The 121,896-nt window shown below is 39.2% G+C and overlaps 6 protein-coding genes and 3 long non-coding RNA genes across 21 annotated transcripts; 4 read left to right on the top strand and 5 right to left on the bottom strand.

Annotated features, from left to right (window-relative positions):
• Positions 1-1,505: 1,505 nt before the first annotated feature.
• On the bottom strand, positions 1,506-13,290 carry LOC137471385 (uncharacterized). 2 transcript variants are annotated; one of them, XR_010997558.1, is made up of 4 exons: positions 12,478-13,290; positions 6,632-6,810; positions 3,517-3,797; positions 1,506-2,806 (listed from the first exon to the last, which is right to left on the bottom strand). It is a non-coding gene; the product is annotated as an uncharacterized lncRNA (long non-coding RNA). The 2 variants fall into 2 exon arrangements; XR_010997557.1 differs by lacking the exon at positions 1,506-2,806 and having other exon boundaries at positions 3,294-3,797.
• Positions 13,291-20,676: 7,386 nt separating this feature from the next.
• Positions 20,677-42,878, bottom strand: LOC137471439 (carbonic anhydrase 13-like). 5 transcript variants are annotated; one of them, XM_068185804.1, is made up of 7 exons: positions 42,740-42,878; positions 34,349-34,546; positions 30,533-30,651; positions 27,143-27,238; positions 25,946-26,008; positions 24,898-25,053; positions 20,677-22,755 (listed from the first exon to the last, which is right to left on the bottom strand). In XM_068185804.1, exons 1-7 carry the CDS (start codon positions 42,768-42,770, stop codon positions 22,642-22,644), a joined length of 777 nt encoding a protein of 258 aa, XP_068041905.1. In that variant the 5' UTR covers positions 42,771-42,878; the 3' UTR covers positions 20,677-22,641. The 5 variants fall into 5 exon arrangements, with proteins under 5 accessions (XP_068041905.1, XP_068041914.1, XP_068041924.1 ...); XM_068185813.1 differs by lacking the exon at positions 42,740-42,878 and adding an exon at positions 36,165-39,708; XM_068185823.1 differs by lacking the exon at positions 42,740-42,878 and adding an exon at positions 32,761-32,825 and having other exon boundaries at positions 33,237-34,489.
• A 57-nt stretch (positions 42,879-42,935) lies between these two features.
• RBIS (ribosomal biogenesis factor) lies at positions 42,936-49,737 on the top strand. Its single transcript, XM_068185793.1, has 3 exons — positions 42,936-43,841; positions 47,285-47,401; positions 48,838-49,737. Exons 1-3 carry the CDS (start codon positions 42,951-42,953, stop codon positions 48,904-48,906), a joined length of 1,077 nt encoding a protein of 358 aa, XP_068041894.1. The 5' UTR covers positions 42,936-42,950; the 3' UTR covers positions 48,907-49,737.
• On the bottom strand, positions 48,962-64,802 carry E2F5 (E2F transcription factor 5). Of its 2 annotated transcripts, none has more exons than XM_068185781.1 (9): positions 64,654-64,802; positions 57,277-57,386; positions 56,409-56,572; positions 55,162-55,203; positions 53,304-53,368; positions 52,107-52,374; positions 51,178-51,378; positions 50,721-50,765; positions 48,962-49,689 (listed from the first exon to the last, which is right to left on the bottom strand). In XM_068185781.1, the coding sequence occupies exons 1-9, from the start codon at positions 64,675-64,677 to the stop codon at positions 49,580-49,582; spliced, it is 1,029 nt and encodes a 342-aa protein (XP_068041882.1). In that variant the 5' UTR covers positions 64,678-64,802; the 3' UTR covers positions 48,962-49,579. The 2 variants fall into 2 exon arrangements, with proteins under 2 accessions (XP_068041882.1, XP_068041877.1); XM_068185776.1 differs by lacking the exon at positions 64,654-64,802 and adding an exon at positions 64,053-64,258.
• LOC137471462 (uncharacterized) lies at positions 64,545-69,878 on the top strand. Its single transcript, XR_010997631.1, has 3 exons — positions 64,545-64,698; positions 65,562-65,725; positions 68,469-69,878. It is a non-coding gene; the product is annotated as an uncharacterized lncRNA (long non-coding RNA).
• Positions 67,524-87,206, bottom strand: LRRCC1 (leucine rich repeat and coiled-coil centrosomal protein 1). Of its 3 annotated transcripts, none has more exons than XM_068185721.1 (19): positions 87,062-87,206; positions 86,774-86,979; positions 86,329-86,394; positions 85,415-85,582; positions 83,376-83,545; positions 83,066-83,275; positions 82,047-82,249; positions 81,133-81,292; positions 80,657-80,805; positions 79,418-79,622; positions 76,929-77,068; positions 74,739-74,940; positions 73,480-73,665; positions 72,127-72,301; positions 71,267-71,430; positions 70,193-70,401; positions 69,880-70,017; positions 68,424-68,559; positions 67,524-67,812 (listed from the first exon to the last, which is right to left on the bottom strand). In XM_068185721.1, the coding sequence occupies exons 1-19, from the start codon at positions 87,136-87,138 to the stop codon at positions 67,681-67,683; spliced, it is 3,096 nt and encodes a 1,031-aa protein (XP_068041822.1). In that variant the 5' UTR covers positions 87,139-87,206; the 3' UTR covers positions 67,524-67,680. The 3 variants fall into 3 exon arrangements, with proteins under 3 accessions (XP_068041822.1, XP_068041816.1, XP_068041831.1); XM_068185715.1 differs by having other exon boundaries at positions 71,267-71,481; XM_068185730.1 differs by lacking the exons at positions 85,415-85,582; positions 86,329-86,394; positions 86,774-86,979; positions 87,062-87,206 and adding an exon at positions 84,481-84,593 and having other exon boundaries at positions 71,267-71,481.
• A 1,899-nt stretch (positions 87,207-89,105) lies between these two features.
• SLC7A13 (solute carrier family 7 member 13) lies at positions 89,106-97,186 on the top strand. The gene is made up of 4 exons (XM_068185694.1): positions 89,106-90,352; positions 92,811-92,942; positions 94,593-94,957; positions 95,701-97,186. Exons 1-4 carry the CDS (start codon positions 89,629-89,631, stop codon positions 95,944-95,946), a joined length of 1,467 nt encoding a protein of 488 aa, XP_068041795.1. The 5' UTR covers positions 89,106-89,628; the 3' UTR covers positions 95,947-97,186.
• On the bottom strand, positions 95,650-101,631 carry LOC137471395 (uncharacterized). Of its 2 annotated transcripts, none has more exons than XR_010997567.1 (3): positions 101,576-101,631; positions 98,397-98,729; positions 95,650-95,926 (listed from the first exon to the last, which is right to left on the bottom strand). It is a non-coding gene; the product is annotated as an uncharacterized lncRNA (long non-coding RNA). The 2 variants fall into 2 exon arrangements; XR_010997569.1 differs by lacking the exon at positions 101,576-101,631 and adding an exon at positions 98,817-100,448.
• Positions 101,632-104,243: 2,612 nt separating this feature from the next.
• LOC137471413 (ATPase family AAA domain-containing protein 2-like) lies at positions 104,244-121,383 on the top strand. 4 transcript variants are annotated; one of them, XM_068185743.1, is made up of 16 exons: positions 104,244-104,358; positions 105,434-105,512; positions 106,291-106,453; positions 106,670-106,785; positions 107,989-108,163; positions 108,784-108,872; positions 109,198-109,357; positions 110,520-110,610; positions 111,046-111,351; positions 113,094-113,184; positions 114,599-114,782; positions 116,311-116,496; positions 117,593-117,728; positions 117,964-118,082; positions 119,450-119,578; positions 120,836-121,383. In XM_068185743.1, the coding sequence occupies exons 1-16, from the start codon at positions 104,259-104,261 to the stop codon at positions 120,872-120,874; spliced, it is 2,163 nt and encodes a 720-aa protein (XP_068041844.1). In that variant the 5' UTR covers positions 104,244-104,258; the 3' UTR covers positions 120,875-121,383. The 4 variants fall into 4 exon arrangements, with proteins under 4 accessions (XP_068041844.1, XP_068041851.1, XP_068041857.1 ...); XM_068185750.1 differs by having other exon boundaries at positions 117,593-117,722; XM_068185756.1 differs by lacking the exon at positions 119,450-119,578.
• The last annotated feature ends 513 nt before the right edge of the window (positions 121,384-121,896 follow it).

Below are 121,896 nucleotides of genomic sequence, written 5' to 3' on the forward strand. Positions count from 1 at the left end.
CTGACACATAAATTTGATTTTCATCTTTAGGTCCAAAATTCTGGGGTCTATGGATTCTTTTAGGAGTGAAAGAAAAGCAAGAAGAATGAGCCTGGTTAGTGAAAACCCCTAATCTAGGGAAAGTAAAATATACCAACATAACAGTCTGTCTTTCTCATATGCATAAGTCTATGAGTCTGCCACTATATATGCTGTTTTCATATTAAGATACAAGGTTAAAAGGAAAAGACAAAAACATAGAACTACCTCGTCATTTCTAATATCATTTGTTTAATGTTGTGTCAGTATAACTGCAAAACATAAAATTTGTTTTTATTAACATTTCCTGTCCACCTACAAATCTCTTCCCTTATCTAAACATACATATTAGTTGCAATTAAATATGAGGTTCACCCTGAATATGAGGTGCATGATGACAACTATAAAGTTTTGTTTTTATTTGTTAGAAAATATAGACTACATAGCACTAGCACCCAGTGACAAGAAAAGATTATGAATATTTCACTATTTGGACACAAGTTTTTTCCTTGTTTCAGACTTTGTTATTTAAATTGGGACAGGTAGTTGCAGGACAGAGTTCTGTACTTTTTATATAGATTGATGTACTATATTTCACAGCTTAAAATATATGCTCAGTTAGCATTAAAACCCTAAAACTATAGGCCATAGCAGATAAAATTCCCCAGTTAAAAAGACACTTTCCCTGACGTAGAGGAGCCAGGTTTGATCTTACTCACAACAACCAGCTGTGCACGCACATACTGAGCTGTATGTCTAACATTAGCAAAGCCCAGTGCATGAAGTAGGTGTGAGGTAATATGAGACAACAGCTCTTTCATAACCATCCGGGCCCTATCTCACACCTTTATGCCACAGGCCAATGTTTACTATGAGTTATTTTATTTTTAAGGTGATCCTTATCTCTTGCACCCTGTGCAATACTTTACACCAGGATGGCCAGAGCTTCCTCAGATCAGGCAGTGACTGGTGGCTTGGAAGAGCCCTCCTATTCCTCTCCAGAACTTTCATGATTTTGCAACTTTCCCCCACTGGTTACAATAGCTATATGGGAAGATTGTCTAATACAATATTTAATTTTGACCAGACCATTACAAATAACAGTATCTCGATTCTCTGTTAATGTTAAATAAAAAAGTTCACTATGAGAGCTAGTGAAATATTTAGTAAGAATATTTGCAGGGTTTTTTTCACAAATCAATACACTATTGAGATATGCAGTATTTGAAACTTACAAAATTAAAAAAAACCATAATTAATATGATAATATGATATGAATAATATAATATAATATAATATAATATAATATAATATAATATAATATAATATAATATAATGTAATTGTAATGTAATGTAATGTAATGTAATGTAATGTAATGTAATATAGTAATGTATTTTTGGAAGTGCTTTCTGGGTTTTTTTCTGACTAACATCCCTAAAATTAGACTATTTTTCATTCATTCCTATACAATGTTCATTTTTAACTTCATACTCTTATATAATGTCAATAGGTGTCTTGCTGTGCTTAAACACATCTATAATGTTTTGTAGGTTCAGAGCTTTAGACATTAAAACTTTGCACACATTCATCCAGAAAGCCAGGGGTCCACTTCTATTTATACTGTGAAGGCTTTGCCAAGGCTATCACATTTCATTAATCCCAGTTTCCTGGAAGAGTGCTAACACTTTCCCTGCAGAGTGGGGTAGCCTGAAATGTGTAGACAATAATCAGTGGTTGATGGAATAGAGGGTTGAGTTTTAAGAAGTGTATTAGCATCTATTATCCTCAGCCTTCCTATGCCCTGCTGCTGGGACATTTTTGTGATTTCTGTCTCAGCAATTTAGTCCCACCAGTTCTAATGTATTGGAAAAACATGACAACATGACAACATCTGGACTACAAGAACAGTGGAGAAATCCACAAGAGCCACAAAAATAAACTGCTTTAAATCATATTATTTTAACTTAAAATTTTTAAAAAATTGCTTCCATCCCTATGGCAATTTACAAAAACCTCTTATTTTGGAAAAAAGATTTCAATGCTCTTTGAGTTCAGGTATTTCCTCCTAGTGTGAAGTTGTTGCAAAAAAAGCCTTGAAATGGGTTTTGTCAGCTAGATGAGGGATCTGAAAGAAGTTGCCCAAATAGAAAGAGCTGTGCAACAAGCAGTAAGCTTTCAGCCACCCTTTCTAAGCTGCATTTCCTAGGACTTTCTTTAAAGTCAAACCTAATTTCTTTGCCATCTCGAGAAAGGCTTATTGCAAAGCAACACGGTAACTTCAAGAATTAAAAAAATTGGGAAGTCTATTCAAAAAAACACTGGACTCTTTTTCTTTGAATCCTGGCTCTTGGACTCTGCATGAGGTCAAGAGCTCCTTCCTAACATTAACCTTACTCCCTGCATTCATACAGAAGAAAAAGGAAAAGGAGTTGACAGCCAGGTTGTTATTTAAAGGTCTAAGAATCAGCAGAATCAGAATTAATTTTTTTTTTATTTAAGAAATAATTGTATTTAAATATTTTAACAACATGATAGGATCATAGCTAAAAGCTGAAGTACTCTTAAGGATGTAGAAACAGAAAACAGTAATGGCAGGAATCATAAGCCAGTTGTGTTGGGTTTCAAGAAGCAAAGCAGTTGTTGTGTCAGTCACACACAGGCTGCTGCATTAAACCAGAGTCTAGAATTACTTTATATCCAGGCTGATGCGACAGTGAAAAGGTCACAGTTCCGAAATCTTGGCTCCTCTTCCAAGAGATCATTTTACCAAGTCTCTGCCATCCTCATCTAGTGCAGAAAGAATATTTTTCATAGTCATAACATTGACATTGATTATCTGATCAAGCAAAAGAAACTGTGGTAATACGTCCAAATTATATTCTCATTGCATCTGTATAACAAGATAATATTTATTTTTCCTTTGGTATTATTCCTAAAACTTCATTCCTTTCTTAGAAATTTCAAAATTACCTTGCCCTACTCTTTTGTATTTTTGTCACTGAATTTCTTTATATTATATTGTCCATCTACCATGCTGTCATGCACCATCTGTTTCACACAAAACATAAATATGTTTTCAGATCTCTCTATGTTAGTCCCATCTTACTAGTCGCTTTCTTTTTCAGTGGTTCAGCTGATAGTTCTTGACATCAGGCAAAAGGTCTTTGATAGCTATATATAATTCCATATATAGAGTTATATATAGATATATACCTATAACTATATAATTATATACATTTGATAACTCTATATAACTAACTCACAGTAACAAATGCAGTCTACAGATAACTGATGGGGTCTCTCTCACCCTGCCACGAGTGTGAACAACTGCAGATGATTTGGTGCTCTGGCTCTCTTAGAAGTGAAGGAACTTATCTCCTACATTATTCCAAAGGAGCAATGGTAGCTGATATCAGATATGGTCAAAAGTCAAAATTTCTGTTCTGCAAGATGCACATTCTATTTCAAAATGGCTGATACCATTTTAGTAATCTGACCTGAATCAGAGACTAAGCAGTCGAAGATGTCTTTCATCAGAAGTTTGTGGTGTTAATTTTTCTTTGAACATTTTCTATTCTGATGAAACATAATTTCTGAACAACCCAAAAAAGTGAACAGAAAATTGCAATCCAGCTATGACTGAGATGTACCCTAATCATCACTGCAACAAGTTTTACAGGTTAGAACACAACTTGCACAATGGTGCCTGAAATTCCTGACGTCAGCTGCGGACATCTGCAAAGGCAGATATCAGTAGTTTCGTATTACTGAGAATAGCCTGTAAGAAAAACAGGAAAATGTCAACAAGTTCCAGCTTTGCAACTCAGGATGACAAGGCAAGACTTACATAATCTATGATAAACCTTATTTTATATAGAAACAATTATTCCATACACTCAGTTCAAATGTTTACAAATATAGATAATACCACAACTATTTAACTATGCTGCAGTAATTATCAAGCATAAGGTCCCACAAATGCAATCCTACTTTTAAGAATGCATGAGACAGAGTTTATCCAGGCAAAATCCCATATATGTTAGCAGAACTTAGCTTTAAAACAGTCAAGTATCAATCCCCAAAAGATTGCCTTGAAGATTCCCAGCAGTATAAAAATGTCATGAGATCATTCCCAAAACATCTGAAGCTGGTAGGACTTAGTAGGTTTTGGACCTTCTTTCTTATTAAGAGCATTGTTGCTTGTATTAATGTAGTATTTAATAATATATTGACCATTTTCTTGAACACTCGAAGGTTGTTTACCACCAAGAGCTACTGAGATTGACTATTTTTTAGTGATTTTTCAAAATCAATATTCTAAAATCCGCATGTAAATTTCTTAAATCACTGACATGGATTTTAAAAAAGGCTGAGCTTCCACTGCTTTCTCTGTAGTCTTTGTTTTTATGTCATAATTATCCTTTGGGTTATTTAGTGTAAAGGTCTTTGGACAGTATTTGAACAGTTAGAATTATTTGTATTTTAATTTGGCATCCAACTCACATCTGTTTTAATATTTGTACTGAATCAAAAAGTAAACATTTTCTGATTCTGCAGACCACACTGTTTCCTTATTACAACCTCTTATCGTAGTTTCTCATGCCATTCTGAAGTCATATGGAATCAATAAAGGCTGGTTAGAAAATGCTAATGCATTTACTGTTCAAGCAGGCATATAAAAACCCTTAGGTAATTTAGAAATTGAGAGGAAATTCAAATCAGAGATCTTTTATTAGCAGTTTTCATTGGCACCAGTAGCGTTTTTTAAAATAGGACAGCACCTTACAATGAGAAAAAAAAGGCATGTTTGAGCTGCAGTTATCAAGGCAACAATGCTAAGAGTAATCTTTAAAAGAAAAACAGATTTTTTAATAATGTATTTATTTACATGGATTTTATATATAGTATCTTTATTATGTATACAATTCCATGGGAAAGTGAAATTAATTTAGTACTGGTACAGAATAAGAAGCAGAAAACTTTAATTATTTATTTTTCCTGGGACCTGAGCACTGGCACATGTTATACTCTATTGCCAGTGGAGACCTTCAGTCTCCTATAGATACTAAAACTAAATATTTTAAAAATTCAATTTGTAGGTCTCCTGTGCGTCTCTTGGAAACCTTCCAGATGCAAAGAGATCATCAGTATTTGAATTTCATTCCACATGAAATTTAAGGATAAGGATAAAGACAACCCTTTAGTTTAGTAAAATGGGGACCTGAAGAGGGGGGATATAAGATTTCTTTTTTCATTCTCTTTTAAAGAAATTTATATAAAAAGACTATTTGCTTTTCAGAAGTACTTATCTAGATTAGGATATGCTTGCTAATTCTGTTATACAATTTGGCAACACCTTTTAAATGTCAGAGAAGATCCAAATTATGTTCTTTAAAATTAGGACTTGTTGGCAATTATTCTTGTGTCAGTTGTAAAGGGTAATTTCCCAGTAGGAAACCTCCAGGATACTCACTGATTTGGGGAGGGGAATGTAGGAGACTTTCTAAACACAGTTACTCAACTATGCCTTTTTTTTTTGAAAACACTGTGGACTAGTGGTTTTGTTTGTTTGTTTGCTTGTTTGTTTGTTTTCCCTTTGGCAAGTCTTATTACTTTGATAGCAAATGAGATTTCTTTCTGCAGATGTGTGATTGTGCAGATGTGTTCATATGCAACTGCAGTTACATATTTCTAAGCAGCATGCACAATTACAGGTGCCTATCACTACAGTGGAAATCAATACACTTTTATGTGCTTGTAAGCAAGGAATTAATGGTCATGACCAATAAGCAATGTCAGTAACATATGAATACACCTGGGGCAGCTCACACTCTAAATTCAGAAAATATCAAGTACTATAACTGTTACTTCTGTGAAGAAATGGACCTTTAAAACACTGTCATACTCAAGAGGAGAAGATGTATTCACATATATTTCACCTGAATTTGGAAACTGTGTTAAAGAGACTTATAGATTTACTATGACTGATGCACTTGTATGCATATCTAGAATTAAAACCTTCAATGACTTTGGTTTAACTGCATAAACTGTCAGTTTTTTTCCTCTAGATATTTAAAAACAATCTCATGTAAAAAGGTGTGAATAAAGAGAAAGGTAAAAAAACCAATAAAAAGCTTGCACAGTATAAAAATCTTTGGAATCTATAACTTGGCTGTCAGGAAGACTTTATTGATTGATAAAGTTTTTACCATACTTCATGCATTTTCAAGGCTGACTGGAGGACCCCTCTCTGGAACATAAATGTTGCAGCAGTTTCATTTCCATTCCAAACTAATGAGCAAGTCTCAGAGCACACAGTGGATGGAAGGAAATATGTCCCAGAGGCAGAGTCAATAAAAGAAAAGACAAAGTAAAGTTTTCAAGGTCTGTTCACTTATATCATCCATAAGAAAAAAAAAAAAAAACATTTGTAGATAGCTTTGGTAGTTATTTTATTTTACAAAAGCAATACCATCCCTGCATGTGCAAAGTTGACCTTGCAAAAGCAAATTGGGTTATGTTGACTGTGCTTATTAAGCTAAATTTAGATAATCTAATCCATATTTAAATAGTGAAATAGGTCTGTAAGGTACAGGTATAAAAGTAAATAACCTCTGTTAAATGTTTAAAAGGTCAGCTGTACAAGTACATTGAGCTTGATACTACATCATCTGCTTTTCAGAGAGCCTGATCACCCGATGCCCCACTATAATTGTATCTGGAGCTCCTCAAAGCTACAAGCATGCTGATCACTGCAAGGTGGTTGAGTTTATTGGTTTTTTTCCTCCTGGCTTTTCAAGGACACCAAATAAAAGGCAACACAGAAGAAATTAATGAAGCAAAGAGGGAAGAAAGTTATCTAGTAAGGGCCCCAGCAGCTGTTCCAGTACATTAAATGTCTTCAGATAATGAAGCAAGGTCTGTTTTGCAAAACCAATTAAAACCATCTCTAAAATAACAGGTTTTATTTGTTTTCCAGAGCCTTAAAGTCCTGCTAATAGTCATCAGCATATGCAAACTATTCATGTTCATTCCATGTAAGGTTATCTTTGGCAGCTTTTTAGATTTTATGAACATTCCAACATGACAAACTAAGGAGATGAATTATACATTTTTCATCCAGGCATTAGGGACACACAGCCAGAACTATCTCCCTTTTCTCTTGCCAAAGTGATCAAGTTATCTCACTTGATACAGCCAAGATAAGAAAGGGGTGTCCCCTTAGAATTGCTTTCAGTTGTAAAGAGATAGTGCACTTCAGCTGTGTTTGAGCAGTGCATGATTAGGTGTTTAATAGCTTGTTTTGAATGAATAGTTTAAAATATGTTGAAACAGTAAAGATGTTAAGTTGAAAATATAGCAATTCAGATTTAAATTTAAATGGAATTAGAAAGAAAAAGGGATTAAAATCAGATTTTTAGAATTACATGATAATTTCCATGTTCTGTTTCTATATTTTAGAATCTCCTCCTTGTATTTTAAGATTTCATATTTTCTCTTGTGATGTTGCTGGAACATTATACAAGTAACCCATGACTAGTCTATTGCCATAGAATTACTTAATTCCTACAGAATTCCTAAGCATATTCATAGGTGAGATGGCATTTAAAGAAATTCTTATGCTTTCCAAACTGAAAGTTTATATTCCATAGGAAAAAAGGAAAAAAAAAGGCTCAAGATACAATATACAATGCTAGACTAAACAAAATTCCTTAAAACTCTATGACATTCATGGCCAGTAAATGGGGCCATTGTGGGTAAATATGGCATCATGTGTAACAAAGTGGCTGCACTCCTCAAAATGCTACAAACTGTTAGCAGCAGAGTTAGAAAAATGTCTGTCTTTTGTAAGCTGTGCTTGTCCACATCTCTGTGTACTTACCTCTAAATTGTTTCCAGGAATCCCTGCAGTTCTTCCTACCCAAGGTAAAGCCTGAGTAAGTCCTGACAATGCCAGGGCAATTCAGCTGACCACCATAAATCTGCAAGCTTTCACAAGCATGTTCTCAGTTTCCTCAGACCGTAAGGGTACAGAGTAGCTTTTCTATTTCTCACTGATTGTGGCATTCCTTTGTAACAGAACCAGCAAAATTGATCCTGTTAATTGGTTTTTAGCTTTATATCATTCACTGGAAGACAGACAAGAATTTGAATGCAGCTGAGGCTTTCAACAAGCTGGGTAGCTTTGCAATTGTCACTGTTCTCCTGGAGGCTGGTTACTGACATACTGAAAACAAATATCTTTCTCTTCCCTTTCCTTATCAAAGCTGCAGTGATGAAGACTAAAAAAAATACGCCTTTGTGTTAAGTAGGTGGAAATTATTGCTTCTTATGCTGATATAACAAATATTTCCACCTTTGCCCATGCTTCTGGATGGATGTTTTACCCAAATGTCCGTTTAAACCACAGACCACTCAAGAAGAGCTGTGTTTTAAAATATGGGTGCTAGTGAACTTGTGTTGTCTCATTTACTTTTGTAACAGGAGATGTTCACAACTTTCATGTTTGTTTTCCACCTCGTTTACAACAGTATGGACTTTATCAGACAGACTGTTTGAATGTGGCACTTCTGTCTTATCAATCAGAAAAGAAAATTCTAGATCAGATCTCCAAGAAATCTTGAATCCATGCATGACAGACTTTCAAAACCAACTGGGGCAGGAAAAATCATTCCTTATTATTACAGAACTTTTTACATTAAGGAACCATTATAACACAGTATTATACAATATTATACGCTCCTAAAATACATTTACTCATCATTCACATTGAAAAAAAGATACCAGGAACATGTTTTCAAAGGGAATTTCAAGGATAAGCACATATGATGAATGCAATCATTTACTTCTGAACACAGATTATTTTTGCATCACTGTTTGTATTACTCTGCAAAGCAGAAGGAAAATTTCCTGTTATTGTCTCAAAAGTTCTCAATTTTTTCTTGTTCATAATGGCTTTGCAAAGTTCAACTAATCAATATTAATAAATCATATTCTTATTTTTTATTCTGTAATAATAAAACTATAATTATGTATTTAAGATTTTAAAGTATGTTTTTATTTACAGGTTGTATTATGCAATGAAAAACTTAATGGTGTCTTGACAGTCTTGAATTCAGTAAAGACTAGGGTAAACATAATCACAGCCTGATTATAATAATATAGAGTAGTTAAATTAAAATCTATGCTGTCTCTCATCTGCCTTTTTGAGGACTTCAAAGTAATGCTGGAGTTAATCTGAATGAGGCTGTTGAGATTTGAGAGCTGAAAGCATGATCCTAGGTATGAGTTTATGGCATCCCATGAGAAATTTTGGGCTCCATCCTGCAGATAAATATGGGCTTTTTATGTAGGAGTTCACCATTACTGGCTCCTACCTAATCCTGCACTTCCATTCATCTGTCTCTTTAAAATTAACCCTGGTATTTATTACCAGCACAGCCTCACAATAACAATACTAAAATTTCACTCAGTTAAAAGAAGTAAAAACAGGGAAAAATTAACACCAGAAATGCATTTTTCTTGTGTTTTCTTGTAAAACAGTAAAACAGTAACTGTTCACACTAATTCCCTCCTCATAAAGGCACAAGACAACCGGACATAGAATCTGAACTGAAACAGTATTGTAGGGGTGGTATGCTTCAGTGTTTTAAAATGAATTGTGAGATAGTTGCTGCACATCTAATAAATAATTATTTGGAATATGTCCATGGAAAAATAAAGGACCATGGTCTCGCTGTGCATTCAACCTTCTCACTTGCATTTCACTATTCCTCAAGCACAGCAATTCTCAGCTTTAGAAATTGCTCCAGCCACAACAACTGAATTATTTAATGGCTAGCAGTGACAAACGTCTGAAGAAGATAGTCAGACTCCATAAGGAACAACATAAAGCATTAGGAAAGAAATTAGGTTTCTAGTCAACCCCTTTATGTAATTTATATGATTTTTGTTTGAAATTAAGTACCTGCCTTAAATTATTTCAGCAAATATTATCTATTAGGGTTTTGCAGCATATGTTGTTACAGATAGAGCTGCTTCTTTTACATTTGCATGCCTCTGACTATACACCCGTGCTGTAAACATTTACAGGTCTTCACACTTCCACTATAAACTACAGAGGAATTTCAAATTCCTGTTCCAAACATACTCGAAAGCTGAATTGTTTTCAATAGAAAATAGCACCTCTGCTGCAATAAGCTTCATTCAGTGAGCCATACTCCTAGGACCCCCTTTTCAGCTAACCAATGTGTGTAGCCAGCATCTGGATTGCCAAGGCCTTGGTCAGTGACTTGCTATCACAATGTAGTAGCAACAAGTATATCAGAACCTGTGAAATGAATAAACTTACGTTATACCTGGTTGACTAGTGTAGCATTGCTGCCTGTGCCATTAGCTTGTTAAGCATGATGACAGAAGTCAATACTCTAACTTAATTCAATGTAATGCATTCATAAGAAACACAATTAAATCATACTGTGCCCTGTCTTTATTCCATTCCAAAACAGGCGCTACATTTATGTATAATTTTTCATATTAAACAGATTTTGAGATATCACAAGCAATTTACACCTGAAAAAAAAAAGGCAAGATCATTTAGTCTTATTCTCCTGGCTTGGAATTAAAGGAAACTCGTTAATTGAAACTGCAGAAGAGAGAGCACCAACAGTAGGTAAGTACATAGCAGCTAAAATGCAGTACTTCAGCTTAGCCTTAGACCTCCACCTTGATGAAGGAAAATCTCTTTTGTCAAAAAAGACAAAAACAGTTTAGGAAATAGTAAGGGAAAGGAAATGTCCTTAACTTGATCAAGGAAAGGCAAGCTAATTTCACAAAATGTCCAGACTTCAAATAGCAGAGCAGAGGAGTTCTATTATCTTTATAGCAAAGAAAGATAACAAAATACAAACAGGATTGCAGTTTAGGACATAAAGCTATCACTATATTGACATCTAATAGGACTTACTGGCAATTAAAACAGATGGAAAGGAAAATTACCCAGTGTAGTAATTTGCATGGGGGAGAGGAGAAGAGAGGAGAGGAGAGGAGAGGAGAGGAGAGGAGAGGAGAGGAGAGGAGAGGAGAGGAGAGGAGAGGAGAGGAGAGGAGAGGAGAGGAGAGGAGAGGAGAGGAGAGGAGAGGAGAGGAGAGGAGAGGAGAGGAGAGGAGAGGAGAGGAGAGGAGAGGAGAGGAGAGGAGAGGAGAGGAGAGGAGAGGAGAGGAGAGGAGAGGAGAGGAGAGGAGAGGAGAGGAGAGGAGAGGAGAGGAGAGGAGAGGAGAGGAGAGGATCTGGAAAAATACCACCAGGATTCCCAGTATACTGCCGATGTTATGGTAATGCGTTCTAGCTTCCTTGCAAGTCTTATTTAAGTCTTTCTGCACTAGCAGAGAGCTCAAATAAAATGCTTTTTTTTGACTGTTTAAGTCACAAGTCTTTTGCAATGCTCTGAAGTAACCAAGAGATCACACTGTAAAAACTGTAGCCTGAAATGAGCACTTCCCTTACCAACACTCTATTGCCACCTGATGATCCCCTTTCAGATATCCATTACCTCCACGTCGCATTTTTTCTTTGGAGAGCTACTGTTCACATTTGACAAATCTGTGAAATCTAGAAGCTGGAATATCTTAAGATAATAGAATCATAGAATGGCCTGGGTTGGAAGGGATCTTGAAGATCATCTATTTCCAAACGCCCTGCCATGGCCAGGGACACTTTTCACTAGACCAGGTTGCTCAGAGCCCCATGCAACATGGCCTTGAACACTTCCAAGGATATCCATTATGTCTCTGATATTCATTGTTTTGGGTGATATGTAACTTCTGCTTAATTTTCTCGTACACATACACACACCAGGGTGGAAATGTAAGACTGAGCTGGGAAAAGCCCCCGACCAGATGCAGCAGGGCAGGGGAGCAGCAGGTATCTGCTAAAACTCTGCCACACAGCCATGGTGACCCAGGCCAGGCCCACACCACTGAATTCAGCCACAGCTGAGCCTGCTCGGCCCAGCCTGTGGGGACCAGTGCTGACTTTGTCAGCACCAGGTGAGACAGTTTCCTAAGCACCATTTTTGACCCTTTGGTCACAAAAGCATGAGCTGTTAACAGAAAACCCAGTGGCACAAGGATGTGCTTTTCTGAGGCCACAGATTTGATGTGTAGCGGTGATTTGGCCTGCTCTTATTGCCACTGGAGTCTTTCGCAAACTCCTCGTTAACCTCAGCTGAACAGGATAAAGAAGTGAATGGGGCCAAAAGACTGCAAAAGTCTGGCATGACTAATGCAATTAAATCTTAGGTCAGTTTTTGGGACATTCAGCATCCAGAGCAATGCAATAATGTGAATCACTAATGGTTGGACTTGCTGATCTTAGAGGACTTTTCCAACCTAAATGATTCTGTGATTCTAATATGAGAGACCAAGACATGCACAGCCAATACTTTTAGAAGTGGTACCTCAGAGGATACCCTCTCCTGCCCTGCTGTAAGCTCGATCCTTCAGCTGGAGGGTGTTAACCAGAAGACAGCTGAGGCCTGGGGCAATCTGGTCATCTGGGCTGTCCCTTGAAACCAAACTGCTTCCTCAGGATAAGGAGATACTAACCCTTGGCACGCCTGCAACGTGACATCAGGAAATGTTTAGATTTACCCTTTAAAAATGTGTTAGGACAGATTTGGTAGTAGTGGCGCAAAGACCTGTCAGCAGCTGATGCAACAGAACCACCCCTGTCTTATCAGGAGCTTCCCCATGAGGAAGAGCAAGGAGGGGGACATCCACAGCCCTATCTGTGCATGGGATTGGGCTTCCCTGCACTCTTCAGGGGAGGCCAGATCTGCACATCCCCTCTGTCCCTCACCAAACTGTGTGTTCTTGCATTGATCTGAACCATTGTGAAGTGTGTTCTAACAGCCTCTCAAGACCCTCAAGACTCTCAAGATAATTATTCTTAATTATCTTCATGGAATCATACAGGTTGTTTCTGCTACATATGTTGGAGTTATGGTCCCATGGATCCATTGTGTCTTCTGTCTGTAAAAATGCCCGTGTTTAAGAGAAATGCCTGACACAGCCACCATCCAGCTATTCTGAGTGCTTTTAGCCCTTGAACAAGTCCTGCAGGATTAACATTAAGGCAGGATTTCCCAAGGTTGTCAGCCAATAATCTGGTCGTTTGCATTTCTTTTACATATCCCACAACGAAGTTTGTAGCATGAATGCTTTTATTATTGGGTCAAGAGAGAGAAAGGCTCCAGGGAAAGCCTCCAGACAGCTTTAGATAAGTATTGCAAAGGAAAGCTCCGCCAAGACCTACAGAATTGTTTCCTAGTTCACTCACTGTACCCTGCTTTGCCTCCTAGGTTCCGCTGGCATGAACGTTGCTGTCCTATCCTGTGATCTTTTAGTTCTGCTACCAAGCATTTGCTGTAGACATATTTCTTTCCCCAACTGACATTTTAACTCATTCAAGAATATCTGATTAATGAGAGAGAGGTGGAGAACAGATACTTGGCTCAAGCAGTTGCAAGACCAGACCCTTCTGTACAGGAGATCAAGCTCTAGATATACATCTGAAATCTCATTTCTGTGATACTACAGCAAGTTGTGTCAGCTGTGAAAGGAACATATCTGGAATTCAAATAAATTATTCAACAGAACAGTAGTGTATAATTATAAAGGACTATATATTAAGACTTAATTGTATTGAAGGTTGTGACATATATTGTGCTCTTACTCATGTTCTTCTGTATATCTGCAAACATACAAGAATATAGTTATTACAGTGGGATGGTTAGACTAATAATAAGATTCAGCGGCTACTCCTGAGCTCTTGTTCTTAAAGGTTATGCCGTAAAATCTCTAAACACCACAACAGAAGGGATCCAGAGGGCTTCTGTTAACTAGGAGATCTTCTAGGCAGTCAGTACTTCAAGGAAATCAAAAGCTTCTTTTTAAATGGCTAAACAAGGAGTTAAGTATCCATTTGAAAGTACTGACAGAATGTGACTCCTGCAAAGTCACAAAGAAAAATGGTGCAAAGTTAGAAACAGAAATGAATTTCTGCACAAGGCTCCCATCCTAGAAATGGCTCAGTCCCCGAGGGCAGACCTACCATTAAAACACAGCATTCTAAAAATACCTTTCAGTGCTCTCTCTAAAACAGGTAGGTGACCTGTCCTGGCATATTGTCAACTCCCTCTACATATCCAGTTTTCCATGCTGCAAACCTTTGCCCAAAGAGAAAGAAGAGGGGACTCAATTTCTAATCCTTGGTCTCACCTTCATAGTCCTGGCTCAGAGCACAGGACCAGCTGGTTCTAGTTTGACTGCATACCTAATAAAGACAGTGGTGAAACAGCATTCACGTAAGTGCTGGCTTTTGTGACACAAAAGTCACAAAAATCTGGAATTTCTGCTGAAAGACAACATGAATGACCATGTGCAAGACAACAGTGAACGGAATAGGCATTAATGCATCAGTTTGCAAATAAGGAAAGGCAGAAGAAAACATACAACAGCTTCCAGAAGATGCATTTTGGCACCTGTAATGAAACTTAGGATGAATGCCAGTGGCTAAATTCAGCAGAGAACTCCAGAAAGCAGACACCATGCCTCTCTCATTTATGAGACATCTAAAATACTGCTGTTGTGCAGGAATGCCATGTGCAGTGGTGCTCACACAGCAGCCAGCAACCAGCTTGTGGAGATCCAAGTGTCCAGACAGACTGGGGACAATGTGTCACACAGGATTTAGAAAGAAGAGAGGTGGTCGTGAAGGCCTGGGTCACGCTGCTGTATGTGGCACCCTAAGCACATGTCAGAAGTGTTAGTTGTGCCTATACTAACAGCTGGAGAAGGGAGATTTTGGCCATGGTCAAGTGGAAGCTCCCCAGTGTGGTTTTGGCAAATGTCAGCTAGAGCTCTCTGCAAGAGAGCCTAAATTCACTAAACAGAGTGAGATTATTGTTTCCCATAGATTGTATGGAATAAAATTTACAGAAAGTTCAGCTGCACAAGTTCAGGACATGTTATGCCCCTTATTCCAGGACCAGGAAGTGAGTCCTGACTTGTTTTATTTACCCTGAGAGGCACAGATATTAAGTTCCCTGCAAGGCACAGCAGACATGCTTGATGCTTGATTCCCCTCTGAATAAGCAGGGGGTATTGGTAGCTAGCACATTAATTCAAGAAGTAAGTGGCTCTTCTCTGCTCAGTCTGAGGCATCCCTGTTGCCTCTGCAAGAGCCTTGATGGGTAGCCTTTGAACCAGCTACACTGTTTTTTGTCAGTGAAGACACTGATGTAACTTGGTAGTACTTACATGGTGAGTGTGATTTCATGCCTTGCTGTAAACTCAAAAAACTGTGTCAGCGAACAAGAATATACAATTAAATATAGTTATTTTTAGCCCTCTAGCATCTCTTTTGGTTAGTGCTTTTATTCTTGGCTTAGGTAGCTTTTCCACAGTCAAATGAGAAAAGTAACAGTGCCAGTGAGAAGCATTAGCTCATGTGTGTTCAATGCCTACCACAGTGCTCGGTAAAAGTGTTAGGTAAAAGAAGTGAAGCACATCTTAGTACTCAAAGATGTGCAGGCTGAAGTTGTCCCACTGCCTAGGCTGGGATGGCTACTGATTCTAAAGAGCCTTAAGCCATAATAGAAAATGAGTTCACTACAGACATATAAATAACAGTATGTAAAGCATACATACAGGAATACACGCTTTCCAGAAAACTAAATGGAGCTTTCTCTATTTCATTAAAAAGCTGCTCAGTCAGTCATGTTTCCTTCTGCATGAATTATTGGATGCAAGATGCAGGAGAAAGTCCTTAGCTGAGTTGTTTTTTTTTTTTTTTTTTAATCTCAACCCAGTTGAGCAGGAGCTTAGTGTGAATGCCTCTACAAGCACCTCTGAATACAATGTCAAGATGCAATGCACCAGTCACTAGGGAAAAGCAATGCACAATCATAAGACTTCTATATTATTTATGCAATATCACTCCTAAGCAGCATCTACACCCAAGTGCTGTTCAGCTCTGATATCCTGGGTGTTCCCACTTGGCCATGGCTGCACTGCAGGGGTAGATTACTAGATTACATCCTGATTGCTATAACCCAGAGGTGGGGGCCATGTAGGCTGTGTATACCCTCTGTATACTGATACAAAGGAGGAAATCCAGAGCAGTAAAAATGACAGATATACAAATAAATTAAAAAGAGAGGTGCAGCCGAGGACACATTTGGCTTTCTGGGCTGTGGGTGCGCACTGCCAGTTCATGTTCAGCCTCTCATCCACCAGCACCCCTAAATCATTCTTGGCCAGGCCGCTCTTGATCTGTTCATCCCTAGCCTGTGTTGATACCAAGAGTTGCCCTGATACATGTGCAGCACCTTGCACTTGATCTTAATGAGCCTAGTGAGATTCCTATGGGCCAACTTCTTCAGCTTCTTCAGGTCCCTCTAGGTGGCATCCCATCCTACAGCTGTGTCAGCTGCACCACTCAGCTTGGTGTCATCTGCAAACACTGAGGGTGCACTTGATGCCACTGTCTTTGTCATTGCTGAAGACACTAAACTGGACTGGTCCCAGTATAGACACCTGAGGGACACCACTTGTCACCAGAGTCCATCAGGGCATTGAGCCATTGACCAATACCCTCTGCATGCTATGTGGCCTATTTTTCATCCACTGAACAGTCCACCCATCCCATCAATCCCTCTCCAATTTAAAGTGAAGGGTGTTGTGGGGGACTCTGTCAAATGTCTTACAGAAGTCCAGAGATGTGACATCCATGGCTCCTCCCTAGTTCACTGATGTAGTCACTTCAACCTAGAAAACCACTAGTTTAGTGAGGCAGGATTTGCCCTTGGTGAAGCCATGCTGGGCATCTCAAATTGCCTCCCTGTCCTCCCTGTGCCTTAGCAGAGCTTCTAAGAGGATCTCTTCCATGATCTTCCCAGAAGAGAGGTGAGGCTGACAGATCAGTAGTTCCTGGGGTGCTCCTTTCTACCCTTTTTAAAAAATAGGTGCAATCTTTGCTTTTTTCCAGACACCAGGGACTTCACCTGACTGATGTTACTTTTGAAATACCAAAAAGCTCTTTTAACACACATTTACATTTTCAGTGTGCTTGTGTGAACCAAGGAGCCTGCCTTGAGTCCTTACGGTGATATTTAAATATCTCATAACTGAGAGAGACAGGTAGAGAAGCCCTTTCTGGAACCTCACACAGAGAGTTAGGCAACAGTGGTACCATGGCTGAAATGAGCACCATCATTCATCTGACTCAGAAAACTGAAGCAGAAACTGGTTTAAATAACTGATCAGATTTTCCAAATGAATCTTCACTGCACCCTTTAAAAAAACCCACAACTGGTTAATGATGATTACCTATGCTCAGCTGTATTTACTGTATGTGTGAATTTGTCCTTGCCCAGAGCTTGCAGCCAGAATTTAAGGCACTGGCATAGCCTGCCCTGCTGCCCATGATTTGCCCAGTGGCTTTCCATGGGTTCAGGGATGTCCAGCTAAGCTAGAATGTGCCAGACCTACAGAGCCTGCTTGGTAGAGCTGAAATGGCCGTGCACACAAATGACTTTGATATTTTTTTTAATGCTTGGGGAAACTTCCAGATAGAAGAAAACACAGAAAAACTTACCTTGCTCCTATAGTGGTAGTTTCTGGCATGTGGCTTTAGGCATGTGTGAAACTATGTAACAGCAATACCTTATGGAAAATGGGGGAGCATTTAAATGCACGGGTTCACCTAAATATGTGTTTTTAAATGTGAGTATCTTTTGTTATGTGAATTTTTTTTCACAATCTTGTTTTACTCTTAAGAAAGGGAGTAAATCACTATCAACAGCACATCCTTAACACATAAGTTGTATTGCATACTCTTATTTCACAGGCTGAGCCTTCAGGGCACCGTGGGTCTCATTCAGGATGTCGTGTCAGTGGGCAGGTGACCATTGCCTTATTCACAGTGACATCTATCGGCAAAAGCAATATGCAAAGGGCCTCTTTTCCTATTAGAAGGCTTTTAGAGTGCCTCTTTTATCTTTAGCATTTTTCTTTATCTTCTCGAAATCTCACCACTCAGTTTTTCCCAGTCAGTTCAGAATTTTAGATTACTTACTACAGCTTAGCCTGTTATCATCTTTTCTAACTCAATATCCCTTTTCTCAATCAATCATTCATCTCTTTCGGACAGGGGAAGATTTTATATCATCAGCACCATTTGCCAGTTTATTAATGAAAATATAAACCATTACTGAAATATACTGTTATAAACCAAGCTGAAGCTTCAACAGGACAAAAGGAAAAAAAAAATCAAGAAAAAATTCTCAGAAAAACATCAAGAATGACTGGGTTCAATTTTTTCCTCAAAATCACCAAAGTGCTGCTAAAAAAGAAGAAATATTGAGGCCATATTTCTGTCTGTTGTTTATACAATTGTAGAAAGGAAAAGAAAGGCAAGCAGTTTTGGCATTTAAACAGCTGATACTTCATTCAAAATATTTACAAACCAGAGACAGAAAAGTAATTAAATCAGATCTTCACAAAAACACAATTTTTTCTACCTGTTGCTTGTATCCTATATGATTTTCATCTGATAAATGAAACTGTCAATAGTATCTACAAATTATTCAAATTTATCTACCCAAGTATGTGGGTGAAATTTGATAAAATAGAAACAGACATAGAAATTGACAGTGCAGCACATCATCTCTGTTAATCAGAGGTTGAGAATCTTTGTTTTCACATGGCAATCCAGTATTCTCCTGTCAGAGACGTTCCCTGTCCTCAAATTCTGCTGCACAGGAGAAGACACACAGATCACACAGGTAAATGCTTCACCACAGTAAAAACTTGTACTTGGCATAAATGATGGAGAGGTTGACAGAAGTAGGAAAAAAATCCATGAATTTAGAAACATTTTTGTTTCAGCATTTCAGTATTATCTCCTGTCTCACAAAAACAGCACACATACAGAGAAGGTCCCCTGTCACTGAGTCAAGTTCCTCACAAATAAGAGATACAGAAATAACAGTATCAAAGAAATTAAATCACAGAACAAATCTCTGTATTTGACATCTATAACTAGAAAGCAAGATCACATTGGGTGGGAGAACAAAAAAATATAACAGCTACGTCAGAAATTAGTTGCAGTCCATCTAGTAGCAGAGTGATAAGGGAAATTTCACCATGCTTTTTTTTAGACTGATTAATAGACAGTAAAAGAAATAAGCAACATCTCCTGAGCAAGATTCCTCTGGTATTCATACCTTCATGCTGAGCTTACAACCTGAAGGTGCTCCAAGTTTCTCAATTATTTGCAAATTTTAACATCTGAAGATTTATCTCATAATCTGCTCCTTGCCTATTTAAAACTACAAGAATATAAATCCAGAATTTCCTTTCCATTAAATTTATAGAAACTGTATAACATATATATTTATGTTATTTTATTCATATGCCATATTCCACTTTTTTTTCTGTGAGATTTATTAATTGACAACTTGGGGTTTTTTTCTTCAAATTCATTCTTCGAATTCCTTTAGGTCACAGTTCATGTCTGGAAGCAACTGAAAAACAAATCTCTAAGTCAGAAGAGAAAACATGGGTACATAGCAAATGGGTGTATGGCATCAAACAGATGTCTGGTGTATCTTCAGCCCACTGTACTCCAGAAGGGAAGACTGCTACATCTCAGGTTTTTTGTTTGACATAAAGAAAATTCCCAGCTGATATTAAACATGTGCAACATTAAAAACATAATGAGAATGATGGAAAATGCTTTAAGCACAGCAGAGCAGACTGCTTCCCTCCTGTGCCAAAAACAGCAGATCTGACCCCAGGGCTCTGCTGTGGTTTATTTAATCCTGAGAATAAGTTTATGGGTGATCAACCTTCCAGCAGTCCACAAGTCTTGACAGCTACTATTTTAAGCAAATGCACTCTATGTTTTTTTGGTCACTGAGCATTTTGTTCTTCTTAATATAAAGGCTCCAAGTGTGTCAGAGAGTTAAGAGTTGATCAAAGGGACATGTGACTGCAGGGGGCTGGCGGGGGTGATGACATATTTCAGCCTCAATTGCTGTAGAGGACAACATGGAGTTCATACTTGAGATAAGATTCTCTGGGAGCATGTTGAGTAGTCTGAGGTTCAGTGTAGCTTGGGCACACAGGAAACTAGTGACTGAGGGCACAACCAAGTGCTCAGAGCTGAGACTGTGTCCAAATTCACACTTCACTGTTGTAGGGGATGGATAACCTGAGAAGCTGTTCCCAAAGGACTTCAGGTAACTGAGCATTTCTACTCTTTTTCAGATGTTCCAGCTAGGTCAATCTAACATGAACATGGCATCTCCACAAAAGGGGAATTACTTGAATGATGACTTCTTCTAAAACTTATTAGCATAACAATAAAAATTGTCAATAGTTCAAAAATGCACTATCAGAAAATTGCAGAACTGATACTACTGCTAAAAATACTTTATTTGGAACATAAAGACACACCTAATTCTAAACTACACAAAGAAAGACTGCAAATGATGGGTGACAATTTTTTCCAAACCTAAAGCTGCAGGCGTTAATTATAAAAGTATAGCCTTCTCTGTAAAACTTTAGGGTCTTCAATAGAAAATACAAGACACATTCATAAAATCCATGTTTTATTTCATAAAATCCTTATAAATATAAAATAATTGAATCAACTCCACTGTTTAAAATAGGTAAGAAATACGCAAAACTTCTGTTTACAATATGAAAAAGTAGCCTTATTCCTTTCTTTTCTGAGACTAACAAATCCTTTGTATCCTTCCTGCAATTTGTAAACATTTTTCCACATTCTGTAGCTACTCACATAACAAGGAAACATGTGAGAGCCAATCCTAAGTCTAAAAAAGGGAGTGAAAACATACAACATATTCTTGCTTTTCTTTTTAGTTCTGATAAATGCCTTTTATTTCTCCAATGGTCTGTTTGTGTTCTTTTCTTCAGAAAATATTCAAAAGGCATTGGGAGGCCTTGCAGGATAGAATAGCTATATTCTGGGGAGGAGAAAACAAAAAATTCCACATATCTTAAACTAAGATAAAATATCTCTATGTCTATGTCTAATTTATTGTTCTAAAACAGCATATAATGTCAATCCTGATTGTGATTTCCCTCATGTTTGTTCATCTAAGATCAAACGACCCACTGAGGTAAAAGGCAAAGCATATAAAACCTATTTAAAAATTAATTCAAGGAAAGCAGTTATAGAAGATGAATTTGTCAGAAGTACTGCAGAGATTGGTGTTAGTTGCTGCCAGTAAAACCTCTAGCTGCCTTTTTCAAGTATCACTCACTGGATTTCACTATATAGTTCTCACAGCTTGAGAGTAAATATAATTCTATCCTAAGCTACATCCTATGGCATGCTCATTAGTAAAAATATTTGGTGTAAAAACCCCCAAGTATATTCAGATAAGAAAAGCTCCTGAGAGAAACACTGGCTCAAGTCAACTCATAAAGACAGTAATTTCAACATATTGCTATTGAGGGCTGAGCTTTTTATTCGATGTTGACTTGATTCCGATTTCTTTGGCCCTCTCTGACTATTCTCTTTGGTCTTGGAATATAAGTGCAACCACTGAAGTTCAACTATGAAGCAGATCAGTAGCCAGAACCTTGACACATTCTATACCTGGGTAGCACTGTGCTCCACAGCGAGATGAGAGGCAAGCAGCATGTGGTTCACACTGCAGTGTGCAATGGTTTGGAACAACAGCTATCCCTGCCTCTTGTTTTTAAGTGGCAAAAATCTGATGCTTACATGGATATAGTGTAATAATATCTTATTTTTCACCAAATGCAACAAACTGGATTTAGGCACAAACAGCACCCTCTATGCCTTTCCACCTTGCAGTTTCCAGGTTTCAGGACAATTTCATCTTGTGACATTGTGAAATTCAGGAACACCTTATCTACCTGACATGATCTTGCAATATACAAAATCCTTACTATTTGCTTTTAAAAAACCCATCAATCAGTACATCATTACTTCTATGAAGCAGCCAGAATACCAGGATCATATTTTTATGAAACAGGACCTGTTTTACTTAAATACTGCTAATCATTACTGTTTTTTGTTGGAAAGTAAGCACGGTATTGCAGAAGTCAGCAATGAAATTACATTATCCTTGAAATATATTTTCTTTGAGAACTGCAAATGTGAGGTTTTTACAGAAGCTAAGTGTTATGTTAGAGACCAGAAGAATTATCCCAGAACATCCTATACTGTCAATAATACCAAGGATCCTGTTCAGTAATTTGGTGGCAAAATCTGGGCAACTCCTTCACCACATTTGACCCTTATGATTAGCAGTGACCTGTGTGCATGCAATGCTGATGGCCTAGTGCTTCCAAGCCAATGCACTCAAACCCAGTCAGACCTGTTAATATCAATGAATCTGTGATAACTCCGGACATACTTGCCTGTGAGAAATGACTGCATGGAAACCACTAATAAAACAACATCTATTAGTTAAAACAACTAAAAAAAAAAATCACAAAGTATATTAGAATGAATTCAGCCTTTGGTTTCAGAGGGAGGCTACTCTGGATTTACTCCTTTAATTCCTTCTGACTTCTCGTCCTTTTAGAGGCTGGGGAGGCCGGAAATTTCTCAGCAAGCAGCAGGCGACCTCATCCTCAGCAGTGCTCAGGAGGCTGCGGAATTTGGCCAGCTGTAACCAAAAGACACATAAGATTCAGCAGAAAAACCTCATGTCAACAGTAATCAAAAAGCATGTAAAGTAATCAAAAAGCATGTAAATATTAAAGGCACTTGTCACGTTTTTTCAACTGAAAGAACAGAACTGTATTTTATTAAGTCATGAGGGGAATGGCAATTTCACCATTTCTCTCCTTGTAAATGAAAAAGGGGATGACTACTGAGAAAATACCCCAAAATACGTGTCACCGTGAAACTGGGCATAAGTATTACTTGTTTCCTTTATTCACACTTTGTCTTCCATAACCTAATCTAAACAAGGGGTTATATATATTTTTTAGTTATATTTCATAGTTTGGAGATTCTGAAATGCTTTCGCCAAAAGATAAGATTATGTTTCTTATCATACATTCTGTGAATGGTTCCTTCTTCAAAGAATATATTCACAATTAACCTGGAAGAACCACACCAGGTATGGTGCTACAGAAAGCTTCTGCAACTAGCACTCACTCAAACCAGGAGAGGTTCCAAATTCTTGTCTTGTGAAGATACAGGACAAGCAGTTATTTATAACTCAGCATATGCTGATCTCAGCAGAAACCCCATCAGAGCTCCATGTCTAAACCTTGGGAAATCTGAGCCTGATTTCTGACCTAAGTATAGAATTTTGTTTAATTTCTAATCTTTCCAATAGTTACTAGTTCTACATATCACTTTACTTCCCTCCTAGGCTACTAAAGGTAGGACAGCACAAAAACCCTTCCATTATAATAGAGCATTTAGTTGTAATGGCACATTGCATTGTAATGACATTAGGAGCAAAAAAGGTCAATGCTATATTGCTTCACCCCATTCTGAAGCTATTGTTTGTAATTCAGGGTCCTGTAAGTTTCTAAAAACTTAAAAGCTATTTTTAATTTCTTTCAACCTGAAAAGTGCAACAAAAAGTCTGTAGTAAACTCTAAAGCCCTAAAGAAATACAAACTTGAGGAATAAAATTAAATGGTAGAACAATATTAGTCACAGTGCTGACTGATCAATCACAATAGTGGACATTACTAGAAACAAACACTTTAGCTGCATGCATCTTTATGTTGATAAGAATATAGCAATTTTTACTTTAATACATAAGACATAGCTAAAGTTTATGAAAAATGACTAATAAAAGATCACTATACTTGACACTTTCCCATACCATGTTCCCTGACCCTGTTACACATGGCTGTTTATATATAGCATTTCACATTTTAGAATGCATTAATTATAGATTTGACCAAATAACAAACTTTTAACCTAAAAATGGCTTTTCTTTGGAAAGTTGATACCTTGAGACAAGCTTTCAATCCTAGATCCAAACACATTGCAGTGAGCTGTATAAAGCCAGATTGAGGGTAGTGAGGAAGAAATACAGATGAGAAAAATACACACATTGGGCAAATAAATTACTTCAAATCAGTTACAAACAGAAATCTGAGCTTTCCTAGCAAACAATCCATTCAGGGAACTGACTTAATATTTACAGCAAAGACTGAAGTCACCACTTCTGCTGAGTAGATGGTCTCTACTCAGAAATACTTTACACCTAAGAGGATCAGCCCGCTGGGTGTCACTGTTGCCAAATTAAGATACAGCATGAAGCTTTAACAAGAAATGTAAATAGACTCTTTTATGTCGAATCACAGCTTTCCTAAAACAGCCTAGCATAACCCCAACTTATTAGAGTAGTATTCTCTTTTCACAATTCTAGTAGGTTCATCAAGTTTTATGTATTTAGAATGCAAGAAGACATTTACTACTTGTCTGCCAGATAAAAATGACAAAGATGAGGTTTGAGCAGGATTGCAAATAATTAAATCAACTGGAATTCCAGAATTTCTAAGCATCACCAGAAATCTTTTTTTAAGTTCCCTATTGATTATTTTTGTTTATTAATTGTTAGAGTATGCAGATTCTTTTTAAAAAATAATAAAGAAATAGCTGTTACAGTAAGAAAGGCAACTAGTCAGAATAAATTTGATATACAAATTTTGACTTTTGAAAATCTTGTAAGATCTGCAGTGCCAAGGTCTGCAAAAACCCATAATTTTGGGTGGCATTTACAATTTCCATTCTTACAAAAGCAACATTTCTATAGCAGTGAAAAATCCAAAGATACCTGTTCAGAGCAAACACTTATGGGCTCTCTCAGAACAATCCAGATGACACTCTCAAGAAGAGGTGGAACAGTGAGAGAGCCAAAATAAGTCCAGTAGTCCAGGGACTTGGGAAGCAGACAGCTGGGGTCGAAGTTTGTGAATAGTGCTTTTTTTCCCTGAAAAGAAATAAAAGAAAAAGAAATACCAGGGCAATATTATTTAAAAGCAAGTGGCCAAAGTAAATAATGCCAAAGGAGGTAGAGCTTGTTCCACTATCAAGCGGGCTGACACCATCTTGGGTGATGACGGGAGGTCCTCATCACTGCTCTTCTGATGAGGTCTTACCTCAGTGACAGCTCTGCTGAGACTTTCCTTGATTGCCAGCAGGACACCATGAAAGGTGTCATGTTAGCACAGACTCCCCTAAGTTACAGATGACCATGAAATGGAAGTTGAGGGGAGAAGAGAGAAGATGTTTGACTTTCAGTGTGGTCTCTGTGGGGCTGGCAGTAACCAGCCCACAGTAACTGTAACCCCACAGTAACCCCACAGTTTACTGCCACTTGGTTCCCTCCCCACTCCTCCCAGGAACTACTTCTTCCCCCTGTACTGGATACCAAGCCACAGATGTCTGTCTGAACATAATGTTGAGAATCTGGCTGATTTCACGCGCACAAGCAATAGGTTATTTCTCACCCTGTACCTCATCAAAACAGGGAAGGAAGTCTTTCCCTCATCTTTTTTACAGCTGTCCACAAAGGATGTTTTTTCCCCTGTTTCTATCCTCATAGCAACAGATTTATCAGAGACTGGGTTCTGTGAGGAATTAGCCATTTCCTCTGATCTTTTACTGTGTGAATTTTTTTTTTGTCTATTTAGTTTTCAACTTAAACAGAATGCACATAAACTGTCACAAATCAGGTATCAATCACTAGAGATAAGGAAACATGAAGGTGTAGGTAGTAGCAGCCAGGTTTCAAAAAATAAAAAACCCTACCTAAAAATAAAAAACCCCAACAAAAGCAACCACCACTATTAGCTAGCATTCTTTTAGAAGCACTTGTTCACCTTGATTCTGATGGTGTCCAAGCGGTCAGTAATCTTGTTCAGTTGAGGGTTGCATTCACCAATCTATTAACACCAAAGAAAAAAGAAACACTGGAGCTCCAGAGAAAAGCAACACAAATTAATAAAAAAGCAAATGCATAATGAACTCCTTTATATAACTGAAGTGACTGAAAGATCTGATGCATTTTGTGAGTACAAAAAATGTGACTAGGTGGTCCTTAGAAATAATACTGGTCATACAGAAGATTCTCTCCCTTGCTGATAGTATTCAGGGTACTCATACTAATTACTTCAGCTACAAAAGAATTACAAACGTTTCACTACAGGGGTATAGAAACTATTTATATTTTATGTTTTAATATGCAGGATATTAAAAGTTACATACTAACATCAAAAATTTAAACTGCTTGTAACATTGAAAACAATGTTCTTATGTGAGAACATTCCAAACTGAATTTGTGTGCTAACAAATCCAATGACACTTCCCTTGAGTCATTGTAATGCAAACTGGAAAGACAGAATTACTGAAATGCTGAAGCAGTTCTTTGCAATTGCTGCATGGAACGGCTCTCTGACTGTGCCAGCAACAGTATTAGCTGTTCTCAGGAAGCTGTGTCAGCCACCAGAAACCACAGAATTTACCAAAGCCCTATCTTTTGCCATTGATTGTGTGAAGTCCCCATCTGCTTCTTCATACAGAATTCAGTGAAGCTGTTGCATGAATTTAATCTTAGAATAAGTAGAAAAAGGCAAAAAATGGTATAAAATATTTATTAGGAAATTCTCCAGTTTCTGGTTTTGCATTATTTAATTATTATTATTTTCAAGAATAAACTACCAGCTCAGAAACAAGCCATTAAGAAAACATTAAATCAAGCTGTACCCCTAAAGGAACACGCTAGTCAAGAACAAATTACTGGGATCTAAATAGTACTTTATAGAATTAAGTTCCACATCTAATGTTGTTTGGGCTTGCAGAATAAGCAAACTGAAGAGTTTGACTGTCTTGAAAAATCTGTTAAGCTGATATTTTTATTCTTAAAAGAAGCGCAGCTTTCTATATTGGCAGCTAAACACTATGAAGGAAATAAGTATAAAACAAATATCTCTTTAGCAATACTTACACAAACCATAACCATTATCTCTTTGGGCTTATAATGCAGATTTATTATTAGGGATGAAGCATTCTCTTCTTACCTTCAGAAATACAGCCATGACTGCTAGTCCATCTGACTGACAAGCTGCCTCAACAAAACTGGAATACTTCTCTGCATTCCAATGGACCACATGAAGCTGAAAATCAAGAGACACGGACAGCATCAACTTTCACTGAACTCAAGTAGTGGCAAATTAATATTACAACTTTACTTTTATTTCACTCTTTTGTATGCAGAATTATTCAGTGTTCTAAATGCAGATATTTAATGAAATCAGTAAATATGTAGCTCACACAAATGGCAAAAGCATTTCCAGTGGCTGAGATTATTAAAAATTTATCAGCAATCGGCACACCATAGTGCCTGTCAAATTGCTGTTGGGTCCCCAGATTTTGAACTGAGAAGTTAAGACAAAAAAAAGCCAATGGTTATATAACTAGAGGTTTTAAATCCATTTTTAGTACAGCTGAATCTAAAAAGTGATTGAAATTCATGAGGATGTCATTAGTATTTTACTCTTCGTTTTTCTTTAATCAAGCAACATTAATCATCCACATAAATGGCTAGAAAACAGGGAAATACACACTAAACTTGCACTGACCCCTTTTCCCTTCTTTAGCTTAAGGGAACATCAGCATTTCATTTTTGACACTTTTCAAATGTTATTTTCTATGACTACCAGTAGTGACGCCCTTACAAGCAGGTTGATTACCTCAGGTTTGAGCATTTGCATTTCCAACATGCATTATTCTGGAAGTGTCCTGTCATATTTGCTTAAGAAGCTTAAAGACACTACCCAGCCAGGAGGGAAGAGGAAAAGCCCTGTGATGTCTATTTCCATGCCACTTAAGTACCTCCTGTTAAATTAGGTTTCCTAGTTCCTGACCACACTTCATGACAGGAGCTCCTGGTTCCCAAGAAGTTCCAGGTTGTTCCAGCCTTGAGCAATGGTCTGACTGCCAAACTGGAGAGAGCACACTCACACAGCACTTAACTCTAACTACTTCACAAACACTAATTACTTTCACAAATCCTCAAAGGATTAGTAAATCTTATTACACATAATTTTTAGTTAAAGATGCTCAGAAGCAGGGCATGAGATTGGCTTTTCTAAAATTGATGACCATCTTTTCAGATTTTGAACTTCAAGAATGCTGAAAAACAACTCATTGAATGACTTAAACTGGGATGAACCCATGAAAAAAAGGTTTCCTTTTGGAACACAGCACCTACAGGACAAGTAAAGTAAGAACAATTTAGGAAAGCTGAAACCTGCTTTAAAGGATTTCTATGTGAAGCAACATAGCTGCATGGTTGAAATAAGGATCTAGAAGTATGAAGATTTTTATTCTAAATATCAATCCTTGCTTAATCTCTACATGTTACAATTTTCCATATCTATAAAATGGAACTCTTACTTGGTCTTACTTGACATCAGTATTTTAAGCATTTGGGCTCTAAAGTGCTGAAACATTACTTGCAGCAAATAAGGAATCCCACTGTCGTCAATAATAATACATGTACAGCCACGATGACATGCATGCTAGCTCACAGCTTTAGAAATCCTTGAAGGAAGTTGCTAAGAATATTATACATTAAACCAGGAGGAGAACATAGTCCACTAAACCTTTCTCAAGTGCATTAATATCCTGGGGTTCATAGTGTCTGCACTGCTCCCTATTATAAGTTCACAGAACCTATGATGAACAACTTTTAAACAATTACATTTTTACATATACAAAAAGGAAACAGATACTCTCAGTCAGAAATTACCTTTATTGTGGATTTGGGGAAAAAAAAAAAAAAAACAACCCAACAGAGAACAAAAAGGAAAATTCCCACAGCTACTAAAAGCTTACCACCACTCCCTCATAGCTTTGCCAAAAAAAAAACCCCAGAAGATAACCCTCCGAAAACCAGAGCCCCCAAACAGAGTGTGAAACACTTTTGTGTACAGACCCGTTCTCAATGGCTTGTGACTTCTCTAAGGAATATATCCTGTCTTACCACCGTGGCGTCACTGCAGCTTGTGAAGAGACCTTGATCAGATCGTATGCTGTCACAGAGAATGGAGCCACGGATCCCTTCTGCTTCCTGGTGGGCTTAAGGGCCAAAACTTGCAGTCTTCTTTACCTGTACATTAATTCTTTCTTCAATTCAGTCGATGCTTTTTCTTCAAACCTTGCACATCTTCCTTACAAAGGTGAGCACTGAAAACATCTTCATGTCTCCTTCTGAGGTATTTTCTTTTGTGTGCACAATATTCAGAAGCCTTAGTTTTAATTCTGAGTTTCTTATCCCAAAGCCAAAGTGACATCTAGAGAGCTTCTTGTGGAGGGTTACCCAACCAACAGGTAACAGAAAGGCTTTTAGACTGTCTAGAAATTCAGAGATATTTTCTCCTTCCATCTGGTTTCTTAGATGGGAAACATATATTTTCTCAGCTAGAAATTTGGGGTTGGCACTTAATGGTTTTAAAGCACCTCTATTAATTCTTTATATTCCATCTCACCTGGTTCCTGTGGAAAACATAAGCCTTTAAACACTGCAAATGTCACTTTTCCCCATTAGTGTTAGAAAACCGATCTTTTTTCCTGACCAGTATGTCTTATACAACTTCCAGTAAAGTCTGATCACACCACAGTGCAACATTACATCTCTTTCTTCTGTAGTATTAGGCCTTTTATTTGTCCATTTATTTTTACACTTTTTACTTCTTTTTAACCCCAGAAAACTCTGACACTGTCTGAATCACATGCTTTTAAAGATATCAGTCTCCTGAATAATTCCATGTTACTTCTATTTGCAAAGAGGAATCTTATACTGAGAACTTTCTCCTGCAGATTACTCAAATACACCAAAGAAGACAGAGCAGAAGTGAATGCTCCATGCCAGAGCAGATGGTGCACTTCTCCCTGTGGCACACCACCTCCACTGAAGCACAGTACCCCACAAACAGCAGCCACCCCACAGACAGCAGGCATCCCACAGATATTAAAGCATGGTTCTCAAAGTCATAACCACCACATTGCTAAGTGCACCAGAAAATGCAGCATTCTTAAGTCATGCATAAACTTTACACTACATATGCCCCAAATCCAATAATTCTGTGGTTTTTCATTGAAGATGACTTTGAAAATGTTCTTCAAGGAAGAAACAATGAAAGACAAAGTTTAAAATAACTCTTGAACATTAAGTCTTGCTCTTATCAAGCTCTTGTCTTCTGTACTCCTTTTTTAATCCTCTGCAAAGCTTTCAAAGAGGTTCTCCTTTGAGAAAGGACCAAACATGCAACACTTCAGGAAGACCACTTGTCTTTTGATAAAATGAGGGGAAGATGAAAAGCAGGAAGAGGAAGGGCAACTTTATTTTTGCAATGGAAAACTAGTCACAAGCTTAGAGGTACAGATAACTCCATGTAAAGCCTTACCTCTGCTGCATACTTCATCCCATCCACAGTGTGCTCAGAGCCAGCTTCATCATTGGATCCCCAGTGGAAGTGAATCTGGCGCAGCCTGTAGGTCCCACTGAGTGGCCCCCCAGTCAGCACTGGAAACCCAAGCAGAGGAAAAGGCTTCACTGAGAGAACGGGAGTCTCTATCCACATCCTCTAACCTCACACCAGACTTCAGTCTTCGGACACTCCTCTGCTCCTGCTCATAAGTTGTCTCAGACGGCTTTCCATTTCTTGGAAGTGCTACAGAAACCCTCACCTGTCAAGGATATGACTATGAAAATTGCATTTATGGGCAGATTAGTGAGTTATGGCTCACTAAAGGGTATGCTGTTATTGTCAAGGTTGGATATTTCTCAGAGAATGGGAAAATACTTATATTTTTCAACACTCAGGAGTTTCCTGTCTTGATTATATTCAAAAGAATCACTAAGAAATTAAGCTCAAAATATAGATTTTATGAATAAGGAGCAGGGTCATAAAAAAATTAATGTCAGCAGAATTTATTTTCATCTTTGAAATTTGGTGGAAAATAGGAGAAGCTGAAATTTTCAGGGCTCTTTCCTTCATTTGCAACTAGAACCACTTATATCAGATTGAAGTCTGAGGAAAAGGAGCTTATATTAACATAAATAAAATTAAGCCAATGCTATATGTGCATTGTACAACTGCAACATTACTGACAATTAACCAGGGCTGGAAACCATGTCCTATGAGGAGCAGCTATGTATTTTGGGTTTGTCTAGTTTGGAGAAAAGGAGACTGACAGTTGTCCTCACTGCTCTCTACTTCTGCGGAGGGGAAGCAGAGAGGGGGCTGCTGGTCTCTTGTCTCAAATATCCAGCGACAGGACTCATGGGTAAGGCTCAAAGCTGTGCCAAGGAAGATTTAAACTGGATGCTAGAAGCATTTCTTTACCACAATGGTGGTCAAACACTGGAAGAAGCTTCCTAGAAAGCTTATCAAAGCCCCAGGCTTATCAGAGTTTAAAAGGCATTTGGACAATGCCCTTAACAACATGCTTTAACTTTTGGTTAGCCCTGAACTCCTCAGGCTGTTAGACAAGATCATTGCTGCAGGTCCCTTCCAACTGAAAGAATCTACTCTATTCTATTCTTTCTATTTATATTCTGTTCTGTTCTAATTCTATTCAAACTAACATGCATGTGGGTGGGCTTTTCATTATTTTGCTTTTGCAAGTGCTCATAATTTTCTTGTCAGACTTGGACTCAAAATATCTCTTCACAGAGCCTGGAATATGAATTACACTCAGAGAGATTCCTTATTCACAGCAAAACAAATCACTCTACTCTCCCAACTCTTTATGTCCGCTGAGTGTTTGGGAATCAGTCTGGAATAGTTTACTGGCTCATTACAGAAATTTTAAGGGGAAATGAGGGAAGATTTAACCAGATGTTTTTTAAATTAAGAGCAGTAGGGAGGACAATAGCAATTTTTTCTCTCTTCTAGGTTTAGTGCAAAACCTACACTTTCTTAGGAACAAAATACACCAAATAAAGATTGAAGAAGAATTTTAAAGTTGCCCATTTGCTAACACAAGTAGCTTGGATAATGAAAAATAACTGGGACTGTTTATTCTGGGGAAAAATATTTAACTTCCTTAAAGCTTCAACTCAAAAAACATGCATTAACACAGCTTATAAACTTAGCAAACAAAGGAGATGGAGTAGTGGAACTTTTAAATTCTTTATTTTAAGGAGTGTAAACTTCAAGGCAAATGATCCTAGAAGAAGTGTAAAGATCAGTGTTCTAACTGGCTGAGGAAAAACTATTATGTAGAAATGTACCAGCATAAAATACTTATGCTGAAAAATGTGGAAAATGGCCTGTTGATGTATTTGTACCACATCACAGAGTGACGGTAAAACCATTTCATTCCAACAGTAGTTAAGGAAGAGGGTAGTCAGAAGTTCTTAAGGCAAATATCAGTATCTTGAATTTTGAAAAATACCAGAAGAAGATCAATAGAGTAATTTCAAAGAATGGAGCTAATGTGGTACCAAAGAGCATTAACAGACTTACACAAACAGTTATAGACTTGACAGCCCAGTTCCAATGCTGACCAAAGTGAGGAAATAGTTCATATGGGAGTCAGTTAATAATGCATTAGAAGATGCTCATGTATTTAGTACCAATTAATTTGATTTTTTTTCATGAAACCAACACATGGCAGGAGTTCTTACTTCACAGAGTTGCCCCAGAAGCCAAATTTGGGCCCTAGAAAATTCAGTATTTTTTGAGCAATGACCTGAAAGAAAACAAAAACAATACTGATAAAGTTTGTCAGTGACAAATATTAGGGAAAATAGTGAATTACTCAATTTATGGTTGTGGACTGAAGAATCTGGTCCATGCATAGAAGACAAGGGGTCTACTGAAGGAGACTGAGTATTCCATCTGTTAATTATCTGATCAACATCCGTCAGTGCTTTGCCATGATATGAACTGTATCCTTGGAGATATGGCCTGGGGAAAGCAGTAAGAGGAGGATTGCATTACCATTGCTTTGGTACTGGGGGAAGCCTAGAGAAACACTGTGCTCAGGCCCTGTCACTTCATGAAAGGAGTTAAAAGAGTGGAAGAGGTTCATGGTGTATTCACATTCATTAACTTTTTTTCTTTTAAACTGTGAGGGTAATTAACAATTAGAACAACTTACCAAAAGCTGTGGTAGGTTCAGCATCACTGGAAAATTTGAAATCAAGATTGTATATTTTTCTAAGAGATGTGTTTTAGTTCACCAGCATCTACTAGGCTCGAAGCAGAGATTAGTTCTGGGAAGTTCCGTGGCATCTGACACAAGGTCAGACTAATCATTGGTGGTCAGCTGGTGGCTTTCAGGCAACATCCAATGTTGACAGAAAGTTTAAAACTAAGACTGTTCAGGAAACAAAAACATGACAGTGACCCCATCTATGTCTCTCCCTCTTGCCACTATGAGCTAATAAGTCCTCAGGACTAAGGGGTCATCAAATATTATTCTCTCTCTGGCTTTGAGGCTTGTGAAAGCATCATAAGGTCTTGGATCCTCAGCTAAGCCTCACATAGCCACGAAATTATTTTATTGCTTGAAGATTCTGCACTCCTACAACTAGAAGAGGAGGCATGCTGGCTTGCCCAAAAGAGAAGGTTTCAAAGATGAAGGCACTAACATTACAAAGACTATGATACACCAGAGAACATCTAAATAAGAACCTATTGTTTGCAAAAAGGGAAGCTACATACTCCTGGAAAAGACTTGGGCAATAATACTTTTCAGAGAAGAAAAGGGATTACTCGAGATCTATTTCACTTGTTCTGTCATAAGAACTTGTTACTTGTCATAAGAACTCCGAGTATAGGTTGTAAAAAGGGGAAAAACATATAACCAAACCTGCAGCTAAATTCAGATAAGAGATTTGAGCGATTCGGTTGGAATGAACCTGTAATGAGACAGAAAGGATTCATCTGCAGTGAGAGAGCAGCATTTGAAAAATTGTACACAACACTGTTCAAACAGGGCATTATCCAGCTGGTGGGGGTGGATCAAACCACTCCTGTAAGTGGGGAATCCCAACACTTTCTGAGAAACACAACCTCAAACTTGTGTCCATCCAAATATGTTCCCACACTGCATCATGCTGAAAGACAGGGGAAAAGGAATCTCTCATCCAGAGGAGCAAAGCCTTACTGTTTATAAGGAGTTCATACCCAGCAGTGAGACGTGCCCAGGCTGTAGGCCTATTTAGGAATTGGTGGAGGAAGTTACAGTGCCAGAATAAAGGAACAAACCTGATTTGTTGACGGTGTCATCAAACTCCACACTGGTGGAGTGCCCGTTGTTAAGGATGATTTTAGCAGAAGCTGGATCATAACTGGGATTTAGAGGACGGAGGGAGGGATCATACTTGGTTTCCTCAGTTTTGATGTCGATGGGTGACTGACGGTCTCCATTAGCAACAGGAAAAACCTCCTTCCAGTGGGCAGGCCCTGCAATGCATTGGAGAAGAAGTCTAAATTGCTGACAGCAGCCTCATTCTTATGAAAGAAAACTCGACTTGAATTGTTCTCATCTGCATCTTTTAAATTCAAAAAGGATGCATCAGGAAAACACAGGTCAAAACATTCAGCTACTTTTGCTGCATCATATTGCAATAGCAGTTCTCTGGACCCTTTCATGTACCTTGCATGCCCCTTTAAATAAGGCCACAGTATGTAGATAGATAATTATTCCCAGGTAAGATTTAGCTGTGCACAAGACACATAAAACAAATGCTCATTCATGCTCATTCAAATCAGGCATCTGTATCCAACAGGCATTATGTCCCAATAAATTTTTGACATGCCATTTTTCCCTAATATCATGTCTCATTGTGTCTTTAAGGATTACCTCTCTTCTGTGCAAATTTCTGTATTAAGATTTTTTTTATGCCTTAAGTCATTTGCTGCAAAAGACCTAAGAACACATCTTTCACTGATCACTCTGATTGAGATGGGGAGATGTCAAAAAAGGTGACTGGTGATGTCAGAAAATCCCGAGTGGTTCCTGGAGCCTGATGGTAGTGCCGGGAACCTAAACACTGCTGCACCTCTGATCACCTCCTCCTAGCCCACCAACTGTGCACATCAGCTGTCACAAGAAAGAGAGACTGTCACCCTCTAATCATGAAGTGTCCATGCACACAGGCACACATACACACACACTAGTGTAGCACTGACAAAATCAAAGAACAGGAACACTCAGGACAGTGGTGCCTGCGTGAGGTTTGTATTTCTACTGCCTTCAGCTGATGAGAGTAGATCTTCCAGACACAGATGCAGTGCCATTGACCGGACTTAGGTAGAAATTATAGGACTAAAGAAGCTGTTAATCAATACTAGTCATCTCAACCTTCCTCTCTCCAAGCAGGCTAAGCAAAAAAATGTCACCTGAAAAGCTAATAAATCAATAATATGGATATGAGAAAATGGCAAATAACATCCTAAAATAGTAAGAAAAGCTTCACTGATAAGATACATGAGTTATCTGTTGTTACTTACTAAACATCTGAGAGTTCCCAATAATTCACAATAAGAATATACATGCTATTTTTAACCATATTTGGATACAAAGATAAAGAAAAATATGAATAGTAAATTGCCTGGGGAATATATTCTATAAAGACAGAAAACAAGGTTTAGAATGGAAAGTAGAGGAGAGCAAGGGGAAAGAAGAAAGGAAAAAGAGAAAGGTGAAAGTCTGCAGGGCAAACGATCTTTCAGTATTAAGAAGAGCACAGAACTTGTTTTTCCTCCAGGCTTATAATGGGTAAAAAGAATAATAAATCAACTGAGAGACTGGATATAAGAAATACTTAATATGAGCATCAGAACCTTGTCAAATAAAATCTGCATCACTGGAAATCCTCATAAATAACTCCCTACACTGAAGATAACTGACCTCAGTGCAAAAATTTGGTTTAAGTCTTTCTGGATGGCTTAGCACTTAAATAAAAATAATGACAAAAAAGGATGAAAATGTATGATGCCGTGGTTAATAGCCTAACATCAAAAGCTATTATTTTCTTTCCTTGACTTCAATAGAAGTTAACACAGCTCAGAAACCCACAGGTGCTAAAAGCACCCATGCACCCCGGCAGTAAATCAGGGAGGAAGCACCCACAGCGCCGGGGGCTGCAGTTTGCACAGCACCTGGACAGAGAATGATTCTCCTCTGAGCAGCACTGAAAAATAGAAGTGGAAAAAATTTGTAAAGATTAGCCTAATTCTTAAGCCTCAGAACAAAGATGAAGGCCTTCAGTCTTGATTTTTTAAAAAGTACTTTTGTTAATTACTTCATTAACTAAACTAAATAAAGAAATAGATTCTAAGGCAGAAGATTAAAATCCTACTGGTTTGAAACATAAAACTGTTTAAACTTAATTCCCCTCCGTTCACGAATGGTCATCAAAGCTATTCAATATTCTAAGTACATACAGTTTAGAATGTAATTTTAATTGTGTTTAGATCCTAATATCCTGTAGTTAGGAATGCAACACAAAATTTTATTTGTAAGAAGCACCACTCCTCACTACCAAGATTTGGAATTATTAGAAAAAGTTTATTGGTACTTAATTTTAATAATTCTAATACTCCTTAACTGAGAAAAGCCAAAAATATATTTATGCACTTAACTACTTGATCTCCTATTGCTCTGTCTCAGAAATAACTATATGTATTTGAATTAAATAATACTGATGACTTGCATTCAGAAATAATACAAAGTTGCCAAAAAGAGGACCCAAGGCTGTGATTCTGTCACTACTTAATTATTTGACAGTAATGTACAGTTCTAAAAAGACATTATTGCTAGTTTGGCACTTGTTCTTGGCTCAGATGACCAAAATACTGGTTTGCTATGGTGATTAAACATCTACCAGTAAACCAACTACCAGACATCTGACCTTTCAGAATATACAGGAAAGTATCAAGAAACTTCAGGTCATTTTATACCACTTGTTATATCAAGAGGTATTCCTTACTAGGTAATCTACCAGCAATCTAGTACAATTATCATGCTAATTATCATGCTTTTGCCACTCTAGGAAAACTTTGTCTCAATTCATTTCTATAGACTCCAGCCCAATGCAAACTTTGTGTATGACTGTTGTAAAAAAAAGTCATTACTATTGAAAGAGATACTCGAATGCATTTCATACAATCAGATTTAAGCCAGTGCGGTCCCCAGGGTGAAAATTTATTGTGAATTAGATGCCTCCATATAAAAATAATGTACACTTCAGTTTTCTAAATATGCACTTTAAGACATATCCAGGGAGTATAACTCATTAATTCACTACCCTTCATGTTTTTCTTTACTGAATGAAAGTGATTAATATACCAATTTTTGAACTTATGAAATCGTCTCCTGCTGTTGGGAAAATGTTCTGTTGCTAGAGGCAATTTTCTAGTAGCTCTTAACAATCAAAGCTATTGTGACTGAGATTTATGACAAAAAACTGAGCCATCTGCTCTGAAGATTTCATGCTTTTATTTTGGACACAGCACTATCACAGGCAATGAATTATCTGACACTTCTAGGTCAGACTATTGCTGCACATACATACCACTCACCAGCATTGCATACTGCCAGCTCATGAAACAGATCTCACAACAAAGGCAGTTAAGAATTTGGCAAGAAACAGAACTCACTATAGCACCTCACAGTGCTGCATTTTGATCCAGCTGAAGCTAAAGATTACAAATTTCACCAACAGGATAACTTGAGACAAGCCCAGTGAAGACACTAGAGTATACAGCTGAATTCCAGTGAGCCTCTATATGAGCATAAAATGAAGCATGTACAGGTGAAAAGGGATTTGGGTTTGGTTATTTTTCACAGTTTGTTATTATATATAGAAAATTCATTATTTTAGGATGGTCTGACCTTGACAGGATCACATCCTCATTTATTTCTGAAGAGAATCCATTGCCCAGTTTATCAATCACAGAGTGCTTAAATTTATAAAACTTAGGTTTGCAAGTAATTTGCATATTAGGTTACAGTAAAATGAGATCAAACATAAGCAATCAGAAATTCATTATGGGTAAAATTAAGCACCTTTTTAAAAACAGATATTGAAATTATGTAACTATTCTCAGAAAGAAAAAAGTATAAGGAGTTACGGCTCAACTGAAGTATCTTAAAGGTCTTTTGCAATCAAATGATTCTATGATTCTATGAAGTAATATCCCTTTTATTTAGAAAATGCCTCAGCATTACTGTAGTAACTAGATCAAGAGAAATTTTTGCTGTAACAGACAATACATGTAATATTTACCATATACTTTATTAAAAAATAGTGAACTGAAGTAAATTGATTTCCCACTGTGGTCCATTCCAAACTTACTCATTTTTTGATTTGCCTTTTAACTAAAGCAATTCCCCTGTAAACGAAAAGGATTTAAGGGGCAAGAACATTCCCATCCTGATAGGAACCTTGAGCAGCAGTGAAAAGCATGCATGATGCCACACTGAAGCCAATCTTCAACATTTCAGTATTATGCCTCTACAGATTAGCATCATCAAAACTGTGAGGTAAGAAAACTGGCAAGAAAGCAAAGGCCATGGTTTTCACAGAAATAAAATAATGCCTTCACGTATTTCAGAAATAGGTGTGTTGCATCCTGGATTTGGGTTCAAATTATGGGTTTTTTCTTTGTTAGTTTTCCAGTTCTCTGTACCCTCGTGCATCCCCCGGGTTTTCCCCTACTCCTGTGGTTTCCGTGCCCGTCTCCCCGTTCTCGCGGTCCCACTCACCCCAAAGTCTCGTGTCTGCCCCTGCTGTGTTCCCATTGGTTGCTGAAGTAGACGTCATCACCACGATGTCTGTACCCATTGGGTGGGAGGGCTCCCCGTCCGCCCTGTCCCTTCCCTATTTCATCCCACTCCTCGGCATGCTCGAGGCCTTTTGCGTCCGTGCGAAGCTGGGAGCGGGCTGCAGCTTTTCCACCGCAGCTCTCGCAGCCACTAAAGCATCCAGCCGCCACGCGGACGGATTTGGACGAATTCCCTGCCTCTTTGTTTCTTCTCTCACGCCGACAGCAAAGTGCGGCCAACAGCCCACCCCGGAACGCGGCAGCAAAAGCGCCCGGGAACTGCGGCGAGCCCCGGCCCCGATGAAAAGCTGAGACGCCCAAGCCGGGTGTTCGAGAGCTGACCAGAGCCGAGAAAAGTAACACAAAGCCGCGTAGGTGCATCAAAGGAACCGAGAACTGCATTAGGTTTGTGTGACAAGTTACTCGTAGCAGGGAGGCTGCAGGTATGGCTTCTGTGAGAAGCTGCTGAAGCTTTCCCCATGTCCAATGGGGCCAGTGCCAGCTGGTTCCAAGATGGACCCACTGCTGGACAAAGCCGGGCCCATGAGAGACAGTGCTAGAACCTCTGGGATGACAGCTTTAAGGGGAAAAAGTTATTGTGCAACAGCAATTGAAAGAGAGGAGTGAGAATATGTGAGAGAAACAGCTCTGCAGATGCTAAGAGGAAGGGGAGGACATGGTCCCAGAGCCACTGCAGGGATTCCCTGCCCCATAGTGAAGACCAGGGTGAGGCAGCTATGCCCTGTATGGAGGTCCACAGTGAAGCAGAGATCCACTGTGGCATCCCGGATTTAGGTGTAGATTAGGGGTTCCCATCTGTGTTAGCCAGCCGAGCTCTGTGTAGCGCCGTGCACCCCCCTGTGTTTCGCCCCGCTGCGGCCGTTCACTCCTAGTCTCTCACTGTTGGAGCTTCGGCCCGTCACTCCTGTGACCACTCCCCGTCCCGTCCAGAGATTTTGGTGTCTGTCATCCCGATCCCACAACCCCGTTCACCCCAGAGCCCGGGGTCCGCCCCTGTCGCGTCCCCGTTGGTCGCCGCGGTCCTCGTCATCGCCACAGCGCCTGTCCCCATTGGGCAGGAGGGCTTCTGCTCTCCTCGCCCTGCCCCCGATAAAACCCCGCACCTCCCGAAACTCGGGGCCACATTCCCCCACGCGGGTGCTGGAGGTGGGTCACGACCTCTCTGCCGCAGCTCACGCGGCCATTAAAAGACTTTCAGCCTCCCTCGTGGGTGAATTGGACAGTTGCTTCGCTTCTTTGCCAAAGTCCCTCGCTCGCGGTGGCAGAAACCGTGGCCTGCCCCGCCCAGACCGCAGAACAGAGCGGTGTCCGGGAAAAGCGGCAAAACCCAAGTCCCGGAGAGAGGCGGTGCCGCTCCAGGCACCGGCGCTGCCCGGGGCTCGGGGGAAAAGAACGCAATGCCACAATCCACCTGCAGCCCCTGCAGGGTCTCAACTGGAGAAAGTGGATGTGTCTTGAAGGAAGCTGTGACCTCATGGACAGCCTACACTGGAACAGGCTTCTGGCAGGACCCCATTGGAAGCCCAAGCTGGAGCAGGTTTATTGGCAGGACTTGGGGCCCCCTGGGGAATCCATGCTGGAGCAGTTTGTGAAAAACTACAGCCTATGGGAAGCACTCACATTGGAGAAGTTCATGGAGGGCTGTCTCCATGGGAGGGATCCCACACTGGAGCAGGGACAGAGTGTGTGTGAGTAGTCCTGCCGCTGAAGAGAAGGGAGAGGCAGAGACAACATGATGAATTGATCACAGCTGGTGCAGGAGAGGACATAGAGAAAATCAGGAGTGAAGTTGGGCCTGGGATAAAGGGAGGGTTGGAGGGAAGGTGTTTTAAAGATTTTATTTTCTCGTTACCTTATTCTGATTTGATAAGCAACAAATAAAACTAATTTTCCCATGGCAAGTCATGGGAAAAGTAACTGGAGAATGATCTCCCCGTATCCTTATCTTAACACCTGAGCCTTTCAGTCTATTTTCTCTGCTGTGTCCAGCTGAGGAGGGGTGTGATACCGTGGCTTTGGTGGGCACCTGGTGTCCAGTCAGGGTCAATCCCCAAATATTTTAATTATTTACCTGACAGTGAGCCCGTGTCCTTAAACATTGATATTCCATATATGCAGGCATGCATGTTTTAGTATTTGCCAGTTTACTTTATGCACATAATGATTTATGTTGTGATTGTTGCTAGTAGCAATTGCAGAACTCAGAGTGAACACAGATGTCTTTTCAACTCTTCAGGCAGTCAACCTACCCCACATTTAATTAATTTCACTTTATTTCTTTCTGAATTGCAAAAGGTAATCTTAGTTTCAGAGAAACTATTTTCAGGGCCATGAAGGCAAACAAAATTTTCAAGAATCAGAGCAATATCCTTCACCTGTTACTCAATCAATCAATAATAACTAGCAAAATCAATAAAATAAATGCAGTAGAAGAGAAAAAGCTGAGAAATGAAACTGATGCTAGGGAAAAGCACTGAAGTGTTCAATATCCATGCCTCCCTCCTCTCAGCTCCTGTGAAAGGTGTGGTGAAGGGGATGGACTGATGAGGAACTATCCACCCCACAGCTGCTGTGGGGCTCCAAGAAAGAAGTGAAAGGCAAACTCCACCTCAAATATTTATCAGGCAGGCATTGTATAGAGTTTTTTAGGAGAGAAGGGCCTCAGGCGAGGTCCAGGGTCAACCCAGTAGACATTCTGGTAGCCTCTCCTCTCTGTAAGTTGAGAATAGCAAACAAGAAGAGATAGGATAAGGGAGGGAGAGTGGACTTCTTATCTAGGCAGGGCAGGTGAAGCTCAAAGCATAGAAACATATGGAGAAAATAAATTGAAAAACAAGACCCATTTACGTCTTCAGGGGAGGGGTAGGGTAGACTGCACAACAGCAGATAACACACCCAATCATTGCAACATCCCTGTGATCCACCACCACCACCCAGTTTTTCAGGAGAAGTACATCCATCCAGAAAAGATGGAACAAGAGGGCCAGGAAGGAAAGGTAATACTTGCACAAACAGTATTCCAAAGTCTAAGTAATAATATACACAAAGCATATTCTTATAGGCATTAGTATATGCAAATATATAGCTGTCTCCCTTTACTGTCACAGCATTTCATTTCTTTGTGTACAGACAATATAAGATATTCCATGTATTTTATCAGAGTTGAGCCTACAATTTACAAAAACACTTTTATGTCTACTTGCATGACTTGTGAGACCGTCTGCACACTGGAGCAGCGTTTGCATGACTGAAGATGCAAAACAGAGCCAAGTCTTTAAGCCTGCTGATGAGCCCATCTTGGGACTTCAAAGACTGACAAGATGAAGGAAACCACTGAACAACTAAAATCCAAAAGCGTCTCCTCTTAGGTACATAGTCATACATTTAAATAACCCAGTCAAGTAACTAGGGTTTCCCACCGTGTAGTAGAAGCAGAACAAAGTTGGAATCAGAAAAGCACTGCTGGTACATTAGTTCCGATCAGTGCAGCTGTCAACCACGTACTCGATTCTGTGCACGCAACTGTTCAGCTAAAGGAGAGAACGAAATCCCAAGCGGGAACGCGGCAGACCCGACCCCGGAGCCAAGCCCGGCCGGCTCTGCAGGCGATGCTGCACGCACGGACACCTCTCAGCCGCCTGCCTTGCAGAATGCCGAGACAAAAATCGGCTCGCTCTCACACTGCAAAGCATTTCAGGTCGTACAGCTCTCCCGAGGGCGCGGGAGCTGCCGAGCCCAGCGGCGGGAAGTGCTGCCCGCGGGACCCCGCTGGCCGCCCCGACGGCCCCGGCCGCTGTTCCCTACCGTTGTGCTCGTCGTATCCCCAGTGCAGCATGGCTCTGCTCTCCTGCCGGCACGGCACGGGACAGGACGGGACGGGACGGGACGGGCTAGGGCGGGAGAGGCGGCTGCGCCCGATTTGAAGGCGACGGGCGGCGACGCCCCGATCCTCGGGCGCTGATAAGGAGACTGCAGCGCTCCGGCCCCCTGGCCCGTCCGTGCCTGTTGTCGCCCCATGCCCTTCGTCACCCAGGCTCTCCCCAGCCTCCCCCAGCACCGTCGGGGTGGCCCGGGGAAGGCAGTGCCATCTCTCAAGAGCCGCTCCAACAGAGGGAAGGTGTCTCCACCAGCCCCCGTCCCGCCAGAACACGAGCTGTGCGGCAGGGAAAGACGGCAGTGCCCATTCCTGGGGTCACCCCTGCCACTCGCGAAAGTAAAGCCAAGTCCGCACCGCTGCGTCCCCTCCCGTTTTTCTCCCAGAGGTGTAAACCCCATTCCTTTGGAACGGGCCGCAGGAAGATTTCACGTTTTCCCAAGCGGGGCCGTGAGGCAGGAGGGTGTCCCACAAACTCGCTGGGAATTTATCCAAGCTCCGCGTGTGCCGGGGGCTGCCCGTGGGCAGGTGCTTGTGGCAACGCGGAGCTTTGGACTCCGCTTGGGCTGCGGGCGCGCGCCAAGCAGCTCTCAGCCTTCCCGTGCTCCAAAAGCTGGCCGCGAAGGCGCGGGAGAGGCAAGCAGGGCTGGGGCCGAGGCCGACGCCGGGACCGGACCGGGAAGGCACAGGGACAGGGACAGGGACAGGGACAGGGACAGGCACAGGGACAGGGACAGGGACAGGGACAGGACAGCAACACTCCGCCACTCCCGCTCCCCGGCGCGGCTCCACAGCGCCCACCCGAGGCGGCGCTCGCCCCCTGGCGGCCCCGCGCGGCGCTGTGGGCCATGGGCGGCTCCTCGCGTCACAGCCCTGTGTGACGTCACCCGCCCGCGCGCCGTCGCCGCCGCCATGGGCAAGAGCCGCAGCGGGGCCGCCAAGGCCGGCAGCGTGTTCCGCATCGCCCGCAGCGGCGTCCTCAGGGCCAAGGCCAAGGGCAAGGCGCGGCCCGTCACCTCCGGGCTGAAGCAGGTGAGTGCCGTGGCGGGAGGAGGCGCTGGCCGGGCTCCGGCAGCGCCCCACCACGGGGAGGGCCCCGGCCCTGCTGCGGCGCCCGCGGGAGGCCTCGGCCCGGCGGGGATTCCTCCCCTTCGACCTCGCTGCGCGGCGCAGCAAGCGCTCGGAACTGATTAAATCGAGCTGGTTTAGGGGCAGTGCGCGTCCGGGCACAAAACGGCAAAATGCACGATTTTCACCCGAAAATTAGGTTTGTATGTGAAAAAATGTATGTATCATCTGCAAAAGGAGAAGCACAAGAAGTTCATTTAACTAATTTGCAGGCATATGCCACAGAAGGCATCCGGCTGTGCTTGAGGGGTGTCGTTTGGGAAGCGTGGTAGTATCTGGCCTTGTCCTCGGGAATGCGAGGCTAAAGGGCGCATCAGCAGTTCAGCGAGTTCGCGTTCACTGGACTGCTTTCACAGCGTCGCTGAGGGTGTAATTCAGGGTAGAGTTTAACTAAATGCCTTGATCCAAACCACCGGGCATAGTACATCTAACGAGGGTAAGTCCTGCTCCTTTCCATCACGTTCCTAGTCCCAGGGAGGGATCCATTTGCCAGGCTCTGGGCTACATTCCCACAGCTCTCCTTGATGCAGGCTCAGGAACTCTACGCCGACTAGGTGACTCAACTTGCTAAATCAGCAGCAAGAGCCATTAAAAATACATTTTGCATTTTTATGTGCTGGGTTGGTGAGTTGAACAAACTTAATTATGAATGAATTAATGCAGAGAGAAGCATTTTGGTGGGGAAGAACCAGAAAGGATGGAGCTTTTTTTGATCCAGTAGCTGTTTATTTGCCTCAGCTGTCAAGTAAAACTGTCAGTGAGATGCAGTGAACAGAGCTGGGACTCTGCACTGCTGGATGTTGTGCTCTTAATTCCTCTCTGCCCGTTTTTTGCCCCTTACATGTGCTGTGATGCTCTGTAGATGCTTCTGTGAGCCAGTTTAACTTAGTAAAGCAATAGAGAAACAAAGAAGCAAAAATAATATTGTTATTTTTGTATCTGTAGAGGAGCACAGCCGCGAGGAGGGAGAGAGTGGGTCATGGAGCAGGGAGCAATGCAGGGGAAGAGGGATGGGGGTGATCTTAGCAAGAGTTTTCCTGTTGTGATCAGTGAGTCATTATATGGTATCTTCTTAAACCCTGCCTCCAGCCTGAGAGGTGTGTGTGTTCTGCAAGAGTTCAGCTGTCCCTCCAGAAAAGCATCTGGTAACAAAAATAATAAAAGCAGATAGTGGCTTATTTTCTCCATTTGATGCAGTTGCAGTCTACTGGACAAACACAAGTAAATGGCTTTTTAAAAAAAGGTTGTTTCAAATTTTCTCCTGCAAGCTCCACTTGACAAATGAATCTGGTGGACAGGAATGTAACAAACTTTAGAAAAAACAATTTCATGTTGCTGGCGTCACATCTCCTCTTAGTCTAGACTGTTCTGTATAATAAAGGGAGAAACAGGTTTAAAATCATATTCATGAAATGTCTGAGTTTCATAGTCTTGAAAAGCTTATTAGGAGTAAAATTTTATTCTCTGTGTTTGAAGCTGTGTTCTTTAATGCATTAAGCCTTTGGGCTTAATGTGATTTACTTATCAGTAAGCAGTATAAGAAGATGTTCAGAAAAAAAATCACTAAAATACATTTACTCATTAATAGCTAAAAGCCCATTGTAACTGTTCAGACAACTTTTGATGTAGGTACCCGTGCTAGCTATAGAGCCTCTTTCTGTGGACAAGTCCTGCCTGCGTACTTGCAAATATCACTATTAAAACTGACTGGAACCTTCTAAAACCCCTGTGAAGCTGGAAGATGGTGACAAGCTCTGACTGAACACATGCTCTTTGTACATCATGTTACCAACAGTCCAGCCACTCTGATCAGAGCTGGGAGCTGGGGCTGTATTTCTCCAGTCACTGTCCCAGTTCAAATGTTCATCTGAGTAGGCCTGTCTGTCAGCCTCATTGCCACTGCTTTCTTAATACTGGTTTTCCTGGTCAGTCAGAATAGAATTGTTGTTACTGTATATGTACTCTGAAATTATGGAGGCTTTGAAAGTAAAATGAATACGTGTAACCATTCACAGTGTGCTTCTGCCTGTTTAAATCGCTCAGAGATGAACTATGGGGGTAGTCTTTGAAACATCAGTAGGTATGCTGAAATATGGGGCTGCCTGAAGACCTATGAGCATGCTTCTGGAATGTTTGCAATGTAATAGGTCATTACCTGGCTAAGATCCTGTTTCAGACTTTGGAAGCAGCAGGTGCTAGGGCTCAGATCAGTTCAATCTTAGTTTGCTGCAGTGGTGACAGTTTATGCCCTCTTGCATCCACCCTGCTCCTCTACCACAGACAGTCCCCTGAGTGCAACACATGTCCATATTCTAGCACTTCCTCTTTGAAAGTAAAATCTTTGATGAAATAACTTACAAAGGCATACTTGGGCTAAAAGAGAGGCTGAAGAGCCCAGAGAGACACATTCCACTCTGCTGCAGCTGCAGAGTTTCTTTAAATACTGTGGCAAATCCTGGTAGATGTTGTTGGCCAGACCTATAGTACAAACAATTAGGATGCAAGGTGTGATGATGAAAGGTAAGCTACTGGAAGAAATTCAGCTTAGTAAAATCATTTAAAAATTGTATTTGGTTTGAGGGACTTCAGGTGTGGCTTCTCTAAAAAGCTGCCAGAAGCTTCCCTTATGTCTGCAAGGGCCAATGCCAGCTGGCTTCAGGATGGATGTGATGCTGGCCAAGGCAGAGCCCATCAGGTACTGATAGTGCCTCTGGATTGATGTAGTTAAGCATACCACTAGCAGCAGTCAGAACAGAGGAGTGAGAATTTTTAAAAGAAACAGTCCTGCAAACACCAAGGTCGGTGAAGAAGGAGGGGGGAAGAGGTGAGCTGAGATTCCTCTGCAGCATTTGTTTGACAACAAATGCAATTCATTTTCCTCGAGTTGAGTCTGTTCTGCCTATGATGGCAACTGGTGAGTGATCTCTCTCTGTCCTTATCTCTACCCATGAGCCTTTCATTATATTTCCTGTCCCCTATCCAGCTGAAGAAGGCAGCAATAGAGTAGCTTTGGTGGGCACCTGGCATCCAGCCAGGGTCAGTCCACCAGAGATGAAGGAAGGAACCCTTCCAGGGACTTCATTCCAGCTAAGAGCCGAGGGTGGTGTAGCAGGGCCTGTGAAGCCTGACTTTTGTTTTCTCTGTGTTCTCTTCCTATGGGCTCCCATTCCAGTAGAGCAAGTTTAACTCTTAATTTTGAATTTATTAGTACACAGCTAGATGACCTAATGAAGTAACAGGTAAAGCAGCATGTAACACTGTCTGCATAATTGCACAAAAATGGGGCAGTTTCACATCAGTGGAATTTTTGTTAAAAATAACAATGTGTGTATTTTTTTCTCTCACAGATAAATATTAAAAATGCTGAAAAAGTTAGCACAATAAATAAAGCATTTGCTGAAGTTCAGAAAGAAATCCGGCAGCTATCAAAAGGTACCTCAGCAGAACCTCAGAACACTCAGCAGGTAATTTCCTATTGTAAAAATCTGAGGAGAATGAAAAGAATGTGTGTGTTTAAAGCATTATAATGTGGCTCTTAGACTGCAGACAATAAGCTCAGTTGGTCAGTGTGGTGCTGGTAATACCAAGGTGCTGAGTTCAACCTGTTTAGGGGCCATTTACTTAAGAGATGAATTTGATGATCCTTGTGGGTCCCTTCCACAGAATATTCTGTGAATCTGTGAATTCATGCAGTTACTTTAAAGCTAGAATCCCAGTTTTATGAATTTCATTTGTGTGGCAATGCTGAAACCTAGTTAGCATGTTCAAATTCTATATAACTACTAGAGAGAGAAGAGGGTAGCAGCCATGCTGAAGCACGCTTCAAAAGCCTATTTTTAAATTACGTTCTAGCTGATTTCTAATTGTTTCTTTTTGAAGTTAGTCTCAGCTCCATCCCCTTGTATCTCTACATGAATAGACACAGAGAGGATGAACCTGGCTGTTCCCCACCTGAAGCTCCTGACAGTTCTTTGAAACAACCAGTTCTGCCTCTCTTTGTTCCTGATTTCTAAGCCTTGGTATTACCTCATCAGAAGGACCAACACCTGAAGCAGCAATTTCTGTAGTAGAGGTTTTAGCACTTGGGCTTCAAGACAGTATTTCTCTTGCCTTTGTCTTTTTTTTAAATACAGGCCTACTTGCACTCTTGCACAAGAATTAATTCATAAAAGTTTAATTCCTGACAAATTCCTCCATGTAAACTCTTTCTGCTGACTGATGCTCTCGGCACAGTTTCAGGCAGAGAAAGCAGTGGTTCAGGATGAGATGCAGATAAATCCATCCTGCTATTGGGAGAACGTGGTATTTGAAGAAGTGGACATGAGTTGTCAGTGTGCCTGAGACGATCAAGTTTCTGTACAGCTGGGAGCAACTAAACAAGTGTCAAATACCTTAAGGAGAGGCTGAGGGAAAAATGAAACATAAGTGACAGTGCTGCCAGCACAGGATGAAGCCAAGCCAGGATTTCAAGGCAGCTGGAGCCAGTGGTCCTGTCCCTGCTGGCTTGTTATTTATTCCTCCAAGAATTCAGACTGTACTACTGCTCCTCTGCTAGTAGGGCTCTACATCACTCAGGCTGTATTTTCTCCAAAGTTGCAAAAATGTTGTTGAGACCAGTTGTGAACTAAAAGCTGAGCCTGTCTCAGTTGGGCTGCATGTGTTATGTTACTGATACGACACTCCCAAAGCACAAAGCATTTTCTGCTTATGTCTCAACTTCAGTGTATCCTGCAATCCCCCCATATTATTGAAATATAACTGCAAAATTAGCTGAAATTAAATATATAAAAGTCAAATTAATCTTCTGGCCAATGGATATTTATTAGTCTGGGGTTTTTTCTTCCAAGCAGAATAAAATGAAATTATTTTATGCTTTAAACTGAAACTCTTTTTTTTCCAGGTTTCCACAAATCTGGAAGAGGAACCAGCAAACGTGGATGCTGCCACAAGCCTGTTATCTCAGTTGTAATGCAAAATGGACAACAAAGGGGTTGCAAGAAATGAAAGACCACAAATACTGATGGTTTTGGCTTTGTTTGCACAATTTTATTAAAAAAATTTTGTTAATATACAAGTATTGGCACACTTCAATACAAACTACAAACAGACCTTTCCTATCATCTAGGAAAGTGGAATGTCAGAAGTCAGTGTGAGAAACTTAAAGTGCTAAAACAGAAGGCACTTCACAAAATTGGTTCACTGAAACAGTTTAGCATAACTCAAGTTGATACCCTTCACCTTTCAACTTGGCAGTAAAAGCTTCAAAATTGTTTGAAAAGTTAAAAAATAGAAAGCTTGGCAGTAAAGCTTCAAAGAAAATGCTGTTAACTGTGAGCAAGAAGACTAATCATTTTTTAAAAAATGATCAAAATGCTATAAGGTATTTTCACTTTTCTTACTAAAGAAAACTCCAAACAATTGGCTTAGACAGAAAAACACTCAGGTGAAAAAGTGCCAGAATTTTTAATAAGAGCCCTTTTTTCTTGTTCTTGAGTTTGTTTTGTGAAGTAGTTAAAGGAAGCAAAAGGAAATATACTCCCAGAGTCAGTGAACTAAGAAGTTCATTATTCAAATACTTAGGTTATGAAGAAGTCTAGATTGTTACAGTTAGAGGTAGATAAGTAGTCTGGTTGACATAATATCTAATAATTTAGTATCTGCACATCAAAGAGATCACAGACTCCTTCATTATCATCCAGGTTAAAGTTGTAGTCATCTCCGGGAGTAGGAGAGAGTCGTAAGAGAGGAAAAACTGTAAAGCAGGAATAGTTTATTTTAAATTAAAACACTTGGAAAATCAGCCCTATCATATTTCAGTATGTTTGTCATAAGGGTTAGTCTTAATAATTAAAATAGTCTTGGTAATCTGACAAGCTCACTGAGATACATACCACGAAAACCTGTACTGCATTCAAACTAAGGCAGTAAGTGATGTATCTGCCATTTTTTGCTTGGTATTTTAAGTCAGTTTGCTGAAGTGGAGTGATAGCTGTGGAATATGGGTTTAATTTCTTCTTCTGCAGCAACGAGGTTCCTGAGCAGCTTTTGAAAACTTTAATCAGAAAGCCATAATTTATATTTATATTCCTTTGTCTATATCTGTGCTCTAGAAGCAGAGGGTGTTTCCATGTTAACCACATACTGGCACGTTGACAGAATCCCGTCTTGCCCCTTCGCTCTTACAACCCCATCTCTTTCTGGATGGGCCCTGAAGTGGTCTTCTTGAGGGGCAGATATTATTACAGGCCTTACAGAATACAGTGCAAAAGGAACAAAGCGAGTCAAGTTCACCTCCTTGCCTGCCACCTCAGTGAGAGTGACAGAGAAGTAGGGAGCATATGAATTCTGTAGTAGCTGTGGTTCAGTGCTACACTCTTATGGCCAAGGACATGCAATAACAGAAATGGGTGACACTTGTTCTGTTAGTGTACTACAGATGGACATGTATCAGTCTGCATCCAGAACTATATTCTGAAATACTTATTCAAAGCATTTATATTGTAAGGCAGCACACTAGTCGTCAGCTTGTTCTTTCTTTTTCCCTAAATTAAATACTGGTGGGTTATTCATGCAGGTGAGTGCTTGTTGGATTAAGTTTTTCCTATTTTTACTGTTAAATAAACTGGCAGGGAACAGAAAGGGGAGCAAAGACAAAAGTGACAGAGGAGGCAACATGGGAAAGAAGTAGTTTCATACTGACTTTCAGCATCAGATTTAACAGATGCCTTCTACACACAAAACCCATGCTGCTACTTGTGATTATTAGAGAAGATAAATACTTACCATCAGAAGACATGAGTTCATCAATAATATCTCCACTGATATTTCCTGTGAAAGACAGGAGCACATGCTTTATGTATGTGGGGTTTTTAAATATGTGTTTATAGCAGCCAACACATTCTTTGCATTAAAACACTGGATTGCCTAGTGTAGGAGCTACAGAGATAGTATGCCATGTACATGTAAAATATACTTATCTTTGTATCCCTCAGTTTTTGCCCCCCATACATTTTTCCCACTTATCTCTTAAAACCCAAGAGCCATATAAGCCATGAGGCTTATTTGGTGGCAAAGAAACTCATTTGCTCAAAATTAGTATGCTCCTCAGAGCTGCCTCAGTGGCTTCATAGAAGATAAACAGAGACTTGTGTTTTCCTCTGTGTAACTTATTGGTAATTTGGTCACTAAGAAGGGCTCAGGGAACCAGGGAGATATTTAAACAGGAACTACTGCTTCCTACCTGCAGGCTCCTCCATCTTTGCAATGTCAAATGAGTTTGGCTTGAGAATGCAGTTGACATCCAGAGGCAGCAAGCTCTGGTAGTCACTGGAGCTGGCTGAGGCTTGGGCACTGTCTCCAGACAGGCTGGGATAGAGCTCTGGCTCCGGAAGGCTGGAGTAAGGGGCTGTGGGGGCTGTGCTGTCCTGCTGGGTGCTGCCATCTACACAGACGGGAAGGTGCATTACAAGTCTGTTACAGTGAAACAGAACACACAGCACCTGCCCCCAGCTTTGTCTTTTGAGGTGAAGGTAGCCAGTGTCTGGGATCAGGTGAGAGAAGTCTTCCCCTTCCACAGTCACAGGCACAATTTAATTGTCAATTAATTAAAGGTCAATAAATGAAGGAAATCAGAACCCTCAGGAATGCAGTTGTAATACAGCATTTCCTTAAATCTTCTCCTATTATCTATTAATTTAGTGTTACTATGAAAAAAGTACCTGATATTCAGGCAGCCTCTTAATTGTGGCTATGTGGAAGAAGGTAAGCGACCTTGTGGTACAATAGCTGGAACTTGTGCCTGTCTTTTCAATCTCATTAAAAGGTACACGTTCAAATCATATCCTCTGTCAAGAGGTTTGCAATTTTGCTCCATAATGCATTCTGGAGAAGCACCTCAGAATAATTAACAGGATTACATCCAAAACCTGTTCAGTGTAAAATGGTAAGATGTGAGGGAAGCAGCTATTTCACCAGACAGAAGAGGAAGAGGTGTCTGTAACCTCCTGAGGGCTGTTACTAAGGCCCTGGAGTAGTTTTTTAATTGACAGCTGCTAACCTATGCAAATTCTTAATCTTTCCTTTGTCTACCACCTTCCTCAACAGTTTCTTCTTTCCCTCCAGCTGCCTTCCTCCCCCACCCATCAGAGACAGGAAAACCCCGGGATCCACCTGATGGTGTGTCTGCAGCTGCTGTTTGCAGTAACTCCTGTCCTTGGTTCGGGTCACGTTGTTCTAGGGGATTTGGAGGAGCTGCAGCTGGTTTAAGTGGAGTTGCTGGAGCTGCAGGCTGAGATGGGGGCTGTGCAAGGTCATCAGGTGGAGGAACTGGAAACACTGTGGGCTTGGAGGAGCTTGACTCTTTGTTTATGAGCAGCACATGGATAGGTCCTGAACTACTTTTAAGACTGATCTGATATTTCTTCTGTCCGTTCTGTCCCTGCAAAGATGATGTATTATGAAAGTTACTGTTCCTTGAGAACTTGGAACTCTACAAAGTGATGAAGACTAAGATCAACTGTTTTAGTCCTGAACAAAAAGAAAAAAAACCAAAATCCAACATCACAGCTGCTAACTGGGGTCTTACAGAGAACCTTACCATTGCCTGAACTGATTTCAGCAGAGACAGACAAAGATAGTACACTGATCAGCTTCATGGCTCTACCCTTGGAGGCTTTTACCAATATAAGACTGTGCTTAGCCTCACTAAAAATAGCTTGTGAAACTTCTCAGGTGAATTTCAGCCTTCTATAAGCACAGTGGCTATCACGCTTCATACCATGCTCTCTCCCAACTATTTAAACACTATTTAAAATCAAGTGCTGCAACAACAACAACAACAACAACAACAACAAAAAAGTTAAAGATGGACAGAAGTAAATAATTTGGCTTCCTACTTTAATCTTGCCAATTTAATCCTTTTGGCAAAAGTGAGATTGCAGTCTGTTTCTCTATCCAGTCTAGTACCCATGAGACTAAATCTAAATTACATCAAAACTAAATCTAAAAGGCTTTTTCATACGAGATCCATTTTAACAATGTAACAGAGAAACTTGACACATTAAAGTCACAGAATTCCCGAGAGAATTCATGACAACTATGCAATATTTTGAAAGCTGCAACATTTAAAAGCAAGAGAGAAGAACTTGTCTATTTTGGTTTTAATAGAAGGCAGGGTTACTATTAGTCTATCTAAGTGTACAAAACCCACTTTTTTCTGTCCAGCCTCCCTCTTCTCAATTGAAACGATCTTAATCCTTTCTCCCATCCTCTTGCACATGGATAGAGAGAAATCCTCTGCTCTAAAACAGCTCTTCTTTGCCACTATTGCTCTATAACACTTAGGGGAAATGAGAAACACGTACATACCAGTTCAGGTCTAGGTACTTCTAACTGTGTACCACAAGGTGCTTGAATTGCTAGAAGTGTATCTCCTGGTTAAACAGCAATTTTTAAGAAAGTGTTAAGTGTATTTTTTTTAAGTCTTGTATAGTATCCACTCAAATGAGATCTGGAAATTCTCTAAGGCCACTTAAAGTACTATGTAATTTAGCATATATAAACCTGTGGTAGGACATGTGCAGTCTCTAAGATCCAAGTATATTGCATAGTATAAATCACAGAATTCCAATACTAAAATCATAGTTGCAAAAACCTTTTCACAACAGTACAAGATTTACCACATTTGTCATCTAGTTGTATATATAACATAAGGTGAAAATATTTAACTTGTTCCTTTTTTCACAGAATCAAATAATCATTTAGGTTGGAAAAGACCTCCAAGATCATAAAGTCCAACCTTTGACTGATCACAACCATGTCAACTAGACCACAGCACTAAGTGTCGTGTCCAGTTGTTCCTTGAGTACCTCCATGGACAGTGACTCCACCACCTTCCTGGGTAGCCTGATCCAATGTTTAATCAGCCTTTCTTGAAGAAATTTTTCCTGATGTCCAACCTGAACCTCCCTGGTGCAGCTTGAGGCCATATCCTCTTGTCCTGTCACTGGCTGCCTGGGAGAAGAGATTGACCCCCACCTGGCTACAGCCTCCTTTCAGGTACTTGTAGACAGTGATAAGGTCTCCCTTGAACCTCCTTTTTTCCAGGCTAAACAACCCCAGCTCCCTCAGCTGCTCCTCATATGACTTCAGCTAAACCAGATCTCTGGTCTAGCTCACTTTATGACTTTGATGACTGGTGGTACTACAGAGATTTAACAGAAGGAACAAGAGGTATTAATGTTCATTTTCAGTGCCAGCACTTCCAAGTGTCTAAGCTCGTGGCTTCCACAGCACATACAACTAGGATGTAACAGCTGTCTGTCACACTCATCTGTGGTTTACTATGCACATTAAAATGTGCTGGTTAAAATCAGGGGACCACATTTACATGCACAGCACTGGCACAATACTGCAGGTTACTTGCTTCCCTGCACATCATTTCCTCTTTGTCCATAACTGATTTGGAGTAACACTTTTCTTTCTCTGCCTCCTAAGAAACACTTAGGTGAAGTACTATGTGAGCACCATGCCAGCTCCCTCCATGTTTTGTAATGACTAACCTCTGTTCAGTAACAGCCCATTTTTGTTAAATTCTGCAGTAGTTTTCTAATCTAGTGTTTTTATTTAAAAAGTCTTCCTTGTGTCAAAGAGAAGATAGATTTGAGCCTAGCTGGAGGCTGAACAACAACCTTCCTTGGGTACCCCAGGATCAGGAGATGATGTCAAGGAAAGTAACTTCTGCCAGCACTTCCCAGCACTTCCCAGCAATTTCTTCAAACCACCTGTACGGGAATGCTTTAGATTTAGTAGCAATGCCCCATCACTGACCTTCTGCTGGTTCCATTTGTACAGCATCACAAGCTCTGTCTGGCCACAGTTGCCACCAGAACATGATACAAAATTTGCATCTTCCTGGTTCTGGAGGGCTGAACCAACATATCTTGTCTCTGGTTCCATTAATAGCCCATGGCAAGCTGCTGAAAAGTATTATTACCAAAAAAGACACCCAAAACCAGGACTCCAGCTGAGCTTCCACTCTATACAATCTATGACTACAACTGGAAAATGCCAAAACTTGGTAGCCATGAACATTATGAGACCTCTACCTAGTAATGATCACTATTGAGTACTTCTCAGTTCATAATACTTGCAGGAAAAAAGCAGGTTAGCAAGTTAGTTTTCAACAAATCACTCACTTTAGAAATACAGCCTAGCAGCAACTTACCATTGAAGCAGTTGCAGATATCTTCATGGGTGACATATGAAAATGTAATTTATGTCAAGGAACATTTTTCTTAATACAATATAAAACTAGTATTTGCTGTCCTTCAGAAGTTTGTCCAAACTGAGCCTAAACTATAATGTTATTATTGTCAGAGGTGTAATCAAGGTATTATTTTTGACTTTCAGAATGGCATGTTACAAATAACAAGAGTTCTGTGTTTTAAAGAAAATACCTGTACCAGCAAAGAAAATACAAAAAGAAAAATAGTTGTGTAGCTTGAACAAGAAGAGATTCTTCTAAAAAAGGAGAACATGTAAAATCTTGTTTTGAGGAATACCATTTACTTTGCCAATCTGACAATACAGAATTCAGGTATGTATCAGCATTTCCCAGAATCACACAGAAATACTGCTAGAGGGAACTTCAGAATTCACCTGCCATCCCATTCCTCTGCCTCAAGGTAGGATAAATCCACTGTTCAGACATTCCAGACAGATGTTTGTCTTTCCTCTTCTGCAAAACCTCCAGTGACAGATATTCCACCGCCTCCCTGGGGGATCAATTTCAGTGCTAGCTCTACCAAAAGTTTTTCTAACATATAACTTCAATCTCCTTTGCTACAAAATCCATTTTACAGAAACAGTTTCTGAACAGAAACTCCAGTAATTTTTAAGTACTTATCAATAGTATTATAGATTGGAAGGGCACTTTCCTGCTCCCATTCTCAGGTGTCTGTTTTGCAAGACAGCTAGACACATGCTTATAAGCAATGCAGCTGCAACTCTCTGGTATTTATATACAGGATTTTTTTTTCTAGTTTGAAACCCAACAAGCTTCAGGACATTGTCAACTCCATTTATCTTTGGCTGATAGCTTAATCTTTTCAAAAGAATGAAGAGACAAAAAAGATTCATGTAAAGCACTGGTAACAAAATTTAAATTTAAGTTCTGGAAAGCAGTATCACTAAATTTAAGTAAGACACTAGGATTATACTATTGACTTAATAGTTACTGCTGTACATATATATATATATATGTATGCTAAATTATTTTCATGTTACCAATCACAGTCATGGAAGTTAAAAAGTCACATAAATAAGATTTATATCTTCTTTTGTTGAAGTAAAACCAGAAAAAATACTTGCTGTACCTTGCTAAATGAGTTACATTATGCTTTATCCATTACCTACACTTTAACTGTTGCTTTAATTCTAGTTCCAAAATGCACACAATTAATTTAAAAGGATATTGGTGGTTTGTAGAATCATCCATGACGTTCTTGATACTTTGCTGAAGCCACAATTTCTGCTGATCCAATTCTTTTTCTTTTAGTTCTAAATCTTCAATTTCAGCTTCCAGATACCTCAGCCTGTCTATGACTTCTTTTGTATTGCAACCAGCACCTACTCCTCTTAAAAAGGTATAAGGGTTCATGAAACCACAAGTAAAAATCTAAAGCAAATATCCAATGATAATTTCTAAAGACTATTTTCAACATTTGGAAAATCTACTAATATTCAATATGAAGGAAATGAGCATTTAACCTCCCAGTAGTGTTTTGACAGGAAAATGAAAATTCTTTAATTCCGATCAAATTTAGAATTTTCCTCTACAAAAATTTATCTTCTTTTGGAACACTTTTTTTTTCTGTGTTGGAACTATTTTGCAGGCCTTAGCTCCTTCCCCTATAATTCTTATCTTGAGCTTTTACCTTCAGAGACCTAAGAGAAAACAGGCACTGACTGTGGTAGGGCAGATAGGTGGAGACTGTGTGTCCTGACAGCCCTCCCAGATTCATTCTGGGTGAATTTTTCAACTACAAGTGCTAGTCATAAAGCAGCACTACAAGTTTTCTGAAAGATTCTTTTCCGTGTGCTTTAAACTTGATTTTATGTATCACAGACACAAGTTAAAGGGAAAACAAATACAGTTAATTTGCAACTTTACTGTACTTCTACAACATCACATTGTTCATTGATTAGCACAATGTTAATTTTATGGTGTCATAATGTTGTTTATGGTGTCATATGGTGTTTATTTAGTCAGAAGAAGTAGAAAGAAGCCATTTTTGTTGCTCTTAGGCATGTGAAAATTTGCAGAATTGACATAACTTACTTCCACTGAATGCTGTTTTTTGACTTCTTCTCAATGAGATCAATCCCCTCCAGAACATTGGTGATATCATAGATCCTTCTCTTCTGCCTCACAGCAAGCGTATCAGCAGCCTGTTGAGAGAACAAGTATCAGCAACTTGCATGCTGAGGGAAATACACTTAAGCCACTCCCTTGGAAAAATGCCATCTAATGTAACTTTGAAAGGAGAAGGTTCCACTCTCCAAAAGCCAGATACCACCATGAATTCTGAAGTTCAGCACCTGCAGGCAGTGCTACAAAGCACGGGGAGCAGTCCCCTGGCTGCAGGCCAACAGGCTATCCCCTAACAGAGAAGGGAGCTCACAGGGGTTGCAAAGACCATGGCTGGTATCTGGAGCATATTCAACTGCATGGAGGAGCTTGCCATGCTCTTTCTGGAGAGCAGGAAAAGGTATGGAAGGCAGGCAGTGATGCCTTGCAGTGGGGCAAGCCTCTGAAGCCAAGGACATACTAAGTTTATCATTCCTTCCACTGACACTCGAGGTATTACAGCCTTTGTTTGGGTTCAGTGGTGCCAGGATACCAACCAACAGGGCTGTAGTTTCACCAAGTGGCTGCAGGAGAGCTGCAGTATTTCAGGCCAGCGTTGTCCTCGCACAAATGTCCCTCACAGGGCACAAGGGCTCACTCCATCTGTCACACTGAGTACCAGCACCCTGGAACAGCTGCCCTGGACCTTGCTGCTGACACACAGCCAGCTGTGCAGTGCATCTGAGGGCTGCCACACCTCGCCCCTCCGAGCAAAGCAGCATCAGGCAGAGGCAACCACTTTGTGCCTTACTTCTTGCTCTCCATGGTGACTTTTGTGTAACTGATGCAAAGAGTTAAGATAAAATAAGCAAATGAGCTACTCATGCCTTCCACACCTGAGAAGCAGCACAAGTTCAAAGGATAGTCACTAAAAGAAGGGAAAGCTGAGAGGAGTCCGACTTTGTAGTTACTCGGGACACCTAAATACAATGATTACATGGGATTGTATATATTAAACAAATAGAAAAAAAAATAAGAGAAGGGTAGGCAAAGACTTCTGAATTTCAACTAATGCATAAAGGTAAATATTTTCTACTACAGGAACATAATGGTTTATTTCAGTTTGTTCCAACAATCTATTAAATTTACGCTTTTTGTGAGCAGCCTATATGAAAGAAAGGTACAGCTTGAGACAACCATAACCTGGAAGGAAAACCAAATTTCTTTGCTTAATAGCACCATTACCTTTTTCTACTGAAAGAAAGTTGAAAGGATAAAAAGAAAGAACAGAGATTATAAAAAATACTCTTTTAGCCATGAAGTATAAACACTGCTCTTTTCTCCTTGACAGTGATATACCCACTAAACACTGTTTCCACTGACACCATTAGCAGCATTTATTTTATGTATGGTCTTCCGTATGGGTCTTTTAAAACATTTTCTTAACTAACAAAACAAGATGCATGCAAATACATATAAAGTGCAGTTTAGTCCTCTCCAAGGAAACAGGCTCTTTGATCACTTGTTTCAGTAGGTATGCACCTGCTATCTTAATTTGCTATTTCTGCTACATACATACACACTGCTCCCAAGGACTGCAAGAGAACCTTAAAAATCCAGCAAGTGACAGAGTTGATGCCGTTTGCACAACGCTGAATCAGCACCCCATAGATCTCAAAGTCTTCAGTTATTCTGCAGGCTGTTTACATTATTCACTGCAAGTAATGGACAGCACACACTTAGATGCTATTCAACTTTCTGCCTTTTTTCCCACTGCTCCACACATTTACCTAGGGCTTAGTATACTGTTGTGGTTTGGGTTTATTTAGTCAGTTGTTTTATTAATGTTAGTTGGGTTTGTTCCTTGTACTCCCCCATTGTTCCCCTCACAGTGGTTTGTTCCAAGTTGTTTACCCCGAGAGTTCCCGCCACTTGGATCCCCGGGTTCCTGTCAATCTTCTCACCTCTCCCTGTTTTCTCCTCATTTGTTCCCATCAGTCAGGGTTTGTTCACTCCCTGTGGGTTGTCAGCCCTGTCTCTCGTTTGTCCCCATTGGGAGAAACAGGTTTACACCCCTGTCCGCCCACTCCCTATTTAATCTGCTGTTATCCGTGGTTTTGTCGGCATTTGTCACTGCACCCACCCCGAGAGCGCTTTGTTCCTGCCCCGCCTGGGGGAATAAAGACTCTTTGGGCTCACGAACAAGTGTCCTTCTCTCGTCCCTTCATCTCCTCTCAGCGTGTGAGGCTACCAGAGCTGCGTAAGCCACGCCGCAGCGCTCAGCACTACCAGGGTGGCAGGCGCCGTTCCCATGGAGTGCCCGCGCACGTGGCGGCCACCGGCCTCACACGGGCAGGGCTGGCCGGCGCATCTCGACTGCTTGAGGTCGTGGCAGGGAGCCGCCGCAGTATACCACTCATGGCTTGAACAGTGAAGAAGCTGCTCTGGAGACATTGCATTACCTCTTGAAATTTTCCCAAAGGCCTGTCTACAAAGTATAAATGCTTTACTAATGTTAATGTATTTTCAAACTATACTGGTAGCAAAAGATACCAATATACATACATTTGGAGCTATAAAACCAAAGCTTAAGATTTTTTTTTTTAATAAGTCACTTTTTCTGAGTGTCCAATTTCAAAAGTTCCGAAGTTGAAGTAATTGTTCCACTCTAAATGCTATTGCATTTTGTATGCCCAAAGCACAGCTCCCATGAACACCAGGAGCAGATTCACCACCAGCAGCTCCAGATCCCCAGGACAGGAGCTCAGTTCATAGGAAGATGGACACCACAGTTACATAGGTATTTGGCTTGTCTAGCCCTGTATACAATTCAATCATTGCTACGAAGTTCAACTACTTGCAACAAGAGTTCCAACACAAGCTGGGGCCAGTTCCCAAGATGAAAAGTTTAATCCAGACATTCACTAGCTTTCTGGTACAGCCCTTATAATCTAATTATCTTTTAAAATTTTCACAGATATTTTAAAAAGCAATTGAGAAGTTCCTCCCTGACATTCTAGCAGTTATCAGTGTGATACCTTCTGCCAGGTACATGGATCAGAAATGAAGTTCAGTCCTCCATATAAACAATTCACTAATAATTTAAATAATGAAAAGGGCTTCCTGACTCAAATCTGTTGTCAAACACACTGTTAAAACTCATCTCTTCTTAGCCTGTGTCAAGAAAGGCACATCTGCAACAATGGCCCTGCTGACATGGGTGGACATAGCTTCCACATTCAGAGTTCTTTCATAAAATCCTTCTAATGTTAAGCTGCTGAACTCTATTCCTCCTAATATCTCCTCAGACTTTGATTAAATATGTATTCAAGCCAAGCACTCGTGAGTGTCTCATAGACAAGTTCAGAGCTGGAAAAAGCTATCTAAGCACAGAGCTATGGAATACAGAAAACACACTGTACAGCACAGGTTCAGCTGCAGGCAGGCACACATGCCCAGAAATAAGAAAGGAAGGCCAGGAAAAGGGCAGGTGGGAGTTTGTAGCTCCCACCCCTCAACTTGTTTGCTCTCTGGGAGCTGACAAAAGGCAGCAGAAATTATCAGGTGTAAATGTGCTTCATTAGCCCTAGAGAGAGGAGGAACTGATAGAGCACCGACAGAGTAATTACCGAGAAACTTCACAAAGCACTGCCCGCTTGCTCTCTCCGTGTGTCTGTCAAAGGAAGGAGGTCCTGCATCTTCTGAACTCTGCCTGTACCACATGACAACATTTTCTCCCCAAGCAGGCTGTCAACAGTTTGATGAGAGTTTTAAATTGAATGGTGCTCTTACCAAATTGTATATAAAAGTACTGAATGTCATTGCAACATTAACACTAAGGGAATGTAAAATCTAATAGACAGGCTCTTTCTTCTTTTGTGGAGTACAGCAAGTGTAAGGCAGTTAGTTATTTGCCCCTGACCAGTACACTTCTAAAACAAGTAGATTTCAGAGTATCTCCTGTTTTGCACTGATGATCAGAAACACTACTTAACTATCATTAGAGTAGGGATGGTATTCTGCTAGAAATGAAGCCCACTTAAGAAATTAGGGCACAAGTATTGTACAGTATGAACAGCATCCATTCAGGTGGTTTATCCCTTATTCACTCATCTTGCTGTTTTTCTCTCTTCCCTGCAATTCATGGGTTGCTGCAGACAGAAATTTAGTTTTCTTTCCCTTCTATATCATCCCTTAGTGTTTTAAACTTAATTCCGTAAGTAGATTTCTTTATATGGCACTATTCCATGAAAAGTATATCATTATTTTAGAATCGCTGTTTGATTTTAAAGTAAATACAAAATTCAAATTTCAAGTGAAGAAAATTCTCACTTCCATTCCCACAATTTCTCAGATATTACCAGTGTCCAGCACTAAAACATTTTCACAGCTTCCTCTTACACCCTGTTAAACTATAGTTATAGAGGTGTTAAAGATCACCAGAAAACGTCCCATAGAACAAATGTTCCTTCTCAACTGCTAAATCACAAAGCTGGAAATCCACCTGTTTTCAAATTCTATTTTCTTTCTACTGCTGGTTTTGCTACAGAAATACCAATCAGCAGCACATCAGACAGTCAATACCAGCCAGCAGGGAGACACTTAAAGGTGTTCACTGCATGAATAATTTCTTGGAATGCTCTGTTCCATTTCAAGGCTGTCCTGCTCTTCAGTTTGCTGAGCACACTGGCTTTACACAAACACACAAACTGGTCTTCATTTTTCATTAGATATATGGCTTATTTAGGAGAAAACCAGTTTCAGAAATGTATGTTCTGACTCACTGCTTATGAATGTACCAACAGTTTATGCACTGCAGTTAGTATTTACTTTCAACAAATTGTAACCTGTAATTCAGAAACCAGTCTCCAATAGGTCTTGAGCAGAAATGCCTGTGACTGGCTGCAATGCCCACTTAACTCTTCTGTGGCTATCAACACTTTCACTCCCTCTGAGTAGGTACCTTTCTCACTAAAGAGAACAAGAAGCATTGCTCCATCCCACTACTCAGCCCAACTTTATTGTTCAAGTCAATCCTCTTTGGCACTTAAAGCCAAGCTTTTGGGCGTGATGTCTTTCACACTGAGTATGTTTTGCTACTCAGCTTGACCTGGAGCATCTCTCAAGATGTAGCAGACACTAAAAGAAGCTGCACAACAATCCCAAAGATCTAGAAATTTTCATTCTGTTTTGCTAGATAAAGAGGCAACTAATACTAAGGAGCTCATCAACTTGTCCAGAACACAGCGTAACTAAATGAGGAATATAAAACCTATCATTGCCCTTCCCTATTCACCCTGAAGTTTAATTAGCCAGAGTAACATCACTAAAGTGCATCCGCTCTGAAGAGGGATACACAAAAAAAGCTCCGAGAACACCATCTACCTCCTGGGGTCTATTAAGAGCAATCAAAAAATAGGTCAGTTTTCCAGAAAGGACTTCAAGCAGAGCACCAAGCCAGCCTCTTGCTGCACTTTGCTGAACAACTCAGCTGGCTCATTGACAACCTTAACCACTTAGGTTAACATACCTTTAACCCAATGCCTTGCATACCCAATAGCCCAGAGGGCCCAAGCTCCTGGGCCAGAGCAGCAGCATGCTCCAGGGAACTGGCAGGACACAGCAGCAAGGATCTCTCCTGCAACACAGCGACCTCCTGGCAACAGGACCCTGCCAAGGTGGGGTGGTCCTAGGGCATCATTGGAGAGGCTCCAGCCGCTGCAGCCACACACATGCCTTGGAGGCAGCAGGCTGCCTGCAGAGCTGGGTGACAATGATTTGTCACTCCTGTGCCAATTCAGCTTCTTTGATTCACACACAGAGAGCATAAGGTGGCAATGGTCTGTTTTTCAACATGGTTTTCTCCTGCTTAAAGGAGGGGGGTGCAAGAAACAGGTTTAAACAGCAGCCCATACACTAAGTCAGTGCAAAGAGCAACATAGGGCAGTAAAAAAAAATCACAGAATTGTTAAGGCAGGAAGGGACCTCTGGAAATCATTTAGTCCAACCCTCACCATGGCAGGGTCTCCCGGAGCAGGTGCACAGGTGGGTTCTGAATGTCTCCAGAGAGGGAGACTCGACAACATCCCTGGACAGCTTGTTCCAGTGCTCTGCCCCCCTTAACGTAGAGAAGTTCTTCCTCATGTTGAGGTGAAACTTCTGTGCTTTAGTTTATGGCCATTGCTCCTCATCCTGTCACTGGGCACTACCAAAGAGTCTGGCACCATCCTCTTGGCACGCACCAATAAGTAAGATATAGATATACATGCACCAATGAGACCTGCTCTCAATGTTTTCTTTTCAGACTAAACAGGCCCAGCTCCCGCAGTCTCTTCTCATAAGAGAATACAAAATATAAGAGATGCTCCAGACCCCGCACACCTTTGTAGCCCTCTGCTGGACCCTCTCCAGTAGCTCCTTGTCTTTCTTCTACTCAAGAGCCCAGAACAGGGCACAGTCAATAAGACCACTCTCAGTAAGTTAAACTTAATACACGGTGCCCCTTAGACCCCTTTATAAAGAGCCGAAACGCGTGTTTTAGCCGACCGCGGCAGCTGTCAGCCATCACCAGGCACCCGCAGCCCGTCAGCGGCCGGGGGAGGCCCCGCCACGCCGGGCGGGCGGTAGGGAAAGAAGGAAGGGAGGAAAGGAGGAGGGAGCGGGCGGCCCTGCCCGGTCCCCGCGCTGCGCCGCCCCGGCTGCAGCGCGGCGGGCCCTGTGCCCGGCCGGGCCCGGCGGTGCCGCCTGCCGCCCCCCCGCTCTCGCACCGCTTTGAGGTCCAGCACGCCGTCCTTGGCCTCCTGCAGCAGCGACACGAACTTGGTGGTCAGCAGCCCCAGGCTCTTCTCGTGGCGGCTGCTGCCGCCGCCCGCAGCCTCGGCCGCCGCGGCCATGCCGCCGGCGGGGCCACGTGTCGCGACCGCCGCAACGGCCCGAGCGGGAGCGCGGCCCCCGGCCCAGCGCGGCGGCGGGAGGGGCGGCCCGCAGGAAGTGACGCCGCCGCCGTTGCCTGGACACCGGCACGGTCCGGCCGCGGGGCTGGGGCTGGGACGGGGGACGGGCCCGGCCCCCTCCGGCCGTGGCGGGGAGGGCGGTCCCGCGGCGTGCGAGGGAGGGATTGCAGTTGGCTGGGTCGGGCTGCTCCCGACTCTCGCTCAGGGCCCCCCTGACGGATAGCCCTGGCCTGCAGTCGGCCAGACATGTCCCACGAGCCTGTCTGTCGTCGCCTCGATAGCTCCTTGTCGCCACGGTTCGCATTTGATATAAAACCACTTAGATTCATTGCAGACGGTGTTCGCACACCCCCCAGGCCAGGCACAAGACACGCTGATGATCTGGCCAGGGGCACAGCGAATTTTCCATGCTTACCCAGCCCCTTCCACTGATGTCCATATATACTTGGCCTTAGTTCAGGTACACCTCTTTCCCTCAGTTACCATCGAATAAAAGCAGAGGAGCGTTAAAGTCCATACTGTGCAAAAACTCCGGGGATGCACGGAAAGAAGAGCAGACCCTCAGCTACCCATGACACAAGGCAGTGGGGCTCGCAGTGGACCCTGGGTGTGCCAGGGCACGCAGGAGCTGCACCTGCACAGGCCATCGCATATTCATAACATGTGCCTGCTAACACTCTCTCTGGACCTGGAAGCACAGTCCTGGTCTCAAGTAACACCAGAATTTCTTGACTCCATACTCAGTATTGATTGAAACAGATCATTCTCTAGCTGGGAAATGAAAGTCTAATCATGGAATTGATTTTAAATTGTCATGGTTAATGCATGAGAGCATGCCTTGCATTTGACAAGGTCAGTGTTCACATTTTGTTTATATTTTTATTTAATTAAATTTATTTATTTTATTAAGTTATGTCTTTCAGTCATGCTGGGTTGAAATTTATCCTTGTGAATAGGTAAATTCAGTGCAGCTTTCACTTGCACCATGTCTTTATTATTTTACCATTTTTAAGGTAATAATAATTTAAACACTTATTAAAAAGCTGTAAGGAAGCCATGTGAGCATAAAGAGGGAAACAATGCCAAAGATGGAGTCATGTGCAAGAAAAACAAATGTTCCAAGCACTACTAACACATCCAAGTACTGTAATATGAAATTCCTGAGCCAAGAGCAAGGAATAGAAAGAATTCATGTTAAAAATGTTAACAACTCCCTATGATGAAATCAGAAAGTTTCAGAACAACAATTTTGGAGTTAGAGGAGATATTAAGAAATTGAATCGGGGGAAGAATAAGTTCTTTTAACTTCCTGGTGCATTCCAGGTATTCAATTACTTCACCCAAAGTGTAGCTTGGTCAAATAATAAGCAAAGAAAAAAGCAGTGCCCCAGGAAACACTTGATCAACATGCCAGAAAAGCACTCTGAAGTGGTGCATGTTTCCTGCACCAGTGATATCCATGAAAGTACTATTGAACAGCTTTCCAGGTGAGCGTTTCCCTCACATACTGTGGACTGAGTATATAGAGCACAAGAGTAAAAAAAAAAATTCTTCTGCTTTTAGAAAATTGATAGAGTTTGTTCTTACAGCCTGCTAACCATTACCAGTATTTCTGAATTTTTACATATTATGAACCAATGGCACAGATTCCAAGCAAACAGTCCCTAACAGCTCTCTCCTACCTTAGCTGAGAATAAATACCACAGTGCAGACACCCCATTATAGCTGATGGCTCACTCCTGGTGTTTTCATGGGTCAAGTGTGGGAACACCATGCAGGGAGTCAGAGCTGAAGCAGGTGTCTGCTTTCTGTCCCCTCCACAAATTTGGAATGTTACCCTTTTCTAAGAGAGTGCAATCTTTAGACAGTTTCCAGCCCTACACACCTCCCCCCGTGCAAAGCAGAGTGGGGAGTGTTTTCCCAGACTCTTGCAGGTGCCTCATTCAGTTGTTGGGCTTTTTTTTTTTTTAATTTTGCTTTGCTACTGCTACCTCAATTTTTAAAACAAAGAGTTTGTTCCCATATTTCAAGGTTGTGCTTTGTTAAAGACTTATCACTGATCATCAGGATTTTGTTTTCACTGCCGTAGCCTCTGCTTTTAACTTGTCATGTTTTCAAGACCTTTGTCATCCCCTAAGCTGCACCTCATAACAAGAAGCAGATGGTATGAAGCTGTGGTTCACACAAGCTTTCATTAACAAACTGGTAACAAACCCAGCAGGCCTCACACAGTTACCCAAAGGCCAGGGCTTTTTACTAGCACTAAATAATTTTAAAGGGCTGCTGGCCACCAAAATGCACCATCAATTACACTGTGCCAATGTGCTAGAGCCTGGGTTCTGAACAATTGATGGTAAAGTCGTGTTAGGGACTGCTATGGTCACTGGAGCAACAGGTCTCTGCTGCAGCTACTGCGAGGAGCAAGGGAACACTAAATAGCCCCACCTGGTGTACCAGCGTGTCCCCGTGATTTTACTGCTCACGGCTCCCTTTACTTCAGCAGCATGAAAATGCTTCAGAGGACGGGGTAGTTCACTAAGTTCAGGATCTTCTGAGAACAAGCAAATGAAGTAAACACCTGAGTACTGTAGAGATGGTAAAGCCTCTACCATGAAATAAGTCTAACAATATATTAACATAAGGGTTATGTTTTGCTTCCTAAGAAGCTCTTAGGTTATTATCTCCTCTATTTCAAAAGCCTATTGCTGTGGAGAAAACCAAACTACACTGCCAAAAAAGCCACTCTAAGTTGCAGGAGTTGCACATTCTCCAATAGTGGCAGATTAGACCTGTTTTCAGGTACAAGAAAGATGGAGAGAGTCTATTTACAAGGGCATGTTGTGACAGGACAAGGGAGAATGGTTTCAAACTGAATGACAGAAGGTTTAGATTAGGTGAAAAAATTCCTTACTGTGAGGGTGGTGGGGCACTGGAACACGTTGTCCAAAAAGGCTGCGAATGCCCCATCTCTGAAAGTATTTGAGGCCAGGTAGGATGGAGCTCTGAGCAACCTGGTCTAGTGAAAGGTGTCCCTGCCCATGACAGGGATGTTGGAACTGGATGATCTTTAAGGTCCCTTTCAAAACAAACCCTTCTGTGATTCAACGTTCTTGGTTCTCTCATTACAAGAATCTTTACCTCATTGAAGCAAAGCTTCAAGGTTTTGGCTTGGAACTTTCTGACTTCCTTTTCTCTTATTAAATATGCTAATTCCTAATTTCATATGATGCTTTTCATCTATACATGTTTTGACCCATTTTGAGAGCAGTTAAAAATAAACAAAGGTTAGAAATAACTATTTATTATGAAAATAATGTAAAAACATTTGTATGCTCCCTGAACTATCAAAATACACAACAAAGACTTAATTCTCTAGAAAACAAGGAAAAGTGCATTGTAGTGGATGAAACTGCTTGTGTAATATACATTTTTAGTATAAGTATTAATAATCTTCAAAGTCTTGTTGAATATCATTCAGTGCATCTGTAAGTCGTCGTATTTTATTTTCCATGGCTTTTTTACTGCTTGCCATTTCTTGCAGAAGCTCTCGCATTTCTTCTTCAACAGAGTAGACCTGAAAGAGCACACAGAGATGAAGCAGAATTCTTGCTCTTCTTAATACACCTAAACCCATATAATCTTGGCAATTTTTAACACTGATAAGCAATGCAAGATTATATGCTTGTGTTTGAATATTAAATGCATTACTCTTGATACTGGATGAAGAAGCAGAATTTTTTCTTTTAAAAATATATTAATCTGCTAGGAGGTAGCAAGTACTGTATAATACAGAAAACTTACTAATGAACAAAAGCACCAGTTGTCATGTTAAGGAAGAATGCAGTAGATACAGAAACAGTAACAGTTAAGGTTGGCATAGGTGAGTTAAATGGATTATCTGGCATAGATAATCATTACTCTTGCCTGTATGGATAAGGAAATGTTTAGCTATTGATTCATAACAGCTGCATAGCATGGAGAGCTTTACTTTGCTTGAATATAAAACATTACAATGGCACAAGTCTAGATATTTTCTTGCTGTGCAAAGACTGAGTACTAAACCAGGACTGTTTCCATCCAGTCAGCCTCATAGATTCAAACAGGAGACTTCCAAGCACCATTCTTGTAGCACTGTAGAACAAAAATGCAAATACAATAAATGTATAAATTGAGTATTAAAATTACTTTTTCATTTGCTGCTTCAATTTGTTTTTCCTTTTCATTTTCCAGGTGCAAGAGTTCTTCCTTATGTGCTGCCAACACTGACTCCAGTTGTTTTCTGAAAGCATTATCCATTTTATGAAGCTTTTCCACAGCAATCCTAAAAAAATGATTGAAAAGATATCATGGTCCTGCAAACAACTGAAGTATTTTGGTTTGTCCAGTTCTGCCTTTGATAAGGTTTTAATAACTGAAGCATTAAGACAATTATATATTGGCATCAGAAGTGTCCTGTTTTCTGAAGTACAAGTTCTAGCTTTATGCACTGTGTTTAGGACCTCTGGCATTCTCTAAGGAGAGGCATTTAATCACTAGCAAAGGATATGAAGGTTAGGGCTTGCTACTGTCAACATGGACAAGAACTCTACCTATTTTCAAACACCTCCTTTTGCTTTTGGTTCCCAAGTGAATGAACTGTGTGATCCTGTGAACAGCCTGTGAGCCTGTCTCACAGAAATAGAAAAGTGTCTCCTTCCCCATAAAGAAGCATTTCTTTAACTCTAAGCAAATTCTGCTTATAAGGAATAATTCTTAAATATGTAGGAACAAAATGCAAGGCAATTTTATACAATTAATTTACAACAAAATTCTGAAACAAACCAGAATTATTTAGAACAAAAATTTCAGTTTCACTATTGATCTTCTGACAGTTTCAAACGCCAATACTGTTGACTATTTGAGGTGGTTTGTTTTGTTCGGCTTTTTTGTTATTGTTGTTTGTTGTTGATTTGTTGTAGTTCTGTTTTTTTCTTTTTATGCAGTCCTATTAACTAGCTGGTATTTTCTCAAGAATAGTTGGGAGGAAGGAAGAAAAACATGAAAAGGGGGCCAAAGAATAAAGTAAAAATCATCAGTTTAGCAAACTTCTCCATCATTCCAGAAGCATATGAAATAATTTTTTAGATTATGAGTACTTGTTTCTGTATCATCTCATATTTAACTGTTAATTGACTGAAGAAATTGACAGTAAGAAGAACAAGAAAATAAATTTAAAATCTTGCTATTTGTATGGGAAAAGAATGACAGGTAATGTAGAAACAGTCTGTCACAGACTGAAACAGTGATTAACAGACACCAAGTTGGGCAGGAGTGTTGATCTGCTGGAGGGCAGGAAGGCTCTACAGAAGGGATCAGGGCAGGTTAGATTGATGGGATGAGGCCAATTGTATGAGGTTATTTTCAAAGAAAATGAAAATAAAAAGTTCAGATGCTGAGTGCTGTAACTGAATGCCAATTCCACGAAGTAAGTCACCTATAAAGCAAGAATTCCTTCTAGGCCCAGTTTGTAACTGGGCTCACCAAGTAGTTAAAAAAGTATTACACATTCTTTCACCACATAATCGAGCATTTCTGCACAGTTGTTAATAGTGCAACTCTACAGTAACTGAGTAGTCACAAAATAAACTATTAAAGTGTTCACCTTTGAGTTTGAAGACTTCTATTTCTCTCTTCAATCAGCTTCTTTTCTTTGAAATCAAAGTTCTCCTTCATTTGTTTAACCTGCACCTCCAGCTGGCTTAATAGCTCTCCTTTACCTTGCCACCTCTTTTTCAGTGCACTGAAAAGAAAATGCACATATTTACAATAAATGTAAATACCACTTCTTAGGAAGGCAGAAAAGTTTCTCATGCTTCCATTTTTCCTCATATCTGTGGGTTTTAATAGCAAGCAAGAATAACTTCGGAGCAGTGTTGAATACAATGACCCCAAAGAATTATTGTGATTTGTATCACCTGTGTGCATTCTTAATGTCATCAAGTTCGACTTCTTTTTCTTCTAGCAGTTGCTTTAATTCCTCTTTTCTTTCATTTTGCCTTTCTAATATTTTCATTAGCTTTTCACATTCAGCAGCTTTTTCATCCAACTGTATTTGAAGCAATTTCTGAGCTTCCCGATTTTCTTCATGGTGTTTTTTGATTTGTTTATCTTTTTCTTGTAAACCCTTTAGAAGATAAATATTTTAGATCACACAAACTCCCTTAACTTTATTGTTACCCCTTAAGAATATGTGTTTACTCTATGATGGAATAAAGCAGAGTACAACATAAAAGTTTACTCTTCAGAATGTATGAAGAACACTTAGTAAAGTGATAGTCAGTTACTTAATCTTCATCTGAAAGAAGTCTGAATTTAAAAAATGTCATCAAAACATAAATCTGAAGTTGAAAGCAAGATAAGAAAAAAGGTATTTTGAGCTCTTATTCTGGTTAAGAGTTGAATAAACAACTTATATGTAAGTCACTGAACTCACAATCTGTGTAACAATGACTAATGCATCTAATTTTGACTGACATAACATGCTATAAAACTTTGATCAATAAGCTAAGGTTTTAAGTCTCTTAATGAGACAAATGGAGCTTTTGGGACAAAACATATTACCTCTGCTGCCAAAATACTGTTTTACATGAACAAAATAAAGAAAAAATATTTATGTTGTAAAATAAATGTGAAGCAAACTTTTAAAAATTATTTATCCTTTTCTTTTAAACACTCAGGAAAAATTATGCTATCCTAGTTTCAGCTTTCTCAGAATCATTATCAAGAATAAACTGAAGCAAGGCAAAGAGAAAAAAGTCTGTACATAAATATGGTTCAGTGAGAGATTCAAAGTAGCATCACTGTGCATCAATTTAATAAAAAGCCCTCTTCTGCTCTTAGTGAAATGAATTGCCACTGACAGCCTGATTTTAATATGTGAGTTGGAAAACTGAAAATGCAGACCCAGCTTTTATCAAAGGGTTTGTGACAGCTAAAATTAAGATTTGCAATGAAAGATAAGCACACAAATTGTCAGATATGGCACTTACTTGTTTTAGTCTCCTAATTGTTTCTGTCTGATCATCCACTATTTTGTTTTTAATTTTTATGGTATCACTGTCCTGTTCCTTTTGCTTTTTTAACGTGTCAATCTCATTTGTTAAAACTTCAATTTTTGCCTCCAGTTTCCCCCGATCTTGTGCAAGATGAGCTCCTGGACAAAAAAGGATATTGATTTCAAGATGTGGAATGTTGGGAGATTGGGCTGGGGGAGGCGAAGGTAAGAACCTTACAAACCAAAGGTTTGACTGTTTTGCCCACTGGAAACACTGTAGGGATTTAATCTGTGGGTACGTAACACTTAAGAGGAAATGCAAAACTGAAGGTCTGTGTTTTATAATTTTTGAAAATGTCTCTGAAAAATAGTTGGCAATAATTCTTATTGACCCCTAAAGACCACAAGGTGGTGCTGAATCACAGGAATAGAGAAAAATTAAAAATGCCCAAACTTTTTTTTTCTCCAGCATTTAACACTCTTTTAAGATATATACTGAAATTTTCATATTAGATTTCCCTGCTAGGCAACAAGCATTACGTAATATTATTTACAGATCTTTGTTTTTTATAGTTTCATGTTTAAAAGTTCTTTGTACAACTTCATGGCATTTTCACATTTTTAGGAAACAGATAAATGGTATTCACAGCTGACTCCCACAACTGCTGTTACAGATCCTGTATCAGCCCATGTGCCAGAGAACATCTATTTTTGCGCATCATCTTTACACCTGGGTAAGATCAGGAAGGCATCCAAGGACGCTGTCATGATTAAAACTCTATTGGAGTGTTTATTTGAAAGGTATGATATTGAACACCATTTTTTTCTGCAAAAGAAAAAACCCCACTATTTTACCCTGTTCTGCCAACTCCTGCCCCCATATTTTTCTTTCCATTTTTAATCCATCAATCACAGATTCCTGGGCTGTCAACTGGGAAATAAGTTTTACATTTTCCTTTTTTAGAAGTTCAACTTGAACAGCCTTTTGTTTGTCCTCCTCAATCACAGTTTCAAGTTCTCCAGTTCGACACTGTATGAACAAATATTGAGAAAAGACAGTAAGATCATTTAAAACAATATGCAAAATTTCAAATCAATACTAAGGGGTTAGGAAAGTAATCCTTATATACACCAAATTTAGTTAACTGAGAAATATTCTGCTTGCATTCAGGGCTCTATCTGCATCTCATTCCAGCTGTGAAACACAAATGTTTGCTTCAAATAGACATACTTCAATCCCAGAAAACTGTAAAGCTGACTTCTAAATACCCACTCTAAAGTATTAATGTCAAATTCTGTTTAGAATGATAAATACACAAGTGAAGAAAAGCAAAAGATAAAGACATTAAAAACTGAATCAGAAGAAGGCAGAAGCTGGGATGTACTTTCACTTCCAATGATAAATATCTCTCTTCAATTATCCAAGCTACATTTTGTTTTGGAGATTACAGCTATTTAATATAGGTATTTTTCAATATTGGTCTTAAAAGCGTGACTGACTGGCAGAATTGTATTTTGTACAACAACAAAATGTTTGGGCACCCTAACAACAACAATATGTAGAGGAGAGATTAGAAACAGCTGCGCAGGGGTTGTATTCCACCCAAGTTTTAGCACAAAGCTGGACTGGATCACACAACCATTCAAAAGTTATGTCCATTAAATTTAAAACAATTATTTGTAGATAATAGAACAGTACTAGAATATGTTACCACAAAGCAACTGCGCCCACAGTATTTAAGATTAAAAACTGACACTCAGTAGATAATGAATAACACTTCTAATATTATACAACAAGGAGATACTAAGCTGCTAATAACTACACTGCAATATTTGTTCAATTACAGTTTTACTTGGTATAAGTGACCAGTGCAGAAGCATGTTCCACTTCTTTGAATTTATAAGCGGTCAGGGCTATTAATGTAATTTTGATTGATCAAGTGATATATACAAACTGCTACTGCTCACAGGGCAAGGAGTACACTTTCTAAAACATGAGTGAGTCGACATTTTTCTATATGGGGAGCAGTGTTTGTGAGAAATAGAAGTGCAAGATACAAGAATAAAGGCTGACATGCATTACTGGGATTTAGTGCAATAGGAAACCTGTGTCTTTTAGTTTATCAAGCTTGTATGGAATCATTAACTTCTATAGATGAAACATCACAAAAAATAATCTATGTAGTTGAAATGTTTTGAAACAAATACCTTTAGGTTTGCTGTAGCTTCTTTGTTTGATTTGGTTAATTCTGCAATTTTTGCTTTCTGTTCTTCCACTAAATCTGTCAGGTCTTGGATCAGACTTGCCATGTCTTTTTCCCTTTGTTCCAACTCAAACAGGGCTTGTTTGTGTTCAACTACATCAGCAGAAGCTTCTTCAAACCCCTGTTTTACCTAAAATTTTATAAGACAAGACTTAAAAAATGCTAACATTTGGAAAAAAATGAGCATATACAAACATAACTGACATTTGAATTTCAAGTGAAGACACAGAAACTCATCAACTCTGTAGGAAATTAGTGAATATCTGAAATTGGTTTTCTCCTGGTTTGTTCGTGAAACAACAAATTGAAAAACTGGTTCTACCCAGCTGTGTATTTGTAAAAAAACCCCAAACCCAGCAAAACATAACAAAAAACCCCAAACAAACAAAAAAAAACCCCACACACAGAAAAAAAAATCATGACTGGATGGGAAGCAGAGCAGAAAAACCATAGTTGGGAGCTAAAAACAATGCCTTGATATAAATCTCATTGTTAAAACTGACATTAAAATGGCAAAAGAAAGACAAAGTTAATTCAAAACTTTTTTTCTTGCAACAGAAATATTTGTAGGGTAAAACCCCTGTCTTTTCTTTCCCCTCTTCTCCCATCTATTTAAAACTTACTTAAAACAAAGAAAACCAAGTTTAAGGCGAAGAATTTAATATTTCATTTAACATATCAAGAATGTAAATACTAGTCACAGAACTAAATTCTCTAAGGAATTTAGCAAGCAAGTTTTGAATTTGAGTATCAAAATGTATATCCAAAATTAAATTTTTAAAATTTACACAATAAGGAACTATATACTAAATACACTTCTATATATATTTAACAACAATCTTATCCAAACATAAACAAAAAAATTGGTTTTACTGTAATTGAATGTCAACATATTTTAAAAGAAATTAATAACATCAGACAGAAGGGTTTTGTTAAACTTCTTTTGATTAAGTTCTACATATGAACAAAAATGCTGGGCTTTTTGAATGCTGACTTGGCATTTGCTGTCATTGTTCTAATCACTGATATTTCAAACCTTTCTACCAGTATTTTTGCATGAATCCTCGGAGCAAAGATCATAGAGATAAAAAACCAACCCAACAAAACACCAAAAACCACACCCAGAATATCTGCCCAAACTCAATACATTTAAGAGAACTACAACCCCTCCTACTGTGAGATGAAATGTTCTCTTAGTCTTACTTCTTTAAACCTTTTTGCTTCGATAGTTAAAGCTAAACGAAATTCATCTTCTAACTCTCTGTACTTCTGGTTTGACATGTTAATTTCCACCTGCAATTCTCTAACACGCTGTTCATGCCTCTGCTTCTCTTTAGCCACTTCTTTTGACACAGCATCTTGAAATTCAGGTCCATTTAAAGCAACTCGGGTTCCAAGTTCTTTCCTGCAATTACCAAGCATACACTTGAGACTTGAACTGCAGGATGTCATAATGCTCTTTTAATTAATTTCCTTGGTCTTACTGAACAAGGATAATGAATTACATAATAAATAGGATAAATTCCTTCATCTCATAGACAGCCTTCAGTCTTCTCTGACAATGGCCTTAGCATGAGGAAAATTCCATTGACTACTGTTAAAAACACCCAAAGGTATAACCTTACTTTTTAATTCAAACATTTGTAGAAATTTTTCAATTATGCTTTTGTACAATTTAGCACTTGTTTGCTTTGCTGTTAACAAACATCTGGAAGTGACACTGGAATCAGAGAAAAGCCCTGTACAGCCAGACACCCACTTCTGCAGTCAGTCATTCCTTTCACCCTCACCCAACAACTGCTGCTGTTCACTCAGACCCAAAACCTGAAAAGCAGTAGCCACAGAGACTTAAAAGGACAATGTTGAAGCAAATGTACCCTACTTCAACACTACTCTGTTCGTCTACTTTAAAGCAAAAAAAATAAAATAAAATAAAATATCCACCATCCTTCACATTATATCTTTTGGAGCTTTATGAGGTAATTATTCAAAGCTCTCAAAACAAAGCTGTAAGATTCTTCCCATCTAAACCTGCAGTTTTCTTGGTATCTGAATACATTTTCCCTTGTACAATTTAGGAAATGTAACCAGCTTATTTTATTAATAACCTTTCTTTATATATAGTATTATACCATAGTATTACACTATTATATAGTGCTATACCTCATCGTATTCTTGATAGTGTTTGTACACATATTTATTTGATTGTATTAGCTGAACACCACAGAACTTAGCCTCAAGTATTCTCCAAAAAAGGGAAATCTTCAAAGAGGAAAACAGCCAAGCAAGTAACTCGCACTCCACCCAACAAGCAAGGTACTGCAGAGGCTGACTAATTTTTTTGAACACTGTGTTATTGTAGCATATGCAGCTCTTCAGACAGTAATTCAAATATGATTTTATTTTTATCTGATTATTCCTGGATTAGAGATAAAGTATTTAAAATAAGGAATTTAGCAATATTTTAAGACAAAAACCTTTCACATGAAAGGCTGGAAGTTGCCTACATGAACTTATGAGTGAGGAATCTACAAGATATTCTTAAATATCTTGCAGAGCAAGAAAATGTGTGGGAAGATGCGACGTTGCACTCCGCTGGCCGTGGCCCCACGTTGGGCACCACTTGCGATGTTGCGTTCTTTTCCCCGGTCCTGCGCAGCTCCAGAGAGCCTGGAATGACGCTGCTTCTCGGCAGGACTCGGAGATGCCGCTTGGTTCCGGGTGCTTTTGTGTTTGCGCACCGGGGGTGGGCTGGCCGCATTCTGCTGCCGGGCACGAGGGACAAGATGAAGAAGGAAGGAATTGTCCACTCTGTCCGCGTGGTTGGCTGGAGAGTTTTTATTGGCGCGTGGAGCTGCGATGGAGAATCACTGTCGCTCTCCAACGCCGCGTGGACAAAATGGCGGCGAGCAAAGAATGGAGTGGGGTTTTATAGGGGGAGGGTCAAAGGAGGTGCAAGCCCCCCTCCCCCAATGGGGGCAGGCTATGAGAGAGTGACGTGGACTGGGATGGCCAACGGGGACGTGACAGGGACAGACATGGGCTCCAGGGTGAATGGGGTTGCAGGGACGGGGTAACTGACAGGGAAGCCTCAGGAAGGGGCAAGGGGTGGTTGCTGGAATTGATCTGGAGCTGGACACCGCAGGGGGAACAGGGGTGTACAAAGGGATACACAAAACCGGCTGAGTAATACATATCAAAACCCCTAATCTGAACCCAAAACCTGGGATGCAACAGGAAGACATCTATGTTTTTACAAAGACCATCTCTCCCACTAATCAAAAAACCCCAAAACAAACCAAATCCCAAAAAAACCCACATCTGTACTTTAGAACACATTTTAAAAAAACATGTCGGCAACACAAGCATCTTGTGAAAATAATGACCTCATACCTTTGCTCTTGCTCTCTTAATACAAGAAGCTCATGCAGTTGTTTTACCTTCTCCTTCTGTTGTCGGACAGATATTCGAAGTAACTGTACTTCTCTTTCATTTGCTGATGCTTTAAGCTCTGCTTCTTGCACCTGTTTCATCTGTGTTATAAAGACAAGAGCAAGATTTTCTTAAAACTGTAATTTAATCTTCATGTTTTATATTAGAACACAAAGGAACACGTGCTTTCTAAGAGTTTTTTGTTTGGGGTTTTTTGTTTGGGGTTTTTTGTTTGGTTTTTTCTTAATATATGTTAAAAGTTGAAGAAATCTAAGACAAGATGTTTAAAATGAAGTCTTAACTTTCTACAATTCAAAAAGCAACCTTGATAAAGAACAAAGGGCATTTACTTAATTTATAAAGAAATTCAAGGTGTCCTGCAGAAGTGGAAGAAGTGCATTGGCAGAACGATTTCCTCAATTAGAAACTCTTTTATTGTAATACTTGTATTAGTTTCAAACAAAACATTTTTAGATGTATTCAACATTAACTTCATTTTTTTAACACTTCGTTTTGTAAAAATCTTTCTGATTTATACAGTTTAGAGCTGCTCAACAGAGCCGCTTTCTAATGATTTTACAAAAAATGTAGAATCAGTTTAAACACCAGATGGCATACTCCTCTTTTTCCATTCGATGCAAGCTTTTATGAGTAGTTCCATTTTATAGACTTAAGCCTTTTAAATATTAAACTCTTTTCTGATTCAACATGAAGAAAAAAGATATGAAAAAAGTTATAAAAAAGGTTTTGATTACTCATTAAATGGTAATTCAAAATCAGGACACTTCAGAAGGGTAAGTTTTTATGTTCTATGTTAAGCATTTTCACGAATAGTTTAATGAGTAACTTTTAGACACATCACAGTGTATTCCTTTGTTTTGTGGAAGAAGTGAAGCAGTTCTCTCCTAAATTGAAGCACTTAAAAATGTCAAGCAAGAACCCATTTTGATAAGAAGGAAGAACAAGGGAGTAGGGTACACATTTAGATGCATAGCAAACTTACCCATCTTTAATCCCTTCAAGAAGTCATCTAGTAATGCTGACTGAAGGCCTTAAATAGTGCTTGCTATGTGGAGTAACTATAATTTACCACTGAAAGTAACTGCCAGGATGTACAATGAGAAAGCTCTATGAAATATTCTAGAATTTCTTAATCTAATCTTGGAATGGATAAAATAGGCCAAAGGTATATTAAATCTGAACATTGAAAAAGAGGATTTAGTTTCAAAAGCATGATTATTCTCTGAAACATAATTATTAGGGAGTATTTGCTACAGGATCTTAAAGGCAGGAACAAAGACCTTCCCTTAATAAAAACAATGTTACTACCACCAAAAGAGTTGACTTATTTCTACAAACTTAGCGAAGGAAAAATAAAAGCCTCATACATCAGTAAGGTGTTTCCGTTCTTATAGGATAGAAAAAACCACACACACATATGCAAATCCCACTGTCCCATTCTCCAAAACACTAAATTTAGTACTTTTCAAACTGAAAGGCAGATACCTGATCTAAACTGAAGGTCACCTCTAGATTCTGTAATAGCTCCAGGGCATCTACAGCTAAGGAAGAAATGGAAGAGCCACTCATTCAAGTGCCCAAACAGGACCCTAAAGTAGAGGGTGTCTTGGATGGTATTTTGCAGTTTGTCAGGACACTCCCAGATTTTCATTCCTTTCAGGGAACCTAAACAACAGCACTTCCTAGAGCACCACACTATCAGTTCAAAGACTTTTCAGGATGGATGTGTTAAGATTCATTTTCTCTAAGTTCAGTGACACAGGAATAGACTAACATAGGAATATAAACAAACAAAAGGGGTAGATATTGGAGGACACTGAAAATTCAGCAATTAATTTCTCAGAAAGAAATAGTGGCAGTATCTGGTCCAGCATCTTGATCTTATATATTTGTACACTCAACAAAGAGCCTCTGACTACAAAAGCATCATTATCTTCTCCAGCTGTAAAAACAAAACCAAAAAATCCCAAACAAACAAACACAAAACATTAAACAAACTAACCAGAATCTTTAATGTTCTTAGCAATTACTGTTTTGTTCTGGTTGCAATTAAAAGCATATAAATCTTCAGACCAGTGAAACGAACAGAACCACTAGATTTCCAGTAGTAAGATGTGTATTGATTTTAGCAACTTTAAAAACTTGTCTTTGTCACTCTGTGCTTTCAGAAAATATCAGCTCTCAGTGTTAAGTACATAGGACTTGTTTTCCTTTATCTTAAGGCTACCATAAAATTTATATTTATAAAATACATTAATTGACAATTAAAGTGGATAGCCATTATTAACTACTACTATGCAGAAAAAAACCACAGGTTTTATTGTGGAAAACTCAGACTCAATGTTGGAAAAATCTAGCATTTCTTTGTATTCAGGACTATGGTAGCCACCCTGTTGCCATTGCATTATTTACTTATGAAAAATATTTACCTCTGCTGCTCGCTGCTGCAACCTCTGTGTCTCCATCTTGGACAGTGTTTCTTCTAAAGTTCGCATAGCCCTCTGATATTCTGCTTCTTTATTTTTCGCCTGATTTAGCTCATTAGTAAGTCTTTCAGTTTCACCTTTCAACTGTTGAACATCTGCTTGCAGTTTTGCTTTGGCATCCCTCTCTTTCAATATCAATTCATTTAACCTGAGAATAAATGCAAAAAAGTTGTATTATAAACATTTCACTTATAAGTTTCATGCCAAATATAGATTGAGAAAAAGGCAGTAGTAGCTGTTGTAGCAACATATCTTCCTTCTTACCGAGTTTTACTATTTATAGCACTGTCATATTAAACTGTTTAAGGAGACATAAACTATTACTTAAGTCACGTGTAGCATTACTATATGGAGATTCATTTTAAGAAACTTCAGATGGAGATAACCTCACAGATGTATCTTTTAGGAAATGACACTCCAGTATTACTTTGCTTTACAGGAACATCATAAGCCTCTTATAGAAGACAGTATAAATGTAGATGGGTATAAAATAAAGGTCAGAAAAGTGAACCTAAAACAAAAAGGGGAAAAAGGGAAATATTCACAGTTAGTCATGGATGGTAACTCAGGAAGCATGTGGCTTGGTTTTTCCTACAATAAAGTAAATGCGGCTTTGATAAATACAATACAATTAAGAAAAAGACAAACGGAGCAGACATCTCCAAAAATAAGGAGATCTTTTTTAAAAAAGCTGCTGTTCAGAACACACAAGGATGGTGACAACCGGCTCTCTGAAGATGTGCTAGGCCTGCCCTGCACAATACATTGCCTGTGGGCCAACTCTACCCTGCCAGAAACATTTTTGTTCTAATGTGCTGCGCAGAAAAAAACAAAGAACACTCTAGGTGTATGTGGAAAGGGAGACTGGGACACAGAAGTATGATATGGGACAGCTACTAGAGCTTGAACTGAAGGTATAGTTATGATACAGATTGTTTGGAAAGTAATAGCTAGAAATGAAGGAAAGCGGCATACTGATACTGTTCTATGACAAGAACAGGAAGAAAGCTGCAGAAGGGAATTTCATTACGTAATACTGAGAGAAATTCTCGCACTACTTCTTGCTGCCTTATTTTCCAAGTATATTGTTTAAAGCTGTCCTTGTTTCTTAAGCCTACGAAATAAATTATTGGAAACTAAAATCCCATAACAAACTCTTATACTATAGCATTATTTCCCTACCTGTCTCTAGTGAATACAGCCATACTCTGAATATTCTTTTCTTCTTTTGCATTCTTCTGTAGCTCACTGACATGCTCTAACAATTTCTTCTCTGCTTGCTCTGCTTTCCACCTCCTTTCTTTCTCCTGATCCAGTTCTTGAATCAGTGCCTTAGCAAGAATGTGATAAGCATCAACTTACTAGGAAACATTCAAACATAGCCAAAAATGACAAACAATATTTATAACTGTAGAACAAGACTTTTTTGTCTTTCTGGAATTCATGGATGACAGAAGAAAGTGCAAGCAACCAGGCCAAAAACTCCCATAAAAGTGAAGTAAAATAAATCCTCTCCCAGCTGGCACTACAAGAACTCCACTACTTCTGAAAATATTTAAATGCAATTATTTTTGTCACCTCCAGTTTTAGTTTGACTAGGAGACATATGTTTGGCTTCAGATGATGATATATTTAATGTGAAATGATGCAAAACCTACTCGGTATGTTGATTCCTCTATGTGATTTGAATTACATTCTTCTGCTTTTTCCATATTGCTCTGTCTTCCAGTTAATATTTCAGCTTTTCTTCCCACTACTTTAAAATGAGAGTCATTCTGACTGGAGCATGGACACTTCAAGGAACTCTTCTTCTCTTCCCTATAATGCAGAGTTTAAAGAGTAACAGCGGATTCAGACATTTTAAAATGAAAAATATTTACAGTTCAGTGCAGCAACTAAATACTAGAGAGTTCAAAACAATTCAGAAAATAATTTGCAATCAGACCACAGAAACAGCTAAATTCAAATATTCAGCTCTAAAACAATACTTACAACTAGTAGATGCTACCTAAAATCATCTCATGATCACACAGACACAAAATAATTTTAGAAGAGTAGAGTAGCTGTAGAGCTGCAGTGGCTGACTGAACAAATATATTCCAATTTGTATTGTCTTCTACTCATCACTTCTGGTATTTACTATATAAACCAAACAAATCACTATGGCATCCTCAGCTTCATCAAGGATATATATTCTTAACCATTGTTCTGATACCATGAATCTTTTATTTTTTAATTACTCAGTTCCATCTGTGGAGAATTTTTTTGCGACCACAATTTCAGATAAAGATGGAAATACAAGCTGTTAGGATTTTGAAAGTGCTTGTTTTGGAATCTTCAGTTCAATTTCCTTCTCACCTGAAGAAAGAAATGGTTCATATGGAGAAACAACTGAAGGAAGCCTCATTGTGTGTGGAAGCCTCATGAGTAGCTACTCATTTTCAGGGCACTATTAACTGACCTGATTTACTCAACCTACCACTTTCAGTGAAATATTTCAAGTTAAAACTATGTTCATGCTGACATATTCAGTTTAATTCATTTTGGCTTTGTATAGTAAACACTGGGATACCTGTCAGTTATTTTCTTCTTTAGGTGACTTGCATGACCTTTTGTAGATAAGGCAGTTTTACGGTAAGTGGGAATCTTGCTTCTTTTCATGACCTTTCTGTTGTTCTCTTTTCCACTCTCATTTTCACTCTCAGAAGTTAGATCTGTGTCTCTCTTAGCTTTGAGAGCACTTGGAGCAGGTTCCTGTCTTGAACTATCAGATACCTAAGAAGAGATCAAAGTTTTAGATAAAAATTTTACAGTTTCTGATTGGCTAACACTTATTTAGGTGCAATTTTTTAAAAAGTTCACACAAAATAATTTGGACAAAAACTAAACAATTGCTTCCAGTTCTTTACTTTTACAATCCCTTCCCTCCTTGCTGAAATATTTTGTTGTTTTAAAGCTAAAGTAAACCCAGGATGCTTGAGAACATATAGTTGTTTCCTTTTGAAATACCTGAAGTTTGGTAAAATCCTTAGGCAGTTGGTGAAAAATGTAAAACAAACACAGCACTTAAAACCAAAAAAGCCTTGCAAACACCAGTACCAAGCAAACCTGACATACTTATGTTACATATGTTAACAACACAAACTATATTAGTGACAAGCATATCAGACCAAGTTGACCTATTGGTGAAAATAATTTTCACCAACTGTATAATTCAGGCACTTTGGTGCATTTCATGTTTTGCTCTGGTTCAGTTAGTACACTGATGGTTTCAGGATTAAAAAAAAAAAACATAAAAACCATAAAAAGAATTTTCTAATATAACATGATCAGATAGCTCTGCTAGTCCCATACGCTATGATTTTTATTCTGTATGGAATGATTCATGATACAAAGTTCAATCTTCAGTTTTAAAGACTTGTTTTTATTTTATTCCCAGCATCTCAAAATGATTAAGAACATATTAGCACAGTCAGCCCATAATAACACTAGAAATGCTCTAGTCTGGTTCAGCAAATTTTTCATTATCAGCAAGGCACACCTTATCTTACAAACAAAACCTGCTGTGCAATCACAGAAAAAAAAAATCACCTTTTGCAGTATCTGTAAAATCTGTTCTTCTATTTTTTTAATCCTCATCTCACTGTGTATTTTATCAAGCAGGTTCTTCTCGGGTTCAGAAGATGAGACAAGCTCTGTGGAGGAGCTGGTGGCACCTTGCACTGCTATCCTCGTACGCTGCCGAAACTGAGCCAGTGCCTGGTCGATGTGTGGTGTCGCCAGTGGCAAGGGAACATTGTTCTGTCAGATGAAAAGACAACTTTTGTAGCATTAATAAGTTGCATGCAATATAAAAATAGCACATGTTAATTTTAAAACCAGTACACACAAACTATGGCACCTGATCTCGGGTGGAAGGGCACCCAGATGAAACCAAAGAGCCCAAAATGTCTTCTAAACACTGCAAATCTGAACAGTTTTCTTCTGCCAGGTCCACTGATTCACCAGAAATATTTCTTCCATCTAGAGCTGTTAGCTGGGGCAATGACTGAAGAACAGTTTCTCTATAACCTTGAGAAAAAGATAACATTTAAATTGAAATCAACCTTCCAAGAAGATGCCTGATATATTTAAAGTACCTTATCATCCTAAATGATTCATTGCATTTTTAATGTAAGAAAAAAAGTAGTGAGTTATCTACAATTGTCTCACCTTTTCCCACCCAAGGCTTTCAAAAGACATTACAAATTAAATCAACTGGAAAGCTGCCTGCCTAGTCCTGATCTACCCAAGGACTTCCCAGCCACCATCAGCACACTGCAATTGCACAGACAACCTTTTCACATGAGCCTACTGCACCCAAACAGTTGTACCAAGTGGAAGAGCAGAAGAATGTAATGGAAAAGCAAGTTCTGAAAGAGCTTAGACAACTTCATCCTTTGTCAGTGAATGAAACAAGGCATTATGAAACTGTAAAGCACTGAAGTTAGCACTTTTAATTTATTAGAATTTGGGCTGCTGAACACTGCAATTTTGAAAGTACCACCAGAGACATAGATATGGAGAGGTACATAAATACTTATGGAAGAAAACTAGTGGCATTTTCTAAGTTAATGAGATAACTTTAATAATCCTGTTACTGTTTCTGTAGTGCCTGAATGTATTTGTAAAACATGATGAGTGCATTTAAAACCATTACATAAAACATTATTTGGCTTTCCTCAGTAACACCTGATGTTTCTTTTTAACCATACATGCATTACACCTGCATCAATTGTATGCTCATGATATGATTGCTATTTTGTATGGTTGTAATTCCTACTGTCCTACTCTTTGAAATTACCTTTGAACTCTTGCAAAAGCATCAATCCTCCACTTCCACCTTCCTGTAAGAGATTTTCTTCTCTTACATACAAAGAAAATAAAAAAACTACACCAATATAAAATGCTACAATTTAACTTGTTTGAACTTAGAGTGCAACATTTTAATGGCCTGAAAAACCTACCCCCAAACCAGAAGTTCAAATGCAACTGAAAGCGATGTATCCACATGCATTCTCCAACTTGTCTCCAAGCTGACACCAATAGGTGTCAAATACCTGACACCTATTTGGATGACAATGCTAATTACTGCAGAGGACCCTAGAGTCTGCCACTGCTAACCGAAGCAGGGGGAAAAGAAGGAAAAGCTAACTTTTACTGATCTTTCTCTTGCAGTCTCTATCAGTAGCAGACTAGCTACTTCCCATGCCTGCCCTCTGTCTATAAGTTCAATATCGCAATGTACATTCTTTGAGTTCTTCACCTTTCCAGCTTATAAATATTAATATTCCTGTCCTTCCACTAGACCACGTGGCTCAGAGCCCCATCCAACCTGTCCCTGAACACTTCCAGGGATGGGGTATCCACAACCACTCTGGGCAACCTGTTCCAGTGCCTCACTATCCTCACAGTAACGAATTTTTTCCTAATATCTAATCTAAACCTACTCCAGTTTGAAGCTATTCCTCCTTGTCCTGTCAGTACATGCCCTTGGAAAGAGTTTCTCTCCTTTTTTCTTTTATACTCCTCTCAGGTACTGCAAAGACACAATTAGGTCTCCCTGAAGCCTTCTCTCCTCCAGGCTGAACAATCCCAACTCTCTCAGCCTTTCCTCATAGGAGAGGTGCTCCATCCCTCTAATCATGTTGGTGGCCCTCCTCTAGATTCATAAGTGAAAATGTTGAGCCTTATCAAAGTATAAAATTTACAATTTTGAGAATATGCTGTTGGGAAAAAAGGATTTTTTAAATGGAAAATGAATTCATTTTGACAGAATTTAGATTTCTGCAGGCTGGCCAGTTTAGAAATGAATTTGCAAGCTTCAGAAAACGGCTCACAGCTTAAAGGAAATCACTGAGCTAAGGAGCACAAATCACGTACGCAAGATCAGATCCATACCTGCTACGTGACAAACTGGATTGGCTTTTCCGTTTCTTTCCAGCGTGAGGTTTGTCAAACAGCGCAGCCCCTTCGTGCACTGAAGTAAGTGATTAATATTGCTTACACAGTTGCTGTGAAGGTCAATGTGGCTGATCTTATGTCTGGTTCCATGAAGAGATTGAAATCCTGGAAATTTCAGGGAAAAAAGCAAACAACCAGAAAGTAATGTTTTCTGCTACAGTCCTAGACTATGGGTTTTAGAACAAACAGCATCTTGTTGAAAAATATTCAGTAAATAATATATCATACACAGAAGTGACAGAACAACATTTGCTCCATATCCTTGTCTACATGTTAATTACCTATACTATACCACCAAGTACAACACTTATGCTACTTATATGAGCTAACTTTAAAGAAACAGATTAATCTCTGGCTGTTAAAAACATGTAAAAATAAACCTTTTCCTTGAAGTTTCATTTTATAAAACAAGCTCACTAACAAAATTGTTACTAATGTTCTTTTAATTTTCCATTACAAGTTCTCTTGATTTTGCAGCATGAAATTCTAAGAACCACTGACCATTTCAACAGCGATATACAAGAGAACTTACATATCATATGTAAAGTTGCATTTTTGTTCTATAAAAATGAAAGATATAAATATTTTGGAAGTAAGTATGAAATTTACTGTACTACTTTCTGAACAAGCTTGGCCTCACCAAACACAGAAGAACAAATTTCAGTTCAGAAAAATCTTTGGTGTTAAAAACTTTAAAGCTGAGAAGAGCAGCAATTGCCAACTGTATTAGAATTATTCAGTGAATTGGCACTTGAAGTGCTAGAAACTTCTCAAAATACACTTGGTCATTTTTTCAAAATTAAAGTGAGACAGATGCTTTGGATTGCACAGCACATGGCAACATCACTTACCAGAGAGATCATGTATGCGATTATATGACAAGTTCAGCATAGTTAAATTAAAGAGTTTTTCCAGTCCTAAACAAAATAGGGGAAAAATTAGAAACAGTAGTATTTTCAGAGAATGCTTTGCTTTCATCAAATTCAAAGCTTGCAAAGTGAACCTTTAAAGATCATAACTACGAATTATGACATTATTCTATAATCATATTACAAAAATCAGGTTTTCTTTCTAAATTAAGGAATTTTGCTATGTTAAGTCTTACAAAGACTATACATACTCATCTTAAAATTTACTTTATAAAATGGTTAGCATACCAACTCACACTAACTTGGTATAACCTTAATTATAGGCAAACATTCCAGAAGTAAAGCTTAAGACGATTCTTAGAAAACCTTCGTAACTTGGAGAAGGTTTGGAGAAGGAACTAAATGGACAGAAATAAACCCTGCAGACCCTCCACTTTGGTTAGTAGGTTGCAGGACAAGCTCAGGGTGCGCAGCTTAGCCAGGGAATCGAGCCCCTCGATGCGGCGGATCTGGTTTGATGACAGATCCAAGTGCTGTAGATTCCGGAGGTGGTCGAGCCCTTGGATCCTGGCGATGAGGTTACAGTGGGCGTTGAGCGTGTGCAGGTCCGAGCTCAGGGACACATCTCTTAGGCTGCGGAGAGAGTAGCCCACCATCAGCCGGCAGCTCGGCCCTACGCCGCGGCCTCCCCTCTCCCCGGCTCGTCCGTACTCACCTCTTAACGCCCTTATCCATGAGGCTGAGCTCGCCGGGGATCCCCGCCATCCCGCCGGGCCCCCGCGCTGACCGCATCGCGCTTCAATCCTCCCTCGTCTCCCACGGCAGCGCTGCCCGCCTTAGGCCGGGACAAAACCCCTCACGGCCCCGGCTCACGGCCCCGCCGCTGCCGCCGCGCCCCGCTCCCGCCGCGGGCAGGCGCGGCCGCGGGGAGGCGGCGCTGCCGGAGCCCGCGGGCAGCGGGGGAGGGACGGGCCCCGAGCCGCCGCTGCGCTCCTGGCCGCTCCCCCGCCGATGCCTGCCGCTCTCCTGCCGCTTCCTGCCTTGGGCCCAGGAAGGGGCCGGGTTTAGAGACCACGCTGCTTTGCATTCTTTTCGAGGGGACGCGGGGAGGGCTTTGGTGCTTTTTAGAGCTGCCCCGATGTTAAGAGTTTCACGGAATCACAGAACATCCTGAGAGGGAAGGAACACACAGGGATCACCAGCGGCCATCGCCAAGAGTCGCACCGTGTGCCTGAGAGCACTGTGCAACTCTGTGGGGCCTGGAACTGTGACCGCCTTCCTGGGGAGCCTGGTCCCCTGCCCAGCCACCAAGGGATAATGCCAGGGACGTTTTATACGATTAGGCAGCTTTGTCAGAAATAAAAAAAAATTCTTATTAAGATGCTGTTTGGGAGATTCTGTGATTTTTTTTTTTAAACTAGAAACCGTACACTAGGACGATTAGTGAAAAAAGACAGTTGCATCTGCATTTTAAGATTCCATTGAGTGTAACATTTATTTGTTCTAAGATAGTGATCCAAATCCAGCTGTACATGGCACAATACAGAGAGCTGGAAGATTACTGGATATCGAATAATATGTGAGCATTCACAGAGAAGGAGACTCAGAAAATAAAACAAGAAATTACTTATTTTAACCATGTAAAACATATGCCATGATGAATTTCCCAATCATGAATACTAGATAATTAGTATTTATTACGAATTTTAATAATGCATGGTAAATGCATACTTCAATACATAATACAATTTATGAAATTAATAAATGCAATTTAAAGTGTATGCAAGTTTTAGTAAGTAGAGGTGTGCTTCTTGTAGAACTACAATTTTTGTAGGCTGTAAGGTGAAAGTATTTAGTGAGTACTGCAGGGATTTGGAGAAAACGGAAGAATTTTCTTATGATTAGAAGCTGTTCTGGGGCTGTAGATTCTGTCACTGACAATGCCGCAAAGCTTCTGTGTGGTGAAGGAAACCCATTGAGGTAATTGAAACAATTAAAAGAACAGTCTGTGCACATGCCTATTTTAGCCAAAGGTTTCTTACATGATGGCATATTATATAAACTATTTTTCAGATGAATTTATTTTGTATTTGAATGGAAATCCTGCTTTTCAAGACTGGTGTGAACCACTGTGTCTTTCAAGTTGAGCCCTGTAAAAGCATGAGTTTTGTTCACTGCACTGCTGAGCTTTGACCTGCAGGACAAAACTGGTTCTGCAACTTGACTGACAAAAAGTAAGAACTTTGCAGTTACGAGTTTGGGCACTTACACAACCCTTAGTGTCCATGCTGAGCTTCTTTTCAGTTAGTTTTCTTCTTTCTGTCCATTTTTCTCTACATCTTTTAAACAAAATAATTGCATGTTTTGTACAAAAGTCATTTGTTTATGATATCTCCACATCTGATTGAAGAGAAGCTTCTAATGCAAAATATACAACAGATTGATTTGTATGTAGAAAAATCAGCAGCCACACCTTAAAAGACATATGCTACACCGGTGGGAACTTCCATCCTTCCTCTTTCTGTTCCACAGCCCCTGTGCAGAAATGAAAATTATGATACAGCTTCTTTCCCTCACAGCAGTGTCCAGCAATTAATGTCATCGTAGGACGTGCTTGAGTACTAGTCTAACAATGAGTGCTCAGAAAAAAACTGGGAATAAAACTTGTAATTTTCTTTCTAGGGCAGTATTTAATGAGGGGAGTATAAACAAGCTCTAATATACCTAGTGACTGATGATATTTTGGCAAAATATACTGGTGATCATTGGTTATCACTGTCCATTTTCTATATAGATGGTGGAAAAATAGTGCCAAGCTGTTTATCTATTGTCCATGTCAGTGTCAATAATATATGGAAGGTTGATTTCTTTCCTCATGCTGCCACATCCTTCCTCTTTCCCTCGGGTTGATGTAGAAGTCACATTTACTCACCTTTGTGGTTGTCTCTGAAGATGTGCATAAAACAAAGTGAAATCTGTTGATGAAAATCATCTGAGAAATGAGCATTTGCTGTGCATTAATTTTAACGTTGTTTTCTTTAAAAATACCTGCAGACCTTAATAATTTCTGAAGTACATATTAAACCAAGATGTACATGATTTGCCAGTGTTTCTTGAAGTATTTGGTTAATTATCTTCACACAGGAGACATCAAAACCCAAAGTATGCTCTCTTTTCTGAATGATTAAGCCATGCTTCCCATAATATTTCACTAGCAAGTAGGGTTATAACAGACTGCTAACAACAAAGTGAAATCTGCTGTGGAAAAAAAAACAGGAAAAAATGGGAAAAGAAGAAAACAATGACCCCAAAGATGTGCAAAGAAAAGGAAAAGCCAAGATGCAACTCAGAAGAAATATAGGTTATTTTGATGGGGTAAGTTTTATTATAGGATCAATTGTTGGAGCAGGGATCTTTGTGTCTCCCACAGGGGTGTTAAAACATTCCTTACTCAATGTTGGCGTTGCTCTAATGATCTGGACCGCATCTGGGCTGGTTTCTCTGATGGGTGCCCTCTGCTATGCAGAGCTAGGAACCGCTCTGCCCTTTTCCGGAGGAGAATACAGCCATATTAAAAGAGGCCTTGGATCCCTACCCGCCTTCGTGTTTATCTGGACATCAACGTTCACCAAGCCAGCATCAAATGCTGCTCGAGCCCTGCTGTTTGCTGAATATGCCACGCAGCCTTTCTATGGCATTTGTCCTGCACCAGATGTGCTGAAGAAGTGCTTGGCCTTGGCCGTTCTCTGGTCCCTGGGAATTTTGAATGGCCTCAGCGTCAAAATGTCTGCGTGGGTGCAGGCAGTTTTCACTCTGCTGAAGATGATGGCCTTGTCTGTGATTGCTGTCGGTGGCATAGTTCTCCTTGTTACCAGGCAAAAGGAGAGTCTGGCCAGGTTTGAGGACATGTTTGGCTCAGAGATCCCCAACGCCTCACAGGTTGCCGAAGCCTTCTTCCAGGGGCTGTATGCGTACGGCGGCTGGTGGTCCCTCAACTACATGGCAGGTATTCTGCTCCTCTCCATTAGATTTAGTTCTGCAGTTCTCATTCTTGTGTTCCTCAGCCTGTTTTGGGAGAACTTGTCTCTGCTTCAAGACCACAGGGTCCTTCTCATTTTACATGAGTGTTTGTTGGGGCTGGTAGAAGAGCTGTTGTTCCTCTCTAGGGAAAATTCCTGCTTTTTGTGCAGAAACAAGCTGACACTTTCAGGGAAGTACAAGAGAAATCATAATAGTAATTTTAAATCTCAGGCATAAACAGAATTTTTCATACCTTAAAAATTTGCATTTTGTCTTTCTCAGTGTGCGTGTAAGTGTATTTTTAGGAAAGTATTAACTTGTCCATGCCAAACTATGGGTGCATAGCTAATTTCGATTTAAACATCTGTGCCTTAGCTGAGGTTATGGCAGCTGGTTTGAACATGGACAAATTAATTTTGACTTTTGTTAGAATGTAGTAATATTATGGGATATATTTTCCAGGAAAACAGACTTTTGAAGTCTAATAGAAGGTAAAGAGAGGTCTATGGAAGACGGTATAAATTTTTTCATAGAATTTCTACTCAATTTTAACATTCAAAAAGTTTTTGAATATCTATTTGCTTCCCTATTCTGCTGACATGTGGCAGTAATAAATGAACATTTTTTCGTGAAAGCTACAGAGATGATGTTCATAATGTTAGGTATTCACATCACAAGTTAAATCAATAGAGTTTTATAGTATCATCAGATTCATGGAATTACATTGTAAGCAAGTGGATATTGCTGTTATATCTTTAACCATTTGTATCCATTGACCTCTACCATGTAAAATATTAAATAAATGGAATGTGTTAAATGCATACCACAAAGTTCAGTGGTGAGGATAGTGTGAAAATTTGGTTAAAGTTTAAAAACCTGACTGTTGTCTTTATAATCCAGGTACTCCAGCTTTAAAAATAGGCTGCAATTAAAAAAATTATATAAATCAGGAAAGGATGGATTTGAAAACTTAGGAATTCTTTAAAGATAAGCACTTGGCTTTGAAGGCCTGAGAAAATACAAGACTTCTGGTAAAATACTAATTTATTCTGATCAGTTAGCAGTACTAATAAATGCCATACACTGGGCAGCACAGCTGTTTAGACAGATGTAACCTATGAAATAGTTCTGAACCGAACTGAGTTTACTATGCTTCAACAATAACTTCATTTCTGTGAGCTTCAGCTGATGAATCAGGTGCCAGCTGGCTGGAAAGACTGCAATAAGCAACAAAACGAATGGAAAGATAAATTTAAATTGGAAATTTTGGTGATTATCGCCTTCTGAGCTCAAAATTACTAAGTGTATTTTTTATATCTGACATAAATCCCAAATTCTCTGATAGTATCTGAATTCCACTATTGTTGTCCTTTGATTTTGTCTCTATGCACTACAGCCAGCACAGGGATCATGGCTCACGGGTAATGTCCTGAGCAGAAGATAGAAATCAAATGTGAAGGAGGAAGCAGATTTCTGTCTCCTAAAAAGAGTTCAAATAAGCTGCACATTTCACTTTTCACTTATTCCTTCTTATCAGTTATTTGCTGGTAATACTCAGGAAATTGTCTGTAAATGCTGAGGGAAGTGGGAAGTGGTGAGGGAACAAGAGGAAGGAGTGAAAGAAATTAAAAATAACCTTTCTGATTGAGATGAGGGTAATTGAGATTAAGCTTCTGGAAACCAGCTCCATCTTTTGCTGGGACTATGACATGCCCGGGAGTGTGTGACAGTGCCTGAGTTATTCACCTGCAAAATCTGGGGTTTTTTCTTATTTGATAAGAGTAGTTCTAGGCTATCAGGCTTAGCACTAAACCGTTTTCCTCCACCATCTTTGCCCTGGAAAAGATGATAATCATCAAAATCCATCTGGGAATGGCCCCCTTTTAAAGCCACTGCATTATTGCTCTTATGTCTATACCTTCGGTCTTTTCTGTTACTTCTGATATAAGAGCAAAGAGAAAGGTTTTGAGTAGGAATAGGCAAATCTGCTCAATAAGTTTCAGATCACGATTCATGAGGTGACATAAGAATAAATAATGTGACTTAAGAGTTTAATGTTTAAGCTAGTAATTTTCAAGTACAGCTACTTGAAAATTTTCTACCAAATCACTTTTCTAATGTAAGTCAAATATGTGATTAATCAAATCAAAGGGAAATTATCACTCATTTTGTCATTTTGAGAATCAATCAGCTCTTCATTCAGCCCTCCTTCCAAAATAGTTAAAAATAGCTAAGTAAAAAAATATTGTTTAAGTATCTTTGATATTAACCTATTTGAGAACCACTGTAGGACTTCACAGAGAATTTAGCAGCCATGATTAGGGATTGTGGCAGGACTTTGGTATCAGGCTTGTCAAACTCTGCACAGCTTCACTCACTACTGAAAAACACTTGCAGAAGCCACACTGCTTGCTTCATTTGTTGTTTTAAATTGTATTTTTCAGAGGAGATGAAACGCCCCAGCAGAAATATCCCCTTAACTGTGATGACTGCTATTCCTGCAGTAATTGTTTTTTATTTACTAGTGAACATCTCATATCTGACTGTCCTCACACCTAAGGAAATTGTCTCCTCAGGTATGTATTCCATATTTTTTTAATTAAAAAGGACTGACCCTTTGACATATCCATCTGATGTCAATGCCCTGGGTTACTTCTGCTTACCTAACTTCACAGTCCAGAAATTTGTGTTCATTTTCTTTTAACAGAGAAGTCTTCTTTAATTTTACTCTATGACACAAATTTGATGCATGCAGGCAGATTGTTGAAATTGTTTGCTTTGCCCTACGCTGTCTAAAAAGAAATCAGAAGTGTATTAAAACCTGGAAAATAAGGTGAAAGTCAGGTCCCAAGTATAGAGATGATCTTTGTTTTCCTGTAGTTTTAATTCTATCTCCTCCTTCTTTCTCTATCTTATTGAGTCTCAGACTAAAGCCATTACTCTTTAGGAGGTGGACAAGTCAAACATGTTCAGGAGTATAGAAAAGACTATGGACACAAAAATGTAGCCATTTTGGGTGTGTATTATTCATTATAAATACCGTGAGTTCTCAGAAGAGCCTGTACAAAATTCCAGTGTATATAAACCCTGTCTCAGATCCTGTACCAGTAAACTGGCCATGTAAAGCTCCAAAGGGAACAGTATTTCTCCTTGATTGTCCAAGCAGCACATTTTAAATCCCACTGTAATAACACTGAGCTGTCAGACCTTGCCTACAGGCCTGAAAAAAACCATGCCTCATTTGAATGGATCAATAATTTTTTTCTATGAAAAAAGCTCACTAATATAAATGACAACAATGTACCTGTCACTCAGTAACCTCAGATTATCACTCAGCAAGTGTCAGGCTGTCTGCTGGGAGAGATGGATCATTTGTATGCTACAGTGAAGGAGGCAGCAAATACCAGACTATCCATGAATAGCAGCTGCCAGCTGGCATGACCAGCTTCATGCATACCAAGGGAACTGTGTTTATCTATGCCAGCTGAGAAGATAACCTTAAAATTGTAGCACTTTTTCAAATATTTCTTATTCCTTTGATAGTTTTTTTTTGTTTGTTTTGTTTTGGTTTTTTTTTGAGGTGGGAGGCACTGTTTTCCCCATCTCTAATAATGTGCTATTCTGCACAGGACACCGCAAGACCTATGTTCCTTATGACATTTGGTTATAGACCCACTAAATATTGTCCTCATAACAATATCATCTATAGCTAATTTTCAAGCAATATTGAATATCTCTTGTTTAGAAACAATCTTTCACATTTCCCAGTTCCACCCAAAGCAAAATCTCATTAATAGCACATTTGTTGACTCTGAACGTAGATGTGCTCCTGTTGGCAGTTTCCTGTAACAGCAGATTGTGTCACCATCATGGTCACGCCAGGGACCAAGGAGTTAATTTTCTTTCTTGCCCAGCTGTGTGTGTTGTGTTTCAGGACATGAGATGTGGCCTGCTGGGCAGTCTATGAATGTGGTATTGGCCCCAGTAGGTTTCCTTGGCTTGCTCTGGCAGGCAGCACTCCTTCTTGCTGTCATCCTCCCAGGAAATGTTTAGCTCCTGCATGAAATACCCTTAGGATTGGATTAGTGTTTGACTACTGCAACGAAAAAGCAGGCATTGCTGGTAAATAATAGGTGTTTCTTGTATTTTAAGTTTTGTTCCTGTTGAGTCTGTCAGTTATTCAGAACAAGGTACTTGTACTACACTGATTCTTTGCTTTCTTGCAGTTGCTGTGGCAGTCACTTGGGCTGATCGAGTGATCCCCTCTGTTGCCTGGATCATACCTCTCTCTGTTGCTGTCTCAATATTTGGTGCCCTCAACTGCAGCACGTTCACACTTGGTCGATTAAGCTATGCTGGAAGTCAGTCAGGACATTTACCTCTTTTAATATCCATGCTTAATGTCCACTCCTATACACCAGCACCAGCCATGATTTTTTCAACCACCATTGCATCCATTTTTATTATCCCCTCTGACCTTATTATGTTAACAAATTACTTTGGATTTTCTGCCTGGCTTATGATTGGATTGACTTGTGCAAGCCTGATTGTACTTCGATATCGGGAACCTCATCTACACCGACCATACAAAGTAAATTGATATAAGTTAAAAATATTTTTATGTTTTTTTTTTTTTCTTGAGTCCTGGGTAGCATGCAAAAGTTATAGAAGAAGTGCAAATCCAAAGTGGATAGTCACAAAAATACAAATAATAATTTCAATGCTTAGAGCCTTACTTGAAAATTTTGCTTCACTATAAAAAGAAGAGAAACAATCAGATCTCTGCCCCAGAGAACTTGAAATCATGAGATGGTTCTTTGCAGAATGGGGGAGATGTGCAAACAATATGGAACCATACCATTGTGGAGCAGTAACAAGAACAGTATAGGACCCACTGCCATTCAGTTCATCAGACTTTGTTCTGCTCTCATCTTCCCTGACAAAATCACGGGCATTAAGGATAGGTTGAATTTCCTCTTACTCCAGCAGTCAGAAAGCTGGGTTAGAAGTGTATGTTTACTGTGAAGGTTTCTAGTCACCCAGCCCAGAGTGTCTAATAGGAACCCACAATATCATATGTGAACAAATGGATTGCCAGTACTGCCTGTCTCTCCCCCTTGACAAAGGAAGGAGCCTAAACAAATATTTTTAAAAAGATTCCTCTCTTATAGGCAATTTGAATCAGATGACTCTTGTCCTGAGTGAATTTATAGCAGCATGAGAAATGGTACTCTACTGTGGCAAAGAACATATTGTTACTCTAATGAACAAGGCAAAAAAAAATCACAGTGGGTTAATTTATTTCCTAAACCACTTTTTTTCTTTCTCTTACAGGTGTTTTTACCAGTTCCATTTATGATGGTGGCCATGTCTTTCTTCCTAGTTCTAGCTCCCATAGTCTGGTCTCCAAACATGCAATATGTTTATGCTTTCCTGTTTATGCTTGGAAGTCTTATTATTTATCTGCCTTTTATACATTTTAAATTGCATTTTGCATTTCTTGATAAAATTACTTGCCACTTACAGCTCCTTTTAGAAGTCTGCCCTGCTGATGGACCTGCTGAAGGCAAATGTGAATAATGGCAGATATTTAATCTCAGTACAACTAAGAGCCAACAAGGGATTTTGTTTAACTGACACTGTAAACAGTACAATTTAGATGTTGGTGTGATATATAGGCGTGTATGCATGCATATACATATATAGATGTATACACATATAATGCAGACATGCACATATATGTATGTATAGGCACAGAATCACAGAATCAATTAGGTTAGAAAAGGCCTTTGAGGCAATCAGGTCCAACCTATGACCAAACACCTCCTCATCAACTAAATCATGGCGTTATTATAATAAGTTAATATGTATATATGTTTGGTTTTGTTTGTATAAATACATAAATATATATGTATACTAATTTAATAGGTGCAATGGTTCTCTCTTAAACTTGCAAAATCTGTAAAATGCTTTCTCCTGCTCCTGAAAACACAGTTAAAATTTCCATAAAGTCTTGCAATAATAGAAATAAGACTCAACCACAGTGCAAATAATTATCAATATTATCATACAGTAAGTGAATAAATACATAATAGCATCCTTATAAAAATACACTTACACTTTGAACTAAATTATCTGGATTATTCTTAGTTTGCAGTAGCTCACTGATCAGAACTTCTGGTTTTAAAGGCTTTATATTTTTTTCATCTGCTACTGTTTTGGAATTAATTTATTTTTAATAAAAGCCTTTGAAGAATATCATAAAGTTGACTGAGATCTTTTTAAATAGCAAGAATTTTGGACATGGTGCATCTTAGCTATTTTAGAACAACGCATACAAATTCAAGGTGAAATCTTAAAATGCATCAAGTAAGACAATAAGAAGTATTTATCCTTTTCATCACAGAAATAAAAGCTAAAGATATGTGGATTCCTTTTCCAAATCATTTACATCTTAGTATTAATATTACTTTATTCCTTGCTTTCTTTCTGGTGTTATTGAGAAGTAAGAGCTTTTTTAGGCCTCCTCCTCTCCATTTTTATTTTGTTTATGAAAGCAAGATAAATTAATTATTTTTTCTTCTGATAATTGGGCCATATAAAGTTCACAGAATATTTATTATTAAAAATAAATTAAAAGTACATAAAGCCATCATATCTGTAGGTGATTATTAATATATGCTGCTATTTTTATAATTACAATAGAATTACAAATATAAAGTGATATTCTAAATCTGGCAGTGAAAGATCAGCAACACAACCAGCAGATGGCCCCAGCCGAACATCACTCTTACACCGTCATCTGATGGATATTGTATTTGTGAAACTGTCTTACAGGGTAATACTGAGTATTATAACACACAGTAACATATAACACAGTAGAATGAAAAAAAATCTTGCTACTAGTATTCACATCAGTGAATACTTGATTCACTGATGTATAACAATTTTAGATATCGGAATGATAGATAACGAATTCTTCACAGCTACCCAAAGTTTGAGGGTGGCCATCAATAAAAGGTTTAAGAGGATTTGACTTTGTACAGGAATGAGTTCCCAAATCAAAGCAAATATATATATAGCAAGTGGCTTTTCTCAAGGTGATAATGCACACAGAATGAAAATTTGAAGAAAAAATTACACCTTTTAACAAGCTGTATGAAGAGAAGTTCATACAAGTGAGGACTGCAGTGTACACAGCTGAGCTGCAGACTGGATCCTGCTGAATGCGAGAAAGGAATCAGTGTTTAATTTCACTTAATAGTGCTATTGGAAAAACATTTATTTTGCTGATTAAATTCAAAATATCATGAGACTTGTCAATGTAGAGGAATTACATTTTAAGAACTGAATTGTAAATGGAAGAAATTATTTTACTGTGACCAAAGCATCCATCAGTGATTTGTAAATACAGGTGTGGCAGTGCAACAGATTATCAACTGTACTTTCAAGTAATGTATTTAAATCTATATGTGAAAGAAAAGTGAAGGTTGTGAGGAAAAAAAGTTTATGTAACAATGTTACATAAAAAAAAAAGTTTATGTAACAATAATGCTGTGTTGTAGACTAGGTAATTAGGAAAAGCAAGCATCAGGGGCAAGTTGCTCAACTGGGTGTGTTATTTCCATGTAATTTCTTGTCAGTGTGTCAACTATCTATTTAATTCCCTAATGAGTTGGATACCTACTGATAACATATGTCATGGTATGTTTGAATAATTGGAGCATGTATTTGTTAATGATAGAAACTTCAAATATAGAGGTTTACAGTTCCAACCAATCAGGGAACTCAAAAGTCCCAATGAAATGTAATATGAAATAAGTTGCATTTATGTATCTTTCCAGAATGTGAAGTAGATAGTTTTTATTTCAACAAAAAACCTAGGAAATGGCACATAAACGTACAAGATGAGAAGATTTAGAATAGGTCAGAATTAAAAATGTCCATGCAAGCTTAAGCCCCTCTGCAAAGACACCTTTCAATGGCCTTGCATTATCAAATCATAAACTCTTCTTTCTATATACCCTTACCTCATTTGTTGGAATGAATGGATGGTGCCAAAAAATTCACTATCATTTTCTCCCCATTTCAACGTGTGATCATGCATTTTGTTTATCACTCTCTGCTCAAATGCTGCTCTTGATAGACATTGTTGATATCTTACAGACTTTTCTATGGTGTTCCTCATGACAGCACCTAGGCACTTCACAAACAATCACTAATTTTTCTTGACTATCATGAGCTGTGTCAGTGATATCATCGTTTTTTGCTGAAAGTAAGTTAAGCTGATGTGTATGTTGCACAAGAAATCGAGAAATCGGTTTTGTGATGTTCCCTGAGATACTTAAATTCACATCAAATACCTGGATGGAGATTTATGGACATTCAAGACCAAGTATGGATGTTTATCTTAGAAGCAGGGCAAAGAGCCAGGGAATTGGTGAACATACACTATTCAGACACTATATACAGATTTCCATTTCCTTTCATTCCAGTTTTTAGATGGAAACGAAATATGACCAAAATTGCTCACTAACTTTGGATGCCTAAGACCGGGTACCTTGGAGCTGATTTTTCGTGGTAATTAGTAAGTTCAGACTGCCTATAATCCCCTGGAACTAAGTTCCAAGAGTACAAAAGGGAAAATAGGACAAATTATCACAGTCACTTTGGTTTAGATGAATAGCTGGTATCCTTTAGCTCAGCTTCTGACTAACTGTGGGTAGCTGCAATTCTTTTAAGACCTACAGTCTACTAAATGTTAAGTTACAACTATGAGATTTTAAAATTCCACAAGTCAAGCATGAAGATTTAAAGTTTGGTGTAGAAAATGGGGAAAACAGAATTAATTGCAATTTTGAAAAATTATTATTTATATTATTCCAGTATGGCCATGGAATTTTATAGAAAAAGAGCAATGTGTATTCTTTTAGGCAATAGTCAAATTCCTAAATCCAGCAACTGTTCTGCAAGTGCTACATCATTCATTACATCAAATTCCTCCTCTTCTACAGCAAATGAGGGATTGGCTGCCTCACATTTAGCATTTTCTTCAACACAAATGTTGACTTATTCCCAGATCCGAGAGAAACAGGATATTCTGAAAAATAATGCTGTCATTAAATGACTCCCGTTGGAAAGGGACTCACACAGCTGAGCTGAATTAGCATTAAAAAAGCAATCCCAGATATGGTATTGCCCATCCCCTAAATATGAGTCATTGATGTTCTCTTAATGCAGACTTTCTTTTGCCTGAGTGTTTTAGAATGCTAAATCACAAAAAAAGAAAATATACTATTAAATTTATAAAGATTTCTTATTGTTGCTGGATCATTCCACATCTCCAAGCAGTAAGCATAAAGGAATAGAATTCAAATTTATAACTCATGTTAGCTACTCTGGCCAAGAGCAATTCAATATTTTAATATTATAGCTTGTTTCAGTTGGTCTCAGCTGCTTTTCTACTTGAATATATCTCAGAAAATACTATATGGAAGTGCAACTTTTATTACTAGACTGTATCAGACATTTATTTACATTTTTAATTTTTTTTTGTCTTTGACTTCATAATTCTTTTATGCTTATGCATACTTGCATATTTCAGAACTTCAGCCTTACAAGTAGTAAAGATAGAATGTGGATAATTTTTTATCCATACTGTAATGACTGGTCCATTTTGACATGTAATCTCCTTATCTGTTTTTTAGGTTTCTAACACAATATTTGTATGTATGTCTGCATTGCCTTTTTTTTTTGTCCTTTATCTCCTTAAAAAGACAATGTAAAATACAGAATTATTATCAGTATTATTTTAAAAATTACTTGCAATTATACATCATGCTAATTCCATATGTACTGACTGCTTTACAAAAAAAATTGTTCTGAGGCAAACCCCAGAAATTGTACAAAGAAAAAACAAAAACTCCAGCAATTATTTGTTTTAATTCCCTTTTCATAGTTAGTGTTAACTGTGATTCCAATAAAAAGATGATCAGCTAATAATGAACAGCTGTACATGGCTTTTTGTGCTTTGATGTGGTGACATTTGGTTGGCACCTCTGGATTAGTAGGGGAGGATGTACGAGGAGCTTCCATGAGTTGTTCAGTCGTCCTGACTTCTGCTCTTATGTTTGCTGCATACACTGTGGATATTGTAAGGTTCCCTACATCTCAGTTTCCACATATGCCAAACCAGAAACAACTGTGTTTTAACAACTAAAAGGTCAAAGAGCATTCACTTGTGGTGTTCTCCTCTGTATCACAGTTAGAAGTTATTCTTGTCATTGTCCTCTATAATTTATTTCAAGTGATGAGGGATCCTGGGCATTACCATTGTTACTGGTTTAATTTGGAGGGATAAGAGCTGTATCTGCTTCAGGAACTATTTTTACTTTGGAACATGAAATGAAACATTTTTAAATTAGCAGGTTTGGATGAGCTGTATCCTACAGGTTTAGAGGCACTGTTGAAGAGTTGGACTGTTAATGTTAATTTTCAGTAACTCTTGCTACATGGGAAATTTCAGTACTGCAAAGGAAAGGTAGCATGCCAATATTTAAACAGAATAAAAGAAATGAACCAGGAAATTATAGACTTGTCAGTGTCACATAATTCCTTGGAAAAAGTAATGGAACAGATAACACAAAAATGAACTAATAATGAATTAAAAGTGAGTAGGAGAATTAATTCCAGTTCATTTGTATTTATGGAAAATAATCCTATTAAACCAGTTTCACGTTATACTTTCTGTAGTATGGGTTGGGATAAAAGCTGAAGAAAAGGTGATTTTGAGGTCCACCAAACCTGCAGACTTGACAAAGTAGTTACACTACTACAAATCAATGTTTTGTTTGGCAAATTAAAAATGACTAGGGTTTTTCATCATCTTGCAAAGCTGCTTAAATGACCCCTATTAGCAAGGCTTTATGCATAATATTGTCTAGGGATTTTCTCTTCTTTTGACAACAGGAAAAGGTATTGTTCCTGGCAGCAAGAGATAAATGTGTTTAGGCTGAGACTTTCCTATGTGCCACCACATATACAGTGGGTCTTTAGTGTGAGGGTGGTGAAGCACTGGAACAGGCTGCCCAGAGATGTTGTGGATGCCCTGTTGTAGGCCAGCTTGGATGGGCCACTTGGTCTAGTGAAAGGGGTCCCTGCTCATGGCAGAGGGGTTGGATTCAAATGATCTTTTAAGGTTCCCACCTACCCAAACCGTTCCATGATTCTGTAATTGCGAAGTTCTAGGCTGCAAATGGGACTTTCTGTAGTAGACCGCACCAGGACCGGGCGTGGCCAAGGCTGGAACTTTGCAGAGCAGCTGTTGCTGTTGCTCAGCAACCTCACAGCCTTTCTGTAAACATTCCGCTGCAGTTGGCACATAGGGTCCCTCTAACTCTGCCTGCATGGGTATGTCCTGTCATTATAAAGTGCTAGCTTACATAAAGTGTCGGCCTTTGTACTTTGCAGCCATGCTCTTGAACCTGAGGGTTTTTTTGGCAACAGGTTCTTGAGGTTGTTTAAGACTTCAGAGCATGTTCAGAAGGATGTATTTCCTTCTGAAAACACAGGTGTTTCATGTGTAAAGAATTTGGGCACAGCTAATGTTTAAATTGGCTACTGGTGTCCTCATTTTGGGATTGCCTGTTGCAGAGAGATCATCACACCTGAGCTTCTGTTATGTGTGTGGGCTAGTTCTTGGGCTCCAAAACACTCACTTTATGTTGTGATTTTCAGTAGATTTAACTTTTCCTCTAAATCAGTTTTCTTGCATCAGAAGCACCTTGATGTTTAATTAATTTTTCTTTCCTGCTTAAAACTAATTTTGTAATGCCAGGTTGAGTTGAGACATGGAGGAAAGTTGGATACAAAGTGAAGCAGTCCTAGTGTTTCTGTCTGTGTGTCTGTATCTTAATTATCTTTGTGAAGCCCACACTGATATTGTTTTCTGAAAGGTTTGCAAAGTGTAACAGCAACGAGATGTTTTTTCTACCATATATAATCATAGAAAATCAGCGCAAGACTTTAATTCCAGTTACAAGAAGAATAAGCAATATTAAGAGTTGAAGTCGATGGTCCTTGTTGTTTCCTTCCAACCCACTCTGTGAGTCTGTTGTCTGAGGAAGGCTGTGAACTAAAAATGACTTAATGCTATCATGCAGAGCAACCTAAGTGTGATGACAAACTTCCATAATTTCTTTCTGTTATCTTAATATGATCTTCAGAATTAATTTTTTTAATTGCTAAATTAGATTTTTTTATTACACTCAGCAAAAGGGGAAATAAACCTGAAAATGGTTCATATTTGCAAATGCTTAACCACTTGTTCTTAAATTTCTCTGCAAAAAAGGAAACTTTTTGACCTAATTTTTAAGTAGTGTTGAAAAACTTGGCTGGAGGTCAATGACTTGCTTTATGCACACTGTATTGAAATGTTATACTGGTTATGTGTGCTGGTTTCAGTGAAGTTTTTGTACCTGCCTATCTTTGCTCTTACATATCAACTCTGTATCTTAGTACTTCAGAAGCAGTCTGGCAAAAAAGTGCATGCTGGGGAGAAGATTTGTAGGGTAATTCATGTAGAGGAATTATTTAGTTGTATTTTAAATTTCAACAAACTTCTTCCAAAGCACAATTTAGTCTAGAAAACTATTTATTTTTGCTCTCCAATTATAGTTTAATGCCTTACAGCCATGTCACATCTACACTCTAAGGGTGGAGGAATATCTTTTTCAGAAGAAACTCAAAAATAGCAGTGAAATGCTGCAATTCATGCCATAAACTATGCTTTCTGAATTGCTTTATGACTTTTGAATGGACTCTGCTCATGAACAGCTGTTACAGGGCTTGCGTTTTCACTTCAAATCTTACTAAAAACTGATGTATGCTTTATCTCTGTTTGTTTTTTTGCTAGCCTTGTCTGTGAGCTCAAGTAGTCCTCTGTTGTGAGAGGAACTCATGTTAAAATGATATTCAGCAGCCATATTCCCTCTTAGTTTTCCTCTATTAAGTTAGTCCACTGTCCTTTTGGCTGACAGGTGCTTTGTTTTTTGAACATCTTCATAGCCTGCTTAGATAGGCCTTTTTTGTTTAGATCTAAATTCCTTTATGTTTTCTTTGGTTTGTTTGTTTGTTTGTTTTTAAATGAAACCAGATTTTTCCATAGTACTTTGTTTATGGTCTCCCAAATGCCAGGATGATTTTTTTTTTGTCTGCTAGGAATTGCTTTGTCCTAGGTTCTGCTACACTCTTGGATTTTTTACCTGGGATTAATTGATGCACTCTTTTTTTGCATCTGGTGAAGTGTTTAACTACCACATGTACTAAACCCTATTTTAGAGCAGAAATACTTGTTATTAATCTTGGTACCAGAGAGATGCTCCCGTTCTCTCCTCCTGTGCCTAATTTAATCTTTTGTGTATATGGAGTGCCTTGAAAATGCTACTATATAAGTACCAAATATGCCCAGAGGTTTTTTGCTTATTTCTGATTGATCTTTCTTGTTTCTCTTAATTAGGAAAGCCTCAATATGGGAAGAACTAACAGTGAAAAACCTGATGATCCAGGTAGCATTGTAGGCTATATCTGCTTTAAATTTTCTTGATCACACTCTAGCCAAAAGCCTTGACTTTAACAATTGAGATGGGCTGAACTACTTGTTGTTTTTCATCTATTAAAGAATTTATGTTGCTACTGCCATTACAAGCTTTAAGCTCTAGGGCTGTACTGAAGTGAGCTCAGAACCGGTATCCAGAGAAAAAAAAAAATCATGTTTTTCCAAAATGCTTAAAAGATAAAACATTGTGGACAGGTGGTAATATGTCATGTAGTGTGTTTTGAATACATCACATTTGCAACAGTACTTACACAACTTAACATGCTGTTGATGTGCAATGATTTCACCAGAAGGAAACGAAGGAAAAGAAGGCAATGGCCTGCGTCGCTCCTTCCGGCGGAGGAAAGCTGTTGAGCGCTATGAATCTCCATTGGAAAGTAGGTGTGCTGAGCTGCCCTGGACACCTGTGCTCACCAAGCTGCTCTATCACCCCTGCTTCTCAGCTGAGCTGGGGAGACAAAATAAGATGGAAGACAACTTGAAGGTTAAGGCAGTTCACCAAAGCAAAAGAAAAAGTTGTGCACAAACAAAGAAAAAAAGGAGGTTTTGTTTTCTACTTCCTATCAGCAAGTGATGTCTGGCCACTTCCCAGGAAGTAGGGCTTCAGCATGTGTAGCGACTGCTCCAGAATGCAAACATTTTAGAAAAAAAAAGCCCCACCTTCCTCCTACTTTTCTTGTTTTTTATAGCTAAGCTGATGTCATATGGTATGGAAAATCCCTTTGGTTAATTTGGGTCAGCTATCCCAGCTGTGTCCTCTCCCAGGATCTTGCCAGCCTACTGCTTGGGAGTGGAAATTTGGGGAGACAGCGCTGATGCGGTGCCAGCACTGCTCAGCAGTAGCCAAAACATTGGTGTGTTATCAACACCTTTCCAGCTACCAAGGCACAGCACAGCACTGTGAGGGCTGCTGTGGGGAAAATTAACTCCATCTCAGCCAGACCCAATAGAGTACATTCTACAAAACTATATATTATACAGTTTCTCTTGAGAGCTAATTTCTTGTATGAAAGTGAGGAGTTGTTGGTTTAGGTTTTCTTTTTTTTTCTTTTTTATGAAAATATATGCACACAAACTTCTCTTTATATTTCTTACTTCATTCTGCCAGCAAATTTAATTGAATGCATGTATCCTGTGTGCATTCTATTTTTTTCTTTCCATTTGGCATCCTTATTGTTGCTTTTCAGTTAAAAAAAATTACCTATCTACCCTTAAAATAATAGCAGTTAAAGAGGCTCAATAATCTTACTCTCGTGGTTTTCAATTTTTCTTAAAAATCATATGTGTGTCTTTTTACTTCTATTGTGCACTGATTAAAGCACTCAACATCCCCTCCTTGAAACTTTCCCTGAACTTAGAGATGGATAATACCTGTCCCATTTTCTGCCTTTGACTATCCTGGTTTCTCTCAAACTTGTTCGCAACAAATTCTAAATTCTTTGCTTTCAACAGATCAAAGAAAACGTAACCTAAGCCCGTCCAACCATACTTCACCTGTCAAAGAGAGAGATTCAAGCAAAAAACCTAAAAGGTTGGTGTATGGTTTATGCTAGTTCTCCTTTTTAAGAGTACTGTTGATATGTGCTGATGTGTTTTGTGCTGTTCATATGACTGAATAATGCTTTCAAGTTTTTTTGGACTGGTGGTAATTAGAGATTAATATAATTGCAGATTCCTACTGTGGTAGTCTGAGGTTATAAGGGAAACATACACTGCAGGGGAGGCCATCCTTTTTACTAGTCCTTAGATTTTATTTGAAAATCCTGTATTTTTGGTCACTGATAAGGTGGTGATGAGTATTGTGGCTGAGATTGTGTAACTGAAATTTCATTTTTTCTGGAATGGAAGCCTTAATGTCCCTCTGAAAATCTTAGACTTGAAGGGTGTACAAATTAAGATTTAAGATTTAATCTTGAAGGGTACAATTTATTAGAACTGAACACAACTTACAGGGAGAGCCTGTATGGAAGTTTCAATGGCTTTTTAATTCAATCACTCATGAGAGAGTTCATGTTTCTATATGAAACTATCCTTAAACAAGAAAAATGCCTGATGAAATTCTAAATTATAAGTTACAATACTCATATTTCTAAGTGCTAAGAGTTGTTAAAATAATTAACTCAGATTAAAGTACTTTATTTACTCATGGCCATTAAATGTGAAACAGTTGAAATTAATAACTATTTAGGAAGTTTATGCTCATTTGTAAGATCTTTTGAATTCACTTGCTTTCATTAGAAAATCAAAAATCATCTAACTGCATCATAAATTAGAAAGCACTTTTTTCCTTTCTCCTTAATTCAAATTAGATCTCCTTCGGCCAACTCTCAGAAAGATGACATAAAGGGAGCTCCAAATGATCACATGAAAACTGAGGCAACTCAGAAAGGCAACTTAAATGAAGTTCACATGGATCACATGAAAATTGGAGCAAGCCTGGCTGGTGCAGAACAAATGCAAATAGATGGTTCAGTAAGTATTTTTACTTCATGGCGTCAGTGAGACATTTGCAGTATTTATGGAAGCTTCCAGTAGTGGGCCATCTACAGCTGCTTTGACTTACAGTTTTCTCTCAAGTGATTTGCAAATTCCTACTAACATTCTCTTAGTGCTGACATCTAATTGGTGATGGAACCTTATAGGCGTTGCAGCTTTCTTTAACACATGTTCTGTTGACTTCATCTTTAGGCACAATTTCATGGTGTGGGTGGTCTCTCTGACCACATTTCAGCTTTAAAAGAGATGGTCATTTTGCCATTGCTTTATCCTGATGTTTTTGAGATATTGAAATTTAAACCTCCAAGGTAAGAAACACCATTTAAAATGATAAGTTCTTAATTAAGTTATTTTCAGGAGAATATCCAACTGGGGTATCAACGTTTCCATGCTTCAAAATTTTCAGCAGTGTTTATGGTTCTTTTTAGCACTAATCAAAAGTAATTAAAAAAAAAGGATAGAATACATCATATATGTAGGTTCAGAGATTTACTGTGTGGCAAAACTAGCCTTTAAAAGGTGGAGTTGGAGATTTTTTTTTCTTTAGAATCTGGCATGCAAGTGGATTTGGCATGCAGTTTGTGAGTATGAAGGCATTATCTGCTGCTAGTTGACTGTTGTTTGGTTTGTGGAAGTATGGTTTTGTCTTACACCAACTCTTTTTTTCCCCCAAGTATTTTCAGGTATTAGTTTTACAATTGATGGGACTTGCAACTAGAACTTTGCAGTGTTTTTTATGTTTGGGCTAAAATAAGAATCTGTCCCATTCTTACACAGCTAAGCGAGTTCTGTGTTATGAAATTAAATTATTGGAGATTCATAGCTTTATATATCCTTGGTCATGGTATATTGAAATAGGACTTTAAATTATTTGCTTCCAGTAATTTAAAAGTATTGCAAACAGAAGAAAATCTGTATTTTGCTTCTTTATTAATTGAGATTATTTTTGAAGCAGCAGTGCATTGGCTCTTCTAGTTGATGGAAATACAGAAATGCAGAATAACCTCCCATTTTTAGACTACTTCCTCTTCCTCAATCACCAGCAAAGGGAGACCAAATCCAGTAACTCAAAGCTTTTTAAGGGAGAATGAAATGCTTTACTCTCAAATCTTGACTTTTATGAAAACAAGAATGAATATGCAGTTTATCATTGAAAAATGGACTTATGCTTCCTAAGTTAGCACAGTCTCAGATTCTGCATTGGAAATTTGCTCTTGTTTTGCTCCACTCTACTGCAGCCATCTCTGTTGATGTGTCAGAACTGGGATGCTGCTATCTTTTTTCAAGATTTTGTACATGTGCATTATTCTCTATATTTATTTTGTTTGCTGCCTTGCAGAATTTTCTTTTGACTTTTCGCTTTTCTCACACTTCAGCTGTTACTATCTTATCCGTGAAGTTCAGCTTAGGAGAGCAGAGTTGTATATTTTAGGGATGGGGGTTGTAATAGATTTCCATGACATTTCTTCTTTATGTGAATTTTTTAAAAAAATATTTCTTTTAAATTGTAGAGGCTGTTTATTCTATGGTCCACCAGGGACTGGAAAGACCCTGGTTGCTCGAGCACTTGCTAATGAGTGTAGCAGAGGTGACAGGAAAGTAACCTTTTTTATGAGAAGTGCTGCTGACTGCATGAGTAAATGGGTAGGAGAATCTGAACGACAGCTTCGTTTAGTGTTTGAGCAGGTAAGGTTGAAACATGCCATGTGTTCTGTTGGAATTATAACTAACACTTTATAGTCAAGAACTCACTCATTTTTATGTTTTGTAATCTCCTTCCACTGAAATGGGATTATCAGTGTTCCCTTTCTCAGTGGAGTCTCTTGAGATGTATCGAAATGATTAGTAAAGCAAACAAGAAAATCACCACCACCACCCCCACCCTCAAAAAACCCTTCACCATACACACAACTCAGTCACAAAAATGGCCTCAAGAAGCAAGAGATGATAGCTTTGGGTGAGAGGGAAACAGATGCAGGGTGAAAACATGTTCATTTAAATTAGTAATGGAAAGTCACTTCCAGAAACTTTGAGTCCTATCTCTGTTCTCATGGTTGCCAAATGGCAGTAAAAACTACTGGTATGATTTGTTTCCTGTCACCCAGTCTCAGTGGCTTGACAGGCTGCTGTTTTCTGTTTTTCTGTTGACAAGCTGCTGTTTCACATTAGGTTAATCAGTAGAGATCCCTGATGCTAGTCTGAAAAATCTAGTTCCAATGCCTTTCCAACCATAATGTCTTTCATGCATTTTCTCTTTCAAGTAGTGCTGTTTTCCTCATGTCAGTGTTCCTGTGTTTTCTTTGTAGGCCTACCAGATGCGACCTTCAATTATTTTCTTTGATGAGATCGATGCTCTTGCTCCTGTACGGTCCAGCAAACAAGATCAGGTTCACAGGTAGGACATGTTTAATCTTTGTGAAAAGAAGACTACACCCAATTTATCTTGATGTGACACCTTCATTTAACCTGAAAACTAGTATTCAGTGCTAGTGAATTTCAGATGATTTTAAAACAATAAATGGAAACAATTCACTAAGCTTGATATCAGTACAAGGTCTGTCTTACCTTATCTGTATTTTTCTATGTCTTAAAATAATTATTTCACTGATCAGTATCTTGTCAATAAAAACCTGTCCTATTTGAAAGATCAGTGGAGAAGGTTATGTGGGACTGAAGAAAATTTACTAAACTGGTGAATGAAAATTATATTTTTCTGTTAGCTCTGTTGTGGGGACACTTCTGACACTTATGGATGGCTTAGCCAGCAGAGGAGAGGTTGTGGTGATAGGAGCCACCAACAGACTGGATTCCATAGATCCCGCTTTACGAAGACCTGGGCGCTTTGAACGAGAATTCCGCTTCAACTTGCCAAACAAAGAGGTCAGAACTTCAAATCAAACTGATGTGGCAAAGTCCATCTTTATGACAAACCCCTGTAAAAAGGCAGCATTGCAGAGCAGTGCAAGTCTCCATCTGTAGTGTACAGCTTGGACACAAGAGGGATATCTGAAGACATTCCATTGTACTGTGAAGGGCAAGCCTCGTGCTGAATATATATAGGAGTAAGATGATGTCAACAAGTAGTTGCTTCTCTCTTGGACAAAGATATGAAGTGCACTGCAGTGGTGCAGCACTTCGAGTTCAATGGCAATAGCTAAGCAGTGAAGAAATTTGTTTAATAGCAATCAAAAATATTGGTGTGGGGATGTTTGGGAGAGAGATGGTATGCAAAACTGTAACCCTGCTTTTGTGTTTTTTCTCTGGCTATCACTGATATTTCTTGGCAAATTTTGGAGCAAGGATAAAAGGCTAATTGGATGGAAGGCTAGTAAAAGTGCACAAAACAGTGCATTTAGCAGGAACATTTGTATCTGGTATTTATCTGCTCTCAGGAACAAGAGACAAGGTGCCATGAAACAGATCTAATACACAATTCCCTGCTGTGGAAGAATTCTAGAAGTGTGCCATAATCAATCTGTGTACCAGGAGAGACTTCACTGAAAATCTTACTAGGATCAGAGATGAGAATGGGAGATGTTTGATATTTTCTGGATGAGTGACAGTACTTTGAGACATAGTTTTTGTTCTTGGTAGCATCTGTAGCGATTTTAAATGGACTAGGACTCTTCTTCTTTGAATCAACTGGCAGAAAAGCAAATCTGATGAACTACTGAAACTGTCACTGTGAAATTTTGCAAAATTTGAGAGAATTTTCTTTGATGTAAAATGTCCATTTGCAGATGAGGCTTTTACTACAATTTGTTCTTCAAAATCATTAAGTCTCATGCTTATAAAACTCATTTTTATAGAAGATGCACTTGCCTTTTGTTTCACTGCATCCTCCACAAGAGTTTGATGTAAGAATTATTAAATTTTCTGCTTGAAGAAGAAGCAAGTGTATTAATAACTGACGTTTAAAATACTTAGAAGTTTAGCAGACAAAAGTATTTGTACTAGTGTGAGAGGTTTGGAGGTTTTGTGTTGTGATTTTTTTTTAAGAGAAAACTTAAGGCAATCTAAAATGCAACCATTTTGTTTCTAGGCAAGATTAGAAATTTTCAAAATTCACACACGAGACTGGACCCTGAAGCCATCAGACAACTTACTTGAAGACCTGGCTGAGAAATCTGTTGGTGGGTTTGACGGCAATGTGGGTCCTTTTCCCCTGGGCAGCTTTCAACCACTCTGCCCCCAGCCTGTAGCATTGCATGGGGCTGTGACTGAAGTGCAGAAGCCAGCACCTAGCTTTGTTGAACCTCCTACCCATTGATTCAGCCTGTCCAGATCCCCCTGCAGAGCCTTCCTGGTCTCTAGCAGATCAACACTCCCACCCAATGTAGTGTTGTCCACAATCTTACTGAGGGTGTACTCAATCCCCTCATCCACATCATTGATAAAGATTTTAAAAAGGACTGGACTGAGCCTTGGAGAACACCACTAGTGAACCCTCTGCCAACTGGATGTAGCATCATTCACCAACACTCTTGGCCAGGCCATCCAGACACTTTTTAACCTATATAACACACATATATGTTGACGTAACACTTGGTTCTTGATTTGTTTGTCAGGATTCTGTGGTGCTGATATTAAAGCCTTATGTGTCGAAGCTGGGCTCTGCGCTTTGCGCCGCCGCTATCCGCAGATACACGAGAGTTACAAAAGACTGAAGATAGATGCCAGATCGATTAAAGTAACAGCAAAGGACTTCGCCATGGCCATGCAGAAGATTGTTCCAGCATCACAGAGAGCTGGGGCTTCGCCTGGGAGAGCACTACCATCTATTTCAAAGCCACTGTTAGAAAACACCCTGAAAAGAATTTTACAAGCCTTGGAGAGACCATTTCCCCATGCAAAGCTTGCACTGAAGAACCAAGGTATTACAATGACATCTAATTGTTATACTTTGCAGAGTGTGCAGAGTGGGAGCTGTGTGTCAGTGGAGAACTGTGGGTTCCCTACTGGAGCCTCCTGTTACTGACAGTAGCTCACATCCCATTAATTGTTTCAGAGCTGGATCTGAGGTTTCACATATGAGGCACTTCTTTCCAAATTGTAGAATCATAGAATGATTTGTGTTGGAGGGACCTTAAAGGTGATCTAGTTCCAACCCCCCTGCCTTAGACAGGGACACCTTCCACTAGACCAGGTTGCTTAGAAATCCATCCAGCCTGGCTTTGACCACTTCCAAGAACTGAGTATCTATGACTTCTCTGGGCAACCTGTTTCAATGCCTCACCACTCTCACAGTAAAGAATTTTTTGCTAATATCCAATCTAAACTTACACTCTTTCAGTCTGAACCCATTCCCCCTCATCCTCCCACTACATTCTCTTGTAAAGAGTCCTTCTCCATCTTTCCTGTAGGTTTTCTTCAGGTACTGGAAATCCAAAAGTAGGTCACCCTGAAGCCTTGTTTTTTCCAGGCTAAACAAACCAAATTTTCCCAGCATTTCCTTATAGGAGAGGTGCTCCCTCTGTCTCACCATCTTGGTGGCCCTCCTATGGACGTGCTCCAACAGGTCAATGTCCTTTCTGTGCTGGGATCCCAGAGCTGATGCAGCACTGCAGGTGGGGTCTCACCAGAACAGAGCAGAGGGGCAGAATCCTGTCCCTTGAGCTGCTTTGGATGCAGCCCCAGGCACAATTCGCTTTCTGGGTTGCAAGAATATATTGCTAGGTGATATCCAGCCTCTCATGCACCAGCAGCCCTAAGTCATTCTCAGCAGGGCTGCTCCTGATCTGTTCCTGCCCAGCCTGTGTTGATACTGGGGATTACCCTGACTCAGGTGCAGCAGCTTGACCTTGGACCTGTTGAACCTCATGAGATTCCCGTTGTCCCCCTTCTTGAGCTTGTCCAGATCCCTCTGGATGGCATCCCATCCTTCAGGTGTGTCAACTGCATCACTCAGCTTGCTGCCATCTGCAAATTTACTGAGGTTGCACTCAATTCCCTCATCTATGTCACTAATGAAGATATTAAATAACACTAGTCCCAGTAGGAATCCCTGAGGGACACCACTTGTCACTCATGTCAATTGGAACTCTGAGGAATTGATTGCTACCCTCTGGATGTGACCATCCACCCACTTTCTTATCCATCTAACAGTCCACTCATCACATCCATCTGTCTCCAATTTAAAGAGAAGGACACTGTGGGGGACTATATCAAAAACTTTACAGAAGTCCAGATAAATGATGTCTGGACTGATATAGATAATGTCCAGATAAATGATGTCTTTGTCCACTGATATAGTCAATAATTATTATGAATATAGTAAATAAATGCTTAAATGAGGACAGAAGGGTTTTTCTGGTATCTAGGCACTACAGAAGTTGTTCCTGATCATCTTTATTCTAAGGAAAAAACCTCCCAAGTGTTTGTCAATAGAGAGATAATACCTGATGCAAATCATAGGACATAGGACGGCTTAGTATATACTTGTACAATCTCCTTAGATCTGTGGTAGGGTGTACTCTTCAGATAATAGCATTCAAATAACAAAATGCAAGAGAAATGCTTTCCAGCATTGATTTCAAAGGTGTATTAAAGCAAGAGCAAGATATTAACTATTCAGTAAAGATAAACAAATTTCTCTTGTCTTTAAATCCTGCTTCAGGGAATGATGGGATTGACAGTGATGATGACTCATCATCAGTCTCTGAAAAGAAGCCTGACAGCAAAAAGGCAGAAATCTGCTCTTTGAGCAGGTACATGTTTGTCCTCTTTATAGTGACATTTTTGAGAAGGCTGCATCTGTAAAATGTTATGTAAATATGTGAGGGCTGCTAGATGAAGGAGTTAAGGGTGCGTGTGGCGGTGATCAATATTTGCAGGAATTCAACCGTGAAGATCCAACTGGGTACTAGATCTAACGGTTCTGACTACACTGCCCTGACTCGTCAAACTGATTGGCCCAGACCTCTTTTACTAAGTCCAACTGGTTCACAGACTATTAAACCATGTTTAATCCATACCATTCCTTCAAAGACTCAAGACCCAAAAAATGCTTATTCTATCTTATTAGCTTAAAATATCTCTGTGGATTTATGTAGCCATCTTTTACCCTTCTACCTTCCAAAATGGTTGAACCAGTAGCAAATTACGTATCAGAAACAAATCAAGAAGTGGTTTGTTAAATCAATGTGAGAACTATTTAAATGTCTCAGTTTTTTACCTTTACCCTACTGATTTTTTGTTATCTTTTGACATTTTAATTGTGGAAGTCACATAGTCCAGTAATTTTTAAAATAGATTATTGTCAGATATTTTTCTCCCTTCCTATGGCTGTGCTGCCCATAAAATATGACTTGCTGAGCTTCACTAGGTTTCTAGGATCTTTTACTTCAGCAAGTAAAGGCACAATAGTAATGTGGTGGGAAAATGCACAAACCTCTTCACAAGTGTATTTCATGCAAGTAAAGCAAGATGACTAGGAAATTAATGCTCAAGTAAAAGATGAAACAACTAGAATGACTAAATGAATAAAATGAATGACTAATGAATAAAATTAATACAAATCTTACACATATTTAGTGTAGCGCTGTAATTTAAGCAGTCGAGTCATGTTCTTCTCCAGATACAAATAATGTGTTTCAGTACCCACATTAGTTTTTTTTCTAGAAATTTGGTTTTGCCCCTTTCTTCCCACCATCTCCATGAGAGCTGTGACCAAATTTTAGGTAAATTTGATAGGTGTAGAGTTCTCACTTAAAGTCAAAATGAGCTGAAAATGATTGTGTATGGACAGTAAAGAGACCCAGACTGGTTTGAGCTGTAAGAATAGTTATTTTGCCCTGTTATCAGGTTACTGACCAGCTGTTTTGTGTATATTTGCCTGGACATTCACCCTGTGGGATTTAAGAACTGTTACTTAACCTAGCCAGAGGAATAGTAGACATGTTGGGAACTGGCAGGATTTTTTCAGCAGAGGAGTGATACCAATTTTTAAGAAAATAGACTTTGATAAATAGACTGGTCTTCTTGATCACAGAATCACCGACCAACTTATTATTTAGTAGAACATGGAGCATATTTACAAAAAAAAAGTATGGGAAAAATATTTAACATCTGTGTGTCTCTTCATCGCTCTTTTTCAAACTTGTTTTCTTTTTATTGTTGTAGAAATCCTTCTTACCAGCCAACATCTTTCAGGCCACGGTTCTTACTAGTTGAAGAGCCAGGATGTGGGCAGGCTTTTGATTTGGCACCTGCCATATTACATGCCCTGGAAAAGTTTCCAGCTTATACACTAGATCTACCCACCTTGTTTGTTAGCACCACATCACAGGAAGAAACATGTTCACAGGTATCTTTTTTTTATTGCTGTTGTTGTTCTCATAGGATCCTTGAACTGTGTATAAACCAGTGAAATAAGCACAAATCACTCTTAATGGAGTTGACCTGATTTGAATTTGCTGTTATATGGTTACTTTTGTCTGAATATTCATTTTTCTTGTAGATGGAATGATACTGAATAAGGACATTTGTTGATAGCTATGTTTCATTTCTATTTGAAATGAAAGATGGAGGATGTTGCTAGCAGCTTGGGAAGATGGGAGGTGCTGCTAATAAGCCTCTCTTTGTGGCAAATAATCCTGCTGGTCTTGATGGGATCCAGAAAAGTTGTTTTTGATGCTTCTTAAATCTCTGTGCTGCCAGTAGTTGGCTCTGCATCAGCTTGATGGCGTCATGCCCTTTTTGTAACCTTCTTTTTTATTGTTTTTGTAGGTCAGCCAAAGTTTTTGTGAAAAGTTTTTTTGAATATACATATACAGTTTGTACTGCTGCAGTGAAATGCAATGAAAGCATTGCAATTCATGGAATGCTTAAATGTGCAAGCTGATGTGTGTCTCTTAACTAGAAAAAATAAATAGAAGCAGATTACTGCAGTTTTGATTTTTCACTTTTAGGCAGGAAATCAATTTAATTACTTGTCATCGCTGTATTCAAATATTTTTATCTTTATTAGCAGTGTTTTAGAGCTGTACAAGTCATGACAGGCACATCACGTGACTGGATACTCATTGCCACACAGGAGGAGCAATTCTCTTTTTGTTATGTCATGGTTGCGCTATGGCTATATAAATACCATGTCTACACATTTGTGACAGGAACTCCCTGTATATTACTCTGAAATGGTGAAATTTGCCATGTGAAAGGACTGTTGCTTCCCTCGTGCAGTAGATTCATGTCCTTTTCTGTGACTGAAGTGCCATGTGTAGGCAGTGGTTTGTGGTCTTTTAAAGCACATCATCTGGTCTGATGGATACTTTGATAATGAGAAGAATGAGAGGCTTTGAGTGATTTAGCTCCTCAGGCAGGCTAAGGACTCGTTACCTCTTATAAAATGTTCTTGAAATTGTGATTTATGACCAGGCTTCTTTTACTGTATTAGCCCTCATCTTTTCACATAGGTTTTTGTTCAGGCTGTGCTCCAGTTTAACGTGGGTATGGGCCCACACTGAACTGTGTGCACTGAAATGGCGCAGTCACAGTTGTGTAGTGATTTCTCCAACACTTCTTGCTGAAGAGTTAGTCTTGATTTTTCAGGCACATCATCACATCATCTGAGTTTTGAGGGTCTTTAGGAGTTATCTTACCCCTAAGTAGTTTTGAAATCTGATTCAGATCTGTTTCTGTCTGCATAGCAATATCTATGTTTGAGTCAAAGTGAAAATGTCACCTTATTGTTAAAGAATTGTTCATTTATTGGTTTGTCTTGATGTCTTGGCTTTATGCACTCCTATTTCACAAGATAGTCTGACTGATACGTAGTTACTTAGTGGCCTGTTCTACATGATGCAATTTTCTTATCCAAGCTTTTATTTTACCAGTTGATACGAGAAGCTCAAAGAACAGCACCAAGTATCATTTATATCTCACAAATCCCTTCATGGTGGGAGGCTCTTGGACCTACACTGAAAGCTACTTTTACAGGATTGCTGAATAACATTCCATACTTTACTCCAGTTTTGCTCCTTGCAACATCTGATGTGCCACATGAAGATCTCCCTGAAGAGGTATTTCTGTCAATACTTTTTTTTTTTGTTACTCAGTTTCTTGTTAACTTACAACATTGGAGTACTTTGCTGCTTTTAAGCAGATTTATGCTGTTATTACTAAGGCACCAGAACACTGTCTTTTAAAATTTGCTGAGATTAAACAATGCTGAAAGCATTGGTCTAAAGTGTTTTCTGAGAAAAGAGATCGACTTTGGCTCAACTTTTTCTCCCTTCTCACACACTTGTGAGACTTGTGAGACAGACATAGATACACTTCAGACAACCAGTTCAGTAGCTTCAGGATGGTTTGGTGTGTACTCAGTAAAGAATACACAGTGCTTGAAAGGTAGCTGGGAAAAAGACTGTTTTTCTGAAAACATTTTTACTGAAAAAGTACTGTGGTCACACTGTTAGTGATAGAATGTAATTTCTAATTTAAATTATTTCACAAAAAAATCAGTTTCTTCATCTAGGTGGAAACTTGGCAAATTAAAAAGCTAAGGACTAACTTCTGTTTAAGCAACTTGGAAATCAATTTTTTGTTGTATTTTGTAACAAAATTAATTAAGAATGTGCTTTCTAGAATCTGAGAGTGTTCATTAAAAGAAGGTGTTTAAAATAGTAATATGCTGCTCTGATTATTTTGTCTAAGTAGCAAAGTTTTTATAAAATTAATAAGTGCCTTCTAAAATAAAATTAAACAAACAAACAAACAAAAAACCCCACAAACCTCCACATTACCAAAAAGTTGGCACTTGTCTTCTGAGCCCTGGCTCTTCCCTCTGTAGCTGTCATAAATATTCAAGCTAAAGGACATCAAGCTGGGTAAATGTACACTAAGCAGTATTTGGGGTGGTAAATGTCACCCTTTTCTGATTGGTTTATCATACTTTTTTCATGGATCTTAAACTCGAGAAGGTTGATTAGAGAAGGTATTTTAGTCTGCAGTGATATGGAAATCTAGCCTTTTAAGGCCAAGAAGTTAACTTTTAATCACTTGTTTTATCTAGATGAGTATTAAGTGTAATTTAAAAATATACTCATCTGTTTGGAATAGAAAATACAAAAATTGTTTGGCCTTATATCTGAAATCTCTTTTCTTCTCATGCTCTAGATAAAAACATTGTTTAATACTAATCGTGAAGAAGTTTTCAATATCCCACGGCCTACCTGTGCTGAAAGAAAAGGGTTTTATGAGAACTTGATTATGAAGCAAGCTGCTGAACCCCCTGCATCAAAAAACAGTACAGGTAAGGACTTTCTACATATAAAATTTTGTTACTGTAAATTTACAGCTAATATAGTATTTGCTTTGGTGATAATTCTCTGTCAATCATCTTTCATGTACTTGCAATTAAGCGCCATGAATTGACTAAAATTTTTCTCTGTTATTTCAGAGAGGTCCCCTATTTCAGGTAGAGGATACTTAGCAAATACTCTATTCCACATTAAGAGAAATCCTGACTTAAATTTGCATCATTCCAGATTCACAGGCACACCCTCCTGCAAGATGTTCTCAGGTGGATGGGCAACCACAAGTATTGGACAAGAAAGCAATCAAAATTAAAAAAAAAGGAGTGTTTGTGGATTACTCTGAGCTCAGAGTAAGTCTAATTTTAATTTTGTTAATACTGAAGTAGGACATTTTCTTTATGGTTGTAAATTAATTTCCTTGCTAACCAATGCCAGTGCAAACAATTTATGAGAGGGATATATAGCTTGTGAAAAAAAAATCAGCCTTTAAGGGACTGTAACAGTTGTTTCTGCAGCTGGTGTCAAACCACGACAATATATTTTTCAGCTGTGAGGAGAAAGCTACAGTCATGAAGCATGTCTGTTTAGAAAACTTGTTTCCTTAACATGAGTGTCACTGAAACTTGGTGCTTGTACCTGAGAACCTCATTGGAACTGTCCTGAAGTCAATAAGCTGGGTGAACCTCCAAAATATATCTGCCTGGTTTTGTATGGGATAGATTTTTATATTATTTGTTTGGGTTTGTTAAGTTGGTTTGATTGATGGCAGTTTCTGTTTGTTTATTTGCTTGGTAATAGGCATAAAACTTGATGAACAAATAGAAAAGCATGCACTCACCTATGTGGCAGCAATTAGAAGTCGTTTCACCGGGGATGTTGGCCATGCACCTCTGTCATGTCCTATGTGTTGTGTTTGCAGCAGCTGAAAGCACACTGTGTGGGTTTTGTGCCTCTTAGCTGCACGTTGGATAGAAGGAAGTTCAGGGAAATACTCAAATGTTGTGCTAACTGATCTGAGCAGGGCTGAGTTAATGGCAAGCAGCTGTGAGACAGTAATATTTTCATTTGGTGTAGCTGCTTTCTTAAGCTATATCTTCACAACCTCACACAACACAGAGTTACAGTGGTGCCACTAGCTCGCTAGTGTTGCATTTCCACAGATTATCACATTCACATCTCAACAGAAGGGACTGTGTGACAGATTGGTAGTTTGCTACAGGTGGTCATTCTGCTAGTTCATCCACTCCGGAGTTGAAAGGTAGGAGCTAGCTGGTGTTTGGCACAGTAACATCCAGCTAATGGGTAGAGGTGAGCACCTAAGGAGCTTCTGTTTCCAGCTGGCACAGCTGTATCTGGAAGATATGTAGCCTGGCTTCCAAAGACATATTTTTCAGGGCCCTGTATTGCATTTCTAAGTAAATAACACCATGGTTTTTCAGTGGCAGCTACTCTATAACAAAGTGGATTTTGTCATTCCCCACTGTTCTGGAGGCAGTTGATTGGCAGTTATGATTGTTGATGTCATAGATTGACGAGTAAGAAAATATTGTCTGAACTTTAAACCTTCCTTTTGTTTGAAGTGTGAGAAATTGTCTTCTCCAGTTAAATCTTGTGAGATATTTAATCTCTGAAGTACCACTTTTATTTAACAATATATGAATGTAGGACATACCTTGTCCTATTATGAATTGTAGTTTCCACTTTTCTTTTTCTTCAGAAAGTGTTGGATGCTGTCGTCGCAGCAACTGAGAACGTCAGTATATCAAGCATGGCAAAACTATATTCTGTTCTTAGTATGTGCATTTACCAACAGCGGGACAATCCAGACAAAACCCAATTAGTGGAGGTAATTTTTTGTCTTATAGCACTTTCTGTCACATGGTATTATGTATATGTATATTATGCATATGTATGTGGTCACAAGTATTTATCACTCTTTATTGCTTAGTTGCCTCTGTTACAAGACTTTCATTTCAGGATAAAAGACATCTACTTATTGCAAACCCATTATTGAATTTGGCATAATTGTTGGCAATTTCGGCAGCAAAAGGCAATGGGTCCACCTACACAGGCCTCCGAAAACAGTTAATCTATCTGTCACTAGTCCTTCTGAAGAATTTTTCTGGGGTGGGGCAGGCTCTAAAAGGAGAACACTCTTCTCAGTCTGCCACTTCCTATTTATTCCCTTGCAGGCAGGTACACATGGTAACACTTGGATAGCCCTCATTCTATTCTTGAAAAGAAATTAAATATGAAACATTGCAAGAATTTCAGGCTTTTCTGTAGGCTCACTAGACTTTCATTTTAACTTGGTGTGGCTCAAGCATCTTTCGTATTATATGGGAGCTTTCTGCCTACGATGGTTTGATGCAAATTAGTCCAACTCTCTAATCTCCTCCTCTGAGAGAGGATTTCTGAGTTGTTGGAACTCAGCAGAAATCTTCCACTGGCATCCATGGTCCCAGGCAGGCATTCTCAATATTAAGTTGTTTTAGATAGATTGAGTATTCAGTCTTCAAGATCCTTGAATCCATTTGTCTTTCAGATGTTTATGCACAAAATTCTTTATGCTTCTAAATCTGCCTTAAAAAAAAGAGGAAGCCTCTTCTCTTTAGTCAAGGAGGCTATTCCTGAAAAATGTGCCCTTCTCTCATCTAGCAAAATAATGTGTTTTAGCATGAGGGGGGATTTGTTTGTGTTATATCAGGGTTTGTGTGCTCTTGTGACTGGATTTGATTTTTTGGTTCATTTTCTATGTCTACTTTTAGCTTTAGTTCCAGCTTTCAGTAGTGGCTCTTCAGGAGCTGTCTTCTTTTTTATTGTTGAAAGCACCTTGATAGAGATCCATTGTTCCTTGAGATAGATCCCTGCAGTTTCTCTGGCCTACTCTCTGTTTTGGGTGCCTAAGGACATGTTTGAAGCTAGTGGGACTAGAAAGATGGTGGTATGTGATGGTGGTAGTACATGTATTGGCTAAATATTACTAATGCTTCTATGTATGTGCAGATTCTTGATTCTTTTGATGAAGAAGTTATCAGGGTTCTCAGGCTTGTATTCACACTGACTCTTAATATGTCTTTTTTTTTTCTTTTTTCCTTATTAGGAAATGAAGAAAGAAATTGCAGCCCTCAGTTGGCTGTGATACTTGATTACTCTAATGTATGGCTCCCAAATAGATAAGTTAAATTTAGCATGTCTCACTAATTGTAGCAGCTATAGGAAAAAAGAACAGAAGAAAGAAGCTAAGTACATAACTGAAATCAGACAGAACAGAGTGACACTTGGTGAAATGACCAATATAATGCCACATTATGAAGAACTAAACAAGGCAAACTTATTCAACTAGGTATTCCAGAAGCAGATCATGCCCACTGAATCGAGAAAGCATTTATCTGAAGAAGAGAAGGCATCAGCTGAAGAAAAGTGGCCACCAGCTTGAAAGAAGATGGAGCATGTGGGCTAATTAGCATATGAAGTAAGACAATCATTCAACCAATAGAAGATTGAATATTAATTAACAGGAAGACTGTGTAATTGGGAGCCAATCAACATTAGTGTCTGGAAAGTTTCGACAGTCAGTATGCCAGCTTTGAGGATTTACTGCCTACCACCCTTTTCTGCACAGAACTGAAAATAAATCAAATACATCTACTTTGTATGGCTCAGCCTTTTGCACACTGAGTGAAAGAACCCGTTTCGGGACAACAGTGTTTTCTTTTCAAGAGAACAGCATGGAGTTCTTCTAAAGTGTATTGATTCTGATTCCTGCTGTTGTCTTAAACCTTCCAAACATTTTTTTATTGCTGGAAGACACTGGAACTGCTTTTTTTTTTTTTTTTTGCTTCAATTTTATTTCTAGTGAAGAGAAGCTGAGCTGAGAGACCAGGAGTAGGACACAGGGCGCCATTCCTGCTTGTGGCTCTGGCTGCCCCGTCGCCTCACAGGGATGGGTCGGGAGGCACCTGAGTGCCCCGGGGTACAGGGGTGGGCACCGCCACCTTGTAGGCAACTGTGGTGTGGTGACCTCCAGGGCTCCAACTCTGAGTTCGTCCCCTTGGATCCTCCTCCCTCAGTAGTTGATGCATCTGGATGTGCTGGTGTGCTGGTTTATTTGTTCTTCCTGTTAATTTGGATTCAGTTTCTTACCTTAAAAAGTTATGTTAC

Source organism: Anomalospiza imberbis, chromosome 1 (assembly GCF_031753505.1).
Source record: "Anomalospiza imberbis isolate Cuckoo-Finch-1a 21T00152 chromosome 1, ASM3175350v1, whole genome shotgun sequence".
Lineage (NCBI taxonomy): Eukaryota > Metazoa > Chordata > Aves > Passeriformes > Viduidae > Anomalospiza > Anomalospiza imberbis.

Excerpts from the sequence above, each read along its gene's own strand:
- LRRCC1 (XM_068185715.1), bottom strand. The coding sequence starts at position 87,138 with ATGCGGTCAGCGCGGGGGCCCGGCGGGATGGCGGGGATCCCCGGCGAG. Across the intron at positions 86,980-87,061 it reads ATGGATAAGGGCGTTAAGAG|CCTAAGAGATGTGTCCCTGA; the intron begins GTGAGTACGGAC and ends CTCTCTCCGCAG. Across the intron at positions 72,302-73,479 it reads AAGCTACAGCAAACCTAAAG|TGTCGAACTGGAGAACTTGA; the intron begins GTATTTGTTTCA and ends TTGTTCATACAG.
- LOC137471413 (XM_068185743.1), top strand. The coding sequence starts at position 104,259 with ATGATTTCACCAGAAGGAAACGAAGGAAAAGAAGGCAATGGCCTGCGT. Across the intron at positions 105,513-106,290 it reads TCAAGCAAAAAACCTAAAAG|ATCTCCTTCGGCCAACTCTC; the intron begins GTTGGTGTATGG and ends AATTCAAATTAG. Across the intron at positions 106,454-106,669 it reads AAATGCAAATAGATGGTTCA|GCACAATTTCATGGTGTGGG; the intron begins GTAAGTATTTTT and ends CTTCATCTTTAG.
- RBIS (XM_068185793.1), top strand. The coding sequence starts at position 42,951 with ATGCCCTTCGTCACCCAGGCTCTCCCCAGCCTCCCCCAGCACCGTCGG. Across the intron at positions 43,842-47,284 it reads TCACCTCCGGGCTGAAGCAG|ATAAATATTAAAAATGCTGA; the intron begins GTGAGTGCCGTG and ends TTTCTCTCACAG. Across the intron at positions 47,402-48,837 it reads AACCTCAGAACACTCAGCAG|GTTTCCACAAATCTGGAAGA; the intron begins GTAATTTCCTAT and ends TTTTTTTTCCAG.
- SLC7A13 (XM_068185694.1), top strand. The coding sequence starts at position 89,629 with ATGGGAAAAGAAGAAAACAATGACCCCAAAGATGTGCAAAGAAAAGGA. Across the intron at positions 92,943-94,592 it reads TAAGGAAATTGTCTCCTCAG|TTGCTGTGGCAGTCACTTGG; the intron begins GTATGTATTCCA and ends GCTTTCTTGCAG. Across the intron at positions 94,958-95,700 it reads ATCTACACCGACCATACAAA|GTGTTTTTACCAGTTCCATT; the intron begins GTAAATTGATAT and ends TTTCTCTTACAG.
- LOC137471439 (XM_068185804.1), bottom strand. The coding sequence starts at position 42,770 with ATGCTGCACTGGGGATACGACGAGCACAACG. Across the intron at positions 34,547-42,739 it reads GGGATACGACGAGCACAACG|GGCCTGCCCACTGGAAGGAG; the intron begins GTAGGGAACAGC and ends AATGCATTGCAG. Across the intron at positions 30,652-34,348 it reads TGACACCGTCAACAAATCAG|TGCTGACTGGGGGGCCACTC; the intron begins GTTTGTTCCTTT and ends TTGGGTTTCCAG.
- E2F5 (XM_068185776.1), bottom strand. The coding sequence starts at position 64,178 with ATGGCCGCGGCGGCCGAGGCTGCGGGCGGCGGCAGCAGCCGCCACGAG. Across the intron at positions 57,387-64,052 it reads GCGTGCTGGACCTCAAAGCG|GCTGCTGATACGCTTGCTGT; the intron begins GTGCGAGAGCGG and ends TTCTCTCAACAG. Across the intron at positions 50,766-51,177 it reads AAAGATGGAGGAGCCTGCAG|GAAATATCAGTGGAGATATT; the intron begins GTAGGAAGCAGT and ends TGTCTTTCACAG.